Source organism: Phocoena sinus, chromosome 10 (genome assembly GCF_008692025.1).
Source record: "Phocoena sinus isolate mPhoSin1 chromosome 10, mPhoSin1.pri, whole genome shotgun sequence".
NCBI classification, from domain to species: domain Eukaryota; kingdom Metazoa; phylum Chordata; class Mammalia; order Artiodactyla; family Phocoenidae; genus Phocoena; species Phocoena sinus.
Genome location: NC_045772.1, coordinates 96,877,858 through 97,018,118, shown reverse-complemented (window position 1 = coordinate 97,018,118; position 140,261 = coordinate 96,877,858). Strand labels below are relative to the sequence as shown.

The following is a 140,261-nucleotide window of genomic DNA, read 5'->3' as shown; positions in this document are numbered from 1 at the left end:
CACCATGAGTGTCCTTGGACAGGTCTCAGTAATTAACAATCGAAGGTAACAAAAGAATGCAGGGCTAAAGGGCTGTTATCAGGCAAGAGAAGTAACAATAGCAAAGCTAATACATCAGTTGCAAAGACTCCCCTTCCTGTTTCAATGGTAAAGATTAGCCTGAAGCGCTCCACCACCAGATCAACTGGAACCTAAGTGAGGATGACGTTGACCTTTTCTGACCCTTGTGACTTCAAGTGAAGCTTGGCCTCTGTCAGCCACCCAAGCCCCTCCATGAATACGCACGTACCCTCAGCTTAAAACTTTGCCAGTTTTACTGTTGGGAAGACACTGCTTTGGGGAAAATCTTACTTGCTGCAAATAACAAGTCCTTCCTTCTCACGCTCTTTGCCTTGGTTGTGTCTTGGCATGACATCCACTGAGAAGTGAACCCAGTGTTTCGGGTCACACTACCATCACAGATCCAGCTGCCACTGACGCCCGCTCCGCTTGACATTCCACAGTCCTTAGAGGCAGGGCCACTCAATGCTGGTTAGGATGCTGTGGGCTACGGATAGCAGGAGCACTAAGGAACTTACCTCACAGATAGGAAGTTCAGAGGTAGAGCTGTTCCATAGCGTTTGCACTTGGATTTGTCCCTTTGAGGTCACATGGTGCCAGAAGCAACTCAGGGCTTCATCTCCTACAAAGTCTCTGTCTAAAATAGGGAAGAAATAATGTTTCCTCATTGTGTCTCTTTTTCAAGAATATGAAAACTATTCCCAGAATTTTCTTAGAAGAGATTCCCTCACATCTCATTGGCCAGAATTGATCATATACACATTTAAAATCAAAGCACATGGAGCTGAATTACCATAATGGGTCAGACAAGACTCATTCCCCAGGCCCAGGCCCAGGGCTGGGGAGGATCCCAGCCTCACCTGGGGTACATGGCCTCTGGACACCTGTACCTGGGGTAGGACATGGTATTGGACAGGCCCTAATGATGCCGAAAACTCAGTCTCTGTGCACCAGTGCTGAATCAAATCTCAGAGACAGAGTTTTGGGTGAGGTAGAAAAGAATAGCTTTATTGCTTTGCCAGGCAAAGGGGGACACAATGGGCTCGTGCCTCAAAAACTGTGTCCAAACCCAGGGGGATTTGGTGAGGAGTTTTATAACAATGGTTCAAGGGTGAAGTTGCTGGTAAGGATCAGGGTGCGTGCAGGGCCTGTATTCCTTTTTTCTTTCTTTTTCAGTATGTGGGCCTCTCACTGTTGTGGCCTCTCCCGTTGCGGAGCACAGGCTCCGGACGCGCAGGCTCAGCGGCCATGGCCCCCTGGCCCAGCCGCTCCACGGCATGTGGGATCTTCCCGGACTGGGGCACGAATGCTTGTCCCCTGTATCGGCAGGCGGACTCTCAACCACTGAGCCACCAGGGAAGCCCTGCATTCCTTTAATCTGGTCTCATGTGGTCTCTTGATGAACTTCTCTGGTTCCTTTGATCTGGCCTCAGGGGGTCTCCTGATGAGCTTCTTGAGGTTATCAAATTGTGATCTTCTCTGCAATGAAGAATGCTTGGAATTCCCTGCTATTCCAGTGGTTAGGACTTGGCTCTTTCACTGCTGTGGGCCTGGGTTTGATCCCCAATCCCTGGCTGGGGAACTAAATCCCACAAGCCAAGCGGCAGGGCCAAAAAAAAGAATGCTAACATCTTCAAACACATTGTCATGTGTATCCCTTGAAGCGGAACCAGGACCTGCCCCAAGGCTGCGCTATTGTTTCTGGGCTGCTCCTCCCTTGTCTCTGCATCCCCTCCCTTCCCTGCCTAGCAACTGTTCAACTCTGTCTTTTGGAGCTCAGGGAAGGTCATGGAGGCTGGAGTCTGTTCCCTACAAACAAGAAACAGGGGACACAGAAAGGCTTCCATGCTCAGGAGCCCCACAGGGTCCCGCTTGGTTTCACTAACATCATAATCAGATTCATATGTGTCCTATGTTTTCCTTTTATCATCTCAACCTGTGAAAGGTATAAGATACTGGGCAGGAGACCTGGATTCTGAAAAGCCACCAAGATGTTATAGGGACAGAGTTGGCGGGAAAGGTATGTTACAGGGCACTAAAACCTCAAGAAATGACAAGGAGGGACCAGGAGTCTGTAAACAATTACAACGACCATTACTCCTTGCTCCAAGGCTTCTAACTCTTTCCTGCCTTGTGACACAGGCCTCAGTTTTGTCACTTGTTAAGTGTGGAAACTCCCTAAGGCCTCAAGTCCCCTGATGGTAACTTTCTGCAGTGCCAGCACCGGGTCTTCCCTCTTTCTCTGCATCCCCATCATCACAGCTCTGGGTGCAGGGCTGGCATTCTGTGGGGACAGTAGTCATTCAAGAATTTTAATGTTTACACTTCAGCTCTGTGGGAGAGCCTGTGATATTGTGATTTATAAAAAGAAATGTATTTGGTCTTCATCCTGTTTCTGGCACAGAGCTCCTAAAACCCTTGGAATTTCCTTAGTGATAAGAACAATAAAGGTGTACTGTTTTAACCAACTCCTTTCAACCACACCCGAGGTTATGTTAATGAGGTGACTTTTGGAATGCACCTAAAGATGGGGCTGGTTGTCAGGGGAACCAACTAGGTGATTGGAGGGTTGGGCATTTCAGTCTCACCCCTTGACCTCTGCTAAGGGGAGACGAGCTAGAGGTTAAATCTCCCAATGGCCAATGATTGAATCGACCATGTTTACATAATGAAGCCTCCATAAAAACCCAAAAGGATGGGGTGTGAAGAGCTTCCAAGTTGGTGAACCAGAACACATCCACGTGTGCCGTGCTGGGCCTCAGGCTCCCCGGGGACAGAAGCTTCTGCCTTGGACACCTCACCCCATATGTCTCTTCATCCGGCTGTTGACTCCTATGCTTTAATATCCTTTGTAATAAACTCAGTCTAGTGAGTAAACTGTTTCCCTGAGTTCTCGTAGCCGTTCTAGCAAATTAATGGAACCCACGGACAGGGTAGTGGGAACCTCTGGTATGTAGCCAGTCAGTCAGAGCACGGTTAACGACTTGGATGTGCAGTGACATCTGAAGTGGGTGGGGGGGTGAGCAGTCTTGTGGGACCGAGCCCCCACCCTGTGGAATTCGATGCTGTCTCTGGGTAGATGGTGTCAGAACCACGTTGACCTGTAGGATACCCAGCTGCTGTTGGAGAACTGGTGTCAGAGCTATAGAATCCAACATCTATGAAATAGGTGCTTTGTAGTTGTATTGAAGCATGAAATCTGAATCTTATGCTGTGAGGATGGTCTGTAAGAGGAGATCAGTCAGCTGGTGGGGGAGGTTGGGAGGTGCTTTGCAAAGGCTACACTGAGGAGTGAGATGGACCTGAGTTCAAATCCTGCCTCTGATGCTGAGTTACCTTGCGCAAGGCACTCAACCTCTGAACTCCTGACTCTCCCCTATAAAATGAGAAGTAATTTGTGCCCTGCAGGGTTGCTTGTAGGCACATAGAAGGGCTCCAAAGATGGTGACTGACCTTGACATTGTGTTGCTGTCCTGATGAACACACCTGGAAAGAGTGAGAGGTCTGAGTGAGGAAACCCACCCCGGGGCTGTGACCCAGCATTGGAGGCAGGTTGCTAGGATACTGAGGCAGGTTGGAATCGCTGGTAGGCAAGGAGCCAGCAGCTGCTCAGGGCTGGGGGACCACTGGAAAGAGTTAGAGCCAGAAATCTTGGGGCAAGGAGGAAGGACCACCTTCAGACTCCTGGGCATTTCTTGAAGAGTTTTGACCCTGGTAAAGTATGCTCTCCAGCGCTACCCCTATGAAGCATTGGTGATTTCAAGATTCACAATAAAATTCCTCCAACCCCCTGGCCTCTGAGCTCTGCCACCTCCTCACCCACTCTCAGTGCCAATGGCTTTCAAATTTGTTTGTCTATGAACCAATCATATGTGTGACTCAGGACACACAGGCACCATGGGTACAGACCTCAATAAAATAAGGCTTTGTCATATGAAACTCACCCTTCCTACACACATTGATCTCTGCTACTTCCTGTTCTGTTCTATTTCATTTTTAGAGATGCACTAACTTAATTTTACAATCCACTGATGGGCTGTGTCTCTCACTTTGAAAGGCACTGGCCTCGATTTTTTTCACGGCTTTGCCCCAGCCTTAGAGACCAAAAAGTTGAGAAGGAACCAGCAAAGGTGGACTGAGACGAAGTAGCCAGTGAGGCAGGAGAACAAAAAGCCCCTTCATCACTCAGTCCAGGTATGCACCATCTCATCTCCTCCTGTCTCTCAGACTCCTTCCTCTAGAAATTTGAACCCAGCCATTTTCCCACCCTATCCAGAGCCTTCCATCCCTTGACCTTGCCACCTGCCCCTGCCTCTCACCCCGCCCGATGTCACTTCCTCTTTGTCTGGTTTAGATTATACAGCTCATAATAAATCACCCACTCAATGATTCATTCAATCAACAGCAACCCAGGACCCACATTGTACCAAGCACTGTTCTAGGTGCTGGAGATACAACAGTGAAAAAACAAAGGCTCTGCCTGTAAAGCGCCTTTTATTGAGGGAAACAGACAATAAACAAATAAAGCAGAACGTTGAAGCTGTTTCAGTATAACAGCCAGTGCAAGAGCCTAAGGCAGCAGGGTGCCGGCGGGTCCCAGGGACAGTGCAGAGACCAGCGAGATCAAGAGAGTCACAGGGAGGGGGTCAGACAGGAAACAAGAGACGGATGGCCTCACAGGCTATTCCAAGGACTTTGGGTTTTAGTCTAAATGAGGTGGGCTGCCATTGCAGGGTTGGGGGAGAGGAAGGGTCCTGATCTGACTCAGGTCTTCAAAAGCTCCCTCTGTTTGGAGAATAGATTCTAGGGAAACCAAGGAAGAGGATGCAGGTTAAGATACCATTGGATTAATCCAGGTGAGAGATGACGGTGGTTTAGACCAGGGGAGGAGGGGAGGAGGATCTAATTAGGAAGGTCAGTCTAATAGCATTTGCTGATAGGAGTCAGGAGGACACCGAGGTGTTTGACCTGAGCAGTGGAAAGTATGGAGCTGCCTTTTACTGATAAGCGCAGACTTTAGGAAGAGATTTGCTGGTGAGGGAATCGGGCATCGAATTTTACCTACATCAGTCAGCAGTCCAAACAGAGGGATACATGGTCAGAAGTTCAATATATGAAGTTCAGGAGGGGAGTCTGGGAAGGAGCTCTAAACTGGGAGATAGATACAGCAACCAGCTCTCTTGGGTATGGCCAGGAGAAGTGTAAATAGCTACAACCACTTTGGAAAACCACTTGGCATTTTTTTTATGACATCGTAAGATGATATCATCCATCAGAAATTCCTCTCCTAGGTACCTACCCAACAGAAGTGCTTACATGGGCACACTAGGAGATGTGTAAAGCCTTGTTCTTAACAGGGCTGTTTATTATTGCAAAGAGCAGCCAGAGAGTTCCCGGCGGGAGAGTGGACAAGTAAATTGTTTTTGTCACATGATGAAATACTATATAGCAGTGAACACAAATGGGTCTGAGTCGTGCCTTTAAAACTATACGTCAGGGCTTCCCTCGTGGCGCAGTGGTTGAGAGTCCACCTGCCGATGAGGGGGACACGGGTTCGTGCCCCGGTCCGGGAAGATCCCACATGCCGCGGAGCGGCTGGGCCCGTGAGCCATGGCCACTGAGCCTGCGCGTCCGGAGCCTGTGCTCCGCAACGGGAGCAGCCACAGCAGTGAGAGGCCCGCCTACTGAAAATAAAGACTAAAACAAAACAAAACAAAACAAAACTATACGTCAGATCATGTACTCCTCTGCTCAAACCCCGCAACGGTTTTGCATCTTTCTTGGAGTGAAAGCCAATCTTTACAAGGCCCTGCAACCACTCTGCTGGATCTGGTCCCCACTACCTCTCTGTCCTCGTCGTTTTCTCTCTGGCTCAGGCCAAGCAGGCTGCCACCTTCCTGTTCTTCTGCCTGAAAAACTCTCCCCCAGATACACACCGGCATACTTCTCACTGCTCTTCAAGTGCCATCCTATCAGTGGGGACTCCCCAGCTGGCCTCCTCATTGTAATCTATCCCCCTTAACCTGCTTTCTTTCTTTTCACAGCCCAGTCCCCCCAGTTTGTCTCCCCAAGGAGAAAATAGGCTCCTGGAGGGCAGGACATTGTCTGGATGGTCCGGCCACTAGGGCCACCTCCAGGACGGCTGAGCCCCGCCCAGATATTCTTTTCTGGGCTCCTATCTAGATAGATAATTGGAGTCACACAGAATCAGCATGTCAGCATCATTCCGGCAGCTCAGTCTCCCATGATCCCACACCGCCAAGCTGACCCCTGGAACTGAGGCCTGGCCGCGGGGCCCAGAGCTCCTGGGCTCAAGTCCATGCAGGGGGTAGAGAGTGGAAGAGCACACTGGGTGGGGAGTGGTGAAATCGGGACCTCACCCCAGTCTAGAGGCAGCACTGCCTCACCACAGAAAGGTGTCACTAAAAATTATTGCAAGAATACCCTGAGCTTGATTTTTTTCTTTCCAACCTCCTCTCCTGTCCAAGCTCTGGCTAAGAGACCACAAGCATTCACCTAAACAAGGGCTGCCCACCCTGGAGTGCAGTTTGCCAGCTCACACCGAGAGGAAGGCTCTGAACACAGAAGAGGGCATCCCTGCCACGCCCAAGGCTGAGTTATCTGGGGGGATTATTCAGGGAAATGGAGCATCTTGACTTGCATGAATGAGCTTCCTGGACTCCCAGGGCTCAGGTTGGCCACATAGAACTGCCTCCAAGGGGATACAGCCCCCGCTGCCTTCATTAATGAGCTTGGCTGGAACCACAGATCAGATCTCCCAATGGCCTCTCGTGGGGCTTTTCTCTGAGGCTCTAGAGGGCAGGGGCCAGGCTCTCTGCTCCCTGGACCTGAGACTGAACAGGTAGGTCTTGGGCCAAGATACTGCCATATCTCACCAACTTGGATCCTCTCAGCAGCACTCACGACAGAGATGCTCTAACGCCCATTTTTACGAATGAAGAAACTACAGCTCAGAGAGGATAAGTAATTTGCCCAAAACCACACAGTAAGTGATGGAGTCAGGATTTAAGCCACGTCTGTTTGCCTCCAAAGCCCACAGTCCCAGCCTCCTCTGCTAGGCACACGCCTCTCAGGTACGCAAAGGCCTCCGGAGCCTGGGAATCTGAACTCCCTGGCGCTTGAGGCCCAGCCTTCAGTGTCCATAACAGGAAACAGGGTACATAGGTGCCTAAGAGGCAGAGGAGGGGCCCCGAATACAAGAGCCTGAAGTATTCCCAGTGGAGGGGGATACTGTGGACACTATGCTGGGTGCCCACCTGAGCACAGAGTTGGCCGGACCCCAGAATGTCAGGTGCACTTTCCAGACAAGACCCTCCTGCCCTCAAGCCAGGTGCCCACTCACTGTGGACAAGTCACAGGGGAGGACGAGTCCCAAAGTCGTGTGGGGTCACAGCCGGGGGCCTCCAGCTGAGGTAGATGGGGATCTGTCCTCACAATGGACATTCACCTGCCCAGGCGAGACAGGCGGCCTTCTCACCCGGCCGGTGCTGGGAAGAGCAGCGCCAGCTCCTGTGGGTAAAGGAGACGGACCCAGGGGGAAGGAGGCCATCCTCTCTCACAAAGAATTCTCAGGAAGCCTCTGCCCACTCCCCGGCCGGCAGGGGCGAGGCCTGGAGCCAAGATGAGCGCTCTGGGCGAGAGAAGGTGGAATTTCCCCACAAAAGAAAATGGGAGGAATTTAATTTTTGTTTCTGAGAGGAAGAGGATAGTGATGAGAGGGCAAAGGAAGGAAGAGGAGTGAAGGTGGGGAAAGAGGGAGGGATGCTCAATAACAGGGAGCCAGAGCTGGGCTGCAGAAATGCCGGAAATGCCGCAAGAAGCTCGTTTCGTAAGAACATGTGGGCTAATATCCAGTCTTCAACCGTCACTGCTGCTCTATACGTTCCCTCGATCTCCCTGGGCACCTGGAAAGCCTGCCACAGACACGGATGCCTCGCGGTGGGGCGGGAGAAGGTGGATTTTGAAACAAAGGGAAAAGGTTGCTAGATTGACAAACAGTATTGCTGTCCGGGAAGAAGCAGGAAGTCAGGGTCACTTGACCAAGAGAAGGCACCCGGACCTCCACCCCAGGCCACCTTAGAAACGGTGGGGAAGACATTGGACTTTCCACAATGGAGGATGAAGAAATCAGCCAGTATTTTCTAGATGTCGACAGGTGTGCTGACCCAGCTGCTGTTTTTTTTTTTTTTTCTTTAGTTACTAACATAATTGTCACTTCTTTAGTACCCACAGTCCAATGAAGCCTGGGAAAACTTGTTACATAAATAAAAAGGATTCATCGCTATTTCCACCAGGAATATTTCCAGCGCCGTAAGTGGTCTGGATGTGCTTAGCTTATTGACATGCAGATTCCTTCTAATGAGCTACAACGCAAAGAGCAGAGAGGTACTGTCCCCTCTTCACTATGGATGCTCAGCTCTAACACACTCTGAAGTTATAACCCTGTAAAGCACCAAATCAAAGTCAGATGATGATATTATTATTATCATAAATAGGTTGCTTAGTTGATACAGCATCCCCAAGCCCAGACCCTTGTCAGTCTTAGAAGGAACAGAGCCATGAATAAAAATTGACAGGGCTATCCCTTTCCATCAGGGTCTAATCATGACCTCATGGGTCTCTGCTTTGGGCACCTTGGGTGCCGGTTTTCGAGTAACACCCAGAGAACTTTCTCAGTGCAGTCATGGGAGATGCCCCTTGGTGACGGCATGCACCGCAGCCCTGAGTTAACCTCATCACTGCTCTGAGCCTCTGCTTCCTTACCTTCAATGGAGATCCCAATACCTACCTCCCAGGTTGTAGGGATTAAACAGGAAAGCCCCTGCGATGGTTAATTTGATGTGTCACCGTGGCTAGACCACAGTGCTCAGACATGCAGACAAACGTTATTCTGGGTTGTTTCTGTGGGGCTGTTTTTGGATGGGATTTACACTTAAATCTGTGGAATTGAGTGAAGCAGACTGCCTTCCATAATGTGGATGGGTCTCATCCAACGAGTTGAAGGCCTGAGTAGAAAAAAAGACCAACCTCCTCTGACATTCTGCAGCAAGCAGCCTTCAATCTTGAACCAAAACACCAGCTCTTCCTGGGGCTCCAGGCTGACAGCCCACCCTGCAGCCAAGGTCACTGCCCCCAGGGCTGTTGTGAAGCTGAAAGAGATGAGCTTTGCACAGACACTGTGGGGTTCTATCAGCTGTGGGTCTTATCAGATCTTCCAGCCTAGGTACCCAGAGTCAGTGTGATTCCCAAGCAGCTCCAAGCGTCGGGTGGATGACACACTCTGGTGAGGGCTGTTCCATCTGCATAAACATCTTCTGTCATTGCTCCTCGGGGTGGACAGGGGCGTGCTGTCTTGTGGGTGTACGATGGCCCGGTGAAACATCACCACCTTCTTCCTCCGGGAGAGATGTTCCCTGCTGGGTTGAACTTTCAGAGGCAAAAATCTAAATATACATGGAGGTAAAGGGGCTTAAACACGGAAGTGCCCTTGGAAAGGATCTGGCCACGGCTCTCATCTTGCAGTTGGGGAACAGAGAGGGGGCCCATTTGCACAAGGACAGTTGGGGACAGGGCAGGAGCAGAGCCCTGGCCCATTGTCCTGTGGTTTCAGGTGACCTATGTCAATGAGAAACAAACCAGTTAAGGAACTTTCTCTAGATCACACTGCAGCAGGTGGTGGAGCGGGATATGAACCCAGATCCTCCCCATTTGAACGCAGGCTCTTCTCACGGCCCCTGAAGGGGAAGTTGAGAGACGCTGGGCACAGATTTGTATTATATACAATGTTGTGTGTATATATGTGTGTATACACACATTGTATATAATTCTTTTCCCTTACAGGTTATTACAAAATATTGAGTAGTTCCCTGTGCTATACATAGGTCCTTGTTGTTTATCTATTTTATATATAGTAGAGATAAAATAAACAGATTCTTTTCCCTTACAGGTTATTACAAAATACTGACTGTAGCTCCCTGTGCTAGACAGTAGGTCCTTATTTATCTATTTTATGTACAGTGGTGTCTGTATGTTCATCCCAAGCTCCTACTTTATCCCTCCCCCCCCTTTGATTTCTCTTGACCTAAACCACCGCCTTGCAACTCCTTTCCCTCCCACAGCTCCACAGAGGTCTGCGTCAACGAAGTACCACTCAGCACACATATATGGAGTGCCCTCTGCATGCAAGGCATGGTGCCATCAGATCTAAAGGGAAACAGACTCACCAAACATGGGGTGCAGGGCCACAAACCAGGAAATGGACAATTACAGTCCAGAGTAAGAAGCAATCTGACAGTGCCAGACAAGGACTTGGAGAGCACACAGGGAGACGGGCTTAGGAAAAACCTCCTGAGAAAGTGACCTGTAAGCTGAGACCCCTGGTGCTACAGAGGAGTTAACTGACACGGTGAACAGTGCAGGCTGGAGTCTTTCTAAAGCCCTAATCTGATCAAACGCCACCAGCCCCCGGCCCCTCCCCATCTCTGACTAGCAGCCCTCCTTGGCTTCCCGCACCTGAATGAGAAAATACAAACTTCTGAGCATGGCCTGCATCCAGTTGGGGGCTGTTTAGAATACCTCTGCCACCTCCAAAGGAGGACGGCAAGTAGAGTGGCAATGGCAGCAAGAGACTTGGGTCAGAGGCAGATCTGGGGGCTGGGGTGGGGGCATAAGAAGGAGGTCGGTGAGCCCACAGTGAGCCCTGGAATGGGTGCGCTCACCAAGGGAAGGGAGCAGAATGGGAAGAGAAAGAGGAACACCAAGATTGAAGAAACCAAGGCGTCCCAAGCCAAGACAGGACGGGAGAGGCAAAACCCACCGGCAGGTGCCGTTGTTTGGACCAGGAGCTGGCTGCTGACCGGTTTCCTGGGGCCACACGCACGGGAGGTAGACGGCCTGGTTTTGAAGCCACTCCCTCCCTGGGTGTGGGCTCTGCTCAGTGTGACCACACTTAGCCTCTCCCCTTCGGTCTCCTAGTCTGTCAAATGGCTTAGTAATAGTACCTGCCTCTTTGGGTGGCTGTCTGAGGATTCAGGGGGTCACCACACGCAAGCACCTAGAACAGCACCTGATACACAGAGCTCGATAAGCGTTCGATTAGAAAACATGACGGGCCTAGGAGTGAAGGCGCTGGAGGGGGTGATGCTCTGAGCCTAAGCTCATCTTTCGAGGAGTTTGACTCCAAAGTGGGGGAGAAAAACAGCAGCTGACGGTGATGTGGGAGTCAGGGGAGGGTTTACTTTTTAAAACAGGAAAAATCTGAGCATGTTGGAATGCTGGCTGGATGGAGCCCCGAAGGAGGGGAAGGTGGAAGACCTGGGGAGTAGGGGGCAGAGGCGGAAGGTTTCAGGTGCCCAAGGGAGGGCGGGAGGGAGGGGAGGTGGGGCAGATGCCAGCTGGGACACCACCTTCCCTTACTCCCCCGGAGGAGATGATGTCACCGTCCGGGGAATGAGGAGGTGGGCAGGAGGCCAGCCGAGAAGGGCAGACCCGCCCTCGAGAGGAAAGGGAGAACCTCTTCCTATCTGTCCAGCCGAGAATAACCCCTCCCCTCAGGGACATGACGAGTCACAAGACGGTTTCCCAGCACATCCTCATGCCACCCTCGCGACAACCCCAAGGGATATTTTTGTCACCCTTACTTGCGGGAAGGAAACCAAGTCCGAGGAGGGTTAAGACAACAAACCTAGAACCACAGTGCAGCGTGGGGCTGCAGCACTAGGGCTCTCCCAAGGTCTTCCTGGAGGCACGCGCGTACACTCACACACGCACACACACTCACACATACACACACATATTCACATGCAGACACACACATTCACACTCACATACACACACGTGTATACACTCATTTTCACACACACACACACACACACACTCGCGCAAACACCCTCCCTAAGGGCCTGGCCAGAAAGGGCTGCCGCCCACCATGCCGGGCAGAAAGTTGCTTGGGAAAACGCCCCTGCTACAGGGATGACCTCGAATTTACCCTCACCCAGGGGGAGAGTTAGTCCGTTCTTCACAATGAGGAAAACCAGGCGCAGGACAACGGGAATCGTGTGCTAACATTTGTGTAATAAGAGGGGGATGTGAGTGTGCTTGCTTCTAAGTCATGAAACATTTCTGGAAGGATGCCGACAACTCTGCAATGGTTGCCTGGGGGAGGGGAGCTGGCGGCCGGGAAGGAGGGAGACTTTCAGCCGATTCCCTTCTGTGCCTTCTGAATTTTGAAATGGTTAAATGAAGACACGTACGCTTTAAAAGACAAACTAGTGCTTCGACTGTGGTGAGTAACACTCTACTGAAAACACACCCCACGGCCAAGCTCCGTGGTGATGTCATGACTGGAAGCCCACCATTCCACCCCTGGTCCCTCTGGCCCTTCCTTTCCCTCTCCCTGGGCTTTTAGAGTCCACATCTTACCCTTCTTCAGCCTCTGGGCCTGAGGCGTCCCTGTGAATCTGAACCGCAGGAGCCAGAGACCCAAGTGTGGGCAGCTACAGCCCCCCAGCTGCGGCCCTCAAGGATGTGGCAGGCAGACCACATCAGGTTCTGTGATCTGGGACTGTCCTCATTCACCCCGTCTGGTCACCACAGTCACTCACTCAATTAGGTCTAAAAATGTACTTGTAAGGAAGTCACAGGAAGAAGGGTCTAAAGGATTCCAGGGACCCCCAGTAACAGCCACACTGGGGGCCCCGTAACTCAGGAAGGGGACATTGCCCAGGACCCGGGGCACTCTAGAGCCCGACCACCTCTCGGGCGGGCTGCCTCTTTTTCTGCTGTTTCTGGGCAACTTCCTGCTTCTCCCCGCTCTACCACAAGGCCCAGCCCAGCCCCAGCACACCGATGTGGGCACAGCCCTGACACCAAAGCCCTATCAAGGACCCCTGGCCAGCCTGTGGTGGGGCTGCCCTTAGGTGGGTGCTGGTGCTGGACCACCCATCCATGGCCAAAGGAGACAGGGCCACAGGATCCAGGACAGTATCTCTCAGAAGGGGCTGTGGGCCGGGGATCCTATGGTATATCCCAAATCCCTAGGATACCTGCAGTCCAAGAGCCTTAGTTCACCCCCAAGGCTGGCCTGGCCTCACCTGACCCCTGGGGAGCTGCCTCTCCTGGAAGTATCCTATGAACAGAGGGAAGGTACCCTTCCCGAGTCTGAGAGCCAGAAGAAATACCTCTGATATTTGTTACAAGGGAGAAGGTCCAGGTTTATAAATACCTGACTACAAAGGGCCCACACAGGCACGACCCAGCTTCCTGCCGCCTCTGTCGCCACAGCCCCTGGCAGCCACCCCACTTGCTGTTGTTGCCAGGAATCCAGCAGTGGTGAAAGTATTTGGAGATTTTGGGCAAATCCATGCACACAAAAATAGAGAAAAGTAAACCGCAGAAACAGCGTGGGATTTTAAATCAGAAAGTTCTAGATTTTATCTCTACATCTGCTACTTACTAGCTATATGATCTTAGGCAAGTCCCTTAACCTCACTGAGCCTCAGTGGCTTCGTCTGTGAAGTGAGAGTGACAATACCTAATCCACAAGGTTGATGTGAGAATTAAAAGAAAGAATGCGGATGACAGAGCACATGGTAGATGCTCCTCAAAAGACTGCCCCCCTTTCCCCTTCCCTCTCCCCGCACTTTCCTCTTGTCTTTCCTGCAATAAATTCCCTCCACTTAAGTTAACCAGAGTCAGTTTCTGTTGACGAAACCAAGCACACAGACTGACAGAGCCTGGTAGAAGCCAGAAAACTTGCTTTCCCAGTCTCCTTTGTAGCCAGGTAGCAGCCATGTGACCTAAGCTTCACCCACCAGAGGAAACCACCTGAGGTTTAAAATTGGGGAAGTGAAGAAAGAGTGTGAGGAAGCAGGTACCAGGGGGGCTGCATCTCCTGGTGATGAAGGAGATAGAGGCGTGGGGGTCTGGGGCTTGCTGGAGAGGAGGTTCCAGTGTCTGGGGGACCAGTGTTGGCCATATGAGATGCACTGCCCATGACCAGAGATGGACACAAGCCTTCGCTGATCTAGTTAGAGATAGGGTCTGTGTAGCCTGCAAGCTGGGTTCTCTGGTCCTACTGGAAGTTCCCTGGGAATCAAATATCCTAAAATAAATTCCTTTTCTGACCAAAACATGAATGAGTTTTATATTTTGCAACTAAGAACACTGACACACACACACACACACACACACACACACACACACACATAAACTACCTGATTTATTTTATTTCAGTCTTAATGAGGTATAATCGACATATAAAATTGCAAGGTATTTAAGGAGTACATCATGGTTATTTGATATACATATACATTATGAAAGGATTCCCCCTATCTAGTTAATTAACACATCCATCACCTCACATATTTATCTTCCGGTTTTTTTTTGGTTTTTTGTTTTTCGGTAAGAACACTTAAGTTCTACTGTCTTAACAATTTCAATTATACAATACATTGTTATCACCTAAAGTCACCTTGTTTTACATTAGATCCTCAGACCCTATTCATCTTATAGCTGAAAGTTTGTACCCTTTACCAACCTCTCCCTATTCCCCACCCCCCACCCAGGCCCTGGCAACCTCTTTTCTACATTCTGTTTCTTATGAGTTTGACTTTCTTTTTCTTTTAAAATTCCACCTATGAGTAATGACATGGAGTATTTGTCTTTCTCTGTCTGGCTTACTTCACTTAGCATAAAGCCCTCAAGTTCCATCCCTGTTTCACAAACAGTGGGATTTCCATCTTTCTCGTGGCTGAATAACATTCCGTTGTATATACATCTTCTTTATCCATTCATCCATCAGTGGACACTTAGGTTGTTTCCATATCTTGGCTATTGTGAATAATGCTGCAATGAACATGGAGTGCAGATATCTCTTTGATATCCTGTTTTCCTTTCCTTGGATAGATACCTAGAATGGGGTTGCCGGATTATATGGTAGTTCTATTTTTAATTTTTGAAGAACCTTCATACCATTTTCCATAGTGGCATAGTGGTTTTAATATCAGCCTAATGCTGGCCTTATAAAATGAGTTTGAAAGTGTTTCTCCTCTTCTATTTTTGTAGAAGAATTTGAGAAGTATTTTTATTAATGCTTCTTTAAGTGTTTTGTAGAATTCACCAGTGAAGCCACTTGGTCCTGGACTTTTCCATCTTGGGAGGATCTGGTTACTGATCTAATCTCCTTACTAGTACTAATTGGTCTGTTCAGATTGTCTGTTTCTTCATCATTCAGTCTTGATAGGTTGTATGTTTTAGTAATGTATCCATTTCTTTTAGGTTGTCCGATTTGTTGGCATATAATTGTTCATAGCAGTCTCTTATGATCCTTTGTATTTGTGTGGTCATTTGTATCAGTTGTAATGTCTCCTCTTTCGTTTGTAATTTTGAGTCCTCTCTCTTTTTTTCTTGATGAGTCTAACTAAAGTTTTGTCTATTTTGTTTATCTTTCCCAAAAAACAGCTCTTAGTTTCATTGCTCTATTTAATTGTCTATATTTCATTTATTTCTGCTCTGATCATTGTAATCTCCTTTCTTCTACTAACTTTGGGCTTAGCTTGTTCTTAGTTCCTTGGGGTATAAAGTTAGGTTGTTTATAGGAGATCTTTCTTTTTTCTTAATGTAGGCATTTATCGCTATACACTTCCCACTTAGAACTGCTTTTGCTGCATCCCATGAGTTTGGGTATGTTGTATTTCCATTTTCATTTTTCTCAAGATTTTTTTTCTCTTTCAATTTCTTCTTCAACCCATTGGTTGTTCTGCAGCATGTTTGATATCTACATATTGGTGAATTTTCCAGTTTTCTTATAATTGATTTCTAGTTTCATACCGTTGTGGTTGGAAACAATGCTATGATATGATTTCAATCTTCTTAAATTTATTGACTTGTTTTGTGGCCTAACATATGATCTATCCTGGAGACTCTTCCATGTGCATTTGAGAAGAATGTGCATTCTGATACTGTTAAGTGGAATGTTTTGTAAATGTCTGTTAGGTCCATCTGGTCTAATGTGTAGCTCAAGTATAATGTTTCCTTATGGATTTTCCTGCTGGATGATTTGTCCACTGTTGAAAGTGAGGTAGTGAAGTTCCCTGTTATTATTATATTGCTGCCTATTTCTCCCTTCAGGTCAATTGATATTTGCTTTATTTATTTAGGCGCTCCCATGTTGGATACATAAATAGTTACAAATGTTATGTCTTCTTGTTGGATTGACCCCTTTGTCTCTTGTAACAGTCTTCGGCTTAAAGTCTATATTGTCTGATATAGGTATAACTATCCCTGCTTTCTTTTGGTTTCCATTTGCCTGGAATATCTTTTTCCATACCTTCACTTTCAGTCTATATTAGTCCTTAAGGCTGAAGTCAGTCTCTTGTAGGCAGCATATAGTTGGTCTTGTTTTTTTATGGCATTCAGCCACTCTATATCTTTTGATTGGAGAATTTAGTCCATTTACATTTAAAGTAATCATTGATAGGTATGGACTTGTTATTGTCCTTTTGTTAATTGTTTCCTGGCTATTTTGTAATTCCTTTGTTCCTTTCTTCTTCTCTCACTCTTTTCTTTGGTGATTTGATGATATCCTATAGTAGTATCTTTTGGAGTCCTTTCTTTTTATCTTTTGTATATTTACTATAGGCTTTTGCTTGTGATGACCATGAAGCTTATGTAAAACAGCTTATATTTATAACACCCTATTTTAAGCTGTTAACAACTTAACTTTGGACACATACTAAAGCTCTAGATTCTTACTTTCCCCACACATACATTTTATGTTTTTGATGTCACCATTTATATTTTTTTACCTTGTGTACCCATTAACAAATTAATGTAGTTATAGTTATTTATAATACTTTCGTCTTTTAACCTTTATACTACATTTATAAGTGATTTACCCACCACCATTACATTAGAGTATTTTGAATTTAACTATATATTTACCTACACCAGTGACATTTATACTTTCATATGTTTTTCTGTTACTAATTAGTGTCCTTTCATTTCAGGTTGAAGAACACCCTTTAACATTTCTTTTAAGGACAGTCTAATGATGATGAACAGCCTCAGCTTTTGCCTGTCTGGAAAAGTCTTTCTCTCCTTCAGTTCTGAAACACAAGTTTGCTGGGTAGTAGTCTTGGTTGGCAGGTTTTTGTTTTTTTTTCTTTCAGCATTTTGCATATGTCCATATCATGCCATTCCCTTCTGGCCTACAAAGTTTCTGCTGAAAAATCTGCAGGTAGTCTTATGGGGATTCCCTTGTATGTAGCAAATATTTTTTTTCCTCTTGCTGATTTTACACTTGATCGTAGCCAAAAGCATGAGAAGCGATCCTCTTGCTGATTTTAAAATTCTCTCCTTGTCTTTAATTTTGACAATTTAATTATACTCTGTCTCAGTGTGGATCTCTTTGGTTTCATCTTGATGGAACTTTCTAGGCTCACTAGATCTGAATATCTGTTTCTTTCCCTGGGTGAGGGAAGTTTTCAGCCATTATTTCTTTGAATAAACTTTCTGCCCCTTCCTCTCTCTCTTCTCCTCATGGAACTCCTATAATGCAAATATTAGTCCACTTTATGGTGTCCTATAAGTCCCTTAAGCTATCTTTACTCTTTTTTATCCTTTTTTCTTTTTGCCCTCTAATTGGATGGAATCCACTGTCATGTCTTCAAGTTCTCTGATCCTTTCTTCCACTTGATCTAGTCTGCTGTTGATCCTCTCTATTGAATTTCTCAATTCAATAATTGAATTCTTCAGCTCTGTGATTTCTGCTTGGTACTTTCTTATATTTTCCTATCTCTTTGTTGAAATTCTCACTTTGGCCATGCGTTGTTCTCCTGACCTCAGTGAGCATCTTTATGACCATTACTTTGAGCACTTTATCAAGTAAATTGCTTATGTCCACTTCTTATCTTGTTCTCTTGCTTGAAACATATTCTTCTGTTTCTTTATTTTCCTTGACTTTCCATGTTGTTTTCTGTGCAACAGACAGAACAGCCATCTCTCCCAATCTTGACAGGCTGGTCTCAAGTAGCAGATGAACTTTATCATTCAGCTCAGCCTGAGTTCTTGGTTGTCTTTCAAGACTTTGTGATTGTCCAAGCTGATTTCTTTGCTCTCCATGGCTCCCAGTAGTTGAGGGTGTGCTAAGAACTGTCAGTGTCCCAAAGTGGAAGATCTCAGTCTGCAGATCTGGATGCAGACTGATTGGAAGCCAGATGCTGAGGCAACAGTTTTTAAGATATGCAAATAGGAGTCTTCAGGGAAAGACTGGGAGATGGACATTTCTGTCTTCTCCCTCTGCACTAAGCCTTGGGGGTGGGGGTGGGGTGTAGCTCATTAAGAACTATTGCTTTGTTTGCTATAGCCTTGTGGGCCCCATGGATGCAAGTCCCGTTGACTTTCAGAGCTAGGTGTTTTGGGGGGTCCATCCCCCAAAGGTGGAAGTCTTAAAGTTGGGGTGCAAGATATTACATCCAAAGCCTTGGCTCCTCAGGGGGACACTGGATTTGAGTTCCCTCCTGACGGCACGGCATTGTGTAGGTTGGGGTTTATGGCCAGTGTGTCTCAGCCCTTCCTACGCACTTTGATTTGAATATTTTCTCATTCATCCAATGTGTAGAAGCCACTCAGCTGATTTCTGGATTTTTTGGTGGAATTTCTCCACATGTCACTGTAGATTTGCTGTATTTGTGGGAGAAGGTGAGTTCAGGAGTCTCCTATATCTCCATCTTGGATTGGTTTTTTGGGGGTTTGTTTTGTTTGGGTTTGGTTTTTTGTTTGTGTGGCCACTTGGCATGCAGGATCTTAGTTCCCCGACCAGGGGTCGAACTTGCACCCGCTACAGTGGAAGTGCAAATTCTTAACCACTGGACCACCAGGGAAGTCCCCGTACCTGAGTGTTTTAAATACAGTCAGTTACACTGCATTAAACTTCACCAATGTGGAGTTTATTATAAAATATCCACTTTAAAAACTCCTAGGATCCACAATTGTCTCATTTGTTAGGAGCCTCTGTTTTCCTTGTCAACTGTCTCTGAGATCAGATATACCAAGGAAACACAAAGAGATTGGTCTGCTTAGAGCAGTGGGGACAGAGGAAGTCTGGGTGGGGTTGTGGGGTTCAGTGGGGTTCTTCAGAGAGGGTGGCAGGCTTTGGACACACGCACACATACGTATATGTATATGTATGCATATAAAATGTACTGTCTGTCTCTCTGTTTGAGGGGGATCTTTACTGGTTTTGTTCATTAATGTATCCCAAGAACCTAGAACACCTGGAACACAGTAGGTGCTCAAGAAACATGTATTGAAAGGGCAATGAATTTATTCAGCAGATATTATTTTAAGTCTACTCACCAGGCCCCATACCACCCATATCTACACAAGGAAGACAGCCACAGTCCTTGCATTCTGAAGCTTACGGTCAAGCTTCTTACCTGCTAAAACTAAGACATGTCGAGAAATGAATGAAGGGAATGTGCTCACCTTCCCAGGGAATGTGGGATCTTTACAGAGAAACTTTTTAACCCAGAGAGTGACCCTTGAACTTCAGGATTTCAGCCTGGCTATTTCTGGGCAGGGCCGCCTTCTGGGTACATCTCAGATTACACCTACAAGGCTACCCCACCCACATAGCCATCCTGCCAGAGCCTCACGGCAGAGAAAGGAGTCCTTAAGTGACTGCCCTCCTTCCTTCCTCCTTGTTAAGATGACTTCTCCAGTAGTCAGGCCCCCAGCAGCAAACAGAGAGAAAGGGGTGATCAGGGAGAGTTTGGTGGAGGGGTTGATCACAGAGGGGCAGGTGGGGTTGAGAGAAACCAGCCGGGATGATGAAGCCCCCTGGGGTGCTGACCCGAAGCCAGAAGACAAGGGAGCCCAGGAGAAGGGGTCCACCAAGGTCAGCCTGCTAAGGTGCAGAGCAGGTGGGGAAGCTTGGAAGGTCTGCAGGGGCTAATGGAATACCCAGCACATTCTCTTTCTCTTCCTTTGGTCAGGCTGGGAAACTGAGGCACGAGAGTTAAACCTGGGGGTCTGTACCCCATCCCAGATGCGGGCCCGAGGCTATCAGAGCAGGCAGGAAAAGGCACAACAAGTACTCTTCAGTTCGTAGGACAGGGAAACAGCAGTGTGCTTGTCTGACTGTCACCACGGCAACCGCACTGAGCTGCCTTCCAGGCCCAAGTCCAGGGAACGGCTGGCAGTCACTTTTTCCATCACCCGCCCATTCCATTCCCATCCCTCTTTCCTTCCTCCTTGGGCCCAGACAGAGTGATTTCCCATGATGCATCCATTCCCAAGGAGAACAATGGATGGCAGCTCTGGGTGGAGGGTGCAGCACTTGGGCAGGGACAGAGATTGGGGTGGGAGGAGCAGAGAGATGCCAGAAAACTCAGAGTGAAGGGGAGAGGACTGGGGGGGGCGGGGGCTGTGATATGACCTGGGGCACACAGTCCAGAACTCAGGTTCCCAGACTCCAAGCCTATCACCCAACATATGCACCGAGTATCCAGAAGAACACATAGTAGCCACAGACACAGAAAAGCCTATCAGGCTGGGAGACGGCAGACGTAACTACTTCAGGGCAGAAGGCAACACTGAAAAAGAGGTTTAACAGCACGTCCCAGAGGAGGGGGGGAAAGCAGTCACTCCACCCAGCTCACTTGTCGTGATAACACAGTCTACTAACACCTGGGGAAAGAGGATGGAAGTGAGGGTTCCCTAAGGTCCTTGGGCTGCCAACACAGCTGTTGGTGTTCAAGAGTTCAAGGGTCCCGAGCTCCAGGTGACCACCAGCTCAGAGGAGCTGACCACACTGCCCAGAAGCTTTGAGAAATGAACATGACTGGGTGGGCAAGAATGCTGGTGCCTGGCAAGGAGAGAAATCCTGTAAACTGAGACAGGGGCCAGGAGAGGCTGAGCAGGGACCCCTGCTCCCTTTCTTGTATGGGAGAATTGATGCAAAGTTTCCGGGACAAGCTGTGAAGCAGCTCCCACACGTGACGCAGATGGTCCCATTAGAAGAATCTGGGACACTCTTCAAAGCCAATTAGAAGAAAGTGAGTTCCACATCAGAGGTTTGCAAACACGGCAGCACCTGAAAATCACACAAGCACGTTCTTAAAAATAGAGATTCCTAGGGCCACCTCAACCTTACGGACTCAACCATCAGAGCAGCGGTGCTCAATCTCAGCTGCCCACGAGGATCATCCCAACACCCAGGGGGACCCCCAGATCAACTCAGTCAGAATCTCCGCAGCAGGGTGGGGGAAGACCTAGGCATCAAGTCCACTGAGTACCAATGTATGATCAAGGCTGAGAATCACAGCTCTGCAGTGGGCTGGGATCTGTGTGTTTAACGTGCTCCCCAGCTTGGGATTCTAAAGAACCACAAGTAGGCCTCACTCTGTTGGCAGGTATTTGGGAAGCTCTGCTAAAGGCAACGTTCCCCAAAGCAGTGAGTGTGGTCCACCAGACTGAGCAGGGGGAATGGTGGGGGCTGGAGACCAGGTCCTGGGGCCATAGTGAAACGGAGCAGGACCCTGGCCCCCATGTCCTCTGCCTGCCTTTTGTCTGTGGAAAAACTTTAGCCAAAGAATAAAGTTAATCAGAGAAATGAGAAAATGCAGAAACAAAGGAAAACAGTCGAAGGAGACCAAATAATAATAATAATTTAGTCATTAAGCAAAGTCAAGGACCTTTAGTTCCTCCTCAAGGGCTATAGATAATATTCTGAGCCATATCCTGTGAGCTGTCTTATAGACACTGAAACCTCCACCACTGAAACCAGTGTCTTATAGACACTGAAACCTCTTCCACTGAAACCTGGAAGAAGTGAACTACATGATGACCAGGCTGTAGCCATGACACAAGCTGCCACAATTCTGAGAAATGGCCTCAAGGAAATGGGAACAAACCGACCCTGAAACTAAAGACTAACTGTACCTAAAACAATCAAGATGATACTGATCAGACCACCCCATGACTAATTTCAAGATGAGTGTCCGCAGGTTCGTGCCCCGGTCCGGGAGGATCCCACATGCCGCGGAGCGGCTGGGCCCGTGAGCCATGGCCGCTGAGCCTGCGCGTCCGGAGCCTGTGGTCTGCAACGGGAGAGGCCACAGCAGTGAGAGGCCCGCGTACCGCAAAAAAAAAAAAAAAAAAGATGAGTGTCCGAGCTGATTGCGCTCTTTCTGCAGGCAGCCCCCTCCCTCGGTCTACAAAAGCTCTTGCCTCCTGATTGATGGGGCGGGGCGGGGGGGGGGGGGGGGCGGGAATTCAGTCTTTGGACAGGTGTCCACCCTCCCCCCCACCCCCCGGGGTTGCTGGCATCCAAAGTAAAGCAAACTCTCCTTTCCAGCAGCCTGGCCTCTTTATTGGCTTTTGAGCAGCGAGCAGCCAGACCCCACTTTCGGTTACAGTAGGGATATAGCCAATGACTGGACAAGAGGGATGCCCAGTGCTTCTCTTCCGCACTGTGGCACATGGGAAACTGCGGAACTGGGGCCCCAGAAGGAGGGGCAGGGCTCACCGGACCCCCTCCCCCAGCACGGAGCTAGCTCTCGGTTTAACACTATGCTCTTCAGACACCCTGAGAAGCAAGCCATCTGCAGCATACCCCTGTGATGAAATAAAATTCAAATTTTATGGTAAGACAAGAAACATAAATATAAAATTTTTCTTTGCCCATCTGGGCTTCCTCCCTCCTCGTGTGTGTGTGTGTGTGTGTGTGTGTGTGTGTGTGTGTGTTGCATCTGCATTAACCCGATCTCCTTTGGAGATCACATTCTTTCTTAATCTCATAAAGGGTCACAACTCCTTAAGAGATAACCTTCCTTCTTAATCTTGTAAGAGGCCACGATGACCCATGACCACGCTTTGTACGAGGGGATCTGGATTATGTAAACTGTCAATAATACGTCATTTAATATACAGCCCTCGCTCAAAACTTACGTAACTGTGCTTTGACCTCTAACAGGCCAAAGAGTTCTCAGAGCTTTCGGAGAGGCTGTTCCCAGGTTATAACCCTCAGTTTGGCGTGAATAAAATTTCCCATTTCTTTCTTAGATCGACTGGTTAATTTCTGTGTCAACACCTGGACCTCAACAATATTTGAAGTCAGCCTCATGCATACGGCCTCTGAGGTCAGGGGGTCTGGGTTTAACTCCCACACTATACTTCCTAGCTGTGTGATGTTGGGCAGGTTACCTAACTTCTCTGAGCATGTTTCCTCAGCTGCCATAGGGTGATACGAATAGTATCTATGTCTTAGTGCGGTGGTGAGAATCAAACAATTCATCCATGAAGAACACTTGCAACAATACCGGGCATGCAGTAAGCGCCCCATAAAGATGAGCTATGAGACACATATATACATATATTATTTATTATACATTACGACTGACTATGCGCCAGGAACTATTTTAAGCACTTCCCGTGGCCTGGTGAGCAGGAGGTCCAGACCCAGGAGCTCGGCCTCCTCTGAGGCCTTTGGACAAATCACCTTCCTGCCTGGGCCGGATCTCCCACGCGAAGCCAGGGCCCAGGCTCCGCAAGGCCTCGGGCGTCTTTGACCCCGGAGGTGCTGAGCCAGACCCTCTCTGGACACCGGGCACCTGTCAACCTGCAGCCGGGACTAGGGTTCCTCTTCCTTCTGACTTAGTCTGGGAAGAGGCGAAAACAGACGGCACGCCAAGGTACAAGGCCGGCTTTCCGCGTGTGGCTTTGGCGTGAGGGCGAGTTTCTGCGCGCCGCCCGCAGCCCACCCGGCACCCGGAGCATCCCAGAGGGCCCGGCCGCCTTGTTGGGAGCAGTTCTCCAGGCAACCACGCCCCTCCCCATCCCCCCCGCCCGCAGGAAGTGCCACCGCCCAGCTCGGGCCCCCGGGCAGCGCCTCCGCCGTCTCCCGAACTGGCACCCGCCGCCCTTGGATCAGCCTGGGCGCGCCCGGGCCCAGACGCGCACGAAGTCTCCTCCCGAAGCCCCGGCCCCAAAGGTGAAAACGCCGAGCGCTGGGCCCAGCGCACCCCCTGGTGCTTTGGGGAAGCCCGGGCCCGGCCGGCGGCAGGGTGGCGCCCTCGGGGGCCCTCCCGAGGGTCAGCTGCGGGCGGCGGCCGGGTCGCGGCGGGGCGCGGGAAGCCAGAGGGCAGCTGACTCATCTTCCTTCCCGCCGCCGTGAGCCACCCGCCTCCCCGGGACCCGCTCCCTCTACCCCCACCGCCCCCGCCGCCCTGTGGCGCCCCCTGGCGGCCGCCCTGACTCCCCGCTGCCCCTCCCGGCGCTCTGCGCCCCGCCCCCTCCCCCCCCCCCCCCGCCCCGGTGGCCCCGCCCCCTCGCCCCTAGGCGACTCCACCTTCTGAGCTGAGGAGCTGTGGAAGCCTTCTGTGCTTAGTTTATGCGTTTAATTCATACAGCCACCCTGGGGGAGGCAGTTGCCATTATGCACCCATACTCAGATAAGAAAATGAAGGCCTAAGTCATGGTGTAATGACAATTTTTTTTTAAATATTTATTTTTGGCTGCGTTGGGTCTTCGTTGCTGCGCGCGGGCTTTCTCTAGTTGCTGCGAGCGAGGGCTACTCTTCGTTGCGGTGCGCGGGCTTCTCATTGCGCTGGCTTCTCTTGTTGCGGAGCACAGGCTCTAGGTGCTTGGGCTTCAGTAGTTGTGGCACGTGGGCTCAGTGGTTGTGGTTCACGGGCTCTAGAGCGGCTTAACAGTTGTGGCTTGTGGGCTCTAGAGTGCAGGCTCAGTAGTTGTGGCGCACAGGCTTAGTTACTCTGCCGCATGTGGGATCTTCCCGGACCAGGGCTCGAACCCGTGTCCCCTGCACTGGCAGGCGGATTCTTAACCACTTCGCCACCAGGGAAGTCCCTTTAATGACAATTTGTAGACCACTTAATTGTTTAGGCAACACTTTAACTCCACAACAACTGGGGAATGAGGAATTATCCTGCCCCTTTACAGATCAGCTAACAGGTAAAGTCCCAGGAAAAGCAAATGACTCGTTCAAGGTTGCTGGGACCCAGGCCTCAGTCCCAAGCCCTGGGGCTCTTTCCATTTTCTCAATGTCATCTCCCCTCTCTCTTCCTGCAGGCAACCCATGTGACTCACGGTGGAACTCAGCCCACATACAGATTCCAGCACCGGTGAGTAAGTTACCCTGCTGGATGCTTTTGCATGAGAACCCACCTAAACAAATCCCCCTGCTGGGAAGCCAGCTCTGTGGGGCTGGGATTTCTTTTCCTCTATTTTATTCACCGCTGTCTCTCCAGTGCCTAGAAGAGTGAGTGTCTACATTTCATGGAGCTCCATAGATAAATGAAAGCTCTCGCCAAAGAGGCCAGGCAGCCCCAACAGTCATCAAGGAGATGGAGAGAGGGACTTCCCTGGTGGTCCAGTGATTAAGAGTCCGCCAAAAAAAAATGGGGAGACAGGAAATGAAGAGTAGTGGAGGGGTCAGTTTTTCTCCCAAACCTCTCCCAGAAGAAAAGACGCCTCCTAGGGCTCCTTTCGCTGCCCGTCTTCATGCTTCATACCCTGTCCAGGTAAGAAAAGTCTTCCCTAAACCCAGCCTTGATCTTATTCTCACATTCCCAACATACCTGAGGGGCAGTAAGCGAGGTTTGCATCCTCCTGGCTCCTCATGGCTGCTTCTAGAAGTGTCGTCCCACCACCACCCCTGCCACCCCTGTATAAACATCCTTGAAGAATCTGGGCGATCAGCTTTAGCTCCCGTTCCCCTTCCTCCTGGTGCCCCTTCTTGCTGTTGTCCTCTGGCCTCTTGGCCACTTCCCCTCCTTCCCTGAGGACTCGGCTCCTGGCTCAACACCTGCTGTCCCCGTGACTCTGCTCTCGCTCTGCCAGGCAGCAGCCACGTGGGAGAACCATCCGTCACCGCGGCCTCCGATCCTGGGCCTCTTGATTCATGCTAGAACATAGAGGAACCTTGAGAACATTATGTTAAGTGAAGTAAGTCAGTCACACACATATAGTGTATGATTCCACTTACATGAGGTCCCTACTGTGGCCAAACCCACAGAGACAGCAAGAAGTGGAACGGTGGTTGCCAGGGAATGCGGGGCCGGGGAGATGGACATGGGACGTTGTTTGATGGGTACAGAATTTTAGTTTTACAGAATGAAAAGAGTTCTGGAAATTGATTGCACAAAATGTGAATGTACTTAACACTACCGAACTGTAAACCTAAAAAAATGGTTAAGATGGTAAATTTGGCATTGTGCTGGGGTTCTTTTACAATTAAAAATAAGAAAAACATAAATTAGCTGGCATTTCTCTCCTGCTTTAAACCCTAGAATGGCTTCCTATTATGAGAATAGGATCTGAATTCCTTACTTGGTGTAGAAAGCCCCGATGACTTCTACTCCTCTGTCACCCTCACCTGTGCTCTGGGTCGCCCTGTTCAGCCGCACCAGCTGCCTCTGCGTACCCACACCAGGCTCGTCCCCCCCGGAAGGCTCCACCTTTTCCCATGGCAATCCCCACCCTTTACTCTGAGCTAATATGCTCAGGTTTTCCCTGGCCAAACTATCTGTGGATTTCCCCATTTTTCTATGTCGCTGTCCCCTTTACTTCCTTCAGAGCACTTTTCTCAGTTTGCAATTACAGGCTTATTTGTTTACTGCCTGTTTCCTGCTGACATGGCCACCATCGCTGCCATCACCTCCAGGCACTAAGCCCCAAGAAGGCAGGAAGCAGAGCTGTCCGGATCCCCCTCTACCCCAGCACCCAGTACAGGGTGCTGGACGCACACTCAGTCCCTCCTACATCTTTGCTGATGAATGAGTGAGTCTCTGGCTTTTTTTCTCGGCGTAGCAACAGCACAGTGAGAAGCAGGCGTTCTTGGAGTTAAATTCCAGCCTCATCACTTATTAGCTGTGTGTCATTAGCTGTGTGAACTTCAGGGGTTTTGGGGTTTCGTTTTCTGTAAAACGGGGATATCTTGCAAGGTTATTTTGAGGATTATTGTGTTAAATTATATATAACAAGTGCTCGCCACCGATAGATGTCAGCGTATTAGTACCTAACATCATTGCATTCTGCTCTCTCAAGGGGATACTATTACTTTGAGTCTGATCAAAACTATAAAACCTCCCTCTAGATAGAAAAATGAAGCTGAACACATATTTTACACATAAATTCTAGGTGTTCACTGACCATCAGAAGCCTGACCACAGTCACCAGGTTAAGAACCTGAATATAATGGGGAAAAACAAAGCGAAGTGTTAGCGGTCAGGAATGCCTGGGGAATAACTAAAGCAGCCCCGCAGGGCCAGGGCTGCCATCCCTAGTTCTACAGCGCCGCCTGGCGGTGGGATAGAATTGTTGCCTAGGATTCCCAGGCCGGGGGAGAAATGCAGGATTCCGAGTCCCTGCTCCGAGCCTACCCTCGGCACCTCGGATGACCTCTGTCCACACTTCTTCTCCCGCAGCCCATCTCTTAGGAATTTAAAGTCTCTTGGAGCACTGAGGGACTTCCCTGGCAGTCCAGTGGTTAAGACTCCGTGCTTCCACTGCAGGGAGCGCGTGCTCGATCCCTGATCCAGGAACCAAGATCCCGCATCTGGTGTGGCACAGCCAAAAAGAAAACCAAACAAAAACTCTTGGAGGACTTCCCTGGTGGCGCAATGGTTAAGAAACGCCTACCAGTGCAGGGGACACGGGTTCGAGCCCTGGTCCGGGAAGATCCCACATGCGGCGAAGCAACTAAGCCCGTGCGCCACGACTACTGAGCCTGCGCTCTAGAGCCCACGAGGCACAACTACTGAGCCCGCGCGCCACAACTACTGAAGCCCACGTGCCTAGAGCCTGTGCTCCGCAACAAAAGAAGCCACCGCAGTGAGAAGCCCGAGCACCGCCACGAAGAGTAGCCCCCGCTCGCTGCAACTAGAGAAAGCCTGCGGGCAGCAACGAAGACCCAACGCAGCCAAAAATAAATTAATTAATTAATTAATTTTTGTAAAAAAACAACAACTCTTGGAGACTTGAAATGTTTCCAAGAAAAGTTGTATCACTGGGCCCTCAGGTAGACTGGTAGTTTCAGGGAAAAAAGTAATAAGCACCTTAGTTCTCCACTTTTCACAAATTCGAAATGTGGCATTGATTACAGCTGTCACAGCGTCTCATTAAATTAATAATTATTACAATCCTAAAGATTTCAGATTCCTAAAGATTTAATTAATGGGGACACGGGACTCTGGTGAATCATTTTCCTGTCGTATGCATGTTTTTGTTTACCTTTTAGAATGTGCTTTATATGTTCATATTGTTGTGCTATGTTATACCCCCAAATTAGAAAAACTCATGAATTGCTCAAAAGTGCTTCCTTGACTTGTAAATGTAGCAATTAAGGTAGTAATAGGGACCTGACAACTCGGAACAATGCCATTCATAAACTGTGAACTGGGTTTCAGTGGGGATATAATATGTCTAAAAGTGCTGGGATGAAGGAAAATGTGAGTGATTATTTTGTACAGTAAGAAAAAAGAAACTGCAAATAGGAACTACCACAAACATTATCTGGAAACTGGATTTTATTGACTATTCACCCCTGTCCCCAGTGCATTATCAGCTCTAAAATGTCAAATCGAGGTTCAAAGTCATTAAAGCTTGTGTATCGCTCAGAGTTAGAGCCTACTGATTTTTTCCAGAATAACTTCAATATAGCATTTCCCAGAATAAAAATTTAAGTTTGTGATAGAGAGAAAGGCCCCAGGAATATAGCACATCACTCCAAGTTGCCCTCACTCTTCAGAGCAAACACGAGTACAAGACACACAACAGAGAAGACAGACAAACCAGTTGTGAAGTTAGTGACATAGATGCTTAGAAAGCAGTTTTATCGCCACTGCTGGATGTCAGAGAACAGTGGCAAACTAGGTTCAAGATCAATCACCGTCGGGTACGGATGTCAGCATTCAGTTCTCTTTGTGGCTGGTGAAAATCCTCATATCCAGACGGTGCAATAGCTTTCAGAAGGGGGAACAGATATGATGGCAAAGTAGTCAATGAGTTTCTGTTCCGTTCATCTCTAAAATTCTCCACTGCAAGAGAAAAAGACTTTGTCTTATTAGAGATTATTTGGTAAATGAAAAAGACACACTGGAATCAGGACAGATGAAGCACTGGCTTTGGCAGCAAGAAGGCAGGAGGTCTAAATTCTAATAAAGGAGGTTGTCTAACTCTGAGCCTCAGTTTTTCCCTCTGAAAATTGGGAATGATGTTGATAACAGTAATAGCAATGCCTGTTTCATACAGTTGTGGTAAAAATTAGTGAAGAACTACATATAAAGCATTTAGGGCAATGTCTGGCATATACTGAATAGAAAGCACTCAGTGAAGGTGAGTTATTATTATTATCATCATATGAATTCCAGTTCCAACGCTGTTTAATTCACGGAGAACCACTGATAGCCCTCAATACGTGTCCTGAACCCAATTCAGTGTTGAAGGAAATAGAAAACATTTTCACCATGAGTCAAACAGCAGTCACTAAGGACACATTCTTTTCAATGTGGTCACAGAAATAGGCAGCAAGTACAAGAACCTGTTTCCTACCCGCAACCCCTAGGAAGTACACGGATGCTGGAGGGCAAAGTAGTTCGCATGAGTCTTGTTTTGTTTTAGCATTTTATTGAGATATAATTCACATAACATAAAATTCACCATTTTAGGGGTTCCCTGGTGGCCCAGTGGTTAAGAATCCGCCTGCCAACGCAGGGGACATGGGTTTGAGCCCTGGCCCAGGAAGATCCCACGTGCCGCGGAGCAACTAAGCCCATGTGCCACAACTACTGAGCCTGCGCTCTAGAGCCCGCGAGGCACAACTACTGAGCCCGCGTGCCGCAACTACTGAAGCCCGCAAGACTAGAGCCCGTGCTCCACAACAGGAGAAGCCACTGCAATGAGAAGCCCGTGCACCTCAACGAAGAGTAGCCCCCACTCGCCGCAACTAGAAAAAGCCCACGTGCAGCATTGATGACCCAGTGCAGCCCAAAATAAATAAATTTATTAAAAAAATAATAATCACCATTTAAAAGTGTACACTTCAGTGACTTTTAGTATATTCACTATGTCATGCAACCAGCACCACTATCTACTTCCAGAACATTCTTATCACCCCAGAAAGAAACCCCATACCTATTAGCCATTAATCCGGATTCCCAGCCTCCCCCAACCACTGGCAACTGCTAATCTACTTTCTGTCTCTATGGCTTTACCTGTTCTAGACATTTCATATAAATGGCATCATACACTCTGTGGCCTTTTGTGACTGGCTTGTTTCACCTGGCACCATGCTTTCGAGGTTCATCCATGTCATAGCACGTAATAGTACTTCACTCCTCTTCACGGCTGAGTAATATTCCACTGTATGGATAGACCCCACTTTGTTTACCTATTCATCAGTTGATGGACATTGGGCTGTTTCTGTTTTTTGGCTATTTTGAATAATGCTCCCATGAACATTCATGTACGAGCTTGCGTGTGAACGTATGTTTTCAGTTCTCCCAGGAATGAAATTGCTGAGTCCTCTGGTAATTTTATGTTTTACCTTTTGCGAAACTGCGAAACTGCTTTCCGCAGCAGCCGAAACGTTTTACATTCCCAGCAGCAATGTATGAAGATTCCACTTTTTCTACATGCCCGCCCACACTTGTCGTTGTCGTTGTTGTTGTTGTAACTATCCCAGGGGATGTGAAGTAGCACCTCCTTGTGGTTCTGATTTACATTCCCCTAGTAACTAAAGATGTTAAAAACATCTTTTCATGTGATTTTTGACCATTCGTTTATCTTCTTTGGAGAAATATCTATTCAAACCATTTGCCCGTTTTTTAACTGGGTTGTCTTTTTCTTGTTGAGTTGTAAGAATCCTTTATATACTCTGGACACTAGCCCCCTTATCAGATATATGATTTGCAAATGTTTTCTCCCATTCTGTGGGTTGTATTTTCACTTTCTTGTTAGTGTTCTTTGACCCACAAAAGTTTTATTTTATTTTATTTCTTATTCTTGGCTTAGTTTTATTTATTTATTTATTGGCTATACCACATGGCTTGCAGTTCCCTGACCAGGGGTTGAACATGCTCCCTCAACACTGAAAGTGTAGAGTCCTAACCACTGGACCGCCAGGGAATTCTCTGATTCACAAAAGTTTTTTGTGTGTGTGTGTGTGGTGGGGGGGGAGGTACACGGGCCTCTCACTGCTGTGGCCTCTCCCGTTGTGGAGCACAGGCTCCGGACGCGCAGGCTCAGCGGCCACGGCTCACGGGCACAGCCGCTCCGTGGCATGTGGGATCTTCCCGGACCGGGGCATGAACCTGCGTCCCCTGCATCGGCAGGCGGACTCTCTCAACCACTGCGCCACAAGGGAAGCCCACAAAAGTTTTATCTTTGATGAAGTCCAGTTTATCTGGTTTCTTCTCCTGATTGCTTGTGCTTTTGTTATCATTTCTAAAAATCTACTGCCTAATCCAAGGTCACACAGACTTTCACATATGTTTACTTCTAAATTTCTATAGTTTTAGCTCTTACATTTAGGTCTTTGATCTATTTTGAGTTAAGTTTTGTACATGGTATGAAGTAAGGGTTCAGATTCATTCTTTTGCATGTGGATATTGAGTTGTCCCAGCATCCTTTGTTGAAAAAGCTATTCTTTCCCCATTTAATGGTCTTGGCACCCTTCTCAAAAATTGATTGACCATAAACATATGGGTTTATTTCTGGACTCTCAATTCTATCCCATTGATCTATGGCTATCCTTATACTAATACCACACTGTCTTGATTACTATAGCTTTGTAGTAAGTTTTGAAATTGGTAAATGAGTCCTTCAACTTTACTCCTGTCTTTTCAAGATTGTACTGGTTATTCTTGGTCCCTTGCAATTCTATATGAAATTTAGGATTTGCTTGTCCATTTCTGGAAAAAAAAAAGCAGTATTAATAGGGATTTCAGTGAATCTGTAGGTCAGTTCAGCAAACATTGCCATCTTAACAGATGGCAGATCTTAAATTTTCCAGACAGTGAACACGGATGTCTTTAGATTTATTTAAACCTTCTTTAATTTCTTTCAGAAGTGTTTCATAGTATACAAGTCTTGCACTTCTCTGGTTCAATTTATTCCTAAGTATTTTATTCTTTTTGATGGTATTATAAATGGAATTGTCTTCTTAATTTCACTTTCAGATTGTTCACTGCTAGTACATAGAAATGAAGCTGATTTTTTATATCTTATATCCTTCAACTTTACTGAACTTATTTATTAGCTCTAATCAGGGTTGGAGTTTTTATTTGTTTTTTGTTGTTATTGTGGTGGGGTTTTTTGTTTGTTTTTATAAATTCTTTAGGGTTTCTTTTAATATATTAGACCATGTCGTCTGGAAATTAGGATAGTTTTACTTTTTCCTTTTCATTACGTGAGATTTTGAAACGTGGGATGACACTTCGTGACTGATAGTGCCAATAAAGAGCATTCTTCCAAACGCACATGGTTTGCTCAAGTAGTATATCTTAGTGATATATCAGAATCTATCACCCCAAACCAGAATTTCACAGTTGTAACGCTGGACATAAAATATCAGGATTTCTTAAAGCTAGAACTCTGGCACAGTTGCATCATCAAAGTTTTACGATGTCCCAACATTTGATTTCTTTGAAAACGAAATAAAAAACATATAATTGGGCATATTTTAAAACCACTTAGATAAAAAAAGCTTTGTGTTGTGGATATTTTAACACACACACACACACACACACATAAAGCTTGTAATTCTACATCAGAACAAGAAATACTTTCCAAAGCTGAACCAAGCCAAAGACTGGATAAGGAATCCAGCTGACCGACCTCCCAGGTGAAAATGGTCAGTCCTCCAAACTGCACATTTGGATTCTGACCATTCAGCAAACCACCTTCCCTGAGAATGCTCTGCACGGCTGAGTATAAGTTTCATCTGTTATCCAGGACTGTCTCATGAAGCACTCAGTGACGTTCCTTAACTTGTCCTAATTCAGTGGAAACAGGAAAAAAAAAAGAAAAAAAACTGTCTGGCTGTGACTCAAACCTGAGCCATGACTCAAACTATCTGATATCCAGCTCAATATAAATACCCTAGTGAAGGTTACACGTATATATTTCTCGTTGATTTATTACTTCTTTTTTTTAAATAAGTTTATTTATTTATTTTTGGCTGCGTTGGGTCTTCGTTGCTGCGCACGGGCTTTCTCTAGTTGTGGCGAGCAGGGGCTACTCTTCGTTGCGGTGCACAGGCTTCTCATTGTGGTGGCTTCTCTTGTTGTGGAGCATGGGCTCTAGGCACACGGGCTCAGTAGTTGTGACACGCAGGCTCAGTAGTTGTGGCTCGCGGGCTCTAGAGCGCAAGCTCAGTAGTTGTGGCACATGGGCTTAGTTGCTCCGCAGCATGTGGGATCTTCCCAGACCAGGGCTCGAACCCGTGTCCCCTGCATTGGCAGGCGGATTCTTAACCACTTCGCCACCAGGGAAGTCCCTGATTTATTACTTTTTAAAATAAATGTTTCATTATGCTATTCTAACACTTGTGATAATTTTTTAAATGTATCAAAAATTCTAGTACTTTGTGTGTAACAGACACCCACTAAAGCAGTCTGTAGATGCCAAAGTTTGAAAAACATTGGTTTAGTGGAAAGGGCACTGGACTGTGAGCCAGGAGGTCTAGATTCTCGTCTTGCTTTTGACCTTGACTGTGTTAGTCAACTTCGATAAGCCTTAGTCTCCTCGTTGTAGGATAGATTGTATTCCCTGCTCTGGCTTTTCCTCACATGGCTTCTGTAAAAAGCAAATGAGAAAGTAGGCGCACAGGTGCTTTGTAACCTGTAAGACTTTGTGCAAACGTATGGGATGAGATGGGTTTTTTTTTTTTTAATTGGAGTCTAGTTGATTTACAATGTTGTGTTAGTTTCAGGTGTACAGCAAAGTGAATCAGTTATACATATGAGATGGTCTTTTATTTATTTATTTATTTTTAACGTCCTTATTGGAGTATAATTGCTTTACAATGGTGTGTTAGTTTCTGCTTTATAACAAAGTGAATCGGCTATACATATACACATATACCCAAATCTCCTTCCTCTTGCATCTCCCTGAAATGGTCTTTTAAAAAGACTGTCTGTCCCTGTGGCTTCCTTGCTTCTGGTTCCTTTGTGTACGTACCCATGCCCCACCCACCGACCCCAGCTTTGCATTTCTGAATCTGGCCCATCATCCCACCACCACCCTGGGGACCAAACCCCATTTGTCTCTGGTGAAGAAAGTGCCTGGGTCCCCTGAGTCTTGCTGTAACTTTTCTGTACCAGAGGCTTGCGCGCGCGCTCTCTCTCTCTCTCCATCTCTTGGACTCTCCCCATAATTATCTAGAGAGAGGGAGCTTCTGATCAGCTTGGGGGTTGCACTGTGTGTACCCCCAGGCCCGACTGCAGAGATCTGTCCCTCTACCCCACTCAGCTCCTTCCCCTCCCAAGGAAACCCACACCTGAGATTCAGTAGACAAACTCTCTCTTCCCCCTCTGCTATAGTCTGGGAAACTGCCAGGTTCTGAGCCAGAGAAGGAAGAGGATGGCCTCACCCTGCGGACCCCACCCTCCAGGAATGGATTTATGCCTCATTGTTGGTGGCAACTATAGAAACCACAGGTGAGTATGAGTCACAGGGTAGTAAACAGTATTCTTTACTAACAGAGGTTGCCCAGGGCAACCCTGGGAGGGCAGGGCCCTGGATTTCTGGATTGGCCTCTGAAAACCTCCTAGAACACAGAGGTCCCAGACCATGGCACTGGCCCAGGCCAACAAACCCAGATGAGTCATTAGCCATTCTTCTGGAGTTCCTGCTCACGACCCCCAGGGTCCTCTCGAACCTGAGCGTATTTCCATTCCTCAAACTCACCATGCTGGCTCTTGGCTCTTTTTTAATTTTATTTTATTTTTGGCTGCGTTGGGTATTCGTTGCTGTGCGCGGGCTTCCTCTAGTTGCGGCGCGCGGGGGCTACTCTTCGTCGTTGCAGTGCGCGGGCTTCTCATTGCAGTGGCTTCTCTCGTTACGGAGCACGGGCTCTAGGGCACATGGGCTTCAGTAGTTGTGGCGTGCGGGCTTCAGTAGTTGTGGCACATGGGCTTAGTTCCTCCGCGGCATGTGGGATCTTCCCAGCCAGGGCTCGAACCCGTGTCCCCTGCATTGGCAGGCGGATTCCCAACCACGGCACCACCAGGGAAGCCCTGGCTCTTGGCTCTTGACTTTCCTATCTGAGCTTCCAGCTCCATGAAATTTTCTTCCCTCTTCTTTTTACTCAGAAAACACCTATTCATCCTTTAGATCTCAGGCCCCTGAAATCTCGGGACCTTCCCTGACTGCTGGAAGTGTCAGAAACCCCATGAAAAGTGGAATCTTATTTCTCACATCAGTGAAATCAGGGCGCTCTCCATGGAGTCCTCCAGAGCCCAGGCTCCTTCCCCCTCTGCCAGCCTGAGGGCAAGTCCCTCTGCCTCGGTCCAAGGAGTACTCAACACACCATTGGAAGAGAATCGATTGCCACCAACTCAAACTCTCTATCACCTTCTTCCTGCCTGCACTCAAGGTATCCGCTGGGTCTATGTCCCACCTGGCTGTTGACTGTTCTGCCACCTTATAAAGGAAAGGTGGGCCTCTTATCAACCGTGTGCAAGAGGAGGGTAGTGGGACTTCCCCCGACCCTGCAACCACCACTGTGGGCGGGCAATAGGCTGCATCGTCCATAGAGAATTTTAAAACATTAACCACCCGCCAAATGGGCTGCTCTACATTATCACCTCGGGGCGATTCTAAACAACCATCAGTAGGGACTTCCCTGGTGCCACAGTGGTTAAGGCTCCATGCTCTCAGTGCAGGGGGGCCCGGGTTCAATCCCTGGTCAGGGAACTACATCCCACATGCATGCCGCAACTAAGAGTTTGCATGCCACAACTAAGGAGCCTGCGAGCCACAACTAAGGAGCCAGCAAGCCGCAACTAAGGAGCCTGCCTGCCACAACTAAGACCTGGCGCAACCAAATAAAAATAAATAAATAAATAAATATATATTGGGGGAAAATGTTTAATAAAAATAAAATAAACAACCTCATTGATAACATATTCCTCCCTGAAAAAATATTTTGTTGGTCTAAGTTCTGAATCTACACAAATGTGGTTTCCACTGGCTTTCAATAATAGATATGTAAACTTCAAATTGGCCTATTTGTGTAATTTAACCTTTAAAAAACATTATATTCAACACAGAATTTAATCCTGAAAACGCCAGTTATACAGTGGGCCCCAGACACCCACCAACTCAGCCCCATGGACCCCTTTCCAGAGTGAGTTTATGAGGATTCCCTCCTTCGGAATCATCGAGCTCCCTTCACGCCAGGTCAGCACCTCCATCTCTGCAACACGTATCTGGGTTCAAACAGTAGAATCAAAGGAAACCATGACAGCACCTTGACTATAAAGACAAAAGAAATGAATTGAGTTATTTACCTCTGTCTACTTGGACTTTTTTTTTTGTGTGTGTGTGGTACGCGGGCCTCTCACTGTTGTGGCCTCTCCCGTTGCGGAGCACAGGCTCCGGACGCGCAGGCTCAGCGGCCAGGGCTCACGGGCCTAGCCGCTCCGCGGCATGTGGGATCTTCCCGGACCGGGGCACGAACCCGCGTCCCCTGCATCGGCAGGTGGCCTCTCAACCACTGCGCCACCAGGGAAGCCCTACTTGGACTTTTTATGTGCGTTTAAAATTTTTAAACAGTGAAAAGGAGGGCAAATTACAGGTTAGACTTTTTTTGTTGGGTCAGGACAAACATGAAATGTCATCATTTCTTTTTATGATTATTGCTGAAAATAATTTTGTCTAATGGAGAGGGAAGGTGTTTAATCCATGCCACGTGAGATGCTTCAGGTATGCCTCAGCCTCTCCCCGCTCCTGGATTTTGTTATGAATTATTGTTAATTATTATCAGTGCTTGGAATGCAAAAGCTTTGTGGCCCCAAACAAAAGACACCAAAATGTCAGTTTTGATGAATCCTCTTTTAATCGAATCACCGCAAGCCTGTGACACATCTTCATGTCTTCTCTGTCATGTATGTATTTTTGTTATGGGCACAATGTGAAATTAATAAAACGAAGATATTTTGTGGATGGACCTAGAGATTGTCATACTGAGTGAAGCAAGTCAGACAGAGAAAGACCACTATCATATGATATCTCTTATATGAGGAACCTAAAAAAAGGGTAAAAATGAACTTATTTACAAAACAGAAATAGAGTCACAGATGTAGAAAACAAACTTACGGTTACCAGGGGGAAGGGAGGGGAAGGATAAATTGGGAGATTGGGACTGACATATATACACTACTATATATAAAATAGATAACCAATAAGGACCTACTGTATGGCACAGGGAACTCAATACTCTGTAATGGCCTGTATGGGAAAAGAATCTAAAAAAGAGTGGATATATGTATATGTATATGTATAACTGATTCACTTTGCTGTACACCTGAAACCAATACAACATTGTAAATCAACTATACTTCAATAAAAAAAAAACCTTTTTAAAGAATTTAATAGAAAATGAGTACATAAAGCAGTGCTAAAAAATAAAAATAAAAAACTAAAATAAAAAGATACTTTGGCCCATGTTGGGGTGTTCTGGATTCAGATATGTCACAGAGGGGCTGCACCTCAAGGCATGCAGAACTTCCTGGACCAGGGATGGAACCCACGCCCCGAGGAGCAGAAGGGTGGAGTCTTAACCACTGGACCACCAAGGAAGCCCGATGATGGTACTCATTTCCATACACCCCCAATTGTCTAAGAATGCCTGATTCCTGAGGGCGAATCCCTTGAGCACAAAACAGGTGAAGTTCTGAAGGTGATCATACTTTATGTCACGCAGGTGACAGACACATGGCCAAGCACCATGCCTTATCCGTCTGTCTTAAAAATATTCATGATTCTGAAAGAGCGTCTGGGCATTCGATGCCGATCCGCTGTGAGGCGCACCCGTGCCCTGGCTATTCTCAGCCGTGCCAGAGCTCAGCTGGCACCCTCAGCCGTCCTGTCTGGGTCTGTTTTCTCCTTTGCATATTTGCATGACTTCCAGGAGGAGGAAGTGAAAAGTTTCACATTTACTTTCAACAGCTGAACACGATGTCTTTAAATAAAAGGAACATGTATCAGAGGCACTTCAGTGTTTTATATTTTTGCAAACATTTAATGACCTGTAGAAAAAATGTTTCATTAACTTTTGCCCCCAAATTCTTGGATAATGGAAAATCATTCTTTTTTGTTTTAAATTTGGATACGTCTCCTGCCTGCTGTCAATCATCAATCATTTCTCTGCTCATTTGTTTATTCCTACCATGTTCTTATTAGATTAACTTTAACAACAATGTTATGTGATTCTCCTGTAAATAATGCATTTAACAACAATCATGAAATACATCTTTTGTAAGCCTACAACTTACTAGTATTATAGTGTCTTCTCTTCTTCTTGTTAATACGCTCTGAAGCCTAATTATTCTAACAATAAATAATTATTTGTTTATTGGTGCATTTTATTTGTACCATAAACATAAACTGAACATACACTATGTCAGGTAACATTGTAAGTGCTTTATAATATTAACTCACTTGGTCCTCATACAACCATATGAGATAGATTTTGGGATACAGAGAGATTAAATAACTTGCCCAGGCCACAGAGCTAATTAAGTGTCAGAACTAGCGTTCAAATCAAGGCTGCCTGACTCCACACTTGAGCTAGACAACTGTACTATTGCCGCCTCTCTGAACAAGTTTAAGGAACAGCTCTGGCCACCTCCCTGGGGAAGTACAATCCCCCCAAAACATTTCTTTTTAAGTTTAACACATTAATAATTAATGCATCTAGGAAAAGGCATACAAGAAGTCATTATATTATTTTGCAAGTTTTTTACAAACTTTATTCTTTATATAAAATTTAAAAGTGAATAGTTTTACTTTTAAAGTTAATATTGATTAAAATTTTTTAAATTACATTTAAAACTCTAAAGAAAAAATTTAGGTCTAAAAAATATGCAAGGATGTATACAGTTTTCCAAAATTCTTTTGGTAGTGGTAACAAGCACAGAGTTTGAAGACAACGGTATTTTCAAAAATGTATTTTATTGAAGTATAGATGGGTTACAATGTTGTGTTATTTTCTACTGCACAGCAAAGTGACTCAGTTATACATATATATGCATTCTTGTTCATACTCTTTTCCATGATGGTTTATCACAGGCTATTGAATAGAGTTCCCTGTGCTCTACAGCAGGACATTGTTGTTTAGCCATCCTATGTACGATCGTTTGCATCTGCTAACCCCTAACTTCCACTCCATCTCCTACCCCCAACCTCCCTGGGCAGCCACCAGTTGGTTCTCTAGAAGGGAACAGTCTCAAGGAACATTTCAGGAAACTGTCATGTGATTCTTTTTTTTTTTTTTTTTTTGTGTGTGGTACGCGGGCCTCTCACTGTCGTGGCCTCTCCCGTTGCGGAGCACAGGCTCCGGACGCGCAGGCTCAGTGGCCATGGCTCACGGGCCCAGCCGCTCCGCGGCATGTGGGATCTTCCCGGACCGGGGCGCGAACCCGCGTCCCCTGCGATGCAGGCGGCCTCTCAACCACTGCACCACCAGGGAAACCCAGAGAGGCCACATTCTTAACCCTCATCCCACAGCCACGTCCCTGTCCAATCTTTAGTTAGTATCTATTTCAAGTTCCATCAGCTGGTGCAGACAGCACCTTCATGGGCTCCGTGGAAGGGACAAGGTCCTACCTTCAAGGAGCACACAGCCTAGTTAAGGAGACGTGACACCCACCGCGGAAAGTTTGGTAACAACAAAGGCAGGACGAGTGGCAGGGGTGATGAAAGCAACAGGAGTCAAAGGTAGGAAAGGGCGCGGAGGCTGGAGAGGCCCGAGGGTCAGGCGGGAATTGATCTGGGTGGTGCAGAACGTGCAGAAATGGGTCCTATGGTGAGTCAGGAGGGACAAATAGCTCCCCTTCTTCCTCCCTCCGCGAGGTACTGATGGAGGGGAAGGAAAATGGAGATGGGACGGGGGAGGGGGCCCCTGAGGAAGGTAGTTCTCTAAATCACCTCTCGGTTGTCCCCTCAACCATGAGGATTTTCTGTCGGCCTTGGATATGCACTGAGTCCAGATGCCAAGTACAAGCATGTTCCATTCTCACGTGAGTTTACTAACCGATTTTTTTTTAATCTATTTATTTATTTTTGGCTGCGTTGGGTCTTTGTTGCTGCTTGCCGGCTTTCTCTAGTTGCGGCGAGCGGGGGCTACTCTTCGTTGCGGTGCGCGGGCTTCTCATTGCAGTGGCTTCTCTTGTTGCGGAGCACGCGCTCTAGGCACGTGGGCTTCAGTAGCTGTGGCACGCGGGCTCAGTAGTTGTGGCGCACAGACTTAGTTGCTCCGTGGCATGTGGGATCTTCCCGGAGCAGGGCTTGAACCCATGTCCCCTGCATTGGCAGGCGCATTCTTAACCACTGAACCACCAGGGAAGCCCTACTACCTGATTTTAAGCGCGGTGGCTTCCCAGAAAAATCTGCCAAAGAGAGGACCAGGGCAGGTGACTTTATAAAGGCAAGGGGATGGGGCTTTGGGACGGGCAATCAGGAAGAGGGCTTGGGAGGAGACAGAAGAGTGGAGAGGCTGCACAGATGCTGTGCGCAGTGATATTTTGGGGACGGGGTGATGTGTGAAGATGCTTTTTCACCGCGTAGCATGAGGGATCTTAGTTCCCCAACCAGGGATCGAACCCGTGCCCCCTGCAGTGGAAGCAAGGAGAGGGGAAGCTCAGAGTCTTAACCACTGGACTGCCAGGAACGTCCCATGAAAATGCTCTTTTAAGGACCTCTTGCTGGTGGTGAGCCGCAGGTCCTTGTGCTGCAGGATGCAGCCCTGAGCAAGGGCCAACAGCACTGCTCAAGGCAGTTTCTTTGAATGCTAAGCTGACCTTTAGGATGGAACCAAGGCAGCTGGTTTCTTCTGGTTTTCTTCCCCCACGGCAGGCTTACCCACAGTAACCCACTTATCGTCTACGGGAGAGCGGTGAGAAGTGCAGGCTTTGGGGTCAGACAAATGTGAGTTCAAATCCTGGCTTTTCCCCTTGCTAACTTTGTCCTCACGAGCGTGTCATGTAACCTCTCCGAGCCTGTTCCCTCATCTGTTATAATGAGGCTAATATCTAACTCGTAGGGCTTTTGTGAGGATTAAATGAAATTACACATGTCAAGTGCTAAATTATTCCTGCACCTAGTAATTGCTTTATTAAAAAGTTAGCTGTTATTATTATAACAGTCCTAAAGTGTAGTAGTATTATCCTCATTTTACATACAAGGGTGGAGACTTGGGGAAGTCAAGTTCACCTGCCCCAGAAGCCCTTCTGAAGGGCCCTGCCTTTGAACAAAGACAGGAAGGAACACATGAGGCCATGACTGAAGGTCACCTAGGCGGATGGAAAGGATCAATGCAAAATTAGAGTGGAGACGCGCATAAAATAGGGGCGAGGTCAGAGGATGCATGCGCCCAAATGCTCACAGAGGTCTTCTGGTGGAGGCTCATGGTTGGACCAAATGCCCGCTCTGAAGCCCTGTTGGATGTAGGGATTGGATCCCAGCTGTTCCACATGCTGGTTTTGTGTCCTTAGCCAAGTTACTTTACCCCTGAGACTCATTCTTGCATCTAGCAAGCGGGGATAATACCAGCAGCCCTGCTCCACTGGGTTGTGCTGAGGAGAAGGTTGACTGTTCTACACCGAGCACAGCGCCGGGCACGTAGGACGGCTCCTGAAACCTAGGGGCTGCCCACGTGACCCCAAACTGAGAACCTGGGTCTCTGAAGGATGGGGAGAGGATCCAAGGCTTCTGAATGCTGCTAAAATGACCCGAATTGTGGTCCAGTTATCCACAGAGGGGCCTGTGATTCAGAGAAGGGTATTCCCCAGAGCATGAGGAAATTACTATAAGCTTGAGCAGGTGGTATGTGGGTCAGTGATGAGAAGGAACTTCCTGAAATTCAGGGTTGTCAAATTAAATTAGAAAAAGCAATTTGGGACTGTTGTGGCAGCGTCTGCTCTAGGAGTAAAATATCTGCCCATCTTCCTGGGCTGGGCCAGAAGTGTCATAGCGAGATGCGCCCACACGGTCTCTCTGGGCAAATGAGCCTCAGAATACACATGTCACGGCAAGGGCTGGCTGTGAGCCTGGACTCAGTGACAGCGGCCAGAGAGCTCATAGAAGCTGACCATGGTTTGGGGGCAGGGGGCAGGGAGAGCTGTTCGAGCTTTGGAAACATGTACAAGGACTGACCCAAAGCCTTAAGACTCTTCATTCCGTGTGCTTTTTGTGTTTTGTTGTTGTTGTTGTTTTTTCGGTACGTGGGCCTCTCACCGCTCTGGCCTCTCCCGTTGCGGAGCACAGGCTCCGGACGCGCAGGCCCAGCGGCCATGGCTCACGGGCCCAGCCGTTCCGCGGCATGCGGGATCTTCCCGGACCGGGGCACGAACCCGTGTCCCCTGCATCGGCAGGCGGACTCTCCACCACTGCGCCACCAGGGAAGCCCTCCGTGTGCTTTTGAGTCACTCAGGGACTGAGCAGGTGGACACCCGGTGTCAGCACAGACCTGAGGGAGGAAACCAAATGACTGTCTGGAGGAAGGGGATGTCACTGATCAGAGCCACTCGAACAAAGGCACGGACTGGGCAGCAGCCTCGCTGGCGGTTGTCAGGCAGCAGTGAGGACCGTCTGCCAAGGACATTAGGCAGCCTTTCTGCACAGGGAGGAGTGTCAGGTTGTGAGACCACATGGCCTCCATCCAGCTGGGAAAGGCCACTCCTGGCCCACAGACCAAGTCAAATCTACCTGCAGTTCCAGGAATTGCCACTAGGGGAGAACACGGCTCCCAAGGACAAGGAGGCAAGTCAAGGCCACGAACTAAAACGCCTCCAGAGATTTTTCACTTTTGCTACCTTCTCCTCATTCTTGAAGGCCTGAGCTCCCTGGGAGGAGAAAGGAGTGGGGTCCCACAGGTGGGGACTCGGTGCCATCGCCTTGGCCTTCCTGAGGAAGTGCCGGGCATCCTGAACCATGGAGGCCCTCCCAGTCTTGCTACGATGCCACAGCCCCTCCGGGGACCCATTGTGTCAGGAGCAGGAGGGGGCCTGGCCAGAGCACAGACCCGAACATTCACACACCTGACTCCAAGGTCTGCCTCAGGAGATCCCAAGCAGGGCCTTTGGGGCCCCCAGCTCCGCTCCTATGCACTTTCCCCATCACCTTCCACCAGAGGCAAAGGCCACACTCTCTCAGTGCCCCGGTCTTGGCTTAATGTGAGAAAAGCATCTGATAAACTCCCTGAGGCAGAGGGAGCCCTTTGTTCCCACCAAGGCAGGCACTGCTAAGCCCGGGTTTTCTCTCTCCAGAGCCGTCATCATCCAGAGAATCGTTCTGGACATAATATTCTAGGACACCCACTACTAATCCATCAGAACTGGTGCACAAGGTACAACTTATGTGGCATGGTTGTCTTAAGGGGCCAGAAGCCTTTAGAAGGAGCGCCACTGAAGAGATGCTGAAGGGGCAGTAACGAACCAGCAATGCACAACTGAAGTTAGGGAAGAATTCCAGGTATTTAAAAAACAAAGACCGTCCTTTTGGGCAGGGGCAGAGAGATGACAGCGTAGGCACATCTACCTGCAAGTCCATTCTATCTGGGTCCTTTAGCAAATCCAGGCCGTTCAACTCCACAGACACCAATGCCAGGCCTGCACAGGCTCCTGTGCTAGGGGCTCCCTGCCCTCAAGGAGTCTAGTGAAGGGCGTGTGCACATAAGCCAACAGCAGCAGAATTAGGCAGAGTATGAGTGGTGCCTTTCAAAGAAACACAATGGCCAAGGCATTGAAAGTGGGGAGGAAAGCCATCACTCTGGTTGGAGGATCCTCAGGAAAATGTCCTGAAGGAAGCAGGACCTTGAAGGAGGCAGAAATGGAGATGGGGGGACAAGGGGTCAGGAACGTTAGTTATGCCAGCTGGGGGGAGTGCTTGAGCAAAGGCGTGGAGCCAGGGAAGCCCAGGCAGAGTCAGAGGATGGGGACACATCCAGGGACGGAGCAGGGGAGCAGAAAGTGAAAGCAGGAAGTATGACTGGGGCCATGCCTTGGAGGGCCTTGCATGCCAGCAAGAGGTTTGTCTTCTGAAGCCACCACCCAGAAATCGGCAACTGCGGTGGGATGTCCCCAGGACAGCGGAGGCTCTCAGGAGGCTTTGGGAAGCCTACCCTTTCCCTCTTTCTTTCTAAACACTTCTCTGTGTCGTTGCTCATGCCGTTCCCTCCTCCAGAAATGCCCTTCCCTCCTACTCTGGTCAACAAACTCCTACTCAACCTTAGAGTCCCGGCACAAAGTTCACCTCCTCTGTGAAGCCTTCCGTGGCTCCCTTATGTAGTTATTAGTCCCCCCAAAGTACTCCCCCAGCTCCTGGCTCATTCCTTATATGTAACTTATAGATCAATGTTCTGTCCCGCATTAGTCTGTCTCCCCATTAGTTTGTAATTTCCTGGAAGTCAGGGGCTATCTCTATACTAGGAATTATACTATTCTTATACTAGTCTTCATACTAGGAATGCATATTCTATATACTCCTAGTGCCTTGCACAGAGAACACTGCCAGTAAGTGGGGCAGGGACGGAGGGCATCAGTTCTGGTCTGAGGAGCTGTCAGCTGTGCCCCATGGCCTGGCCTCCTGGTTTTATCTGCTTCACATGACCTGGTACCTCCCAGCTCTGAGCCCTCAGCTTCTCCCGCCCCCAGCTCTGGAGGGAGGAAGACACACCTCCCATCAGCTCCCTCACTGCCAGTGCCTGCTAGCTCCTCATTAACCCAGCTGGCCCCCGCCCTGCCCTGAGAGGTGTGGGCTGGCAGAGTTCAGGGATCAAGGGAGCCTCCCTGACCTTTCTGCCCATGAGGAAGGGGAGAAGGGACTAAGGGCCCACTACGCCAGCTCCAGAAGTCACCCTCATGCTGTACTGGACAGAGGCTTTTGATCCTCAGAGCTCTGCTCTTGGACAGACAGACACCTCACTAGCTGTGGGGTCCAGCTGGGGACTTGATGGGGACCATCTGCACTGGGGCAGAAACGGAGGCACCGAGGAGGGATAGGACTCAGGCTAGGGGGAACTCCCTGGTGGTCCTGTGGTTAGGACTCCGCGCTTTCACTGCCGAGGGCTCAGGTTCAATTCCTGGTCAGGGAACTAAGATCCCACAAGCTGTGTGGCACGGCCAAAAAAAGTGTGTGGGGGGGCGCAGAATGTGAGGGAAGGCGGGGTGGGGAGAAAGACACGTACCCAGGTGCCCCCCAGTAGAGGCCAACCCGCCAACCTGACAGCTCTTCCGGCTTCATTCAGCTCCCTGAGCTGTGTTCCCCTCTGAGCCTGTCGCAGGCAGGGGTCTCCTCTCCACAGCGCAGAAGGGACCAGGCAGGCTGTGAGACGAACCATCTGACGAGGCCAGAATGGAACAGATAGAACACAGGAGTCCGGCCTCCCACCCCACACGTTCCTGCGGCCACTCCTCCAGCTTCTTTCCCAGATAATGTCTCCTCCCAGAGAGGCTGGAGACCGGCCCTGGGGCAGTGGCGGGTGGAGGTTGGATCTCAGCCTCGAGACAAGTGAAAGGGTTAACGTTCCTGTGTCCACTGGCCCAGTGTAGCCAGCTCTCTCAGCGCCTGTAAGTCCGGGCTTGCCTCTGGTGTTCTCTCAGTTTCCATTCCTCTCTTACTCCTTCCACTTGGGAGGACACCCTTGGCACCAGCAGTGTGTGGGGTGTCATTTAATACTGCCAGTAATCAGCACCTCCTGTTTACTGGCTCTCTTTCCCTCATGGCTACTCTTGTCATCCCTGAATCCCTCTCTCTCTCTCAGACACCCACCCACACACACACACACACACACACACACACACACACACACACGAGGAATGGGAAAAAGGGCTTCTGTCCACCGCAATTCCTGCCCCACACAACTTCTCTCCCTAAAACGGATCCGGATCAACTGGGAGGCAGGAAGCAGGCGGTAGGATGCGGAGAGCTGGAGGTGCCAACAGCCCTTCTGAACTAACAGAGCAATCGCATAACAGCAAGCTCAGAACAAGAGAATAGTGGAGGGCAGACGAAATTAGAAAGTATCAAAGGATAAAGATTCCTCTTCCAGATCCAACAGAGTCATCAGAGTCGAGGATTGGAACACTTCAGATCATTTGTGGGTTTAATATGCCAGCAAAGAGAGGAGAGAGATTGGACACCCTTTCCCCAGTGATACAATGAGAGGATGTCTGTACACTTCACCGCATAGCCATTTTTTAAAATAAATTTATTTATTTATTTTAAATTTATTTTTGGCTGTGTTGGGTCTTCATTGCTGCACGCGGGCTTTCTCTAGTTGCGGCGAGCGGGGGCTACTCTTTGTTGTGGTGCGCGGGCTTCTCACTGCGGTGGCTTCTCTTGTTGCGGAGCACGGGCTCTAGGTGCGCGGGCCTCAGTAGTTGTGGCGCACAGGCTTACTTGTTCCGCGGCATGTGGGATCTTCCCGGACCAGGGCTCGAACCCGTGTCCCCTGCATTGGCAGGCGGATGCTTAACCACTGCGCCACCAGGGAAGTCCCCGCGTAGCCATTTTACAGAAGGAAGAACCAGGACAGGGTGGCGGGCTGGAGGCATTCAGGCCTGCTCCCCCCACCTCTCCCCCCACACTGGGTCTTCAGCTTCATGATTGTGAGAAGACAATTACCACACATCCGTGGACACTTCTGATTCCATGTCGAGCGTTTCTGTCAGATGATGTGTCCTGATCTGGGAATGTGAAAATGCGCCCTTTATTTTGCTGCCGGCTGTAGGTGCTGGGACGCCCTCCTGAAGCCTTCAATGTGGTTGTTTGCCAGTGAAGAGCGTGGGTGCCCCCATCTGATACCCCTGTCCTCCCAAGCCCCAGACTTGGTTAATGGGAGAAGTGTTGGGTCAGCCTCAGTCTGGCACCAGACGTCATCCCTAGAGCAAAGGTGAAGTCCAACCTTCTACCAGATGGCTGGAGCCGGCAAGCAGAGATAAGGGTCACACTTTGGACTCCACAGCCAGAGGTGGGGGCAGAGCCCCCGGGGTCCGTGAACCCCGACACCCCTTCTGCTGCGGGTCCTGCTCCCCTGCCTGGTTAAAGGAGGAAGACGGGGCCGAGACCAGGGCAGTGGAGGGCTAGTCAGTCACTCACAGCACGCGCAAAGCGAGGTGGGCACCTGCTGCGGGTCACTCAGTCATCACCGCCGCCCGGCCGGGGGGAGGGGGGCGCGGGGGGTTTGCAGCGCGCGAGGGCGGCGGGCAAGCCAGGGTGGGTGGCGACTTCAGGGGCGAGGGGAAGCGGGGAGGGGTCCCTGAGGAGCGAGCCCTCCTCGGCGGGGGAAGGTGGTGGCCGCAGCCCGGGCAGAGCCGCTCGGTCCCCAGGGCCCCATGGGCGCCCACTGCGCCGCGGGTCCGGTGCCCGCGGGAGGGGGAGGAGCCAGCCCGTGGCCCCGCCCCTCCCGGCCCGGCCCCGCGCTGCGCTGCACTGGTCCCGCGGGCCGCTCGGTCCCACACCCGGCCGGGCCGCGAGGTGGGCATCGCCGGGGGAGCAATCGGCGACCGGGGGGCTGGCAGCGCGGGCAGCGGGCGCCGGGACACCTGCGGACACAGGTGAGTGGCGGGAGGGCTGGGGCGGGGCGCCGGGGCTGGGGGCGCGGGGCCGAGAGAAGGGGAAGCCGGGTCAAAGCTCGGAAAGGACCCCGGGGAGGAAGAGGGACTCAGAGCCCTAGGAGGGAGGATTATTGGGAGGGGGCCCGGGAGACAAGGAACGTTGTCCCCTGCTCATAAATCAGAGGAAAAGTAAGGGGCGGGCTGCGCGGGATTCTGGGGCCACCTGGAGGGAGACCAGCACCTGCTTAGGAGGTCTCTCCTCTCCAGGCCCTGCCGCCCCAGTGAGCGGGTCCTCTATCAGGTTTAGGGGGAGGGGATGGCGCCCCGCGCGCGAGGCTCCCAGCCCCACGGAGGAGTTCCCATTGGCTGGGGAAGACCTAACAGAGCCTGCTCCCCCTCGGCTCGTCTGTAAGGCCAGCGGCCGGATAGCTGTCTGTGGCCTGGAGGGTCCAGGTAAGGGGTGGGGCAAGCTTTTCAGTAAAAGACCAGAGAGTAAATACTTCAGACTCTGAAGCCGCTGTGGTCTCTGTCACAGCTAGCAGGAACGTAGTCACAGACAACTGGCCAAGGAGGTGATGTGGCTGTGTTCCCATAACACTTTATTTATGGACATGGAAATTTGAATTTCATATAATCTTCGTATGTTGTGAAATATTATTCTTCTTTTGACTTTTTCCAACTATTTAACATGTAAAAAACATTCTTAGCTTGTGGGCTGTGCAAAAACAGGTGGCAGGCGGGGCTGCATCCAACGGGCCCCCTCCAGCTCGCCACCCCAGACACTCATCCCCCACTCCCGTGTTTGGAGGAGGGGAGGGTGTAGCTAGGTGCAAGGGGCATCCTGAATGCCTGGGGGCATCCAGGAACCGAAGGACCCTTGCTCCCAGCTACTCTTAGGACCTCAGCATCCTTTGAGGCCAGGGTAGGAGCTGGTACCCAAAATGCGCAAATGTGAGGGAAGGGGCACGGTTCCAAGGGGCTTCCGACCCAGCGTGTCGGGGTGTGCCCGACCCCAACCAAGTCGTAGATGAGGCAGCTGTGCTCTCCCAGCAAGTAGCCTTGGCCTTCCCTCTCCCCTTCCCTCTCTTCCCCTCCCCCTCCCTCCTCTGTCTCGAGCCTGGTGTCACCCACTGATCAAGGTTGGCCCTTCCATTCCTTATTTTCTCTCTGCAGCCTCAGCGGGTCTCTTTCTCCTGAACATTGGAGTTATGACCCTTGGGAGGTGACCCAGGAGAGAAGGGATGCACGCCTTTGATCCTCCCAATGAGGGTCGCCTCCAAGGACTGGTGGCCTCCCGCATTGAGACCTATGGGGGCCGGCTTCAGACCTCCACCCTGAGTACTCCTGGTAGCCTCTATCCCCGAGGAGGCCCCGTGCTGGTGAGTCCAGGCTGTGTCCCAAAGGTGACCGGGGTGGGGCAGGGGGGAGGACACCCAGGCTTTCAAGTCTCTGTCCCCTTGCCAGGCCTTGGACTGCTCTATTCTTAGCCCGCACCCCTGCCTTCTTTCGTGGGTTGTGAGGATGGCCGTGCTGGGCCAGGTTCCTGGGACTCCACACCCATCCCAGACAGATGGGGCAGGTGAGGCAGAGAGCCAGGAGGGGCCAGGCCCTCAGTGCTGTTAGACTGGTCACAGGCACAGAGCTGGTGGGGAAGGTCACCAAACCCAGGGTTTGGCACCTCCCAGACTCCCACCTCTACTTGGGAGGAGCTGGTGGGCTCCTTGAAACCTGCCTGCCTCTGAGTCAGGCCTGGAAGAAGAACAAAGGTTCAAGGTGTTCCTGCTCTACAGGTGGGGAGGGGTGTGAGGGCTTGCCCACCTCCACCCCAGCTCCACCCTCCTGTCGGCCTCCAGTGCTAACCAAAGAAATGGGCGTGGAGGTGCAGCAGTCTTTCTCTCAGCCTCTAGGCTCTCCCTCCACCTTGAGGTCAGTTCTGCTTCCGGCCGAGGGTACCCCCTGCCTGACTGGAGGAGGGTTTGGCCCTGGGAGGCAGCTGAGGGTGGGAAGGGAGACTAGGATGTCTGTGGGGTAAATCAGGCCATGGGCAGATCAAGGAATGTGACCAGGCCTGCCCAGGAGGAGACTTCTGGGCCAGGCCTCAGCTTCGCACACGGAAGGGCAGCCACTCCCAGCTGGATGGGACATGCCCCGGGGAGGAGGCCGCACGTGTGAGTGCCCCCATCCCCACGTGCGCAGGAGGCTGTGAGGGCCCCAGAATGCGTGTGCACCGGGCGCCGTGCAGGCACGGCCGTGGTGCAGGGAGCACACACGGGAGTGGGACTGGAGGGGGACACTGGGACACACGCAGAGCCTGGGCATGTGCGTGCCAGAGCTGCTGTTCTGCACGAGGCCCCCTGGGGACCTGGGCCCGGCGGGCCCCTGCCTGGCTCAGTGGCCTCCCTGGAAGTGGCTGCTGTGACTCAGGGCCACAGTGGCTCTCACCAAACTGGTTTGAGGGGAGAGGTGAGCCGGCCCAACTTGCTGGTGTAGGGGATGCTGTCCGGAGCCAAGCCAGGCCCCACTGATTGTCTGGGACTTCTGTGGGGAGAGGACACCCCCAGAACTCCCCCACTCCTCCTCCAGGATCCCAGTGGCCGACACCTCCAAGGCTATGTCCGCTTTACCAAGGGTTCTGGCCCGGCCCGAGGCCTGTCTCCCCTGAGGCTGCGAGAACCAGAGCCTGAGAAGAGGCATGGAGGCCCCTTTGGGGTTGGGACACCTCACTTCCCCAAACTCAAGGTAAGGGGTCCCTCTCTTCCCATCCCCAAGCTCACAGCCTGAGCTGCGACGTCCTCCAGAGACCATCAGAGCTGAGAACATGGGAGCCCTCCAAGAAGCAGGGTGCGGCTCTGTCTAGAGACCTCTCAGGGGAGCATCTCTAAGCCAGGCTGCCTCATAAAGATGTCCGTTTGATGGGCAAGTGTCAAAATGTTCCTGAGACCACTGGTTCCCTAAGTCCCGTTCTGGTCTCCACCTGAAGGTCCCTCTGAAGGGTTCTGTCTCAGGAGAGCCCTGGAAGCTATCTTTCTGGTCAGGGAGCCCAGGTCAGACCCCTCTGTCCAGGGACCTTTCTGCAGACCTTTCTGCCTCTCCATGCGTGTTCCGGCAGCACCCTGTACCCTGTAATCCCAGCCAGGATTGATCCTTGTCCCTCGGGCCTGCATGTCCTCACTCAAGCTCAGGGCAACTTGCCAGCACACACACACACACACACACACACACACACACACACACACACACACACGCAGCCGTTCCCGGGCCAGGAAGCGGCCAGGACTAATCCCCTCTCGGTGCCCCCAGGAAGTCACCAGAGCCCACAAGCTGGAGGTGAGGCTGCACACGTTCAGCATGTTTGGGATGCCCCGCCTGCCCCCAGAGGACCGGCGGCACTGGGAGATCGGAGAGGACGGTGACAGCAGCCTGGCCATTGAGAAGTCCTGGAAGGAGCTGGTGCCTGGACACAAGGTGGGCCCGGGACACAGTGTCTGACCCCGTGGGGGTCCTAGACACACACACACACACACACACACACACACACACACACACACCCCTCACCTCTGCCCCAGAGGAGGGAAAGGCCTTGGGAAGTGGGGTCTGCAGGGACAGCACTTGGAGGCATCTTGCTGTAGCTTCAGATCCCGGCCCTGCCACATACTAGCGAGACCTCCGTCAAGACAGCAAACCTCTCTGCATCTCGGTCGCCTCCTCTGTGACCTGGGGATAACACCCCCTACACACTGGAGGATTGGTGGAGGGTTAAAGGTTTCTGTGCAGTAGATCTGGTAGCATTCAGCAGATGGCAGCTGCTGGTCTTGCCATCATTCCCCAGCTGAACCAGCCCTATCCCCACCCAGGAGATGAGCCGGGAGCTCTGCCACCAGCAGGAAGCGCTGTGGGAGCTACTGACCACCGAGCTCATCTACGTGCGGAAGCTCAAGATCATGACGGATGTGAGCCGCCCTACCCCCGCCACATCCCCGGCAGCCCCGCCCCCGGGCCCCATCCTTGGACCTTTACCGTGTCCCTCGAATCACTCCCCCCACCCGGTTCTCCAGACCGGAAGGGGCACGGCTGTTGGGGAGAAGGGGCAGGACATCAAGATCCCCCTGACCTGAGACCCGCCCGGTGTCTTGGGAGAGAGGCTCGCGGTATGAAGGTGGGGGTGGGGATGCTGTGAAGGGCTGGCTAGGCCGGGGTCTGAGAGGAGGAGGTCAGACGCTGAAAGCCCTCCCTGCATCCAGCTCCTAGCCGCCGGTTTGCTGAACTTGCAACGAGTGGGGCTGCTGACAGAAGTGAGTGGGCACTCGGGGTGTGGGACCCAGGGAGTGGGGGCGGGGTCACAGAGCGGAATTGCAACCCCCATTTACCCTGCCCTCCCCACTCCCCTCCTTGCTCTAGACCCCAAGCAGGCTGCAGGTCCCACCCAGCCCCTGCCACTCGGGCTTAGCCGTCCCTGCCTGCCCACCGCCCGTGCTGCCCGCAGGTCACCTGCCGAGGCATGTTCCGCTCCCTCCTCCAGGTGTCAGCTGAGACCCTGTTTGGAAATGTCCCTAGCCTGATCCGAGCCCACCAGAGCTTTTGGGAAGAGGTGCTGGGGCCCACCCTGGAGGAGACACGAGCCTCGGGCCAGCCTCTGGACCCTGTCAGCCTGCAAAACGGCTTCCTGTCGGTGAGGCGGGGAGAAGGGCCCCATCTGGATGGGGCACGACTGGGAGAGCCCCAAGGGGTCCTGTCCGCTGGAATGCTCATACCACTGGCACCCTGCTGTGATCGAGGGGGTCCAAGGGCACGACCCCTACCCCTAAATACCACCTCACCTCTTACCTTCATTCCACCAGTGTGACCTCTGTCCCGAAGGTTCTTTGGGCTTCTGGAGCCCCCAGAGGGAGGGCAGCTATCTCAGGGAAGGGCTACACCTAAGCTCTCACCGACCATGAAATCTTATGTCCGGGACAGAGACCCATCGACAACAAGCAGCAGGGGCCTAAGCGACTTGCCCCTCAGGGGCCTAGGGGGAGGGGATGTGAAAGGCCACAGGGTACCCAGAGCGTGAAGGGTGATAAGAGAAAGCAAGAGGCCCAGGATCTGACTTCCTCCCAGTTCACTGGCCAGGGAAACGTGGCCTTGCAGAGTTGGATTGGGGTAGAGAGGCAGGGGGACAGTCTCCTGGGGGCCGTTGGTGGCCCTCTTCCCCAGGAGCAGGGCTCTGGGCAAGCCTCAGGTCACCACCCCGTGGCCGGGCTGAAATGGGATCCGCAGTGCCCTGAAAACGGTCCAGCTAAATTATTGATGGCGGGTGAGGTCCAGAGCAGTGGGGCGTGGCGGGGGCTGAGGATGGAGCTCAGAGGGCAGCAGCGGGTCGGCCCCTCGGAACCTCAACTCCTCCTTGGAATCCAGAGAGGGGGGCTGGAAGTGGTGGGGGGTTGGGATTGGCGGGAGCTGGACTAAGGATCTAGGCCAGGCTCCTTCCCCTGCCCGCTCCCCGCCCCACACCTGTCCCTCCAGTTCAGCCAGCGCTTCCAGCCCTACGTCCTGTACTGCCTGCGAGTGAAGCAGACCATGGCCTACGCCTGGAAGCAGCAGGACAACAACCCTCTCTTCCACACCTTCGTGCAGGTGGGAGAGGGGCTGCTGGGGAAGGGGGATGCGGCGGACCTTGCTCCAAGGCTGAGGGTATCCCCGGGGCGGGGCAGGAGGGTGGCTTGCAGCCCCCTGACCCCTGCCCACCTTCCCTGGCAGTGGTGTGAGAAGCACAAGCGCTCGGGGAGGCAGACGCTGGGGGACCTCCTCATCAAGCCCCACCAGCGCATCACCAAGTACCCACTGCTGCTCCAGGCTGTGCTCGAGAGGAGTCCCGAGGCCCGCGCCCGGGAGGCCCTGACCGCCATGGTAGGGGCCACTGGGGCTGGACCCTTGGGAGTTGGGGGCTGGTGAGTGGGGACGCATCTCCAGGGACTCTTGAGGTCTCTTTCCTTACGTGTGTGTGCCGGCGTGGCACTGGTGTCGTTGTCTGGGTGGGATGTACAGACGAGGAGCTGAGCTGTCCTCCCTCCACACCCCACCCTCACCTAGATCGCGGCGGTGGAGTCATTCCTCCGACACATCAACAAGCAGGTGCGCCAGGGTGAAGAGCAGGAGAGCTTGGCGGCTGCAGCCCAGCGCATCGGGCCCTACGAGGTCCTGGAGCCGTCCAGCGAGGAGGTGGAGAAGGTGAGAGAGGCGGAGGGAAGGGGGCGTCCAAAAAAGCAAGGCCCCCAGGAAAACGGATGAAGCCGAGGCCTGCAGCGGGAGAGGCAGAGGTGCCGTGGGCTGTGTGTGCCCATCCTTCCTTCCCGAGGGTGAGGGTCCCAGGGGCCAGGTGCAAAGGAGTGAAACGAAGGCACTGGGATGCTTCCTGTCCTCCAAGAGGCAGGATGCCCAGTGCCCCGCTCCTGTGCTCTCTGCACCCCTCAGAACCTGCGTCCGTTCTCCACGCTGGACCTGATGGCCCCCATGCTGGGGGTTGCTTCTGAGCACACCAGGCAGCTGCTGCTTGAGGGGCCTGCACGCATGAAGGAGGGACGAGAAGGGAAGGTGAGGGGGCTGTGGGAGGAGCGAAGAAGATGGGAGAGAACTAAGAGAAAGAAGGGAGAGACGGTGGGACACGGGATGCGTCAGAAGGCTGGGAATGGGAGAAGAGGGGTGTGTGTGTGTGTGTGTGTGTCTGTGTGTGTGTGTGTCTGTGTGTGTCTATGTGTCTCTGTGTGTGTCTGTGGGTGTCCGTATGTCTATGTGTGTGTCTGTATGTGTCTGTGTGTGTGTGTATCTGTGTGTATATCTATGTGTGTGTCTGTATGTGTCTATGTGTGTATCTATGTGTGTGTCTGTGTGTGTGTCTGTATCTATGTGTGTCTGTATGTGTCTATGTGTGTATCTATGTGTGTCTGTGTGTGTATCTGTGTGTGTGTCTATGTGTGTATCTATGTGTGTCTGTGTGTGTATCTGTGTGTGTCTGTGTGTTTCTGTGTGTATCTATGTGTGTCTGTGGGTGTCCATATGTCTATGTGTGTGTCTGTATGTGTCTATGTGTGTATCTATGTGTGTGTGTATCTTTGTGTGTCTGTGTGTGTCTGTGTGTGTCTGTGTGTATCTATGTGTGTGTTTGTATGTGTCTCTGTGTGTCTATGTGTCTCTGTGTGTATTTATGTGTGTCTGTGGGTGTCTGTATGTCTATGTGTGTGTCTGTGTGTGTCTATGTGTGTATCTATGTGTGTCTGTGTGTGTATCTGTGTGTGTGTGTCTGTGTGTGTCTATGTGTGTATCTATGTGTGTCTGTGTGTGTGTCTGTGTCTATGTGTATCTATGTGTGTCTGTGGGTGTCCGTATGTCTATGTGTGTGTCTGTATGTGTCTATGTGTGTATCTATGTGTGTCTGTGTGTGTATCTGTGTGTGTCTGTGTGTTTCTGTGTGTATCTATGTGTGTCTGTGGGTGTCCGTATGTCTATGTGTGTGTCTGTATGTGTCTATGTGTGTATGTATGTGTCTATGTGTGTCTGTGTGTATCTGTGTGTATATCTATGTGTGTGTCTGTATGTGTCTATGTGTGTATCTATGTGTGTGTCTGTGTGTGTGTCTGTATCTATGTGTCTCTGTGTGTATCTATGTGTGTCTGTGGGTGTCCGTATGTCTATGTGTGTGTCTGTATGTGTCTATGTGTGTGTGTGTGTGTCTGTATCTATGTGTGTCTGTATGTGTCTATGTGTGTGTGTCCCTGTGTGTGTGTCTATGTGTGTATCTATGTGTGTGTCTATATGTGTCTCTGTGTGTCTATGTGTCTCTGTGTGTATTTATGTGTGTCTGTGGGTGTCTGTATGTGTATCTGTGTGTGTGTCTGTGTGTGTCTATGTGCGTATCTATGTGTGTATGTGTGTGTGTATGTGTGTCTGTGCCTTTGTATGTGTGTGTCTGTGTGTGTCTCTGTGTGTGTCTGTGTGTGTGTCTGTGTCTATGTGTGTCTGTGTGTGTCTTTGTGTGTGTTTCTGTGTGTGTTGGGAAGAGGACGTGGTTCTGGCTTTGCTCTGCTTGCTGGCATGGCCCTGAGTCAGCCACTTTCCTACCTGTAAAGTGAGAGATGGGCCCAAAGCAGCACGGCTCCCAGCTGTCTTATCCCACAGCTCTGCACCCGCCCACACACCCATGCGTGAGCCCTGACCCCTGTCCCGCCTGCTCCCTGCTCCAGCTGACCCTCGTCTCTCTCTTCGCTTGCCCCCAGCTGGATGTGTACCTGTTCCTCTTCTCTGATGTCCTCTTGGTGACCAAGCCCCTTCGCAGGGCAGACAAAGCCAAGGTTATCCGCCCGCCCCTCATGCTGGAGAAGCTTGTGTGCCGACCGCTCCGAGATGCGAGTATGTCTTTCCTGGGGGAAACTTTTCCTTCTCCCTTCCCATCAGCTGGAGAAGGAGAGGTTGGGAAGGGGATCAGATAAAGTCCAGCCCTGGAAGCAGACCTTCTCCTCCACCCAGGCAGCTTCCTGCTTATCCACCTCACCGAATTCCAGTGTGTCTCCAGCGCCCTCACTGTGCACTGTCCCAGCGCTACAGACCGTGCCCTGTGGCTGGAGAGGACCCAGCAGGCCCAGGTATGTGAAGCCAGGTGTGGGAGCAGGGGGATGGCGGGGCCCCGGAGCTCAGATCCGGTGCACAAGAGTGGAGGAAGGGGAGAGAGAGGGTGGGGTGCACACAGCTTCAGACTGGACCTCCTGCCCCTCCGGTGCACCCTCGAGATGGAGACACAGCCTTGACCAACCTTAAGAGGATGGAAGAGGGACTTCCCTGACGGTCCAGTGGCTAGGACTCCACGCTTTCACTGCCGAGGGTGCAGGTTCAATCCCTGGTCAGGGAACTAAGATCCTGCAAGCTGCATGGTGTGGCCAAAAAAAAAAAAAGTATAAAAAAAAAGAGCACAGAAGAAAGCCTTTGGCCAGCTAGGGTACCAGTCCCTGGGAGAGCCAAGATAGCCTCCCCTGAAGGTTCCGGGGCTGTGAAACAATTAACTGCTGAACTTGAGCTTCCGTTCGGCAGACATGAACGGGGCACCTGCTGGGTGCGCACAGGCTGGGTGCTGGGGAATCAGAAAAGAATACAATGCCATTTCTTCCCTCACAGAATACACGCTGCAGCCTAGCTAGACAAACAAGTACGCAAATAACAGAAACGTGCGGACGGAACGGAGTTAGGACAGGGAAGGGAGTGGTTCGCTCTGCCTGGTGGGTTGGTTGGGAGAGGGACAGTGCAGAGGACAGGTGCTTCAGAGGACAGAGGAGGCTTCGCAGAGGAGCTACTTTCTGAGCACCGCGGGCGGATATCTAGGAGCACGTCAGGGGAACAAGGTGGGCAGGAAAGGCATTCCAGATGGAGAGCAGAGTGTGCGAGGGTCGGAAATCGGAAGCAGTTGTGTGTGTTGAGTTCACCATCAGCTGAGTGGTTGGCGTTACCAGGGCACCAAGCACAAGGGCGGCACAACGGCAGAGAGGCCAGGAGGGAGGTGCCACCAGATCATGCCCATCCCTGGATGCCGTGCCGGGGAACTTGAACTTTGTCCTGCAAGTGACACAGAGGCAGTAAAAATGTTAACTAGTGGAGTGGAGTGATGCAGTGGGGACAGATTTATGCAACAAAAGCCGAAGGAGTTCAAAAGGAGGGAGACCCGGATGGAGCCATATTGGTTACTGCTTGGTGCCTTAAAGCAACAGAAACATTCTCTCGCAGTTCTGGAGGCGGGAAGTTGAAAATCAACATGTCAGCCGGGCAATGCTTCCTCTCCATAGCTCTAGGGGAGCATCCTTCCCGGCCTCTTCTGGCTCCTGGGGGCTCCAGGTGTTCCTTAGCCTATGGCAGCATCACTCCACTCTCTGCCTCTATCTTCACGTGGTCTTCCTCTCCATGTGTCTCTGTGTCCCAATCTCCCTTTCCTGTCTCTTAGAAAGACACCGGTCATTAACCCAAAATCCAGGATGACCTCTTCTTGAGATCCTGCACTGAGGGTCTATGCACATCTGCAAAGACCCTTTTTCGAAACAAGGCCACTCACATTCACAGATTCTGGGGGTCAGGACCTAGACCCATCTTTCTGGGGCCACTGTTCAACCCACTACAGGAGCAGGATTGCCGAAGAAGAGGGAAGATTTGAGTTGGACTTTAAGGATGGGGAAGACCCTGAGCAGAAGACTCAAGGGAGAAATTGGGCTGGATTTATTTGGGGGACAACCAGCATGTCTGTCTGAGTCTGGAGGGAAGGGTTTTGTGTGGAGCCAGTGATGAGACGCCAAGTTCTAGGGGACCCCAGCGCCCGTAGAAGAGGGTGGGCTGGACGAGACTGAATTGAATTGGGTTGCCAAGTTGACACCAGAGCCACCATAGATTCTTTGAGCAAGGGAAGGCCATGGTGAAATCCGTGTGTTTTGTCTTGAACTGTCAGGTGGCAATGTGACAGGTGGGCTGGGGGCAGGAGAGATTGGTGGCAGGAGATTTCCCGTACTAGTTTGCGGATGAAACATAGAGGTTGAGTGCCACGGCCTTAGGGACATGGTGCAAAAAAAGAAGAAAAGAAGAAGAAAGGAGCTGAAGAAGAAAGAAGAGACAGGTGAGCCTTAGGGAGACCGATAGAAGCCTCTACCGAGCCCATGGTTCAGACCCCAGCTCTGCCCCTTACTAGCTGGGTGACCCTTGGTGGGTTATGTGGCCTCCCTAGTCTTCCGTTTCTTCACCTGCAAAATGGATATAAATAATAACAGTCCTTGTCTCATAGGGAAGATTCAAAGAAACCATTCAGATTAAGTAGGCAACTTGGTGCCTTGGTAACTCAGGACCACCAGGACAAAGGATGACTTGCTTCCGAGGTTCCTGTGTGAAAGGCTGCTTTGGCAATGACAACTGGGATCATTAGAAAGGAAAACCTGTTTGTCTAGTTGTTGCTTCCTGGGTGGCGTGGGGCATGGGTAGCAAGGTTTACTTTTAATCAGAAGCACTTTGGAAATGAGGTAATGGGAGACAGCCAAGTGGAGACCTTTCAGGGGTTTGTGGAAACACAGACTAGAGTTCAGATGAGAAATGAGGGTGAACTATGAAAATTGCTAAGAGAGCAGGTCCTAAAAGTTCTTTTCGCAAGGAAAAAACTGTAACAACGGTGACGAATGTTCACTAGACGTCGTGTGGATCACTTCATATGTACACAAATGTGGAATCATTATGTTGTACACGTGAAACTAATATGTCAATTACACCTCAATTTTTTATAAAAAGAAGAGGCATTTTGAACAAGAAATCATAGTGTAGACGATTTCTAAAGAATGCAACGGCACTATTTTTAAAGAGTTTAAATCAAAGTAGTGCTACTCATAGGACTTGCTTTAATGAGCAGATTACAATGATTTGTCGTTTGCACATCGGGTAATTAGGGCTTTGAAACTTTGGAGGATGCGTAAAAACAGTCTTGTCCTTTAAACAATTTTAAGCATTCTTCCCAGAGTCTTACCTATGGCATCGTATCAAGATGTGGAGAGCTTATTCGAGAAAAGGAAAACCAGAGCTTAGTCTCTGTTTAAACACTGTACTTAAAGATTCGGAATTATGAGAGTAAAAAATAAATAGGAGGTTTATGCCATTAAAAAATTAAAAGAAAAAAGGATGAAAGATCTTGAACCTCAAGATCTTGTGTCCTCCAGCCCTTCGGGGCTGTCATTTCCTTGGATACCTAAACACGATGGTGACAGCGTCCAGGAAGCCAGAGGTAGGGGACAGGGTGTGGGTCATCTGCCCTGACCCCTGCTCCAGGCCGGATCAGAGTCCCCTCTCTCTTTGCAGTGGGGCCTCCTCTCTACACCACCGCCCCCCAGCCCAAGAAGAGACCCCCCCACCTTCTCCTTAGAACCCCCAGGGGAACCACTAAAGATTGCTGGTATTTTATTACACAAACTAATTTAGCCCCCAGGAGTTTTACTCCACGCTAACTGAGGTAGAGAAGGCATTTCCAATACCTAACCGAGCAGCGCACAAGCTCCCCACGTCCCCTTGCAAAACCAAGAACCCTGAAACTTTGAAATGAGTTTGTCCTGCTACTGCCTCACACCAAAGTCTTAGGGAAAATCCTTTTCGCAGTTACCACCAGTCCTTGTAAACTGAAGAGGACCGTAGAATACCTACTGATCCTAGGGGTCAGGGTGTTTTTTCTCCGCCTTACAGAATCGTACATATGTAGATTTATTCCTAGCGGGTCTGGCTGTGTGGCTTCAGCTTTTAGAGAAAATGAGCTTCTCAAGAGGAGAGACACTGAATCTTGGGAAATGCCCATATTTAGGGGCTGGGAAGAGGAAAATGAACCAGTGCTGGGAACAAGGAGCTATCAGAGACGAGGCCAAGACGTGAACGGAGGAAAGAGGTGGGCTCGGAGGGCCCGCAGCCCAGCTCTCACTCATTATCTGCGTCAATTCTCTCAGCTCCGGCCCCACCTGGGAACTGCAGGGATGATGGGAACCACCTTGCAGGACAGACAGGAGAGTTATGTTTGTAAGCTGCTTGACACGCGCCTGGCACTTAATGGGGGTTCCATACATGTTTATTGTTGTCAACTTTAGAAGATGCCAACATCTTCTAAAGGCCAGGGGTGCCTGGCCGAGGGCACCTTCAAGAGATGGTTTTCGTCCGTGATGGGAGACTTGGGGAGGGCAGCGGGTGAATTTGGGAGCCGCTCCAGGGGCAGCAGGGAGAGGAGGCATTTCTTCCCAAGGCTTCAGTTCCCCACCAGGGCAATGAAGAAGAACCCTGGCGTCGGGGGAGCCCTCCCTTTTCCCGGCTTTGTGGGGCTGTCACATTCAGGCCCAGGTACCAGTTTCCTCTTCCTTTCCCACCCTGCCCCCAACACGTCTCTCCTCCTACCCAAGCTGTGAAAATCCTCCCAGGGTTGCTAGAGAGCCTTTGGGGTGGCCGGGGGCCCTTCAAACAGCCCGGTCCCTGGCACCTGAGGTGTCGGGTCCTCCATCCCCACCCCACCCCTTGCCTCCCTGCTTCTTCCCAGGTGGGCCCACGGGAGAGTTTAGTGGAGATGCTTGTATGGGACAGACGTTCCTTCCAGACCACCCCCCAGCTGCCTTCCTCCCAGTTCTTTTCCTCCACACACCATCTCTATCCTGGACATCCCAAAGATAAACTTGAACTTGAGTCATATGGGGCCAAAGGGCATCTCAGCAGGCTGCCCCAGCCTCACCCTGACCCCAAGAGCGGCTCCTCCCACCCTCGTTACTCTGCACAGCTGGGAGATGCGGAAAAGGTCACAGGACCTGGCCTGGTGTGCTGGTCTCCTGCCCCCAGACACCATCATCCCTGGCTCTGGCCGACAGTGCAAGTCTTGTGAGACTGCTGAGAATCCTTGCATGAGACCGTGGCTGGGAAGCCAGGGCAGGAAAATTGGAAATACAAGGCTGAGGTCATTTTCCTGTCCCTGTTCATCCTTTTCTCCAACATGTCTCTTGTACAGACCCAGCTACCCCCCACCCCGTTGTGTTTCTGGAGAGGCTTTGGGAAGGTCCAGAGTTGCCTAAGAATTGCTGTTCATATACCTGAAGGGGGTGAGGGGAGGGGCATATTCAAATTACTTTAATAACCAGAATGGAACGGGCATCAACCAATCAGAGTAGAGCTTGGGGAGGCGGGGATAGGGTGGGTGGGTGGTGGTGGTGGTGGTGGTGGTGATGATCCTAGAGGCCCCCTGCTGTGCCAGATGTTATCCCTCCTTTGCTGGATCTTGGAGGGCAGGGTAGTCCTGGTGAAGGAAGGTGGGAGGCTTGGGCAGTAGCCCTTTGCTCACCAGCATGAAAGTACTTCAATATGTGCACAATGATAAGGCCATTCCAGCCGGTGCTGGTATCAGCACCGCCCCCAGTAGCCTCCACCACCTCTTTTTGCCAAGCCTCCGCCTTTGGCCTCTCCAAGGGTTCCCTTGCCATCCCTCCCCCAAGAGAAAGTTGTCCTTTGGTAATTCCTGACCCTTTCTAAGGCTGCCCTTGAAAAATAGTGCAGTTACTGAACTAGGACTCACAGAGAAAGACCCAGCCCCAATTCTGCTTCTCTCTACCTGTGCGCCCTGGATCAAGTCCACTCATCTTTCTAAGTCTTGTTTTCCCATCTGTAAAATTGGCTAATACACTGCAGGGTGATGGTGTGTGTCAAATGACCGCCTGCATGTAGAGGTGCTTCATAAACCACTTCTCAGATATTACTATTTTATTCCGGTGGCGCCTGTATGAAAATGCTGAGGAAGACAAAATATAATGTATCCTCTCTCCATTCCTCTTGGGGTGGTCTTGTTGTCAACTCTGAAGGACAACAAAGTCCTCAACCCAGGACAAAGCCTGCCCCTGCCCACCCTGGTGGTAGGAGAAAGAGTAACCTGAGGGCCCAGCATCATTCAGAGTAATTATGCCACCATCACCACCAATCAGGGAGGACTTCCTGAAGGAAGAAACAGACCAGACCTTGGCTTGCCAAGGGGATGTGAGAGGCAGGAAGAACGTACAAGTAGGAAAAGGGGCCTTATGTTTACCCCACACATCCTAGGACCAGCTCAAGAGTTCAAACACTGGCTCTGTCCTACTTTCCCATGACCGCGGCATGACCGTGGCAGTTACTTAACCTCAGAGTCTCTGTTTCTCAGGAGTAAAGTAGGAGCAGAAACATCTGCCTCATAGGGCGGTGGTGGTGAAGAGAAAGCAAGATAATGTATGTAAAGCACTTAGCATGGTGCCTGGCGTACAGCAGGTGCTCAATAAATGAGAGCTCTTAATGAAAGTATCCCCACCCCAGGTCACCCTGCAAAAGCTGAAGGCAGAGGAGTACATCCAACAGAAGAGGGAGCTCCTGGCCCTCTATCAGGACCGGGACGGGGAGTCCCCAGGCCCCAGGCCCTCCATGCCTTCGGTGGAAGGCTCTGAGAGCAGCACAGAGGGAAGGTAAGACCTACAGGGCGTACAAGGCCTCCCAGAGGAGGGGGGCTGCAGGCAGGGAGGGAGGGCAGAGGAGCCCACAAGGTTGGGAAATGGTATTACAGCTTTTGGGGGGACTGGGACCAGACTGAGGAACCCAGGCTACAGGTTGACACCAGCCGTGCGAAAGGCCACATGAGACAGCCTATGGGGTTAGCCAGCCTACGGCTGGCACAGGGTGAAGGAAACAGGCACGAGAGGCACAAATTCCCTGAGAGAATCAGGTTCCCCAGGCCGGGGATGGAGAGTGAAGGCCAGTATGGGTTTGCGGAATGTCAGAACTGCAGGGACCCGGCTAGTTCAAATCCCCAGAGAGCGTGAGAGTTTCACCCAAAATAACACAGCTGTTGAGCAGCACGGTTATAGAGAAAAAAAGACTCCATCACTGGGGGATAACCTCAGGGGAGCTCGGGAAGCACTCAGCAAATACTTGATAACAAGTTTCTGGACTGAGTGCAGGGGCTAAAATGCCTTAAAGGAGCTTATAGTCTAGCCAGTGAGATGAGAAAAACAATCAGTGCAGTGTAAAAGTGATACCAAAATAAGTCTGGAGGAGGGCCCATTTCTGGATGGAGGGATCAAGGTAGACTCCCTGGACTTGGAACTTGACCCCTCAGCATCTGACTCTGACCATTTGCTAGTAACTGTAGGACTCCTGAGTCCTCGACCGTCATCCCCCAGCTGGTGGTGACAGAAGACACAGATGAAGGTGCTCCCTTGGTACCAGATGATACCTCGGACTCTGGCTATGGCACTCTGATCCCAGGCTCCCCCAAGGCGTCCCACTTTCTGCCAAGCCGTCTACGCTCCAAGGTCCTTCGGCAGGACCCTCGCCGCACCTTCTCCACCCTGGACCTCCGAGATGTTCCTTTGCATCTCCACCCTCCTGACCCCCAAGCTCCCCAACGCCGAAGCACCCCTGAACTGCCAGAGGCAAGTGTCCAGAAAGGAGGCAGCCTTCCCAGGGGAGACCCACCGACCTGGTCTGAGGAAGAAGGCGGGACCTCGGGTGGAGAGAATGTGGTAGTGGAAACCTTACATAGGGCCCGACTTCGGGGGCAGCTCTCCCCCTCCCTGACCCACACTGACTCTTCTGGGGAAAGCCCCTGGGAATCCTCATGGGATGAGGAAGAGGGGCCCTTCCTGGGACCCGGCTACAGCCCCTCCCCTCACCCGCTCCGGGCCGAGGACATGCTCCAAGAGATCCGGGAGGAACTGGCCAGCCAAAGGATTGAGAGAGTCCCCGAGCCTGGGGACAGCAGACCTCGGAAGCTGACTCGGGTCCAACTGCAGAGGATGCGGGGGCTTCACGTCATACACCTGGACACGCCCCTGTCCACATCGTAAGTGCAGAAGGGAAGCTGGCGTGGGATGGAGCGGAGGGGAAGGCCAGTATGGAGCCAGAGGGGATGCCGGGGCAGGGGTGGGGGTGGCGGGACAACACAGGAGGGCAGGACCAGAGGGGGGTCATGGCGGGGAGGGGCCTTTAGCCTCACTCTTCACCCCATGTCTGCCTACCTGACACCTGCCTCTTGCCTTTGCAGAGAGGCGTGAGGGAATACCTCCCTAAGAGTGCTGGTCACCACCTCCACCCCTGGATTCTACCTCAAGGACACTTCCCCAGGCACCCTGCCCTTCCTGCTCTGAGGACTTTGGGGATCAAGAGCTGTACACCGATGTGCCACAGACACACGAGTCCCACATAAAGTTGTGCATAAAGATGGCCGTCCAACCAGCACTAGATGAGGGCGGTGCAAAGAGAACCTGGCGGGTGAGGAGTCACAGGCTGAGCACAGGTGACTCCTCTGTTACTGGGCTGCACGAGGGTGAGGTATCCCCCCGCCCCCCTACTCCGCCAGGATCACGGCTCTGGCCCCGCCTCCCACACGCACCACGCAGAAAGGCCACTCCCTCCAGGAGCAGAGCTTTAATTCCGGGCTTTTAGTGTATTTACAAAAGTCCACAGCTCCAGCGGGAGGGCCCTTTGTTCTGTGCCTCCCCTGCCTTGGGACACTTCGGCTTACTCTGTGCTTGTCCAGGCAGGGGGACAAAGGTTCTATTAGTGTACATAATGGAAACAAAGATTGCTTATCTACTGTGAAACGGGCTCAGGGACCAACCAGGGGCCCCCAAGCAGCCTTGCTGGGTTCTCCAAGTCCAAAATGGGCAATGAGGCGCCCCTCATCCCCGCAGCCACCGCCTGGGCTCCTGGCACACTCAGCCTCTCTCACGAGTAACACACACTCCACATCACACAGACACACACACTGACACACACACTACACACAGCTCACCCGCTGGCAATGCTCAGGCAGCTGAGATATACACTGAGGGAGTAGCACCAGGTTAAGTGGCTGCCGGATCATGCCTGCTCCGCCAAGACCCTTCCCCTCCAGAAAAACGGGGATCCAGAGGGCATCTCGCAGGTCCTTCCAGGCTGCCTGGGGCAGGAAGCAGCCGTCTCAGGGCTGCCGGCAGGGGCCGGGGCGTGGCCTCATCGGGGAAGGCGGGGCTCGGGCGCGAGCGGGGCGGAGCCGCCCAGCGCTTCCTCGATGTCCTCCAGGCAGCCGAGCAGGTCCATGTCGCGGAGCACGCGGCCCAGCAGCTCCAGCGTGGCCTCGCGCCGCGGGGTGCGCCGCCGCCAGGCCGCCAGCATGCTGTACTGCGCCTCGCGCAGGCAGCGCAAGTTCTGCAGCTCCAGCCGCTCGATTTCGTGATCACTCAGCCCCAGCCGCCGCACGAACTCCTTCCAGCGCAACGGGGGCACGCCGTCCACCACAGCGTACAGTGTCGCGGGGTCAGCTGCCGGGATGCGGCGCGGTGAGCCCGGAGCGGCGGCCCTCCCCGCCCGGCCCACGCCCACCCGCCTCCCCGGCCGGGGTTCCCTGCGAGGATGAATGAGGAACTCACCATCTGCGAGCGGAGCGGGGGCGCTGGGGGCGCCGTGGGCGCTGGCCTCCCACTTCTGCACAGGGGTGGGGACGGGGGTGGAGGCTGGAGGCGCAGGGAGGATGGGGCCAGCCCCTTGGTGGGGCGGGGCCATCTCTCTGGGGAGTGATGTGACTCTGAAGTTGGACCACGGCGGGTCACGGGGGGTGAAGGTGGGACTGGAGGCAGGACTGAAGCTCGGGATGGGACTGAAGCTTGGGGCCGGGGCCAGGGGCTCTGGCTCCCCCTGAGAGAGAGAGAAGGCACAGCATTAGCGGGGAAGAGGAAATACAGCCCCAGCCCTCCTTCTGGGTTCCGGACGGGAGTTGGGGCTAGAGGGAATCAGGGGAGCCCCAGGACGAAGGGTGATTCCGGGTGATTTGGGTGTTACAAGATGGCAACGGACAGTCAGGGAAGACTGCGGGTAGTTCCCCGGTTTCACCTTACCTCCTTTACAGGAGCCGACTGCCCACAAACTGAGAAAAAAGAGACAAAGCGTCACAGATTTCACTTCCTCTCTCAACCCTGGCGCCCATCATGGGGCTGGCGGTGGGTACTTGTGGTGACATGCTTCAGGGCCTATGTGGCCCCAGGGACGAGAGAGCTACTGATGCAGTATGAGCTCTCACCAGCCGTCCAAGACCACCTCGTGCCAGTGGGGTCCTCGCCAGCAAACTAAGGGGACACTCATCTCCCTCCATGCCTGTGCACCCCTCCCTCCCGCCTCCTCTGAAGCCTCCTCCTGCATTCCTACCAGCACCCTTTCCCTTCCCAAAGGCCCCACTCACTGATGGAGTAGAGCTTGGGCTTCCACCGCTGGTATCGGCATGCTAAAACAATGAGGAGGAAGGATGCCAGGCAAAGACCAAATATGATCACCAGGGGTAACAGTACTGTAGTGCCTGGAAACAGAGCGGATTGTGGTCAGAGGAGAGGGGCTCTGGAGGTAGCAGGGCAGGACGGATGGGGAGAGGCATGACTAGGAAAGGGTCCATGGGCATGGGCACCAGGATAATTCTCCTCACCTGGGTCCTGAGAGTTGTTACTAGTCACAGGTAGAGCTGGACATAACTTCTCGCACTCCGTGTTCTTACAGCTAAAAGAAGAGAGAGTGCTGGTGAGTAGGGGCCCACCGTAAGAGGAATACAGGAAAAAAAGAAAAAGAAAAAAACCACACAGATTGTTGGAAAGTCTTGGCTTTACAAATATTTTAGCTATCTCTTGATATAATGGAAATTAATCCTATCTTGGGAATTGATGCAGAGGAAAGAAACATTAGTTAATCCCCAAATCATTTCATTTTAGAGCTGGATTTGATCTTGAAGAAGCTATGTAGAGGGCTTCCCTGGTGGCGCAGTGGTTGAGAGTCCGCCTGCCGATGCAGGGGACAGAGGTTCGTGCCCGGCTCTGGGAGGATCCCACATGCCGCGGAGCAGCTGGGCCCGTGAGCCATGGCCGCTGAGCCTGCGCGTCCGGAGCCTGTGCTCCACAACGGGAGAGGCCACAACAGTGAGAGGCCCGCGTACCGCAAAAAAAAAAAAAAAAAAAAAAAAAGAAAAAAGAAAAAAAAAGACGCTATGTAGAAAAAGAGTTAAAAGCAGTCAGAGTCAGGTATGAATTCCAGCCCCATTCATTGGCTAGCAGTGTGACTCCAGGCAAATCACTTCACCTGTGAGCCTCAGTTTCCTCATCAGTAAAACAGGGGTCCTACCCACTGTCAAGATTGAGGATTAAGTGAGATAATTATGCCTGACATATAGTAAGCCCTCAATAAATGCTGACTGTCATTGAATTGTTATTTTATCACTGTTTTACTGATGAGAATCCAGTGAAAAAAAGGTTAAAGAGCTTTTTCTCTAGATGACACTGCTGATGACAGCACCTAACTTCGAGAGAGGGGTCTAGCACGCATGTGAACAACTAAAAAACACATCTTGCTGGGGGCAGCCAGAGAACACTCTAGAACAAGCGCACCTTCCCGTTTTGGAGCTGGCACTGGGCAGCATGGACTAATGAGAACTACATCAGGGGTCCTAGAAGGAACTTGACGAGGTGAGTTCTCAGCAGGAATCTGAAAGCAGGGAGAGGTTATTTTGCCCACCTCACAAGCTCCTGGTGAGAACCACATGGAAGGGGTGTAGAAGTGCTTTTAAGGGGAAGAGACTCGTGGGAAAAAGAACATAGTTTCTTGTCAGACACTTTGTGGCTATTTTTTGTGGTTCTTACAGCTTTGCCAACCTGGTGTCATTATCCTTACTTTAAAGGTAAAAACAACTAAGGCTCAGAGATGTTAAGTCACTTGCCCAAGCTCACACAGCCTGAGATGTTAAACCCAGGGCAATTCAACTTTAGAACCCTCAGCTTCCTCTTTGCAAGCAAGTGTGCAAGAACAGCCTCTGCAGAGCCAGAAAGAGTGAGGAGGTGTGGTCAAAGGGACTGGGGAGGAAAGTGCATACTGCATTAAACCTAAGATCAATAATCAGAGACATTGTGATTTACATCCTACATACACACACACACACACACACACATGCACAGGTGCCAACTGAACCATGATACACCGTCAGCTGTTGTAAGATGTAGTATGATTTCAGAGATGTAAAAGTGTATTCCTAGAATCCATAGTAGGGTCTGTTGCCCAAGAATCTGAACGTCTTCCAAAAAACATCTGAATGTCTAAAAAGAACTTCAAGTCCTTGCGGTATGCGCCTCTATCCACAGAGACTTCATGAGATTTTAGGAACAAGTTGGGGGCAGGGAGGACTGTCTGGTATCTTGACATGAAGTGTCTCCCATCCAAACAGCCTGGAGGAGCCAGAGCACCTCCCACAGTCTCCCTCTCCCATGCCGATCTGGTGCCCAGCAGCCAGCAGAAGTACTCACTGAGCACAGGAGACGCACTCAGCTTCTCTTAGAAAGAACCCCACATGGCAGTGGCAGACGGTGTCCTGTCTCTCCTTGCCTGTAGGGAGAGATGCGGCACAGCTGAAGGAGGATGGCCCAGCACCCTGAGGGCCGGAGGGAGAACCAGCGGGGGCAGGGGTACAGCAAGCTGGAGACCGCCCTCCGGAGACGGGGTGACCAGCTGGGTCGGGAGGGCCATGCTCACAGGAGTGGTGCACCGTGCCGTTGGGGCAGAGGCTGCAGTTCAGACACTGGAACAGAGTTTCACTCCAATACTTCCGATACTGGTTCTTCCTGCAGCCACACACGGTATCCTGGTCCACTGCGCAAGGAGCAATCTCCACCTGGAACATTTCTGGTGCGGGGAGTAGGTGGGGTATGAGCTCCCGCTGTCCCCAGCGGGTGTGTCTCTCTGGGTAACGCACGCTCACACCCATGCGTTCGGTTCACTTGCGCACATGCATCCCTGCCCGCCCGCAGCAGCACAGCTTCGTACCTTCCCCTGGAGACAAGACGCGCACACCCACCTGACCCAGTCGGCTTAGAGCCCCGCCCCCCTGCTGAGACTTACCTTTCCGGCACTTGGAGCAGCTCAGACATTGTCTGAGGTGGTTCTCCGAAGCGGTAAAGGTGCCGCGGGCACACACCCTGCAGTCCGTGTCCAGCCCCGGGCCCGGACAATCATTGTACAGGTAGGTACCTGTGATTGGGGGGTCGGGGTTAGGCTGCAGCCAGGAGCCCCAGCCCCAGGACGGCCCGGGTACCTCCCCGAAGTCCCCGGGAGAGGAAAGGAGGGAGAAACTCCCAGCCCTGGAGAGGCAGCCAAGTCAGGGCCCCCACGTCCCGGAACATCAGGAAAGAGCAAAGGGAGAAGCAGGGCCCCCTGAGGAGCCCCACGGTTACCCCCTCCTCCTACCTTTGTGGCACTTCGTGCAGCAAATGGAATTATTTTGAGGGTGGCTATATTTCCCTTGGGGACATGAACTCTCTCTCTTCTCCCGGTCCCCGGGGTGAGGGACCAGCCCATGAATCCCCGCGGGGTACACATCCACCAACAGAGCCCGGAGCACCTGGGGAAGAGTCAGATGGAGAAGACCCCATCAGGAGAGGGAGGGGTGGGGTCTCAGAGGGAGCGAGTCTAAAGCCTTCCCAGCTCAAGTCTCTTCTCAGCGGAACATTCTCCCCAGGCCACTCCCGCTCACACGCCACGTTCTCCTCTAAGCCTAGGCTGCCGGTACAGTGCCATCTAGTTGTTCTCTGGTTGTCCTGTGCGTGCGTTTCTGTCCTTCCAACTCAAGGTTGGTAAACTCCAGGCACGGGCTGTATTGTATCCTTATCTCCCTAAAGCAGCTGTTACTGCTGGACACAGGGCAGATGTTCAAGGAGTTTTCTGGGTTGGGAACAGGCCCTTCCTTCCGACGAGTAGCCCCAAAGATTGGGGTGGCATTTCTCCATCTGGGTGCTGCGTTCACAGTGCATCCACTTTGTGCACATTCACGGAGGGGAACAGTTAGGATCTGTGCACTTTCCTGAACTATGTTATGCCATTAAAAAGGTTTTTTGTAACATCAGATTGGAGTGGAGGTGAGTGATGTCCCCGTGGGGGCCATTCCTGGACAGCGGGCAGAAGCCACAGGAAGAGTTTCTTTGTAAATCTGTACCAAAACCTCACTCAGGAGCCTGCCCTCGGACTCCGTGCTGCATCCCCTTCCCCCAGTAAACCTGCACCAATACCCCAGGTTGGCCAGGGCAAATGGGGAGTGGAGAAAAAGGGCAAGTTCAGGGTCAGGGATGGGGGTAGAAAGGTGATGAGGTATAGGTGGGGCGGGAGTGGGCACAGGCATGGAGGTTACATGTAATCGTAGCCGGCTGGAGGCTGGGGGTCTGGCTCAAAGACCACCGAGCCAGGAGCTGAGGGCGTGCCAGGGAGTCCCTCTGCCCTCTGCACATCGGGGTGTCCGGGGAGCCTGTTTTCCGGCCCCAGGCCGGGCCCCCCGTCCCGGAATCACTCGCCCAGCCCTGGCTTTAGAGCTGGGACGGCACAGCCAGGAGGCTGTGTTGAGCTCCAACCCAGACTTTGCTGTTTCACCTCCTACCAGCCTCTTCCTGGCTTTCCCTGGCCCTTGATTTTGTTTTCTCTGCTATAAAGCCCGCCTTATATGAAGATAAGAGGATGTCCTCCAAGGATGTTAAACTTTGGGAGCAAAAGGCTAATCAGATCCCAGAAACCCCAGCCCAGGACAGGAGGGCCTGGGAGCCCAAGGCTGTAGGCAGGTCACACCCAAGTCCCCCGCTAGGTGTCGCTGCAGCGGCCCTGAAGCCCAAGCCCCCGCCCCAGCCCCACACAGGGGAAGCCACATTCAGAAACCCAGCTGCCACCCCCCAGGGGTGTAGGGCGCCCTCCCCACCCAGAGGCAGCACCCTTCCCTGGCCACTCCAGCGCTGTGCCACCTCCCCTGAGAACAGGGCTGAGGCTTCCAGAGCAACAGGAAAAGTTTGGAGTGTTTATGGGAAGGACTTCCCAGTCCTGAGAGTGTGGTTCCTTTCCCCGAAGAAGGGCTCACAGCACCTAAGGTCACTGGCACTTGGAATTCCATCCTGGAGGCTGGGAGCAGAGCCAACCGGCAGAGACAGCATCAGGAAAAAGAACGGCGGCGGGTTGGGGTGGGGTGGGGGTCCTTCCCAGGGAGGAGGGAGAGGCACCTTCTCAGTCCACGTGCCTCCCACCGCGATCTCCAGCACTTTGGGGGTTAAGTCAGATCCGGGAAAGGGAAATCTCTTCCCAGAAGCTCTGCCCGGTGACTCAGGCCAGAGGGAGGGAGGGAATCTAGGGGAGGGAGAGGGAACCAGCAGCTTCCCCAGCTCCTCAAGGGTCATGAGTCAGCAAAAAGGCTGAAGGGACCAGCCTGCAATTGGGACCCGATCCTGTGGGCCAGTCTCTCCCTCCAATCCCCACTCAGAGGCCCCTTTCCTTCCCTTCTCCTCCCAGGAGCCAGGCAATGGGCCTCAGTCCCCCTTGGCCCACTTTTTCGGGAAACGGCTCCCTATCCCATTCCATCCCAAAGGGAAGTCTCGGCCGACCCCCTGCTTCCTCCCATCAGGTCACTACCCGCCCCTCCCTGAGGGCCACTCAGCTCCTTCCCACCCCTCAGCATCCTTCCTTCAGACCCAGCCCCGTCCAGGCTCCTCCTCCGGGTTCAGCCAGTCTCTCTGCGGGTTTGTCCTTTCCCTGGCTTCTCACGTGAGCCCCACCCCGCCCCCGACACTTCCCAGTTCCAGAAGGGAGCAAACCAAGGCTGCCCTCCCACCCGGGTTCACTGCCTTCCCACAGCCTGACTGGTTCTGGCCAGCTGGGTTGGGCTTGGGCACCTCCCTGGGGTCCTCAAACAATCCTTAGGAAATGCGGTGGTTCTGAGGCTCCACACGCCCCTCCCACAGCACAGGCAAAACTCCAGAGCCCTGAGCACCCAGTTCCGGGAGGGAGCGAGCAAGACGGGATGTAAGACAAGCAGCACCATTTCCCCGGGTCCCCCCCAGTCCCCAGCAGCCCCCGGGGCCAGCCCACTCCGACCCCAGGAGCCAGCAGGCACCATTCCTTGGCACTGGCTGGCTCCAGTGCTTGGCCGCTGCATCTTGCAGAAAAACAGCGGAGATAGGGGGTGAACTCTGAGCGCCCAGACCCCAGGCAGCCTGAGTGCCTGTGGCCTGGAGCAGGGGAAGCGCAGGAAGCCGGGGTGCCTGTGGAGAGACAGTTGAAGGGGTGGCCCAGCACCCCTCCAGCTCCCCCATAATTTCCGCCTAGGGAGGCTTTTAAGTGTGACTTCCTGTGCTGAGGCTGCAGCTTGGGGGCAGAGGGGTGGACAGCAGAGCGACCCTGTGGTCTAGCTCCCACCCAGCAACCTCACTGTCCCGTCCTGCATTCATCTGTTCATTAACTTAAAATGTCTTGTGTTCATTTGATGTCAAAATCTTTGGGGAGCTCACGACAGCTTCTCCTCCAAGGCCCAGTTGAGGCCCGGCCTCCCTCCCCGAAAGCCCCCGTTAATGAGGTTTCCCCCCACTCCAGCTCATGAGATACACAACCACTCTGTGAACTTTAAAAATATGAGTAAATTATACCTATTTTGGGCTCTTACCATAACTACCTAGGGTGAGTAGATACGGTCTCCCCAAACAGACCATAAACTATGCGATGAGAGATGAGAAAGTGTTTTGGTCAGAGATAATGTCCAGTCCTCCGCACCCAGAAATGGAAGAGGGCAATAAATATGGTTTGACTGGGTGATTTCATGACTATCTGTCTTCCACTCCAGTCAAGGCCAGTGAAAACCAAAGTGGGAAGATGGGAGTCAGTGCCTCCCTGTAGGCATATATTTATCTCCAGGGGAGGGTTCCCCTCTCCTTCCCACACACAAGCACAACCGCAAACACCCTCACAGGAGATGCTGACAAGCCTTCCTCTCCTTTTGAGCATCCCTGGTGAGTGAAGGTTTTGTGTCACTTACGAACGACACAAAGGCAGATATGAGTCTGAGAACCTCTGCTCTAGCCTGTTAGATGCCCACTTCACTTGGCTATTCTCCAGACCCTCAACATGCCCCAAAGGAAATCCATCGACCTCCTGACCTGGACAAATGTCACACCATCAAGTTCTCTTTGCCACCCTTCTCTCCTCAAAGCCCCCATCCCTCCTGTGCTACCATCCGGTCTGTAGTCCATCTTGCCAGACGTCCCATGTCACCTCTCAATCCTTTCCAAGTCCAGGGGTTGCCTCACACCCGGATCACTGCAACCGTCTTCCCGCCTTTTTCCTGCTCCAATCCATCCTACACGCTTTCCTATCTGCACTTAAGCTTCAACTTGCACCCACAGGTGTGGGAATCTTCCTTTCTGGGGCCGGACCTCAAACATCATTTCCATGGGTCACTCTTTCCCTGAATGAGAACTTGCAGAGGTACCTCACTGCTATACTGGACACATGCCCAGGTGCAGCGGCCCTGAGAGAACCATTTATGAATGAATGAATGAATTCCTCTACCTGGGACCACAGTCAGGACTCTCTCTCCATCCCTTCCCCCACTTCCTCCAATTTTCTCTTTCTCACTTCTTCTTGTTCCTCAACAGGGTCCTTCCCCGGCAGCCAAGGTGCTCAGCTTCCTGCCACCACCAGCCCCCAACACAAAATCCCATCTCTCCATTCCTCCGCTCTACCTCAAACCAGTCCCCTTTCTTTCCAGCCTACTGCCAGTGAGTGGCTTTAAAGCTCAACTCCAAAACCACTCTTCTATGAGGCATTTCGTCCCTCATTCCATCCTTTATTCATTCAACAAACAGTTACGGAGCACGGTAGAGGCGCAGGTCCCGCAGGGATGCCCAGGTGAATACACGGCTTGAGCTCTCAGTTGGGTCAGAGACGGGCGACTGTGGACTCTGCGTCTCTGCAGGGAGCGCGGGCGCTGGAGCTGAGGTCCACTGAGCGGAAAAGGCAGCAGGACGGCGCTCACAACCCTCCCGGTTCTGCCTCCCATGGGTGTTCCAGGGCACCACATCGCAATGCTTTTGTGGGCATTTCTCCCCGGAGTGCTCTAAAATCAGTTTTTGCTGTAAGCTGTCTTGGCTCCAAGACTGTCAGCTCGTTGAGAGCAGCAAGATCTTATGTGCTCTGTTACAGTCTCTCCCGCATTTTTCCCCCACCTCCACGCCCCCCCCCCCCCCGCCGCCACACAATCACAGTTCCCTGCATTGCCCATTGAGTGGCGGGCAGTTGGAAAGCCCGTGGACAGCCTCACCCAGCACCGCACACCTCCTGTTTCCCCTCCAGCTCCAGGCTGAGCTTGGTCCCTTAGCTGTCACACCCCAACCCGGGCTGGATCAGCTGCAGCCCCAGGCACATTCCTTCATCTGTTCAGGCTCCCCCGTACCTCTGTTTTCCAAACGCAGAAGCCACTGAGTAATTACAACCACTACTGATACTATTAACAATAGGAAAGCTAACGTTTATTGAGTGCTTTCTGTTTGCTATACCCTGTTCCTGTACTAGAATAGAGACTCCATGAAGGCGGAGACTTTTGTTCACTGTTGTAAGTCCAGCACCTAAAAGAGTATCTAGTGCCGAGCAGGCAGAAATGAATGGAATACTTAATATATATCTATCTATTTCATCTTCAACGACATTATGAGGTAGTGACGATTCTGTCCACCTTAGAGAGAAAGAAGCAAGGCATGAAGGGTTATGTTAACCTGCTCAAGTCCAGGCAGCTAGTCCCTGAGGGAGTCAGGACAGGACGGGGGGATTTACTGCCAGGAGACAAGAGAAGGCAGGGCAGCTGGATGGGGAGCAGGGAGAGCCCCTGGGGAGGACAGCCTGCACAGGAGGGAAAGGTGGGCCTGGGGCCACAGGAGGTGGCGGGGTGCTGCACAGGGAACTAGGGTCTAGAAACGTGGACTAAAGCAGAGGGAGCGGGAGGAACTGGAGAGAAAGGTTCAGAAAGGAGACTCGAGAAGTCTGAGGAGATGGGACAGAAAAGAAAGGGATGATTTGGCGACACAGTACAAGACCCTGGGGGAAGAAGAGGTGGGGGGAAGAGAGGTGGGGGAGGAGTGGTGGGGGGAGGAGAGGTGGGGAGTGGCGGTTGGGCCAGGGAAGAGCAGGAACCCTGAAGAAAGTGACCAACGCAGTGCCCCCAGCTAGGTGGAGGCGAGGGGCTGGGTTTCTGCGCAGGACGACTGCAGGACGTGGAGGGGTCAGGGATACATTGAAACAGGGCTGAAGCAAGAGAAAGGGACATTTTCCAGTGACGAAAACAACTGTCTACCAACTTCCCCAAACTGAGCTGTGGAAGAAGAAAGCAAGTGCTCTGTTGTCTGGGTCCGTGGGAAGGGCTTGGGGGGCAGGTCCAGGGCTCTGAGGCGGGGCAGGAGGGTCAGGCCCACAGACAGTGGCCACAGATCCAGGGTGAAGAGTGCCCCCCGGGTGGGAGGCCTGGGCCTGGGGAGGCCTATCCGGCTACCGATCCCCCTCCCAAATGCCTCCAACACACAGCATCCCAAGCCTACCCGCCCCAAGCCAGGGCCTCTCCCAGACTCAGTTTCCCCACTTCGCTGGCGTCCAGTCCCTGCCCTCCAGCAGGGTGTGCTCAGCCGGGCTCACCGGCAGCCTCGCCTGTCCACGGCCCAAGACTGCTGACCTGCCGGACACAATGCAGAACCATCCGGACTCTGAGAGGACAGACCTTCTGTCTCCCACTCCTTTGGGTTTCCTAACAAACTCCCCCGCCCCCGCCGTGGGCACCTGCCCCCGTCTTCCTGGCAGCCTGGGAACCCCTTTCCCTCCCTGCCTTTCAAACTTCTCCCTTGCTCCCGACTCAGGGCAGCGAATGAATGGGGCAGTGTTTGAGGTCAGGCCGCGCAGGCCTGAGGCTGGGGCCCGGCCCTCGGCTCTCTCCCGCCCCAGGCGCCGCTGGCCCATCGGCCCACTCCGCCCTCCGTCCCCCGTCTCACCAGTGGCAGCAGCAGGCCAGGCACGGTGGGGAGGCCCATGTCCGGCCAGCTGTGGCCTTTCACTCCCCCATCCGGGCTCAGGCAGTGATGGACACAGGCGACAGTGGCAGCGACACAGTCCCAGGATGAGCAGGGTCCGGGGTGGAGCCCGGGCGTCGGGCAGGGGAGTGGAGGGTTGAGACTGGGGCGCGGATCACAGCCGGGTCCCGGGGACCTCAAACCCGGAAGGCCGGCACTGCAGCCTGAGTTCGGAGAACTCCGAGAGAAGTCAAGCAGAGAGGAGGTGGGAGGGGAAGGGAGAGGGAGGTGTTGCAACTTCAGGACAGGAAGAGCCGGGGTGGAGGCGGGTGGGGGCGGGTGGGGGCGGGAGGAGGCGGGAGGAGGCGGGAGGAAGGGGGGAGGAGGGGGGAGGAGGGGGGAGGAGGGGGGAGGAGGGGGCCAAGGTGCCTTAACTGTACCCAGTGCGAGCGCGGGCGCCCGGATCCAGCTGCCCTGCCACGTGCGCGGGTCTGACCACTCCCACCCAGACACCCAGGAGCGCCGGCCCCCTGCCCCCTCCCCCCATCGCCCGGCCTTTCCCAAATGAACCACAGTAGAAGGACTCGGGGCTTTGGAGTCAGATTCGCTGGGTTCCAGCTCAGGATTCTCTACTTTTTACGTGGGTGGTGTTGGACAAACTCGGGTGCTGTGTTCCAGTTTGCAAAATGGAGAGCCGCTGTCTCGTGAGGTTGCCGGCAGGATTTATTGACACCGGCAGGTAAGCGTCTGATGCCAGACACGTCCTCAGTGTTCCTTAGAACCCCTTCCCCTTTCCCCGGAGTTCTCCACTGACACCGTAGTCTCTCACTTTCTTAGGAATTTACGCCTCCAGCCCAAACCTCAGAGTAAAGCCTAACCCTGACTTGAGGCCCTGCCGCCCCGCACCTCCCTGCCCCACCCCCTCCGCCCCAGTTCTCATCCAGTCTTTGCTGGGCGATGCTCCCTACAGCGGATCCTGGCTCTGCCTCCAAACGGTGGTGGGACCTCTCAAAAGACCTCGGTTTTGAAATGAGAGCGACAGTGCCTGGCCTACCTTCGTGGGGAAGATGATGTCATGAGTCCTAATGAGATCACATCCGTGACAACGCTGTGGAATTACAGCTCTCTCCATCAGGTATTACTAGTACGTTCCCAGTGCCCCTTTCCCAAATATTACGATACATCAATACGAATTGTGCTCGGAGATAATCTACCGCAGCCCCGTTGTTTTATAATCGAGAAAACTGAGGGCCAGAGACACGCAGGTCATGTGCCCTGCAGAGCCAGCCCAGCCCCCAGACTCCTGACTTCAGACTAAGGGCCCATTTTGCTACGACACATAATTACCGCTTTCCATCAGTCCTTCTGAGTCAGACCCCCCACCCCGATTCTTTGGTATTTTTTTTTTAATATTTATTTATTTTTGGCTGCGTCGGGTCTTAGTTGCAGCACGCGGGATCTTTCGTTGGAGCGCATGGGCTTCTCTCTAGTTGTGGCGCACAGGCTCCAGAGCATGTGGGCTCTGTAGTTGCAGCATGCGGGCTCTCTAGTTGAGACGTGGGGGTTCAGTAGTTGCAGCAGGTGGGCCTAGTTCCCCAACCAGGGATGGAACCCACGTCCCCTGCATTGGAAGGCGGACTCTTAACCACTGGACCATCAGGGAAGTCCCTCTTTGGGTGTTTTATGCCATGCTTATCTGTGCAGGACATCTCCCAAATGAATCCCACAACAAGGGTACAACATTCACCCAAATATTCTCCGGCCACAATGACCTTCCCTAGACCCAGTCCAGGCCCCGGGTCCTCCAGCCGCTGACGTTGCTGGAAATGCAGGGAGACCAGACAGGAGTGAGGTCCTAGGGCTTTGTGACTTGGAATCAGAGCTACTCACCCCTTTGCCTCTTGATCCACCAGCTGACTCCCCACGCTGCTATCCACCCTCCCTGGCCCTTTCCTGGTGCCCCTCTGTGATCCCAGGAACAGAGCTGTGGATGTGAACGGAGCTTGGACGCCCCCACTTCTGGCTGACTTCACTCCACCCCATCCTCCAGCTTCAGAGGAACCAGAGGGTTGAAGCTGGACTCACAGAGGAAGGAGGTCGCCTCCACCAACACACAGGGAGGCTCCAGGTACAGTACGCATGGACCCGAAGCAGAGCTCTTATAGAAGCAGAGTCACTGAAATAAAGTGCAAGAGTCAATTGCCCAGTTTCCAGTGTAAAGACGCCAGAAGAGCCACAGGCTCCTCATGTAAGAACTGGGAAGCACGCGTTGATGAGCAAACGCCTGTAAAGTGTTTAGCAAGGCTTTGCCGTATACTAAGCATTCAGTCAGTGGTAGCAACGGTAATCATTTGTATTCACAATAATAACTTCAGTATCCTATTTTTTGTTTAATTTTTATTGAAATATAGTTGATTTACAGTGTTGTGTTAGTTTCAGGTGTCAATGTCCTATTTTTAATGTTACAAGGAATTTTTAGTAGTCTGTGCCAACCGTCAATGCCATTACACATAGCCCGGCACAAAAGGAGAATTTCTTTCATTGTTTAGGATAAATGCCTATTCACTCAGCAGGTTTAAAGTCTTGAGACACGTGGTATTCAACTGTTCAATAAAATTCTGTTTAAAAGAAAAGATGGTGAGGGGCTTCCCTGGTGGCGCAGTGGTTGAGAGTCCGCCTGCCGATGTAGGGGACACGGGTTCGTGCCCCGGTCCGGGAAGATCCCGCATGCCGCGGAGCGGCTGGGCCCGTGAGCCATGGCCGCTGAGCCTGTGCGTCCAGAGCCTGTGCTCCGCAGTGGGGGGGGCCGCAGCGGTGAGAGGCCCGCGTACCGCAACAAAACAAAACAAAACAAAACAAAAGATGGTGAGGGGTGCATGGATCTAGGGATATGAACAACTAACCAGTCTCTTGGAGGAGGTGAGGGTATATGAGCATAATCCCTCCAGGGGAAGAAGAAATCATGGCGAGGGAGACAATGGGAGAGCTGGAGAAATAGGACAGGGGCAAACTAGGATTGGCTGTTAGGGCTCATGAAGCAAAGGATAAAGAGTATAAAGAGCTTTAGATAACAGAGCCCTGTCTCTCCATCACGTGTCACACACACACAGACTCACACACACGGGCCCCACAGTAGCAGAGTCATCAAAAGGGCACTGAGCTCTCTCTCAGTCGGGGTGACGTGGGTTCCAGCCCCTGACATCCCAGCTCCATGTGTCACAGGAAAACAGGCTGAGTCACAGAAGACCTGGCTTCCAAGCTGGTTCTGTAAGAATCATGAACTTGGGCAAGTCACTTCACCTGATAAGCTCAGTAAGGAAAGCGAGGCAACTGCAACTCTCTTCTCTACCAGTCTGATCAACCTGGGACAGAGAAACTAGGAGCACCTCTCCTGGATGTGCTAATTTTGGATAACTACTCATACGATGCAAGTGTGCAGGTTACTGGCGATTTCAATAAACACTCTAGAAAAACGCATGCCCTGCATTACTGGTACCTGCCCTAGTCCCCTCCCGGCCCCCGTAACCGGCATCCGTTTGCTTTTAAAATCCACTTTATCTTGAATCATGTAAGACAAATACATTAATAGAAGTTTTTATGGAATTTGTGATGCCTTGAATAATGGTCAGAAGGTGCGTATCTTTGTGTGTTGGTGAAGAAGGAAATAAACTATTTTTAAAGGTAAAAAAAACAAACAAACTACCCTAGTGTCCAGGAGTAACACAAAGAAGAGGGATGGAGGAGAGGAGGAAACAGCTCAAGGTGGACATGCCTTTGGCAGGAGAAACTCCAGCGCAGGCTGGGGGAGAAGGGGAAGGAGGGGGAGCGTGGCTGATTGCTGTCATCCGCAATAGCTCCGGCTTTGCCCCGCAGGTCCTGCCCACGCAGCCAGGGGATACGGAGCCAGGGAGGGCTGGGGCAGGACTGACGATAGGCTGTGGCCAGAGAGCACAAGAGCAGGCTGAACCTGAGGGCTCTGAGAGGAAACTGTTGTGACACCAGCATTTTCCCCTCATCGTCTTGTGTCTACGAAAGGGAAGTCAGGAGTCGTCACACCACTTCCTCGTCACGACCTTTCCTACCTTCCCGCTCCCTCCACCATCCCCCAGCTTTCCCAAGATTCACGTGGCTCCTCAGGACGGTGAGATTACAATTGAGGGGAGTAAGACCAAGGCAGCAGGGGAAGTGGTCCCAAAGAGGATGAGGAAGGCTGACTTCTGAGTTCCAGGTGTGATGCTGGAATGGGGGAAGGAACCGGGGGGGTCTGGAAACCCGGGTTCGATTCAGACATCCCTCAATTGTCCTTTGTTAAAATAAAAGCTGGGGCTTCCCTGGTGGCGCAGTGGTTTAGAGTCCGCCTGCCGATGCAGGGGACACGGGTTCGTGCCCCGGTCCGGGAAGATCCCACGTGCCGCGGAGCGGCTGGGCCCGTGAGCCATGGCCGCTGGGCCTGCGCGTCCGGAGCCTGTGCTCCGCAACGGGAGAGGCCACAACAGTGAGAGGCCCGCGTACCGCAAAAAAAAATAATAAAAATAAATAAAAGCTGGAGAGATTCCCAATGCTGCTCTCTCTGTGATGACGTGAGTGAGAATGTACAGGCTTTGAGGTTCCTAGGAGCCTGGCCTGTTTCTCATACTCCTCCACCACGAGCGGGCAGCTGTTGGGGAGGCAGGCAGGTGAGGATGCTGCAGACAAGGCAGATGAGGGCGGAGACGCTGCAGCTGCGTGGTGAGTGGTACTCAGCGAATGCAGAGGGTTACACGTGGTGGTAACCAAGGCTGGGAAGGAAAGGAGGTTCAGGCCGCGGACAGGGGCACATCATCCCAGGAGCCGCACAGCAGGTCTCCTGACGGAAGGGCACCTGTCTTCACCTCCCACCTGAACATGGTGATGGGCACATAGCAGATGCTCAGCAATGCCCATGGAGGAACTAACAAGATAGTTTGTCTCTCCTAAGGCCCCCGAAGAATGGTCATTTCCGTAGTGCAGCCAGGGGTACGGGAGACTGTCCCTTCCCCCCAAGCCGGGACCTCCCAGGTGCTTGGACAGTGACCCAGGACTTGCATCCACTCCCTGACCCTTTCATGGTGCCCCCATCCAGCACTCCAGACATTCTTTATGCAGCAACATTTATTAAGTACCTGCCTACTTGCTCCAAGCAGGATACTGGGCTAGACCCTGAGGATCCATAAATGAACAAGACTCAATCCCGACCACAACGAGCTCAGCCTAGCTGGGGACGCAGACACAAACAAACAGGAAAGTAAAATGCAACATCTGCAGTTCCATGGATGTTCTGGTGTGCTATGGGAGTCCACAGGATAGGGAAGTGGTCACGCCTGGGCAAGACAAGACGGGGCAGAAGCCTGCACAGAAGTAATGGTATCTGAGCTGGAGTTTAAAGGATGCATAGGAGTTCTCCAGCAGATGGTGGGAGAAGCTTCCAGGCTAAGGAAATAGCTTGAGCAGAGACACAGAGTTCCAAAGGACAGGGATGCAGGGCAGAGGCGCTGGGGTGTGGCTCCGTGGGGGCATGGGGTCGTGAGGCTGGAAGAGTCCTGGGACTCCGACTGGGAATGGCCAAGTCTTTACTACACTGAGCTGTTCCAGCCCCTGCCCTGAGAGTCAGGGAAAGGGAATTGCCTAGCAACCAACCAAGGGGGCTTTTGGGTGGGGTTCCCCACCCAAGTTCAAGAAGAGGAGCAAATGTCTGTGTCCCTGGAAAGCAGCGTGGAGGGCCATTCTGGGGCTGAATCCAGTCATCTTTGAGGAGGAAACCGTGCATGGCTTTGTGTGCCCTTGTTTGTGTTTTGTTCTGGTGGTCAGTTGTTTCCAAGGAAAGTTCTTTGTCAAAGATCCAAGTTTGGCTTGGCTGATCCAAGGGAAAAGAGGACTTGTCTGCACTCGGGTGGGGAAACCGGAGTGTTCTTGAGGCAGGACCAGCGGGTACAGGGCAGGAACCGAGGCCATGCTGGCCATGGTTCTCCAGACAATTTCCTCAGCCCCCTATCCAGCCTGCTTCCCTGCCCCACAGCACAGGCAGCTGGGCAGCTCTGAGAGGCAGCCCCAAACATTCTCTAATCCTGCCAAGGCTGGTCCCCGCCCACCGAGGGAAGTGCCTGCCGTGGGGAGGGGACACCGCCCTTCCCTCTCAGGGCTCCCCCGGAGTGTGGGCAGACGAGCTGGCCTCCATGGAGCCCGATGGAGCCAGGCGGGGGCCCAGGGTGGCATAGGCAGGTGGAGGGGCTGACAAGGCCAGGGAGGTGGCAGGGTCCGCCAGGGATGCTGGTGGAGACGCGGGGTGGGGGCAGAAACGGGAGGGGAGGGAGGAAGGTGGAGTGGAGGCCACCTCCTGGGCACCCCTGCCCCCTCGGCCTGGAGACCAGTATTGACTTTGGAACCTCCGGAGCAGCATGAGGAATGTGATGGCCAGGAGGTCAAAGATGAGCTCGGCCATCTCCACCACAGACAGCACGGAGGAGCCGAACCACAGGCTCCACTGGCTACCCAGGTTGGACAGGAGGGTGACCATCTGTAAGGGGGAGAGGCACACTGACCACTCAGCAGAGGAACCCTGCCCACCTGCCCGTAGGCCCTCGGCCAGCCCGCTCAGCCTCTCCTGGTCCCGGGGCCCTGGCCTCTGCTCCCCTCCCCTGGGAGCACACGGCCACTGGTTGGTTTCTTCCAGGGAAAGCTGAGAACCAGGCCACGACGGGGACGGCTGAAACCCAGACCTGTCTCAGGGGCCTTCTCCCCATCGTCCGTCACCCCCTGCCCCAGAGACTTCACCCCCAGCGAGCATCCTCCTTCCCACCTTCTAATCCTCACCCTTGCCCTATCCCCTTTCCGCCTTCGAGGCCCAAACCCTCTGGCCCACAGAGGCCATCCCTCGTCTTTACGGACAGCCACCCCGCTAAGATCCCCACGAGAACCCCAGCCTCAGTGAGGCAGGACGCACCGTGACAGAGGGAGACTCAGAGTTGGTTTTGTAGTTCAGCTCCTTGAAGAAGATGTTGAGTTTGGCAACCCCATCTCTTTGGCGTTGGGGAGAGGGTGGGAAGAAATGGCAGAGGGTTAACTTCTCTGCCGCTCGGAAACACCCTCCTCCAATCAACCGTATCAATGACCCCTCTTCCCAGGTCTGTTTTCCCTCCAAAAGATTCCTTTCCCGGGGCCGGAACCAGGGTAGGACTGACCTCTTGTTCTTGACGGTGTAATTGTTCTGTAGGGACAGCATCTGGAAGACCCAGTCCTGGGAAAGGATTGGGGTGTCAATGGGGTCACCCCAGAGTCTTCAGGCTTACAGGGATGGGGTGGGGTCATACACAACCATAAGCATATGCCCAGAAGACCACAATGTTACACACACACACACTTTACCTGGGATGTCACCGAGGGCCATCGTGAGTAACCGGCAGAGAGCTTGTAGGTGGTCATACTGGGGACGGAGAAGGTGCTCAGTGATTGGGGGGTGAGGCTCTCCCACTCAAAGCTGGGCTGAGGACCCCGTATTCTACCTAGCCAAGCAGCCAGCTGCCCAACCTGCGCTCCGGGGGGGTGGGGGGGATGCTCACTTGCATGGCTTCCGGCACTTGGTGAAACAGCCCAGGCGGTCTGAGGAGAAGGCGTCCTGGAGCTTATAGTAGCAGTAGCCTGTGGGTGCAGAGATGTGCTCATTTCCCTAGGCCCCCTCAGCCTTCTCCGCCCCACACCCAAGAGGTCTCCCAAGATCCCTGGCGCCCACTTCACAAGAGTATTACGTAGCGTCACGGTGATGCCTCCCGAGTGGCAGCACCAGAAGATGTTGAAGAAATTAAGCTAAGCCCAATAAAAAATAAAATCAACCAGGGTACACCTCTGTGAAGATGCACAGGATATGGACAAACATTTAAAAGTCAAAGAAGGAAATGGGAACAATTTTAGTGTAAGAATAATGAGACACGGCGAGATACCCCTTCACACCCACTAGGATGGCTATAATGGAAAAAGACAATAACAAGTGTTGGTGAGGATGTGGAGAAACTGGAACTCATCACTGCCGGGAATGTAAAATGGTACCACCGTCGTGGAAAACAGTCTGGCGGCTCCTCAAAAGGTTAAACATAGAACTTCTCTATGCACCAGCAATTCCACACCCAAGAGAACTGAAAACTCAACACAAAACTTGTACACAGACGTTCAGAGCAGCATTATTCACAAGAGCCAAAAAACGGAAACAACCCAAAGGTCCATCAACTGATGAACAAGATGTGGTCCATCCACACAATGAATATTATTCAGCCATAGAAAGGGATGAAGTACTGATGTGTGCTACAAAGCGATGAACCTTGAAAACATTATGCTAATGAAAATAAGCCGATCACAAAGGATCACATATTGTGATATAAGAAATGTCCAACACAGGTAAATCTTATGGTAGATAGAAAGGAGATTAGTGGTTATGAGGGGCATGGGATGGTAGGGGCAGGGAGAGAGCCTGTGGTCGCAGGGAAAGGGGAGATGGAGAGGGCTAATGGGTACGTAGTTTCTTTCTGGAGTGATGAAAAGGTTCTAAATTGTGTTGATTGATACACAGCTCTATGACTGTGCTAAAAACTGAAAGTACACTAAAGTTCCACGGTACACGTTCACTGGGTGAGTTATCCGGGAAATGAATTACCTCAATAAAGCTGTTACCAAGGAAAAAAAATAATGGGACCATGAATTCGCCCTTCACCCCTATTTCCCAAGTTCTAAGTCAGGTTATTTTGTCATTCTTGCTACTTTTAGTCACCCGTCCGGAAGTCCTTCTTCATTTCTGACCCAAATCTCTCTGTCTACCAGGGTTTATATTATTAATTACATAATTAATCTTTAATTAGGAAGAGTGGGAAACAGCTAGGCCCTTTTCTCTGGGAGTAAGCCATCCTCAGGAAACTCAACAGACTGTGTTTTCAGCCAAGCTCCTCTCCCTCATCCTCACAGCTTCTCAGCAAACAGCAGTGTTATTTTTCTCTCGAAGATCTTTTTCAAATTCACAACCACTTAGCAATCACTGTTTGGGGGTCGGGGGAGCAGTGGGCAGAGTCCCTGCTCTGCGCGTCCTGGGACATCGCGTCTTCCCTCGGGAACCTCAGCTTGTTCATCTGAGAAAGAAGCCCGTCAGGCCAGACGCCCTCTGAGCTTCCCTCCAGCTCTGATGCGCTGTGATGCTCTAAGGCCAGAGGGCCAGGAATCGGAAGGCCGGAAGGCCGACTGCAGAGCACAGGCAGGGGGAAAGCTGAGTGCAGCAGAGCCAGGAAAGGAAGTAGGCAGAAAGATGAACACAGCAGAGCCAAGACAGAAGCAGCATGCAGCTCTAGGGTCTGCTGTGCCCCTGCCATGTCCCCTTGGAGGGGTCAGCTGTGCCAGGTAAGGGCATGTGCACAGGGACGCCTGCCCTCTATCTTCTAGTCTCTTGGGGATTTTCTTTCTCTCTAAGCACAGCTTCCCTGCTGAATAACTCAGCTGTAGAAAAAAGGAAAAGGGATTGGTCGGCTCCTAGACCAGGGTCAGGAGGAGAATCTAGTGCCCTCCAGATTCTAGGTAAAACGTTCCTCCGTAAGCCATTCCAATCTATGTATTGGGTTTCTAAATGACATACCCACTCCTATTGCACTGATACATTATGTACATTATAAAACATACATAAAATGGAAGATGTTAGGGAATGAGGCAGATGCAAGTAACGTCTAGTATTTTCTTCCTGCCCCCAGTGCCAGTGCCCAGCACCGGCCTGGCTGGCGCCCTGGGGAGTGAGCCGGGAAGCTACAGTCAGAGCGCAGAACCCGGGAGAGATCTGCTTCATGGCTCTTCCTTCCTTTTTGCTGCGAGTTATTTTTAAATGGGGCCATCCCATTATAAACACACAGAAGCCAAAACGGAGAGAGAGAGAAACTGTGAGGGAGGAACAGAGATAGAGGAGAGACACAGAGAGTGAGAGGAAAACAGAGAGGGGTAGCATCTAAGGGCCGGAACGCAAGAGTCGGCAGGAGAACCCGCCAGAGACCGTGGGAGCCGGAAGCCACAGCCAGGGCACTGAGGGTGCAGGGCTCCTGGGATTGTCCTGGGCTCAAGTGGGGTGTGGGTCTGGGCCTCCCGCAGTCTCACCCCAGGAATTATGCTTCCTGTAGTCACAGAACTCCACACCCCTGGGCTGCGGGTAGAAGATGTAGGCACAGCCACACTCCCTGATCATGTTCACCTGGAAGCAGGAATGGATACACACCTGCAGGAGGAGAGAATGAAGGGGGAGGGGGTCAGGACTGCCCTCCCCGACGCAGCTCCAAACGGCAGGGGAGGGGAGCACAAACCAGTCCCCGCAATGCGCCTCCATCCCTCTCTCCACCCGTCCCCACACACCCTGTGGCTTTGGCTGACCTGCACTGCAGGGCTGGGAGATGGTCGCCATAGAAACAGGCTGAGCCTCACCTGCTGTGTGTACTTGGTACCGTAAAGGTTCTCCACTGGGACATCGCTGCCATTCTTGGTGCAGTCGCCATAGTCACCCCCAAGTCTGTCCACGGCTTCCTGCGAATGCGGAGACATGGAGAAGTCAGAGGTCAGAGGTCAGACCTCTGGTTGTCAAGGCCTCTTCCTGGCCTCTGTCTTCCCTCAGTCCCAGGCTGTATGTCCTACCTTACCTCCTCTCCTATCTGCCTCACCATTTCCAAACACACGCCCGGGACTACTTCCAAGGACACTGGGCCCGGAGCATCCCCTGGAACCCCAAGCATGCCCCGCACCCCTTCTCGGTGCTCTCGCCCGAGCTTCACCCCTCTGGATCCCTACTTCCTAACACCCACTCGGCCGGGGCCCTCACCCCTGATTTCTGCTCCTGAAGACCTCCACGCACTCGAGGCTCCCCCTGCACGACCTCTTTCGGTCCTCTGGCTGTCACCCCTCCCCGGCCCTCTCCCCGCCCTTCATCTGAGGCTCTCCTCCCAGGCCCTCTCCCCGCCCTTCATCTTGTCACCCCCCAGGCCCTCTCCCCGCCCTTCATCTGAGGCTCTCCTCCCAGGCCTCCCAGTCAGCCTCCTTGCCTTACTCATGCTGATGGAGGTCTCCACACCAGGCCGCAGGTTAAAGCCTCCATCATCCATAAAGGCAGGCTCATCCTGCCCGTGCACCATCACCCTGGCCCCGGTCACCGTGGACAGCAGCGGGATGAAGTCATTCTGCTCCGTCCGCAGCGTCAGGGACAGACCTGGGGGTGCAGAGGGAACAGAGTGAGGGGGGTCTGGGAGAAGCATCTGGGGGTGGAAACCCACCCGCCCACCCTGCCTCGTCTCTAAGCCTCCCAGTGCAGCAAGTTCAGGAAGACCTGCAAATGGGTTTGGCAACCCCTGAGCTGGATGCGGGGTTGGGGTGAGGGGCAGCGGAAGGCAGGACTGGGACAGGATTCCTACCACACCTGGAATGCACCACGTGATGCCCACGGGGGAGAAAAAACAAAGAGGATCTTTCTGGGATACAGATGGGCATGCTGCAGTGAGGCCCCAAGCATCACTAGGACGCGGGCTCAAGGTGGGTAAATGTGGGTGCACAGCGCGGGGGAGGGGCTGGGGCCGAGGTCAGGGATGGCGCACCGTTGTTGACCCCAGGCATGAAGGACATCCAGAGGTTGGAGGTGTTCTTGTCGTTGAAAGTGTAGCAGTTCCCATACATCGGGTGGTGGAAGTGGGAGTAATTCCTATGCAGGAGAGAGAGAGCGGGGTCAGAGGGGAAAGTGCAGGGGGTCAGGGAGAGGAAGACTTTCAGAGCCCTTTGTTTCCTGATCACCTACTATGTGCCAACACAGCGCTGGGAGCCTTGCCCACAAGCCCTCAGTCACTCCACTGGGCATCATCCCTACTTCACGGAAGAGGGAGCACGGGCTCGGAGAGATCAAGTAGCTGCCCAAGGTCACACAAGCAGCAAGGATGAGATGGGACACCAACGCAGATCAGTTATCTTCTAGCCCAGGCTCCTTCTACCCAGGCTCCTTCCCTTCCACCCTACAGTGAGGCCAACTGACCTCACTGGCCTTGTGACCCTCCCGTCACTGTGCTGCATTATGTACTCCTGCAGCATCCCTAGCTTCTCGCATGTCTAACTCTTAGTTCCCCATTTGGTTTATAACCTCCTTGAGGACAGGAGCCACAGCTCACTCATGTCCGAATCATCTCTAGGGTAGTGGTGTGGTTCCTGGCACACTGGAGATACAGGAGATCGTTAACAACTAGCTGACAAATGAACGGAAGGGAAGGGGGGTCCGGGGGGAAGAGAGTGGGACCCGTGAGCACAAAGCTTCAAGGAGGAAGGTCAGATGCGAGGGCAGGAACTGGGCCTCTCACGTCAGCATGCCTCCCACTGGTAGGTCCAAAGCTGGGCTGGGATAAGTTTGGGAACAGAGAGAAAGGAATCACAGATTTGTGTTGCAACAGGAACACGATTTGACAGCAAATCACAGGTTCCCCCAACAGGGAGGCTGTGCGGGGCTGCAGCTAGAGCCCACACGGGAACAGAGGGGATCTGTGTTCTAACTACCCTGCCCTCTGGGAGCCAGTGAGGGGAGCAGGGAGAAGAGGGGGACGAGGCTTTGGGCCAAGAGAGGCAGAGGAGGAAGGAAGAGAAGTAGGAGAGGAAAGAAGGCTGGACGGAGGTCAGGAGCGGGGCGCTGGCTGCACGGCCTTGAGCAGCCGTTTTTCCCTAAGCTTACTCTCCTCATCTGTGAAAGGAGGAGATGGAACTAGATGATCTGGAATGCTCCATCGGCCTTGAAGAGCAAAGGCGCAGGGGTGTGGAGTACTGGTGCACATTCTGGGAAGGGCGAGGAAGTCAGCATTTCCAGAACAAAGGCTTCCCTCAGGGAGGGAGGAAGAAAGAAGCGGCCAGTCCTGCAAGGCCTGTGAGCCCTGCTCAGAGGAGAGGGACAGGGACGGTGTGACAGAGGCACACCACGGGCTGTTTGCAGCAGGTGGAATCAACAGCGTAGACACAGCACCATGGATCATTCTTAAACTCACAGAGCTTAGTTTACAAAATAGAAAGTGACGTGAGATACATAACACAACGCCATTTATGTCCACATTACATACACACTGGGTAAAAACACATACAAAGAGAAACACAGTAAACACATTATGAGAATGTGTATATGAGCAGCAGTATAACGTGACGGTGAAGAGCACGCGCTCCAGAACAAAACAGCTTGTACTTGAATCCTAGCTCTAACCAGTGTTAGCTGGAGGACCAGCCCCGGTACTTGATCTCTTTGTGCTGCAGTTTCCTCGTCGATAAAATGGCGATAGTCGTACTACTGACCTCACAGGGGTGCTGGGAGGGTTAGATTACACTCAGAACGGTGCTTAGCGCTCAGTAAGAGCTATACAAATTTGCTATTAAGAGTAGAGGGATTCAGGGGCTTCCCTGGTGGCACAGTAGTTAAGAATCCGCCTGCCAATGCAGGGGACACGGGTTCGAGGCCTGGTCCGGGAAGATCCCACATGCCACGGAGCAACTAAGCCCATGCCCCACAACTACTGAGCCTGCGCTCTAGAGCCCGCATGCCACAACTACTGATGCCTGCACACCTAGAGCCCATGCTCTGCACCAAGAGAAGCCACCACAATAAGAAGCCCAAGCACCGCAACGAAGAGTAGCCCCCGCTCGCCCCAACTAGAGAAAGCCTGAGCACAGCAACGAAGACCCAACACAGCCAAAAATAAAATAAATAAATTTTTTTAAAAAGAGTATAGGGATTCGTTAAGACATCTAAAGTCAAAAGGACAGATATAACGAGGGGAGGCTGGGGAGAATTTGCAACCCTCACACACCGCTGGGGAGAATGCAAAACAGCGCAGCTACTTGGAAAACAGTCTGACAATTCCTCTAAATGTTAAATATAAAATTACTATGTGACCCAGTAATTCCACTCCTAGGTATCTCCTAAGAGAAATGAAAATATACATCCATACAGAAACGTGTACAAGAATGCTCATAGCAGCATTATTCATAATAGCCAAAAAGTGAAAGCAACCCAAACGTCCATCCACCGAAGAAGAGGTAAACAAAATGTGGCTTCTGCATACAATGGAAAACTATTTAGTCAGAAAAAAGGCAGGAACTGGGGGGATTCCCTGGCTGTCCAGTGGTTAGGGCTACGCGCTTCCACTGCAGGGGGCACCAGTTTGACTCCTGGTTGGTGAACTAAGATCCCACATGCCTCTCAACGTGGCCAAAAAAAAAAAAAAAAAAAAAAGGCATGTATTACTGATACACACTGAAACATGGATGAAACTTGAAAACAGGATGCTAAGCGAAAGAAGCCAGTCACAGAAGACCACATATCGTGTGATTCCATTTATATGTAATGTCCCCAGTAGGCAATCCATAGAGACAGAAAGTAGAATAGTGGTTGCCAAGGCTTGGAGGAGGGGAAGGAACAGGGAGCGAGGAAAATATTCTATAATTAGACAGTGGTAATAGTTGCACAGTTCTGTGAATATACTAAAAACAAATGAACTGTAGCCATTAAAAGGATGAATTTTGTGGTATGTGAATTATATCTCAATAAAGCTGGGTTTTTTGTTGTTGTTTTTTTTTTTTGTGGTACGCGGGCCTCTCACTGTTGTGGCCTCTCCCGTTGCGGAGCACAGGCTCCGGACGCGCAGGCTCAGTGGCCATGGCTCACGGTCCCAGCCGCTCCGCAGCATGTGGGATCTTCCCGGACCGGGGCACGAACCCGTGTCCCCTGCATCGGCAGGCGGACGCTAAACCACTGCGCCACCAGGGAAGCCCCTGTTTTTTTTTTATACTTATTTTTTTATTTAGGCTGCGCTGGGTCTTAGTTGTGGCTCGCAGGATCTTTTAGTTGCGGCATGCATGTGGGATCTAGCTCCCCAACCAGGGATCGAACCCGGGCCCCCTGCATTGGGCGCACGGAGTCTTACCCACTGGACCGCCAGAGAAGTCCCTCAATAAAGCTGTTATTAAAAAAAAGATTATAGAGAGAGGGGAAAGGGTGTTGGACACGGGGGAGGAGAGGACTGAACTCAATTCCGAAGGCCAGGGGGACACTGAAGGATTTTAAACGGGCCTGACTGGAATAGTTAAGTACAGTGAAGTGCGGGCAGAACCCTGAAGTATTAAAGCTTCCTGTGGTCGCAGAATAAAGGGAGGATTGAGAGGCAGAGAGACAAAGTAGAAGGGTTATAATAATCCCGGTGATAAATGAGGCTCTGAACTGAGGAAGTGACCTAAGCATCAGGACTGAGATGAACGATGGACTTTCCATTGATGGGGAGGCGGCAGCCTGGGGCAGGCAAAGTGAGAGGGTGACAGAGAAGTCGGGGGCAGGTGTGGGCTGACCCAGGCTCAGGTACTGGTCTCACTTCCCCAGTGGCAGCTTCTGTCCTCAAACAAACACAGAAACAAGAGACAGGAATAAAGGTGTGCGCTGGGCAGAGTGTGTGTTCCAGGTGAGGGGTGGTGGCAGAACCAGGTGACACGTGGCCCTAGTGACAGGAAAGGGCAGGGGTCCCCGTAGAGTGGAGACGCTGTGTCAACGCCCTTCCTCAGCCAGGCAGAGGCAGGGAGATGGTGCCTGAACACGGAGCAATAGGGAGGGGAAGGCGGGGGTCGGAGGGGCCAGAGGCTACAGAAGGGGACCTCCCTTTACCCCAGCCTCTCCCAGCCCTCAGAGAGCTGGCAGCTGCCACGACCTCTTTGCAAGGACATTATGACAGGAGATGTGACTGAAAGAATGCCTGGCGAGCATTGCAGTAGAGTGGGGAGGACCCTTGGCTCGGGCTGGCCTGGTGGCCTAGGGCAAGTCACTTCGTCTGTGTGAGTATCATTTCCCAGGAGTAATGAGACCCACCAGTCACTGCAGTGTGTAAAGTGCTCTCAACTCGTCATCTCTTGCACTTGGAGATAGATGTTATCATCATCTTCATCACTTAAGAAAAAGTGCCAAGGGACTTCCCTGGCAGTCTAGCGGTTAAGACCCTGAACTTCCACTGCGGGGGGCGTGGGTTCAATCCTTGGTCAGTGAACTAAGATCCAGCATGCCGCACGGTGTGGCCAAAAAAAGAAAGAAAGAAAAAAAAGAAGAAAAAGAAAGAAAAAGTGCCAAAAGGACAAGGATTTTTCTTCTTCTTCTTTGATGTATCCCAAATGTCTACAACAGTGACGGGCACACAGCCCAGACAGTCAAAAATACTTGTTCAATGAACATTGAATGAATCTCCTTTCCCCCACGTTACAAAGAAGTAGGCTCCGAAGAGTGATGTGAAATGCTCAGAGTCACCTGGCCTGGAAGAAACAGCCAGAGCAGGAACTGAGGTGTTAGACTCTGACTCAGTCCGTGACGTGTCCACTATACCACTACTGCCGCGTCATCTGAGCAAGCGGGGCAGGGGACCAGATGACCTTCCAGGCACTCTGGAGTTTGATGCTAGTGAGAAAGAGGCCTTAGAAAAATGGAGAACCATGCTTCCAGCCCTTGGTTTCTCAAAGCCGGACCTCAACCCCAGCCTTCCCAGGGCATCCATTTGAAGCTGCTTCACTCAGACCCAGCCCTGCAGGGAGCAGCAGAAATTCTGCAGGACAATCCCTGGGGCAGAGGTTTGGACCTGAAGTCAATGCTTCTCCCTCCTCCCCACCCGCAAGCATTTATTTAGTCAACCAGCATTCCGGGGTGCTGGCCATGCTGGGCCTCAGGCTGGCGCAGGGAAGGAGACCCCATGGGGAGCACGAAGCCAGGCCTCAGGGACAGACTCACGCCTCATTGCAGGAGACCTGGTTGAAGCGGCAGGCGAAGATGAATTTGCCCAGCGCTTCCTCCTCCAGCAATGGAGTGTCCTGACGTCTGGACAGAATGTTGATGTAGTGGAAGCGGTACCACTCCCTCACTGCATCCACCCCTGATGAGTACGTCCGGTAGAAGCAGTCCGAGTTGTTCTGGTTGCACTAGACACAGAGACCAGAGAGTCAGAGGACCAGCAGCAAGGGTAAGCAGGACGGGGGCCAAGGTCAAGGAATGGATAGTCTGGGGTCCTGAAGACGGATAGACAGCGGTGGGGAGCCAGAGTGGGAAGAAACAGAAGCCCCGAGAAGAACGGTCCCGGAGAGCAGAGGATTAATGGAGGAGACCGGGAGCTGCACACACCTCGGGGTCATTTATGCAGTCCGAGGAGGGTGGAGCAAGGATTCTTCTCCCCATTTCACAGACGGGAAGACTGAGGAATCAAGTGGTTCATGCCAGCACCAGAGCGGGGACTGGAACCCCGGTCTCCGGGTACCATGCTCCGCCCTCACTAAAGGGGCCTCTCTTTCTTCTCTCTGCTTCTCTCCCATTTATTTTTAAAGTTTCCTTGTTACTGTCTCCCTATTCTCTGTCTTAGGCCGGCGGAGCCCCAGTGCCCCATCACACTGGAGGGTCCCAACTGAGTCCCACTGGGGGGGATTGGAATTCAGAAAGCGCCTTTTCCACAGTAGATCTGACTTCCCACCCCATAAACGCTCCCACAGAGGCCCCCAGCGAGGAGCCTCCACAAGCTGGAGCCCAGAGAGATGCCATTTAATTTTATTTTTCAAGCCATATTTAAGTATTTAACTTATTCATTTTGCCAGCCAGCGGACTGGGTCCGCCTCGTATCACTGGCAGCAGAGGTGGGTAGGAAAAGGGAGCGGAGCGGAGTCCCGGGCTCCGGGCCGCACCAGAGGGGCGGGGCGAGGGGGCGGGGCCTTACCAGTTGGAAGCCGATCTTCCAGTCCTTCCTGTTCACCTGCGGGTTATTGTCACTCAGGCTGGAGTTGGATCGGCGGACTCTGCTGGAGGCGTGGGGCGGAGCCGGGACCTGCAGGCGCTGCAGGGGGTGCGGCAGGGACTCCCGCAGGTCGCGGCGGCCGCGGGCGTGGGCCACGAGGGTGTTGGAGGAGTTGTACTTGTACAGGTCGAAGAGCGTCTGCTCTGTGATGCGGTCCAGCTCCTCCAGGTCCTTTTTCATTTCCGTGTACCTGGGAGGGGCGATGGCAAAGGGTCGGACCAGGAGGCGGCGGCCTCGCGACAATCCCCGGCGCCCCTGGGCCTCAGTTTCCCTGTCTGTAACCGGAGAGGTCGGTTCATCCCGGAGAAGCCTGCGGGGAATAGTTCTGGGGTCCCCCAGGCTATCTCGGGGGCGAGGGGGCGTGCAGACAGGTGTGTCCGCGGAATAACAGGAGGCGACAGTGAGCTCCGGCGGTGACGGCATTTACTGCCGCGTGTTTATCGTGAGGGAGAGGCGGGAGGCGCTCTCCTCCCACCTAGCCCTGGCCTGGAAGGGAACCCGGAACTTGTCTGACCCTTCCCAGGGCGGGAGTGGGGGGTGGACGGGCCGGCCCCAGACACTCCAGGGACCCTCGATGCGCGCGCCATCCCGCCCCATTCCCCCGCCCCTTCCCGCCCCGGCGAGGGTGGCTTTTGGGTCCGTCTGCCACCTGACACATTCTAAGTCTGGGGTTCTCAACTGCACTTCTAGAATCTTCCAAGGAACTTAAAAAATGCCAATGCCAATGCTGCATACGCCGCGCCCCCTCCCGCCTACCATACACCAGAGGAGACTCAGTTTTAATGAGTTTCGGGTGGGGCCCAAACACTGTAAGTTAAGCACCGTCCAGTATAAATCCTCACATTGCTTCTTCTCAATACAAGGCCTATATTCTGCATCACGAAAGTCTAGAGTAGCAGGTCCTTAGGGATAGAATCTACCAAAACAAAACAAACACCTAGAACACCTAGAAATTAAACGAGGTTGCAAGACACAAAGCCGATGTACAAAAATTAATTGTATTTCTACAAACTAGCAACAAATATTTGGAAAACGAAATCAAATACAACACCATATTAAACAGCATAAACAACATCAAACACTGGATAAATCTAATGAAAGAAGTGCAAGACCTGTACACCGAAAATCCTGCTGAAACAAACCACCAAGACCAAAATAAAAGGGGTTGCAGATGTTCATGGATCAGAAACTCATGAGGGGGACTTCCCTGGTGGCTCAGTGGTTAAGAATCCGCCTGCCAATGCAGGGGACATGGGTTTGAGCCCTGGTCCGAGAAGATCCCACGTGCCACGGAGCAGCTAAGCCCGTGCGCCACAAATACTGAGCCCACGCTCTAGAGCCTGCAAGCCACAACTGCTGGGCCCAGGTGCCACAACTACTGAAGCCTGTGTGCCTAGAGCCTGTGCTCCGCAACAAGAGAAGCCACAGCGATGAGAAACCCACACACCCCAACGAAGAGTAGCCGCCACACGCCACAACTAGAGAAAGCCCGTGCGCGGCAACAAAGACCCAACCCAGCCAAATAAATAAATAAGTAAATATTAAAAAAAAAAAAGAAGGAAAAAGAAACTCATGAGGTCTCCCAGATTGCTCTCTAGATTCAACTCAAGTGTCTATCAAAATTTCAGTGGACATTTTGGAAGAAATTCACAGGCTGATTCTAAGATTGATATGGAAATGCAAAGACCCTAGAATGACCAAAACGATTTTGGAAAAGAAGAGCCAAGTTAGAGGACTTACTCTACCTGAGTTTAAGACTGTAAAGCCACAGTAATCAAAACAGTGTAGTGCTAATGTAAGGATAAACGAAAGATCAATGGCACGGAATAGAGTCCAGAAATATAATCACAGATATATGGTCAACTGATTTTTGACCAAAGCACCAGTTCAACTCAATGGCGAAAATAATTTTTTTAAAATAGGTGGTGCTGGAACAACTGGATAGTGCATGAAAAAAAAGAAAGAAAGAAAAAACAAAGAACCTCAACCTCTACCTTAGTCCATATACAAAAATTAAGTCAAGCTGAATCATAGACCTAAACAAAAAATTCAGAACCATAAAGACTATAGAAGAAAATATAGAAGAGATCTTCATGTCCTTGGGGTGGGCAAAATTCCTTGGAATAAAGAATATCTAGGGACTTCCCTGGTGGCACAGTGGATAGGACTCCTCACTCCCGATGCATCAGGCCTGGATTCCATCCCTGGTCAGGGAACTAGATCCCACATGTATGCCACAACTAAGGAGCCCACATGCCGCAACTAAGACCCGGTGCAACCAAATAAATAAATATTTTAAAAAATATACTTAAAGAAGAAATCCTGAAATATAAAAACTTCTTATGAATCAACAAGAAAAAGACAAATTGTTTTAAAAATGAACCCCCAAAATATACAAATGGTCACTAAACACATGAAAAGGTGCTCGAGATAATTAGTCTTCAAGTAAATGCAAATGAAATCCATAATGAGGTACCATTTAACATCCATTAGGCTAAAAGTAAGACACTGACAACCTCAAGTGTTGATGAGAACGTGGAGCATCTGGAATTGCTGCTGGTGGGAGTTTAAAATGGTACCACCAGTCTGGAGGACAGTTTGGTAGTTAAAGTTAAATCTACATCTACCTTATAACCCTCTGTATATTTCACCCAATTCCACTTCTAGCTATTTGCCCAAGAGCAATGAACACGTAAAGACTTGTATGTGAATGCTCACAGCAGCTTTATTCATAATAGTCAAAAAGCTTGAAAGAACCCACATGTCCATCACCACTGCTCAGCAGTAAAAAGGGACTGATACAGAAAAAAAACAAAGACAGACAAACAAACAAAAAACCACATGAAAGAATTTCAGAAACATGAAGCCGAGCAAAATAAGCTAGACACACATACAAGAAAATTCATAGTGTGTGAGTCCATTTATGTGAAGTCTAAGAACAGAAAACGCTAATGGATGGTGACAGAAGTCAGAAGATGACAGTGGGAGAGGGAAAGGAATTGACTACAAAGGGTCACCAGCTAATGGAAATGTTCAACATCTTGATCGCCAAGCCTCAAAGAGCACCTAAGATTTGTGCATTTTACTGTATGTAAATTTGCCTCAATTAAAGAAAAAGTGAACCATCAGGGCAGGGCTTCAATCACCAGAGTCAGATTTGGTGGGATCGGGTGGGGCCCAAACAAGGTAGTTTTTACAAGAGTCCCGGGAGGTCCTAGTGTGCAGCCACTGCCTAGTCCAAGTCCTCAGTCCTCCTCCGCTACCTCCCTCATAAAAGTCTAGCCGGCTATCCCTCATCCTCTCCCAGGAGAAAATGTAGCTCAGGTGGCAGGTGTGTGTTTGACATTCTGAGATTTGTTTGTTGCTGGTCATTAAAAGAACAGCAGTAGAAGGAAACGGTACAGGAACTGAGACCTAATCAGCTTTCCACGCTCATTTCCTAGCCTCGCCACTTTCTAGATGGTTAGCCTTGGAGAAGTTACTTTATCTTCTCTGGGCTTCTGTTTCATCATCTGTAAAATGGGAGCACCTGCTGCATGGTGTGGTGGTGAGGATTAAATGAGCTAATATATCAAAAGTACTGAGGAAAATACCCGGCCGAGTGGCTACTGTATAACTGCCGCTGTTGTTATTATCGTCATGACTGTTCTTTAAAGCGAACGATAATAGTAACCTGTTGTTGAAGCAGAGAAGGCTGAGGAGACAGGAGCACTGCCTGCCGCTCACCTGCCCTGTGACTTTGTGGTCTTAACAAACGTGGAGCCTGAGACCAGATTCCATTTCTGACTCGTCCACCTAGCAGCTGGGTGACCTTTGCAAAGCCTTTAGGGTCTCAGAACCTCCGTCTTCTCCTCTGACTCTGAGCTGATAGGCCCCTCCTTACCCAGCAAGCTTGTGATGAAGATCAGATCGCGACAGTGGACTTGGCAAAGTGTGGCACAGTCAGGCGCACCTGAACTGATGGCCCATCGGGCAAAGAAGAAGATGTCTTTAGAGTTTCTCCAAAGAGACAGAACCAGGACCGGAGGGTAGAAGTGACGGTGAGGTAAGCTGCAGCTCTACCTAGGGAAGAACTTTCCAGCAACAGCTGCTACAGAGGTAGTAAGGTTCCTGACGTGAAGGAGTCCATCCCTGGGAGGGGGTTGGGAGAGTGTCAGGTCTAAGGGTCTGGGCTTTCTGTCCCTGCCAGGCCTGCCGATGCAGAGCCTGCCTTCCAGATCCTGTGGGAGTGCAGGGTCGGCTCAGAGCCTTCCCCTGCCTCAATGCAGCTCTTTGGGGCACTGCCCTTCTCCTCACCGCCATGCCCCCTGCTCTGCCATCTCCAGGAAGGAAGATTCCATGACCTTCTTTGCTGTCTAAGAATGCCAAGCTCTTCCTTAGAATCGGCCTCAATCCCTCCGAGGACTGGATGAAAAATAAGTTCTTGGGCTTTGATGTGGATATGTCTGGCCCTGTCTCTGGGGTGAAGAAAGCCCTTTGTTAACCAGAAAGGAGGGGACTGCTGTAGCTGACCTTTCACATTGGATTCTCAGCACCTCCTTGCTTAGCATGAAGGTCTTCAGCCTTGTCCCCTTTTCTGGCTGTTATAGAACAGCTCAGAACCACGCCCCCCCTTCTTCCTCCCCCTCTGCTGGCCACGCCCAGCTGCCTGCAGGTGGGCATCTGGTCACGATTTCCACCTCCTCCCTGCTTCCCCTGTCCAAGTCACCCATCTTGCCTCTGCCTCTAGTACCCATGCCAGCCAGCAGTGTTGGTCACACTTAGGCTACCACCCACCCCCACCGGGCTGCATCAACCTGTCCACCCTTCCCTGCCTCTCTCCTGGAGCAGGAACCAATAGCCTGGATCCTTCCCTCCTCCCTCCTCCCTCCGGACTCCTGCTGCTCTTCCCCACAGACTCCCACCAGCCCCCCAACCCTGGATGCCTTTGCCTGGCCCCTCCTTAAAGTGCAATGGGAGAGAGAGCTTTGAGATCAAACATACTTGGTCTGTGACTCAGCTGCTGACCTAGGATGCACTGGCTCCTATGGGGGGGGAGGGAGCGGGGGCGGATTTTTGAATCTCAGTTTCACCACCGGTTCCCTGTGTGAACTTGGGCAAGTTACATAACCTCTCTGGGCCTCAGTTTCCTCAGCTGTAAAATGGGAGTAATACTGGTATCTACATTAGAGGTCTGCTGTGAAGATTAAATCATTTAATTAATAGAAAATTTTCATTTGTTTGTACTATGAAGTACTGTGTTAAGTACTGCATGTGTTAGCCATTATCGTTGTTCATTTTTTTATTATTTGCTGTTTGACCCTGCTCAGTTACTTCACCTGCACTTCCTCATCTGCAAAAATGGAAATAATAATGCCCATCTCCATGGGCTTGTCAGGATTAAATGAGGTAGTGCTTATAAAGCACCCAGGGCAGGATCAAGCGCGTAGTAGACGTTCAATACCCTTGCCCGGCTTTGAGGAGGCTTTCCTGACTCCCCTCCCTTCCAGGGTGCTGTGTTCTCTCCCCACTAAGTCATGCAGGAGGGATTTTGTTCCTGTGTGGACACCTGCCTCCCAGCCTGCAGGCCTCAGAGGCTGGGGCTCTGGTTTTCATTCCCTGGGGGCTTTTTCCACTACTGTTCAGGGCCTTGCTCCCTGCAGAGCCTTGGAAAATACGCAGGCCTCAACAGACTCACCCCCACCCTGTCCATCTCTCACCCATATCTTTCAACCACAAGTATTTTATTGACAGCCTAGTCCTCAGGCCTGCCTGCCCTCTCCTCCCTCCCCTCCGCCACTGCCCCAGGGGATGAGGGTGTGGGAAGAGGAGGGAAAGTTTAGGGCAGAGGAGCACGAGGTTGGGAAGAGGAGAAGCAAAGTCACAGGGAGCAGGGGAGGAGAAAGAAGGCTGAGAAGGCAAATAAAACAAGCTCAGAAAGGAGATGTAAACTTCTGAGCGGAGATTCCATTTATTCCACGTTCGCATCTGGGGTGTTAAGAAGAGGCGGGGTTTGTGATTTGTGATCAGGCAAACGGAGTCACTATCTCTGTGACCTTGTGCCTTATCTCTCTTTGCCTCAGTTTCCTCAAGTGTAAAACACAGATGATAATAGTACCCGCCTCGTAGGATGGTTGGGAGAATTAAAGGAGATGCCTGTGGGGTACTTAGCTGTGTCTGGTGCGTGAGGCAGCTTCTTGGTAACTGGCCTCTTACCCTGGACCTTATAAGGGGGTTAATCAATGAAATGGCCCCGCAATGTTTCTCTGTAGGACAGGAGGTCCCAACCCTTATTAGTTCATGACACACCTTCGGACACAACAGAACATGCCACCCCCAACATGTGACCAATCCCAGTCACCCACAATCGCACGCACACCCCGTTTGTGTGCTCACACACACACTCCTGCGATCACACACACGTGTACTCGTAAATCTTACACTCCTTGAAGACAGAGACTATACCTCACAATTTTTATGGTACCTATCACAGTGAGCTGAAGTTATTGGTTTATATGCCTGTCTCTTCCATCCTATCTTTCAAATACCTAGCAGAGTACCTGGCCCTCGGCAACAACTGCAGGAATTATTGGTGAACCCATTTGCCGGGTGCCCAGCCCTGTGTCTGGCCTGCCTCGGGTGTCCCAAGGTGTGGCAGGACTGAGTGAACACACAGAAAATGTGTGTGTGTGTAAACACCCAGCCCTGCCCTCCTGTCTTCTCTATGGTCACCTCCACACCCTCTGGCTCCCGGACCGAAAATTGGCAAAGAACAGTGATGAAACCCAAAACTTCAGGACACACCCAAGTACGTAACAGTCAGTCACCTGGGCAGGTGGACTGTACAGCCCAGCAGGGTCACCTGAGCCTCTGGGGGAACAGCCTGACCAGGGCTGTCCTGTTCTCCTGGCTCTGTGACTCTCCACGCCCCCCACCTCCGGCTCACAGAATGCTTTGCTACCACCCGCCACTTTGCTTTCTCCAGAACAAACCCCCCTGCTCAACCAAGACCACCGTACCAGGGCCGGGCCCCTGCCAGCTGCCACCGCCCATCCCACCGCCCCTGCCGTGGCCCCACCGCAGAACCTCCGTCAGATTCATCGCCTGACGCGGAGGAGGGGCTGATCCCTACCCTGCCCTTCTGGAGTTCTCATCATCTTGACCTCATCAGCACTCCCTCCCACTTGCGGGAGGATGAAGGGCTGGAGGAGGAAGCTGTCGGTGCCCCAAGCCTGCTCTGGAGAAGCCCCGGGGAACTAGGAAGGCGTCACTGGGCAGAGCGAAGGCCAGCCCATCAGGTCAGGGGCTCCCTATCCTGCCCAAAGGGAGGTCTGCCTCGGGACAGGAGTGTCGTCTCCTACCTCTGGGTCTGAGCATCTGCCTGCCCGGTGGGCACCCCTGTACCCTCTGGAGCCCCCTCCCAGGCTCGGGGAAGCGGCGGAAGGAGACCGACCTGTAGGGATTGAGGGTGCAGACGGTGACGGCGGGGAAGACGAGCTTCTCCGAGTTGAGGTTGATGTTGAGGCTGACGGGGTAGCTGAAGTAGTCTCCGAAGAGCAGGCCGAACTGCCAGTACATCATGCCGAAGGTGCAAAGCCAGAGCACAGCCCAGAAGGCCGTCTTCATGCGGTTGTGCTGTGAGCACACCAGGCGGATCGCGCCGTGGATGGTGGTGTTGTTGCAGAAGAACTGGAAGAGCTCCCGGTAGGAGTGGTGGAACTCCAGCAGGGGCTCCTCCTCGTCCGTGGACGGCGGGGGCGCCGCAGGTTCGGGGCCCGGCTCAGGCTCCTCATGCTTGTCTCCCTTCATGAGCCCTTGGGTGGGTCGGGGAGGACGAGGGGCAGGACTGAGTCCTGGGCTCTGGGTGCCTCCATCGTCATCTCGGGGCCATGCCCTCAGCCCACCCTCAGCCCACCTTCTCCCTCTCTTGCCCGCCCCCCTCCCCGGGAGCCAGCTGACCTGCAGCAGTCGGGGCGAGAAGAGCTGGAGCTTCCCTGGAGTGACCTCCCTGCTTCCCTGATAAGGCCACCTTTTGGTTTCTGTCCTAGAATCTCCCCTTCTGTCTCCACTGCGGTCTCTGCCCTGCTGAGTCAATCCCTTTCTTTGGTCTTCTTCCTCCGGGATCTGTGTGTTAGCTTCTCTCCGTCTCTGTCCCCGTCTCTGCCTCCTGCTTCTCTTTGGGTGTCTCTGGGCTCCCTTGCTTTGCCTGTCTCCTCTCCGTGCGCCTGCCTCTCTGATCCTGCCCCTCTTCCTTTCCCCCCACCCCCGCCACCCGCTCCCTCCGGTCTCTGGCCCTGACCTCGGCCCCGAGGACTGCAGGGCTCCAAGAGGCCTGGGTGGCCTCCGGTTCCCCACTCCCGGGTTGTGGCTGGACTGGGACTGGTTCCTTTCCAGCTGGATCTGGCAGCCCGGCCTCTCCTCCCCCTCACCTGACAGGTGCAGCCTGCCCGCCCGCCAGGTATGGAAGCGACAGAAGCCTCATTAGCATCTCAATTAAAGGTGAGCCGGGCAGGGGGAGGGGCAGAGGAGGAGTCAGAGCTGAGAGCTCCTCGGTGGGAGGAGGGTGCCTGAGGGCAGGTAACAGGCGCACAGGGACGGGGAAGGCGAGAGGTGGCGGGGAGAAGAGTCAGGGCCTCGGAATGGCGGGGAGCTGGCCGGCAGGGGGACCAGGAGACAGAACGGCAGGGGAGGGTCAGAGGTCTTGAACCAGGAGAAGGACCCTGAACACAAAGCCAGGAGGGCAAAGCATGGGAAAAAGGACAAGTTAGGACGAGTGAGACTAAGGTGGGGAGACCAGGAGACCAGGGAAGGCAGGAGAAGGGAGGTGGATGGACCAGGAGAGGGTGAAGGACCGGGAGGGAGGAGAGGCAGAGAAGCGGGGTGAGGAGGAGGGAGCCGGCCCCAAAAGCAGCCCCTCCCCTGAAGGACAGCAGGAAGGCCCCCCTGTGCGGGCTTCCAGGAGCCAGGGCCCCTCCCTGGGGAATCCCTCCAGAGGCACCCCTGCATCAGCCTCACCCCCAGGCCTTGGAGAGGAAGGAGAAGGTGTGTCTGCAACCTCCCTCCCCGCTCACTGAGGTGGGAACACCTCGCGGCCCCACCTGGCACCAGGCACAGAGCACCCTTCTCCCTGTCCGAGCTGGTCCAGCCTCTTCCCTCATGACTCCTCACCAGCACCCCTACCTTGTCCAGCCCAGGGAGGGGCCCAGGTGGAGCTGGGGGCTGGGCGGGGCCCTGGGGACATTCTGTTCTTTTTTACATCACTGGCTGCCAGGCCAGGAATGTGTAATGTCCCCAGTTGTGGTCACGGGGTTGCAGGAATGTGTGCTCGGAGAAGGGGCCAGGCAGGGCACTTGGGCAGAACCCCGGAGCCCAGGGAGCTCAGGGACAGGGGGCACTGAGGAGACAGGGAGGGATGTGGGCTGTGCAGGGAGATGCGGAGGAAGAGGCCGGGCCTGGCCCAAGGCCGCACCAGCCCTGGAAGGAAGGAAAAGCTCAATGTGGGGCTGTGCTTTTCCTCCAAAGTCTCTCTGCCCCAAGCAACCGAGCGAGAGAATAGTGAAGCGCCAAGTGAAGAGGGAAGGCATCAGAGAATGAGGCCTCAAAACAGGGCCCAGGAGGCACAGAGAGCAAACCACACAGCCAGGTGAGAGGTCTGCCACTGTGTCCCTGCAGGAGGCGTCCACTGGCTTCTCCCGCCTGCTGGAGGAGCAGGCCTGGGATGTGCAGGCGCCGGGGCCCAGCCTGAGCACTGATGTAGCTGGGTGGGAGAGGGCAGGCCCCGATGGCATAAGACAAGGGTCCTAGCGACAGCTGCGGAGGCCAAGTGCTGAGTGAGCCTGGCGGCGGGGAGGGAGGGAGAGGCACTCACCCAGGGGGGCTCAGGAAGGCTTCCCGGAGAAGGTGGCATCTCTGCTGGGTCTTGCAGAACAAGCGGGCTCAGGGTACAGCCCTGTCTGCGCCCGTCTCCTGTGGCCTCTTAAAGTGAGAGCTGCTGTCGACCAGGATTCCAAACGCGCCCCATTGCTTCCCTGACACGCATAGGGGGCAGCTCCCCTTGGAAGGGAAAGGCTGGCTTTTTCTTTATTTTCCAGATGAAGAAATTGCACCCCGCAAAGATAAGCCAGTTTTCCGTGCACACAAAACCTAATAGCAGTAGAGTGAAGGACAGAGCGGAATTGTTCTTCGGCACGGGGATGTCTGCAGGGCTTTTGCCGTACACCCCAAAGGAGACCAGCCACAGACTCCTGGGGAACCGGGGCTCCCCTGCACCTGGTTTTGAACACCAGGAAGCTTCACACACTCCCACAGAGAGTCCGTGGATTGACCAGCCATCAGGGTCCTGGATTATCTCCCAGGCTCCGTGAGAAGCTCTCTCTACCGTCCCCACCTTCCCAAGGGACATCCTACCTACAGGTGCGGTACGCAGCACCCTGCCTGTCCCATCTCAGAGGTTCAGAGAGACACATCCCTGCCTTTCCTATTTGCTGGCTGGTGCCTGAAATCCAACCACTGGCCCAAGGCCTCACTGCAAATAGTTTTCGTTTTCCTCTCAAGGGCTCAGTGAGCAGGATAGAGAGGCCTGGGCTGGGCTGAGCTGGAGAGCGAGGCGCCGTGTCCCTGTAGCACCTGCCAGGGTGTGGTAGCTTAGACACAGCAGCATTCCAGATCTGGAACGGGCCAGAGCAAGCTTGTTGTTGTGAAAAAAGCAGAAATCTGAGACCTGCACTTGTCATGGCTCTGTTTTAAATATTATCTTTTAAGGTGCAGAAAAAAATACCTGAACACGTTTTTTTCACAACACAATTTTCCAACAACATGGAGGTTTACAGGACAATAAAAGCCTCCCTCTGTCCCATTCCTTTCCCACCCCTTGGCCCAGGAGAGCCACTGTCATTTGTGTCCATCTTTTTTGGGTGCTTTTATAGACTTACATGTATTTTTTAAAAACAAGATATATAGTTTTTTTCCATGAATGGGACCACGGTCTAGGCATTATTCTATGACTTCCACGTTGGCTTTTGAGCTCTGTGCCTTATAAAATGATAGTTTCTCCTGGGAAAAACCACAGTGGAAAAGAACATTAAAAAAAAAAAAAGAATGTAAAAAAACCCACAAAATGACACTTTACCACTCTGGGCCACCAGGCTCTCAATGAAAGGGAGGGGGTGGGGTTGTAAGGCAGCCCAGATGGTCACCAAAGCCCTTCCCAGCTGGCTCTGCATCTAGCCCCTTGCTTAATGCATCAGGGAACTGAGGCCCCAGAAACAAAGTGACTTGCCCACATCACCCTGGGAGTTGGGGGTGGGGCCAGATTGAGAGCTGAGCTTCCCCTTTCCAAGCTCAGTGATGCTCCCTGACTTCCAGAGAAGTGGATGCCTGTTCTGGGGGGCATCGGGGCCTTGTAGGTCTTGTCTTGAAGCTCCCCCAGCCTCTCCCAGAGCCTCAGCCCTTCCTTCCCCCTCCCAGGACTGGCCATCCTCTAACCCTGTGGTTTGGCCATAAACTGCAAAGGCTACAGGGAGAGAGGGGAGACTAGAAGGTCTGCAGTGGAATGAGGGTTGTGAGTTCGGAGGGTCTTCCTGCCTCTTGCTCCCCAGGGACAGGAGATGGTGGAAGTGATCGCTTTCTCCCCCACGCTCCAACATGCACTGCTGTACACTCTTATCTCGGTGTGTGCGTGTGTGCATGCGTGTATGTGTGTGTTTCCATATGCACGGATCATATTATGAGTTCTCTGAAGACAGGCACTAGGTTTATTACCAGTGGCCCCAGGGTCTAGTGGCCACTCTTTGTTGACTCCCCCCACTCTGCAGAAGACAGCAGAATTAGCATCTTGGGTAAGACTCAAGGTATATCTTTGACAGAGAGTGATGTGCTATGAGAAAGTATCCTCAAATCTAAAATTTGACACAAACGAACTTATCTACAGAACAAACTCACAGCCATAGAGAACAGACTTGTGGTTGCCAAAGGGTGGTGGTGGGGGATGGATGGATTGAAGTTTGGGATTAGCAGAGGCAAACTAGTATACATAGGATGAATAAACAACGGAGTCCTACTATAGAGCACAGGGAACTATATTCAATATCCTGTGATGAACCATAATGGAAAAGAATGTGTATATGTGTAAAACTGAATCACTTTGCTGTACAGCAGAAACTAACATTGTAAATCAACTAGACTCCATTTTTTTTCCATTAACAATTTTAATCAGTTTGTTGTCTGAAGCACTATACTGGGTATAACATAGATACAAATTAAATTCTAAAGATTGCTCTAACCCCTTTTGAAGTTTACCTTCAAATGCATAGGATAAAGCAATTAAGCTACTAAAAAAGGAGTAAATTTGGAGTCACTTGGGCAGGACAAAAAGATTTGTTTCATTATCTAGAAATAGGAGTCGTAAGTCACCATTTTAAGTAGAGAAATACAGAACTGATTTTTGGCTGCATTGGGTCTTCGTTGCTGCACGCGGGCTTTCTCTAGTTGTGGCGAGCGGGAGCTGCTCTTCCTTGCGGTGCGCGGACTTCTCATTGCGGTGGCTTCTCTTGCCGTGGAGCACGGGCTCTAGGCCCGTGGGCTTCAGTAGTTGTGGCTCGCGAACTCCAGAGTGCAGGCTCAGTAGTTGCGGTGCACGGCCTTAGTTGCTCCGCGGCGTGGGGGATCTTCCCAGACTAGGGATCGAATCCATATCCCCTGCATTGGCAGCCGGAGTCTGAACCACTGCGCCACCAGGGAAGTCCTATGAATTTTTTAAAAATTAAAAAAATAAATGAAGATACCCTCAAAACATCCAACATCCTAATTTCCTCTGAGTACCCATTAATTTGTGGTTTGTTAATTTATCTAAATTTCCTTCACCTTTTCATTTCAGTCTCTATCCTTTCTAGGGTGAAAAGGAGTCACTCAAGTAATTGTAAATTTTTATTCTTACTGCTTAGAGCTAATTAGCCTCTCCACACTGGGCTGCCCACTGTGGAAAACAGTGTCCTTTTACCTGCGCTTATGTAGTATGAATTTCTCTTTAATCGAAAATGATGTTCCAGAAAATCCCTCCCTGCCACTCTTAGTCCAATCACCTGGCACGGTGCCTAGAAGTTCACCATTTGAAGTTTATTCCTTTGGATTAAGGCTGAATTTCTCAACCTTGGCACTATTGACACTGGGATAATTCTTCGTTGTGGCCGTGTCCTGTGCACCGTACGATGTTTAACAGCATCCCTGGCCTCTACCGACTAGATGCCAATAGTACCCCCTGAACTGTGACAATCAAAAACTCCTCCAAATATTGCCAAATGTCTTCTAGGGGGCAAAATCACCCCAGTTGAGAACGACTGGGCTGAGGGATTGTCCCCAGTGAAAATATTCTGGAGAAGGACGACCCTCATCAATTACACATTTCTCAGTGTTTACCAGACCCTATTCAAGGACAGCAGTTGGCTGAGAGCAGTATGGGGAAGAGGGGAGAAAGAAGATTATTTAGAAGAATCCACAGGGGGAAAGGAGGGGGAGAGATAAATTGGGAGATTGGGACTGACATACACACACTACTATATATAAAATAGCTAACTAATAAGGATCTACTGGCTAGCACAGGGAACTCTACTCAATACTCTGTAATGACCTATATGCGAAAAAAGTCTAAAAAAGAGTGGATATATGTATATGTACAACTGATTCACTTTGCTATACAGCAGAAACTAACACAACATTGTATATCAACTATACTCTAATAAAACCAAAAAAAAAAAAAAAAAAAGAATCCATTCCTATAAACCCTCCTTTTGGATTCCCATGGGCCTCTGGGAAGAAGGATCTCCCAGCCACCCCCTCTGGAGAGGGCCTGGAGAAGAGCCTCACTCCCACACACTCTGGGGGTCTATGGGGCACTCAGTTGGGGTCTGGTGTTGCCCCACGGAAATCAGCAAAACCTCAAGGAAGCCGATGAAGAACACGAAAGGGAAGAAGCAGAGACAATGTCTGCCCGTGAAGAGTTCATGGACTCCTCACCTTGTGAGGCTCCCCTCACCCTCCCGGAGAAGGCAGGGCAGGCATAATAACCATTTATGGATGAGATTTGTCCATCAGTGTCCAGAAAGAGGAAACACTCTATGTCTTTCAAATGGAAGAAATTTAACACAGAGAATTGGTACATAGTTGATGGAAATGCTGAGAAGCCAGTGGCGGACAGCAAGGCAACCCAGAAAATAGCAAAGCAGGAAGCAGCTACATCTCTAGGGCCGGAAAGACAAACTTATACAGAAGCCTTACAGACCCAGAAGCCTCCAGAGCTATTTGGCAGGAACTAAATAGTGGGGGCTGCCTGGCAGGGGATGGGATAGTGGAAGGATGGAAGGAAGCAACACAACCAGCCGCGCGCCGTGTCAGAAAGCAGAGAAGCAGAGGAATCTGCCTGGCTTCTTCCCTCTTCCCACCAAATTGTCCTCCACCCACCTGTCTTCCCACTGGCTGAGCCTACAGGGACGCCAGAGGGAAAAGCATTCTGGGAAATGTAGTTCCCAATAGTGAACAGAACAGAGCAGGGGAAGGGTGGAGAACAGATCAGAGCTGCAAGCAAAGCAGCAGTTGATTTGGCACAAAAAAAGAGACCCAGAGAGGTGAAGTGATGGGGCCAGGATTAAAGTCCAGATCTTAGGGCTCTTTCCATAGGACGCAGAGAGTCCTTGAAAGCTGAAGTGACAGCTCATGCTAGCAGCAGAAAGAATATAGTTCAGACTGCTGGAGCTGAAAGGATCTGAGACGGCGCTTACCTGTGATGCAGGGAGCTTTGCCTGGAAAGGGCATGCAGGAACATTCTGGGGTGCTGGAAGTATTCTGGGAGATACACAGGAGTCCACAAAAGTGAAAATTCATTGATCTGTACACATAAGATTAGTGTACTTTATGCATTTCATTGTTTATAGGTTATACTTCAATTAAAGGAAAAAGAGTCCCTGTCTTTGAGTAAAATCTTAAGATATTTTCAAATGAAATGATATATGTCTGGGATTTGCTTCACAATAATTAAGAGACGATTAGAAGAGTAGGAGAGGGTTTATGGGAGAAATAAGACCCACCTGAGTTGAGGCTGGGAGTTCACAGTATTATTGTCTCCCCTTTTCCATATGTATAAATTATGCGTGATTTCCATGATAACAATAAAAAAAGAGACCTAAATAGACTATTTTCCAAAGAAGACACACAGTTGGCCAACAGGCCCATGAAAAGATGCTCAACATCGCTAAATACTAGAGAAAGGCAAATCAAAACCACTATATCACCTCACACCAGTCAGAATGTCCATCATCAAAAAGTCTACAAATAATGGGACTTCCCTGGTGACGCAGTGGTTAAGAATCCGCCTGCCAATGCAGGGCACACGGACTCGAGCCTGGTTTGGGAAGATCCCACATGCCACGGAGCAACTAAGCCTGTGAGCCACAACTACTGAGCCTGTGCTCTAGAACCCATGAGCCACAACTACTGAGCCCACGTGCAGCAACTACGGAGGCCCGAGCACCTAGAGCCCATGCTCCGCAACAAAGAGAAGCCACTGCAATGAAAAGCCCGCGTACTGCAACGAAGAGCAGCCCCCGCTCACCGCAACTAGAGAAAGCCCGCACACAGCAACCAAGACCCAACACAGCCCAAAAATTAATTAATTAATTTTTAAAAAGTCTACAAATAATAAATGCTGGAGAGGATGTGGCGAAAAGGGAACCCTCTGACACTGTTGGTGGGAATGTAAATTGGTGCAGCCACTATGGAAAACAGTGTGGAGTTTCCTGAAAAAAACTAAACCTAGAGCTACCATACGATCTGGCAATCTCTCTCCTGGGTATAGATCCAGAAAAGACGAAAACTCTAATTCGAAAAAATGCGTGCAACTCTAATGCTCATAGCAGTACTATTTACAGCAGCCAAGACATAGAAACAACCCAACCGTCAGCAACAGACAATTGGTTTAAGAAGAATGTGAGATAAAAAAAAAAAAAATAAGAAGAATGTGAGAGAGATATATATATAGATATATATATAATGGAATATTACTCATAAAAAAGAATGAAATATTGCCATTTGCAGCAACATGGATGGACCAAGAGATTGTCATACTAAGTGAAGTAAGTCAGACAGAGGAAGACAAATATTATATGATATCACTTGTGTGTGGAATCTAAAATATAATACAGATGAATCTATATACGAAACAGAAACAGACTCACAGACGTAGAAAACAAACTTATGGCCACCGAAGGGGAAAGAGATGGGGAAAGGATAAATTAGGAGTATGAGATTAACAGATACACACTACTATATATAAAATAGATAGGCAGCAAGGATTTACTGTCTAACACAGGGAATTGTATACAATATCTTATAATAAACCAGAATGGAATAAAATCTGAAAATATGTATGCTTCAAATTTCATATAACTGAATATATGTTCAGTTATATATATAACTGAATATATGTTCAGTTATATATATAACTGAATAACCTTGCTGTACACCTGAAACCTATACAACATTGTAAATCAACTAAATTTCAATTTAAAAATTTTTGTTAATAAATAGAAAAAGGGATCTAAGGTGCGCACACAGACCTTTCTGCATTTAAGAGCTCAGTGGTGTGTCCAGTCCCAGACCCCATTTTCTTGACCTGAGCAGCGCGTGCCTTTCTGACACTTCCTCCCTTCCCAGGCAGCCTCGGATGTTCTCCGGCAGAGGGCGGGTCCTAGGCCTGCACCAGGAGAGGAGAGAGATGTCTATAGCTCAGGCAGACTGATTCACCCTTTTGTGATCCGCCCCCCACCAGGGGCATACCCCTGACCTGGACTTCCCACTCTTCCACCAGGAGGCTGTCCAGCCAGTCAGACCAACCAGGGTTAGGATGTGTGAACAGAGCCCTCCAAGGAGGGGGCAGGGGTGATGCCCAGGTGACCTCTCTCCAGACAGCCCGTCATGCTTAGGGAGGCACCCCTGAGTCACAAGGAGGGAGCCTGGTTGCTGGAATGAGCTGGGAGCCAGACATCTGGAGCCCCGGCCTCTAGGCTGGCTCTGCCACGGACTGGCTGTGTGACGTGGGCGAGGCATCATTGGTTTAGTCCATAAATATATACCGGACACGCGGTTCGTGCCAGACCCTGTGTGAAGCTTCGGGAGCCCAGAGTTACAGATCCGGGGCAGGCCGTTGCTGAGCTCAAGGCCCAGCAGCCAGCGGATGATAAGCCGCGGGTCACAGGGAGTGGTCTGCAGGGAGGCTGGGCAGCCCGGGGTGGAGGTGCTTCCCAGAGCCCAGGTGACCCTCAAGGACAAGTGGGAGTGAGCCAGGAGCACAGGAACTTGGAGACCAGACACCCTGGCATGGTTGGGTAAGGGCTGGGATGCTGTTAATGGGTTGCAGGGAAATGGTGGGAAGAAAAGGGACAAGGACCAGACCGAGTCCCCCTGGAATCCCGGTCTCCTCTACATGGCACCCTGGCCTCTGTGTCCTCATCCTTAATGTGAGGGGCCCGGTCTGGTGGGCTGTCAGCTCCCTCCAGCTCAAAGGGATTCAAAGGCTCCTGGGTGAGAGGCTGGGACTGAGGGTGGTGGCCACCCAGCCCCAGCCCAGCTGCCCTGCTCGTGGGGACTTGGTCTATGCACCACCGCCTTCTCTGAGGACAGGGGAGCAGGGACCGCTGCACCCTCTGGAGAATCTCGTAGGTGACCTGTGTCCACTGAGGTGGGTGTGGACTGGGCTGACTCAGGGAAGCGAGTGCTGGCTGGCTTGTGACTCCTTTGTAGTTTATCTTCAAAAGTCAAAGCGGGTGGGAAGCCGGGTGTCCAGACAGTCTGCCAACTAGGACTTCTGGTTCCCAGATGCTGGTCTGGCTGGCCGAGGCTCTCGGTGGCTCTCTGCACCCTCCAAGTCTGACGGTCCAGGCCCATCCACTTTTCGGATCTGGTGTCCTGCTGGGTGGACACAGCTGTGTCTGGAAGCCCATCTGTTCCCAGCTGGGCTTCCGGGGGCCCAGCCGAGGAGGGCGCCCTGGCTCTGCTACCCCTTTCCCACCGGCTGGGCCCGGCCTGTCCCTGCCTCCTCCTCTCCAGTCAGGCCTCCAAAGAAGGGAGGAGGCCCGGTTCCGGCCCCGCTGCCCTCACGTGCTTTCCCCGCCACCCCCTCCCGCCCTGCGTCGGGCAGCCAAGCCTGTTCCTCTTCCCGATTGCGACAGACGGCTGCCTCGGCTCCCAGCTCTCCCTGTCCCCGCCCCGCCGGCTCCTCCACTCCCACTTCCTGAGCCCGGCGCTGGAGCCCTGGAGGCCAGGCCAGGCCCGGCCGCTCTGGCCCCCGGGGGCGAGTCGGCCGAGTCCTGTCCCAGCCTCTGGGCTCGGGAGGCTGTTGCCACCACTGCCCAGGACGTCCAGGCCTCCCACCTTCCTCCCAGGCCTCCACCCATCTGCTCGGCTGGCTGACTGGCCGCCATGCGCCTGCCGTGGGCCGCCTCCCCCCGCGGCCTGGCCTGGGGGCCGCTCATATTGGGCCTCTGGGGTCTCCTGGCAGCATCCCAGCCCCAGCTGGTGAGGGAGGGGCCCAGGCCGGCGGGTGGGGGTGGGCTCAGCCAGGGAAGAGGGGTCTGGGCCGCCCTCTCTGTAGCCCCTCTGCCCTTCCCAGCCGACTGCTGAACACTTCTCGCCTCACTCCATCTCCCCTGGAAGGTGCCCCCCTACCGCACGGAGAACCAAACCTGCTGGGACCGGGAAACGGAGTACTACGAGCCCAAGCATCGCGTCTGCTGCTCCCGCTGCCCCCCAGGTGAGAGACGGGGGCCGCAGGAAGTCTGGGACGGGGAGGTGGGTCACAGGGCGCTCCAGCCCACATCGCTGCCTCAGACGGAAGGTGGACGCCAGCTCCCAGGAGTACCCGCCGGCAGAAACAGAGAGTGAGAGACACTGGCTGTCCCTCCCGTGTAGGCACCGCGACAGGCCCAGGGTCACACAGCAGGCAGCAGAGGGCATGGGGGAACCCTAGTCCCCTGACACTCCCACTGCCCCACTCACATCCTAGGCACACACGTCTCGGCTGAATGTGGCCCCGACCGGGACACCACTTGTGCCACGTGCCCCGAAAATTCCTACAACGAGCACTGGAACCATCTCTCCATCTGCCAGCTGTGCCGCCCCTGTGACCAGAGTGAGTGGGGCGTTCTGGCGGGGATGGGGGCTGGGATCTCCTGGAGCGCAGCCCCTCTGCTGAGCCCTCTGCCTCCCCACCAGTGCTGGGCTTCGTGGAGATCACGCCTTGCACTAGCAAACACAAAACCCAGTGCCGCTGCCAGCCAGGACTCTTCTGCGTCTTTTGGGGCTCTGAGTGTGTACACTGCGAGTCACTCTCCCACTGCCCGCCTGGCACTGAAGCCGAGCTCAAAGGTCAGAGGTCACTGGGGGCAAAGGGGTTGGGGGAGGAGGCGGGTGATCTTGAAGGGGGCGGGGTGCATGGGGTTGTGTCCATGGTGAGGCCCCAGGCCTCTTCTCCCTCCTTGAGCAAGGCTCACAGAAGGGACCTGCAGAGAAATGAAACTGGGATGGTGCAGGGCTCAGGGGTCCTCCCAGCACTGGGGGGAAGCTCGGGCAATTCGGAGATCGGGAAAGATGCTGCAAACTACGGATTGCAGTGGGTGGTCAGGGAAGGGGCCATCCAGTGGGCTCCCTTTGCCCACTCACCCTGGCTGGCCATGCATTTCTCTTGCCAGATGAAGACAGGAAGGCTAACAGCAACTGTGTTCCCTGTAAGGCAGGGCACTTCCAGAACACCTCCTCCCCCAGCGCCCGCTGCCAGCCCCACACCAGGTGAGGGTGCCAGGTCCGTGTTCCTCCCACCCTCCCAGCCCCAGCTGCTGACAGCCCCTTCCACTGCTCAGCTCCACGGACCGCCTCCCACTTACCGCCAGGAGCCCACCTGAGCTGGGCTCTTTCCTCCACAGGTGTGAGGACCAGGGCCTCGTAGAGGCAGCACCAGGCACCTCCCGGTCTGATACCAGCTGCAGAAATCCGCCAGAGCCCTCCGAGACGCCAGGTGAGGGGCCAGGGGCAGGGGCAGGGGGCATCTGGGAAGATGCCTTAATTCTAGCCATCTAAAAGAACGGGGAAATGATGAATCCTTTCCAGTCAGAATTGAGGCAAGAAGAAAAGCTCCTCAAAGGGAAATTGGAGTATCCCTGGGCCAGGTTAATTACACACAAACATACACACACACTTTTTAAGTTATATGTCCTACACATGACTTATAAGTTATATGTAATAGTACACCCACACGGAGATGTAATTGTAACTGACATCACCGTCATCGTTTTGGACATGCCACCATCACATAATCCATTTACTAGACTGGATGTCTCTGTAGTGGGTTACACCTTCCGTTATTCGAGAGAAGATTCTACACTTGATGCTTTCTTGGTCTTTTCTGTGGAGTCATTGGTTTCCCCGCCTAATAGAGGATTACAGGATGTTTCTAATGACTGTGGTTGTTATTAATCAGGGGAAAGTTTATTTCCTTAACTTAAAAAAATTACCAAGTATTTATAATCATAGCTTCCACTTATTGAGAGCTAGTGCGTCAGGCATTCTGTGAACACTTGACTTTCAATAACTCATTTGACCCTCATAATGATCCTGTGAAATAGTCTTATTATTATCCTCACTGACTAGATGAGGAAACCGCATCCCAGAGAGGTTAGGTGACTTGGCCCAAGATCATCCACGTGGTAACTGGTGTCATGAAGACCTATTCTAAGTCTCTCTTACTCCAAAGCCCATGCCGTAATACTTGCAGACTGCAGGAAATTAGAAAATTCAGATAAACAGAACTAAACCTCACCCAGAGAACCATCACCTAGCATATCCACTCAACACTTTCTTTTTTTAAATTTTAATTAATTTTTAAATTTTTGGCTGCGTTGGGTCTTCATTGCTGTGCACAGGCTTCCTCTAGTTGCAGTGAGCGGGGACTGCTGTTCTTTGCGGTGCACAGGCTTCTCATTGCAGTGGCTTCTCTCGTTGGGGAGCACGGGCTCTAGGCGTGCAGGCTTCAGTAGTTGTGGCACGTGGGCTCAGTAGTTGTGGCTCACGGGCTTAGTTGCTCCGCGGCATGTGGGATCTTCCCGGACCAGGGCTCAAACCTGTGTCCCTTACATTGGCAGGCAGATTCTTAACAACTGCGCCACCAGGGAAGCCCCACACTCAACACTTTTGAATATATCTTTCCATACATTTTTCTGTGCAATAGAAAAAAATAATTATTTTCCTAAAAGTGCAGTCATTTGTAACTTAATTTTTCATTCAACTATATCATAAATATTTTCCACATCCTCGTATTAATTTCTAACTGTGTATCAGAAACGATCAGCATTTTAGAGCTGGAATTTTAGAGAGTATGTAAACTAATCTCATTTTTATATGAAAAATACACAACTGGGCAGGAGCCCGGGTGTCCAAGACTCTGGGTCTAGTTTTTCCCCACACCTCCCATTCTGGACTCCCTTAGGCCATGGAATTAGACGGATCACAAAGGGCAAACTCCCAGCGTGCAAATGTCCAAGTGCTCCCCATCTTCCTCAGGCACAGGTGACACAGGCGACGGGCATGGTAGACTCCATGCTGTTGACGGCAGCATGAGGCCCATAGGAAGGCAGCGGTTACCATGGCTACATGTGGGCACCTGAGAAACCCAGCCTCCGCTTCCCTCCCTCCCGGGACCTGCCCTGAGCCGCGGGTGGAGACCGGGCAGCCCTCCACTGCCAGGTAGCCACAGGCAGAGTTCAGAAGCCAGGATCCCGACTCCGTCACCCCTGTAAACACCTCCACAGCTGCAGAAGGACAACCTCAGCTCCCGCAGCTGTGGGTCTCTCTGTAAGATGGTCAAGTCCGCAGAGACATGACTTCACCCTGTGGCCTGAGTCTGCTTACAGACTCCCCACCTCCCTTATTGCTTCCCACTCCCACTTTCAGCCCTTGCAGACCGACTGCCCAAGTGCCTGTCCTCACCCGCAAGGCTGCCCCCGTGCCGGTGGCCACCCGCATCCACCCCGAACGTCTCCATCTGCGGCAGAGTTTCTGCTGGCTGTCAGGAGGTCCCCCCACCAGTCAGGCTTAGTGCCCCTTCTCTGTAACCCGAGGGAAGTTTCTCCAACTCCTCCTTTAGGAACTGTAGTGGGACCGGAAAGGGAAAGCTGCTCTCCCTTTTCTGCCCAGGTGGCCAGAGAACTGGAGAGCTCTTCCTTAACTGCCCACCCCCCAGCCTCCTCGGGCCCTCATGCCCCGTCCTGTCTGCCGTCCTGCAGGAATGATGCTGGTGCTGGCCGTCTTGCTGCCGCTGGTCTCCTTGCTGCTTCTCACCACTGTGTTCGCCTGCACCTGGAAGAGCCACCCCTCTCTCTGCAGAAAGCTGGGTAGGAAGGAGCAGGGTGCAGGCAGGGATGCAGGGCCTGGGTCTGTGCCTACCTAGATGGGGGAGGGGGGCTGGAGGGAATATTCAGCTCCCCCAGGGATGACCCTTCTGCGCCTTCACACCCCCAAGACGCCCAGCACCTGCCCCCCACATAGACATCACCTCCATCCAGCCCCCCACTCTGAGGCTGGAGATAAGGGTAATGATAACCTGATCCTTGTGGGGAGCCCAAGGTGGGCAGTGCCATATCATGGCTTGTGTGGAGGGGGAGAGCCTGAGGGTCTGAGGCCTGCCCTTTCATTTTCTATTGCAGGATCCCTGCTCAAGAGGCACCCAGAGGTAATGGGGAAGGCTGAGGAGGCAGCAAGGAGGGGCAGGGGGACAGGTGAACCAGGTGGGGGGCAGGCAGGAAAAGAGTCTGCCGCTTCAACAACCATTCATGCATTCAACTAATAATTCATCAAGCACACGGAGTGCTAGGCACTGTTCAGGGCACAGCGGAAACAGCAGTGAGCAAAGCAAAGTGTCTGTCCTCCCAGAGTTACAAACCAGTGGAGCCAGAATAAAGTTAGACAGCTGTACCTCAGGTAGTGATAATTGCTAAATAAAGCATGGTAGGGTGGTGGCAGTGACAGTGGCAACAGACGAGGGTATATTATCTTAGAGTGGACAGAGAGGGCCTCTGTGAGCAGCTGATACTTGAGCAGAGAGCTGAAGAACACAGGGAGCCAGCCGTCGGAATGTATCGAGGAAAGTGCTCCAGGAGCTGAGGAAACATCAGGTGCAAAGGCCCTGAGGCAGGGAGCCTGATGAGGATCAGAAGAGGGCACTGAGCTGCCTAAGCGTGGGGTGGGGAAGGGGGAGGAATTAAAGAAAGACGGGGTCTGAGGCCCACGTCACTGCTTGGTTCTCGGCCTCTGTCCTGCAGGGAGAGGAATCAAATACTGCTGAAGGAAGCTGGGAGCCCCCGAGGGTCAACCCACAGTACCCTGACCTGGTAGAGCCACTTCTGCCCACCTCTGGAGACTTGACCCCAGCTTCGGCCGGGCTCCCGGCATCCCCAGGTTTGGAGGAAGAGGCGCTACAACAGCAGAGTCCTCTGAGCCAGGCCAGGGAGCTGGAGGCTGAGCTCCCAGAGCAAGGCCAGGTGGCCCACGGTGAGCCTGGGGCAGGCACAGGGAGCAGAGTGGGTGGGGAGGGAGAGTGGGCAGGGAGAGAGAGTGTGAGCCAGGCAGAAATGAGGAGACTAAACCTGGTGCAAGAGGAAGCTCCAGCAGCCAGAGCGTCCCGACTACAGAGAAGGGAAGAGACTGAAAACCAAGAAACAGAGGAATAAACACAGAGCTCAAGAACGTCGATGGAGGGGGACAGAGCGGAAATGGCGATGGCGGACAGGGGCCCTGGGGAAGCTGGAGGCCGATGCTGGGGTCACACAGGCCTTCCCCTCAAACTTGCCCCTCACTCCTTACTCCGCCTTCCTTCCCACAGGCACCAATGGCATTCACGTCACCGGCGGGTCTGTGACTGTCACCGGCAACATCTACATCTACAACGGGCCAGTACTGGGGGGAGCACGGGGCCCCGGAGACACCCCCGCTCCCCCAGAGCCTCCGTACCCCATCCCTGAAGAGGGTGCCCCTAGCCCTCCCGGGCTCTCCACACCCTACCAGGAGGATGGCAAAGCTTGGCACCTGGCTGAGACAGAGACACTGGGGTGCCACACCCCCTAACGGGGCCAAGGACCCAATTTGTCACCCACGCCTGATGTTGTCTGGAGAAGCCAGGAGAAGGGAGGCCTGAGAGCGCCTCCTCCTCGAGGCCGCCCTCCCCGCACAGGACTGACCAAGGGCCTGGGTAGGGCCCCGAGAGCTGGACCCCGAGGGGCCGGGGCTCAGACGCGTCTCTGAGAGCAGGGCCAGCACTGGCTGGGAATGGTGCCCCCGCAGGACTCTCACCACCGCCCGAGCAGGCCCGGGACTCCACTGCAGACCCTCTGCCCACTGGGGCAGCACCAGCTCGGCCTCAGGCACAGACAGCACATGTGATGCTAACTGCCAGCCCCCTGGCATCTGTACCCCAAGCATGGCACGGAAGGGAGCCAGCCACATGGTCACTCAAAGACATGGCCGGGACCTCTGGCGGATTTGTGGTGCCCATCATCCCTGAGCTTCAGAGGCCCTTCGAGGGCCCACACTTCACATGGACTGAGGGAGACGCTACATGAAGATGGAGTGACAGGGAGGACCACCCTCCCCTTCTAGACAGGAAAGGGAATCCTTATAACCAGGGGCTTGGGTGGGGTTTTAGGTATAAGGGAGAATTTTGGAGGGGGAGGAAAACGGTGAGTGTATTTATGAATTGTAACCACATGCAAATAAAGAGGAGACTGAGACCGAGATCATTGATTTCTGTGGGATTTTTTTTTTTTTTTTTTGGCCGTGCCACACGGCATATGGGATTCTAGTTCCCTGACCAGGGATCGAACCTGCGCATTTGAAAGTGTGGAGTCTTGGGCTTCCCTGGTGGCGCAGTGGTTAAAAATCTGCCTGCCAATGCAAGGGATACGGGTTCGAGCCCTGGCCCAGGAAGATCCCACATGCCACAGAGCAACAAACCCCGTGCGCCACAACTACTGAGCCCACGTGCCACAACTACTGAAGCCCGCGCACCTACACCCCACACTCCGCAACAAGAGAAGCCATGACAATGAGAAGCCCACGCACCGCAATGAAGAGTAGCCCCCACTCGCTGCAACTAAGAGAAAGCCCGTGCGCAGCAACGAAGACCCAACACAGCCATAAATAAATAAATAAACTTATAAAAATTTTTTTAAAAATGGAAAGTGCGGAGTCTTAACCCCTGGACCGCTAGAGAAGTCCCTTGGGATTTACAGAGGAACACTATTCCACCGGGGCCGTGTCAAAGGCACAGGTCAAAGCTGTGAAACATAATCCCACAAGGTATTTGTGTAAGAGGCCGGGATATGGAGTTCAGGTGATGACAGTATTGGCCAGCAATCTCTGACAGCGTGGCAGGCAGCGTTCTCAATGCTGTGCAACGTGACCTTATGCAACCTGCACAACGCCCCCAGGAGGTAGGTACCATGACTCTTCCCATTTAACAGATGAGGACACTGAGGCCCAGGAGGGTAAGTCACTTGCCCAGTTCAGCTGCACATGGCTGCCATGCGCCCTCCCCCGCCAACCCCAATTAGGCTGGCTCTAGAGGCCTGCTGGGTAAAAAGAGAATTTCTCTGAACGGGTAAAATGGGCTGGTTTTCTGAAGTCATCAGACCTCCTGCATGTCTCACCGGCATCAAGTCTCAGCCAGCTCTCAAACCCCCAGGCTCAAGGCAAAGTGCAAAAGTATTTGGCAAAAGGTTGGATGAAGGGAAAGATACACACTTTAGACATAAATTGACATAAATTTAGAGGCCCAGTTCACATTCGGTTGGTGAAGAGATAGAGGCCGGCCTCCTTCAACCCAGAAGGAGCACTCGTGACCTTTACTTATTTCTTCTTGTCTTGCAGGCGTACCCCGCTGTACTGTGTGTGGGTTTTTTTGTTTGTTTGTTTGTTTACAAATTGTGGCAACCCTGCATTATTGATGATGGTTAGCATTTTTCAGCAATAAAGTATTTTTAAATGAAGCCGTGTACGTTGGTTTTTAGACATAATGCTATTATTGCACACTTAATAGACTACATATATGTATAATTTTTAGATGCAGTGGGAAACTCAAAAATTCGTGTGATTCGCTTTATTGTAGTGGTCTGGGACGGAACTTGCAACATCTCCAAATATGCCTGTACTTTCTTTTTTCCCCAAAAAGAACTTTAAATCTTTCAAGCCCTCTTATTGTTTGTAAAGGTTTGGGCCCCCATAATTTATCTGCCATGCTGCTCGGTCTTAGGTTGAAGGATTGTGAGGGGAGCTGCTGCCAGCCGACCGCTCCTTCCATAAAAGGCCACCATCTGGGTCTAATGTTATGACTCTGTTGCTGGGACCCTTCAAGGTGAGGAGGGTTATTTAAGGTTGGATATGGATGGGTTATTTAAGGCTGACCTTGAAAGTGCTAAATCCAACTTCCTTTTTTGAGAAGTAAATAATGTGACCTGTATTTTTAGAGAGTTAAATCCTCCTGTTCTTGCCATATCCTAGCACTAGACAACGTGATTCCTTAATCATTGTTCCAAGGTGTTTAGATTAAAAAAAAAAAATTATCCTTTTTCTTTTCAACAAAATAAAAGGAGGGAAATTTTTTTAAGGAAATGATGCTAATGGAACTACCGGAGAAAATGGTAGTTAATAATGGAGTAATTAGGTCTGAATCCAGCTAGTCTCTTCTTTTTTTTTTTTTTGGATGGTTTATAAACTTTATTGTCTACCCTGTTTGGAATTGCATGGAATGTTCTAGAAGTTTCACAGAGTCTGGACCCCATCCCCCACCCCAAACCTTCTGGAATTTTCTATCTACCTCCATGTCCTGGGGCCCAAGGAATGTTCTTGGCTGTGATCTTCACTGAGAGAAAACAAACTTGAGAGCCCACGAGAAAGGTCCAGCTATCACAGACCACTAGTGTTTTTACAAACAAACCCCCGAAGAACCCCAGCCCCATTTGATGGAAACTTTGATAGAATCTTGCCCCAGGGACACTCTGTTATACCACAGCTCCTCGGTTGAGAATCACCAGCCTCTGTACATTTTACTAAGCTTCACTTCCTGTAGTTTGTGTTTTGAAAAGAACAGACTTTCCCTCTTGTTTTCCAAATATGAAACATAATAACACTAAATGTTCTTTTTCAAAGCACGTATGCCCTTCCCCCCAGACTAAGGCTCGCTGAGCCCAGCATGTCTGAACCAGAGTGGGCTTAAATCTTTACTACTGAATCATATGGTCACTGTAAAGCCATGACTAAGAGCTTGCCCCCAACCTCCAAGGCTAGAGAAAACAGAATGGTTCCCAAGAGACCAAGTTGAACTAGCTATGGGTTTATCCCCAATTATACAAGGATTTCACACAAAAGACTGAGTGCAGAAATTGGTATTAATAGTAGCAAAGCACTTCTGGCTTTGTTCAGAACCTAGACTTAGGCGCTCATCCTTATAGTAGATGTCCTGCAAAGGTTTTCTATCCCCCCACCCTGCCCTGGCTTTACACTCAACAGTGCATACACACTAGAGTACCTACCATCTCACAGCTAATTCAAGCCCCACATGCAGTGATTCAGGGTTAAGAGAGCTGATTATCACACCTCTAGCCAAGTGATGACCCACTGCTTAGCACCAATTAGGCATAGAGGTTAAAAAAAAGAAATCCTCAACCAGCTCTGAATAAGGAAGTGTCCTTCAGCAGTCCTGTCTTCTCAAACTCCCCCAGTTCCCACAGTCTCAAGTCACCATGTTTCAAGGACTTGGCTCGTAGGGTCTTCCCACATTCAGGCAACTCAAACTCCCGGTTTGTTGCTCTATTTCTGGGAAGGGATGAGCTGCACAGTTAGTGATGGGTCCGGCTGGTCAAGGGACGACCAGGTAGGTGGCAGGCACACTGTCCTGAGGATGAACCTGACTCTACTGGCATCATATTTTAATCACTGAGCCCATTAGAACATGGATAATAAGTGTGACAGACCTCAAGAGAGCAAACAACTTGTTCCTCTGCCATCATGCCCACAGAGGAACTTCTCCGACGTCATACGCTAGATAAGCATGGGCACAGGAAGCCTTATTCCTTATGCTCATGACCTTGTTTTCTTTCCCACTCCCACACGCCACCAACAGAAGGGGGAGTGGGGTCTGGGGCTGACCACCGAAGAATGGCCAGGTTCCCACAGATCACATCCTTATCTACAATAGGTCTCATCCGCGGCTTGCGGAACTCACAGAAAGATGAGTTTCATACAACTCCGGAATTTTTCTTCTGGCAGCCGCAACGGGCCACATTGCACATTTCAGGGTTACAGAGGACCCCACGCTGCACACGTGGGGCAGGAGCAGACGGGTCTCGCTTTACAAGGAAGCCAGAGCAAGTGTTCCAGAAATTGACAACATCTGGAAGCAGGCACCCCAGAGCCTCCAGGAAACCCCTCACTCTCAGGCTCTGGGGATGCTTCATTGGGGGCCTCTTTCTTAGGCATGGAAAAGCCTCTTTCCTGGACCAGAGGGGTAAGGACGTGCAGGTCAATGGCTAAGCTGGCCAGCCGGGGAACAGGAAGGGGAGAGCAGTTCCTTCGGACCCCAGCAGAGGTAGCCAATGGAAGACAACAGGTTCAAGATGACAGGCAAGGCCATTTTCTTGGGGGTAGGGGACGCTGGCTGGGGGCTGCTCGCCTCCCCTCTGCTCTGCGATTAAGAAAAAAAGTCCGTGATGATGAAGACTGTGATCAGAAGGAAGACGGAAGCATGTCTCGGGTCTCGGCCCAGCAGAAGCCCTTCTTGGCCCCACCCGCTTGCTGTCGCTGTCATGCCTGGTAGAAGGCATTGAAGTCAGACACGGTTCGGTTGGTGCCCAGCTAGGCCTGACCACAGCCTCGGCACAAGAGGTGGGCGGTGGGGCTGGGGGCGAGTCGGGTGGGCGCCTCAGAGGGCCGGACACTGGGCCGCGCACGTCCTGGTCACTGAGCAGGCCACGGTCATGCTTGCGACACAGGGTGGCCAGAAAGCCAACACTGAGTCCAGCCAATGTCAACATGGGTGCAGGAGGCCAGTGTGAGGCTAAGGCCGCAGTCCACAAGGGAGATGGACGAAATCGAGTGTAGGGCAGTGCAACGGGAGATGTGGCGGTATGTGGTCTTGGGGTAATTAAGAATTTCTCTTTTCAAAAGATGGAGTGGTTCACATTGACAGCTGAGTGGACTCTGTCTACTACCCACCCAATAGACTTCTGCACCTTTCCTAGGAACAGAACACTATTTCTGTACTAGGACAAAGATTCCTTGATATCAGAATGGGAGGCCCTTCCCCCAATTTCAAGGGCCAGTAAACCCATTACCCTTTGCTAGGAATTGGTTTGGGATAAGCATGAGATCCATCCTGGCCAATGACATGGACAGGGAAATCTTCCTTCTCAGGACAAAAAGCATTATCAGGAAAAAGGTTTTGGCTTTCCTGGTCCCTTCTTTCATGTCTGGGGGATGCTTGTGTGAGGACGTGATGCCTGCACTGTGGCAGCCATCTTGCTATCATGAAGAAAAGCCATGGAGATAAAAAGCCAATTCTCTGAGGATGGAAGTCCTGGAAGAAAAGAAAGAGCCTGGCTTGTGAGGCATCATTGAGCAGCTGAACCAACAGTCAGTGAACACCTACTTCTGGGCTTCTTTTTGTGGGAGATAAAGCAAACCCTCATATGTGTAAATCACAATAAGTCAAGTTTTCCTTTTCTTTTTTAGTTTTAACTTTATTTATTTCCTCTTTGGGGGTAGGTAATTTATTCACATGGCTCAAAATTCAAAAAGTATCAAAGAGTAGACAGTGAAATGTTTCTCTTTCACTACTGCCCCTCAACCAGCAAGGTGTCCCCTCCCTGGAAGCAACCAATGTTACTGTTAGTTACTGATTTATGCATATTCAAGCAAATATATACACATATATAACTTCCTCCTTATTTTCCACAAATGGCAGCAAATTCTTTGCATATTTTTCCTTTTGGCTTTTTCATTTATCAAAATAGCTTGGCCATAATTCCATATGGGTATCAAAACGTCCTCTTTAATTGTTATATCTTCATAGCATCTCATTGTATGGGATCCCAATATCTGCACCATTTAACTAGATCCTTTGGATGATTTTTAATTAATTTCCAATCTTTAGTATGAAAAACAGTTCTACAGTAACCTATGTCGTTTTGCACATGTGGAAGTATTGCTGTCAAAAATTTGCTAGAGGGCTTCCCTGGTGGAGCAGTGGTTGAGAGTCCGCCTGCCGATGCAGGGGACGCGGGTTCGTGTCCCGGTCCGGGAAGATCCCACATGCTGCCGAGTGGCTGGGCCCGTGAGCCATGGCCGTTGAGCCTGTGCGTCCGGAGCCTGTGCTCCGCAACGGGAGAGGCCACAACAGTGAGAGGCCCGCGTACCACAAAAAAAAAAAAAATTGCTAGAAATAAAATTGGGGGTCAAAATATACATATACTTTATTTTGATAAATATTGCCAAATTGTCCTTCATAGAGATTAAACATCAGCAGTTTATAAGTGCCATTTTCATACACAAATACCAACCTTGCTGTGCTAGCAAACACAATCTGAAAGGTGAAAAATGGTGTCTCAATGTCATTTTTATTTGCATTTCTTATTGTGAGTAAAGTTTTTCATTTCATTGTGACTGAACACTTTCATATGTTAAAGAGTCATTTGTAACTTATTTTCCACTAACTGTTCATTTCTCTTACCATTTTCTACTGGGTAATTATGAAATATCTTGTTATCCCCCAAATCATCTATTGAACAATGATTTTTTTCTTCACTAATTTAAAACACTACCATTATCATAAACTCAATTTGTGTGTGAATTTGAATTTACTTCTGGATTTTCTTTTTTTTTTTTTTTTTTTTTTTTTTTTTTTTTTATGCGTTACGCGGGCCTCTCACTGTTGTGGCCTCTCCCGTTGCGGAGGACAGGCTCCGGACGCGCAGGCTCAGCGGCCATGGCTCACGGGCCCAGCCGCTCCGCGGCATGTGGGATCCTCCCAGACCGGGGCACGAACCCGTGTCCCCTGCATCGGCAGGCGGACTCTCAACCACTGCGCCACCAGGGAAGCCCTACTTCTGGATTTTCAATTCTCTTTCTTAGATCTGGTTTTTTAGTTTCCTAGCACTACAGTCTTCCAATTATATATTTTAGCTTTATATCTTAATATCTATGGGGCTCCTTTTAACCTCCTTTTTCAAAATTCTCCCAACCATATTTTCTTATTTGTTTTTCCACATGAACATCAGTTTATCTAGTAGAAAAGAAAAGAAAAGAAAAGAGAAAAGAAAAGAAAAGAAAAAACTCCTTCACGTCTTTCTGGTGCTAGCCTTCCTTTCGAGAACATGATATGCCTTTCTATTTGTTGATTCCTCTTATGTCTCTCAGTAGTATTTCAGTGTTTAATGTTTTTAAAATATAGATCTTGAGTATTTCTTAAATTCATTCCTAGATGTTTCATCTTTGTAAGTGCCTTAGAAATGGAATTTATTTCTGTATTTTTACCCAGCCACCTACTGAATTCTCTTATCAACTAAAATAGGTTTTCAGTTGATTCTCTTAGATTATCAACTATAAAAAATGTGAAATTAATCTCTGCTGTCTAACTTTATGCTTCTAATATATTTTAATCTTGTCTAAATGCATTGCCTAATGCCTCCAGAAGAATGTTCAGTAGTAATGGTAGTAGTAATTAATGGACATCGCTGTCTTGATCCTGATTTTAATGGAAATATTTTCAGTATGTCCCTATTAAGCAGGAGTTGAAATAGATATATTTACTTTATTATGCTAAGGAAATATCCATCTCTTACCATTTCACTGAGTTTTTAAATTCCAATGGATATTGAGTTTTTATGAGAAGAAAACAAATGTCTTTTGAGCATCTACAAAGACAATTCACTACTTTTCCCCTTAAGTCTATTAATCTGATGAATTACATAAATCAGTTTCCTAATACTAAACTCTCTTTACTTTCTGGAATAAACCACACTTGATCTTGAAGTATTCTTCTTTTAATGTAGTTCTGCGATTCTGTTTGCTAATATTTTATTTCATATTTTCATAAGTGAGCTTGGTCTACATTATTGGTCTTGTAGCTGAAGGCATTTCTTTTCTTTTTTTCTGGTTTTATTTATTTATTTATATTGGGGTATAGTTGCTTTACAATGTTGTATTAGTTTCTGCTGTACAGTGAAGTGAATTAGCTCTATGTACACATATATCCCCTCTTTTTTGGATTTCCTTCCCATTTAGGTCACCACAGAGCATTAAGTAGAGTTCCCTGTGCTATACAGCAGGTTCTCATTAGTTATCTGTTTCATACACAGTAGTGTATATATGTCAATCCCAATCTCCCAATTCATCCCACCCCTCTCTTTCCCCCCTTGTGTCCATATGTTTGTTCTCTACGTCTTTATCTCTATTTCTGCTTGCAAATAGGTTCATCTGTACCATTTTTCTAGATTCCACACATATGCATTAATATGCGATATTTGTTTTTCTCTTTCTGACCTACTTCACTCTGTATGACAGTCTCCAGGTCCATCCTGAAGCATTTCTAATGTAACAATCCATCCTAAAGGAATTATACTTTAGAGTTAATTTAGTTTAATATCTAGGACTGCCGCCCACTCACCCTCCCCAACCCATTCTTAACTCATCCCCCATCACACTTCTTAGCACAAAGTCATACGGTTCTATGTTAAGATATCTTCTTCCAGGTATCTGTTCACTCTTATGTACTTATCATGAAAAGAGTTACTCGTTCCAAGTAGCACACCTCTGAGGTCCTCAAATCATGACCCTCAAAACACCTGTTTGATAAAATGGCTTATTAGTCAAATAGGATGGTTTATACAGAAGCCGTTACAGAGCAACAAGACCCCAAAAGGCAATCATGCTTGAGGCCGAAACCTTCCCTTTGGGATTAGTCCTATTCATAGAGGTCTATCAGCATTGTCCAATAGAACTTTCTGTTATGATAAAAAGTATTATCTGCGTTGTCCAATATGGTAGCCTCTGGACACACATGGCTGACAAACACTTGAAATGTGATTAGTGTGGAGGAACAGAAATTTTACTTTAGTTTAATTTCATATTTAAATAGCTATGTGTGGCCAGCAGCTACTGTTCTGAACAGACCGACTCGAAGTGGTCTGTGCAGAAACCTGATTCGCGGAGCCTCTGGTTGCCAACAGCTGGGAAGGCAACTGTCACGGTAGAAAGAGCTCAGGCGTGGAGGTATTCATTCATTCATTAAATCTCAACTGTTTACCCACTGAGCACCTACTGTGTGCTAAGCACTGTTCTAGGTATCGAAGATACAGAGCTAAGATGACAAAGTTCCGGGAGATAGTGTGTCCTCTAGAGCAGGAGCTCACACCTCTCCATTCTTCGATCAAAGAATAAACCTTTCCTTCTGAACTGAAAAAAGAGTTCTTCTCTCATGAGATGAGGCAGGTAATGAAAATAAGTTACAAAATAAGGAACAGTAAGTATCATACTGCAAACTGAAATAGGGAAAGTGACAGTCACCCTATAGCTACTTGAGATGGAGGGGTCATGGAAGTCCTTCTTGAGGAGGTGACATCTGAGCTGAAGAGCAAGAGGAAGGGTGTTCCAGACAGAGGGAACAGCTAGTGCAAAGGCCCTTGGCCCTTGGGACATTAGAGGAATTAGGCACCTGTAAGTCTAAGCTAAGATGTGGTGAATGGAGGGGAAAGTGGTTCCAGATGGAGTCAGGAAGTCAGGCCAGGGCTTCCCTGGTGGCGCAGTGAATAAGAATAAGCCTGTCAAGGCAGGGGACATGGGTTCAAGCCCTGGTCCAGGAAGATCCCACATGCCATGGAGCAACTAAGCCCATGTGCTACAGCTACTGAGCCTGGGCTCTAGAGACCATGAGCCACAGCTACTGAGCCCACGCGCCTAGAGCCCGTGTTCCGCAACAAGAGAAGCCACCACAATGAGAAACCTGCGCACCGCAACGAAGAGTAGCCCCCGCTCGCCGCAACTAGAGAAAGCCTGCGCGCAGCAACGAAGACCCAAAGTAGCCAAAAGTTAATTAATTAAAAAAGAAGTAAAGTTGTTTTGCTGTAAGAATGAAGTACATTGTGTCAGGATGTCAATCTCTCATCTATTGTCTTTGATAACCACTCAGCTCCGTTGCTGAGGGGCCCGGCTGGGGCTTATCAGTAAGAACACGTGGAGAAGCAACTATGGCAAGAGGACATCTAGACTGTAAATACTGAGAGTGTGTGAGGATTATCCAGAGTTCGGTCTGGGAAAAAGTTACCCTTTGCTGATCCCGCTCTGTGACAAATTTTGAGACACTTGCACCTGCCGTGGCCGGGCTGCTCTTGGTGGGCAGTGGTATTAAAACCGCAGCAGTCTTGGGAAGAGAGGGGACATCTCTTCCTGTATTGATGAGGTACTCCTCGTGGGCAGTGTCGCAAGCAGAGCCACGGTCCCTGGAGTGAGTGATGATAACCCTCAGAGCAGCCCAACCTGCCCCCAACACCGGTGCCTTTGTTCCCAGCAACATGCTTAGGATTAGGGACTTTGTGCCGGCAGCTCAAGTCAGCTCTTGGTTGGTCAAGTGTCTCCCTGCAGTACCAACCTGTATAAAAATAAACCTTGAAAAAAAAAATAAAAAATAAATAAATATAACCTTGAAACTAAATTTGGACTTTATTCCTTTCATCTCCCCCTGCCCTGGAAAAAATAGTGTAATCAATCTACCATCTGTTTGGAGTATGTAAGTTCATTGGCTTATTAAGAGACATTATACTGTACGCTGTTGCCTTGTGAAATTGTTGATTCCTGCAGTGAACCTGTGCTAAACTGTTGGCAAAGACAATCTGTCTCCGAGCGTAATTTGCCATCCCCCAGACAAAGCAAATCACTCCCATTATTCGCAAAGGGGAAGGTGACACAGGTACAGAGCTAGGGGGCTGCTCCCACCACTAGGCAACATAGCAGCATTCACTGTTACCTATCAGGCCCTTAGGAATTCTGGCATAAAAGTTTAAAGGTATAGTTACAGTTTCTTGCTTAGGGGTAATCCCCATTTCCAGCGCCCACCGTTGTATCCCTGGCCCTGGGACCACTGGAGCAGACAGGATAAAAGCAAGTAGTGGTGATATGGAGAAGAGCTGTATAGTGTCGCCAGCATTCTCCCCCACCCCCTTTCCCAGATCCCCCAGGAAATTGGAGGAATCTATCCAAGGGGACTCCCCCTAAGCCCCCCTCATGTTGAGTGTGAGTGCACACTCAGGGAGGCATGTAAGCCAGCCTCTCATGCCGTTATCTCCCGCGTTCTAGATAGCAAATGTTTCATCTACCTGTTCCAAATTGCTATTAGACCGTTACTCTGACGATGAAACGCAACATGGTTTGTCCATTTGATGTGATATCTCTTTACCCACCATTGGACCTGATGGACTGTAAAGTACATCCCTTGGTCTGAAGAAATGGAGCTCAGCGGCCCAGATGAGTACGTTGTCTTCTGTACCAATTCTTTCATCGTATTTTGGACGTTTATGTCTACCACTATGTGTGCAAAGCCTAGTCCAGAGTGTCTATTCTTTTTAAGGCCATTTATAGCCCCCAGGTCTACCTGCATTAGTCCAATGCAATCCACTTACCAGCTCTGCGTGGGGCTTTCCCTGGGGAATCCTCCCCAGAGCCGTCTCTGGGTTCTGCAGTCTGTCTCTCTTGTTGACAGAGAGGACAGTTCCTGTTGGCATTCTGTGCCTCAGAATGTGAAGAGGACTCTGTCTTGATTCAGCCCATCCTGCATTGCTGCACCACCCACATGTCTGCTCACTTCATAGACCCAGGTGGCCCCCTCAAGGGAGTGCATCAGAAGGTCGGCTTGCCCGTTCAATCGCCTTCTGAATCTGGAAGGGGGTTCTTCTGATGGGCATTCCCAGAGTGATTTCCACCTGGCCGTGCCCCATACAGGCACCCCCGTATCGGTCCAGTCTTCCATTGCCCATTTACCTTGACCATATGGCCAAGCCACTGGCTACTGCCCATGAGTCTGTAAAAAGCCAGACATAAGGGCTTTTTACCATTGTTCAATTCTTTCAACACTGCTAGAAAACAGCATGAAATTCAGCCCAATGAGAGATGACCCTCTACTATCAGTCTTTCTATCCAACAGTCTTAATGCGGGCTTTCCAAAAGGATACTGCCTTTGTTTTGGAACTACCATCAACACCAATTTCATCCAAACTTTCACCTTAATTCCATCAACCATGGCATCTGCATATCCTCCTAATCTAATCTTAGCCCTGTTATGACTTCACCAACAGGTTTCGAAATCACAGTGCATAGGGCTCTCCTGTCAAGCCCAGAAAAGCCTCCTCCCCCTATCCCAGCCATTTTATCCACTCACATGCATATGGCCTTGAGTCCCCAGTTGGGGGGGTGGAACAAGAAGACCCTGGCCTCTCCACCAGTTTACCTTACACTGCCCCACACATTTCTCATCATAATCTTTGCCTTCCGATTTTCAAAACTCCCACAAAATGGGGTAAATGGAACAAACTAATTTAGGGCCTTTTAATGTTGGGGGACCAGCAGGGGATTCCATTGGTCCACCCAACCTTCAGTAGAATTTATCAACAGCTTTGTTTCAACACCATTAAAAGTCCACCATCATTCACCTCATTTCTCAATAACCATCTCAAGACTTCCACCCCGATGGGACTGCCCTGGACGCTCCCTTCTGTCTCACCCCATTTTCTTGTTAGTTACTTTAATGGTCTTGATATCAGTAAGAATCACACAAGGAAGTTGAGACAGCGAGTCTGATAGGGCTTCTGGGATTGTCGTCCAATTTTGCAGCAGGAAGGATATACGAGGTGTGCCTACTAAACGGGTCCCTTTAATCACAGCATTTCCTATGACCTGGGTAACAAGTATGATCAGCACGTGAATATCCTGGGCATCACAAAGCCAGTCCTGCAGGGCTTGTACATGAAGCATATAAGCTGCTTCATCTGGGGTGTTCCATTTGGCATTTATAGGGGGAGCTGGGTAGTCCCTCCTCTCAGGATAAACACACTTTACAATAGCTTTCATCCAGCCATCTGTGATTGTTCAACAGTGGTCCGGTGTCAACCCAACACACTCTTCCACTCTGCAGCATCAAAACCAAAGACACAGCCCCCAAATTAAATACTCTCACAGTCCATCTCAGTAAAGGTTCTTTAGGAAGTTGATGATACCAGTCTACAAAATGAGACAATTCCTTCTCACTATACTCCCTGGTTTCAGTAGCTTGTTCGTTTTGTCCTCCCCCCGATGTTGACTACCTTCTCCATAAGCAGAGGACTTATGGTGCTTTCTGTTGTCCTGGCATAACTTTTCCCTTGGGAGCAGCTTTGAGGCCGGTGGCCAAAGCTCAGACTGACCTCAGTCTGAGTTTCGTCCAACACCTAGTCTGTAGCGCTCTCTTTTATACTTTCACTATGTCAGCTAAAAATAACTAAGGGACTGTGTATTTAGCATGCTTCTTATTGTTTTTCATTTCTTATGTATCCAATAAGCCAACTCCTTGGGAATTGAGTCTACCATCATTTCTAAATCCCACTGGTAACTGATCACAGCACAGCGACAGTTTCAGACTATGCGTGACTAGGTAGCCATCCGGGATCAAAGCTTCCTCAATCCTGCACCCTTTCATGCTTCTCTTTCCCAAACCACAAGTTTCCATGAGCCAAGGCTGTTTAGCAAAATCCCACTTCTCTGACAGAGGTTGATAGGATCTGCTTCTATTCACAACACTTCTGACACCAAATGTGTGGGTTTTCCACAGCAAGATACCCTTCCGTTTTCACACCTGCTGGGTGTGCTACAATTTAGTTCAGTTTTGACACTAAGCACCCAGAGTTAGCAGGTTACCCACACTTCTGTCCAACGTGGCGACAAATTAGGGGTCCCCAAGACCCCCTCGTCAGGTTCCATAATTTGCTATAACAACTTACAGAACTCAGGGAAACACTTTGTTTACTATTATAGGTTTATTATAAAGGATATTATAAAAGATAAAAATGAGAAGCCAGATAAAGAAGTACATAGAACAAAGTCTGGAAGTGTCCAGAATACAGGCGGTACCGTCCCCACAGAGCTTGGGGAGCACCGCCCTCCCAGCTCGTGCATGTGTTCAGCAACGTGGAAGCTCTCTGAACCCCATGGTTTAGGGATTTTTATGGAGTTCTCATCATGTAAGCATAATCAATTACTAACTCAATCCCCAGTCCCTCTCCCCTTCCTGAAAGTTCCAAGCTGCTAATCATGGCTTAGTCTTTCTGGTGAACAGTTCCCATCCTGAAGTCACCAGGAGCCCACCCAGAGTCACCTCGTTAGAACAAATGACACTCCTATTACCTAGGAAATCCCAAGGGTTTTAGGAGTCCTGCCAGGAACCAAAGACCAAATTTAGAACAAAAGATGCTCCTAGCAGCCCTATCACTCAGGAAATTACAAAGGGTTTTAGGAGCTCTGTGTCAGGATCTGGGGGCAGAGACCAAACACATATGTCTTATTATGTCACTGGAGTGAGAGAGGATATCCTGTCTTGTTCCTGAACTTTATTCATTCTGTCACCATTAGATTTGAAGTTACCTGTGGGTTGCTCATAGATATTCTTTATTAGGTTAAGGAAGTTCCCCTCTAGTCCTAGTTTGCTGGAAGATTTTATCATGAATGAATTTAAATTTTGCCAAATTCTTTTTCAGCATCTACTGAGATGATTATATGGTTTTTCCTATTTGGTCCATTGATGTGATGTATTACATTGATTGATGTCTGAATGTTTAACCCAATATATTATCCTTTCTACATATTACTTGATTTGATTGTTGATATTTTGTTGAAGAATTCTGGCACCCATGTTTATGAGGAATACTGGTGTCTGTAATTTATTTTCTTGTAATTTCTTTGCCTGCTTTTGATATTATATAGTAAAGCTAATTTTGTAAAACTGATGAGGAAGTATTCCCTCTTCTATTCTCTGGAGAGACTGTGTAGAATTGGTACTATTTCTTTCTTAAGTGTTGGTATAATGTATCAGTGAAATAAATCTCAGCCTGGAGTTCTATTTACTGGAAGGTTTTTAACTATCAACTTGATTTCTTTCAGGTTATCTGTTTCCCCTTGAGTGAGTTTGGTCTTTGTCTTTCAAAGAATCAGTCCATTTCATCTAAGTTATCAAATTTATGACCATAAAGCGGTACCTGGTATTCCTTTGGGTAAATTCCCATAGACTTATATTCAAGTTCACTAGCCCTTTTCTTGGCAGTACGGGTCTACCGATGAGCCTGTCAAAGGCTTTCTTCATTTCTGTTACGTGTTTTATTTTAAGCATCTCCATTTGATTCTTATGGTTTCCTCTGCTGAAATCACCCATCTGATCTTGCCACGTTGTCTACCTTTTCCGTTAAAGCCTTTAACGTATTAATCACAGTTATTTTAAATTCCACATCTGATATCATATCTGAGTCTTGTCCAGATGATTCTTTGTCTCTTCAGATTGTGTCTTTTCTGTCCTTCCTGTGTGCCTTGTGACTTTTTGTTGAAATCTGGACATGCTGCCTAACACCATAGATACTGATGTACATATTTTTTTATGCTTGAAGATGAGCATCTCTTTCCTTCTGCCAGTCCTTTAAGTGTCAGGGTTTCTGAAACAGGAGGGAAGGGGGCAGGACAACCCTAAAAGAATGACATAGTCATTGAGAATATGACATAAACTGGTAGAACCAACTAGGTCCAAGATGGTGGAAGATTCAACTTCCAGGGACCTTGAGCCTCATTATATGCTCACTGTAATACATTAGCACGTGCTAAATGAAACACCCACAGGCCCCGAGGCCAACCATGAAAAGGCCAAAAAGTGGGTGATGGCCCAGTTCCTGGAAATCCCCACCCCTTCCCCCAGATAATTGAAATAACCCTCCCAGTCATTAGCCTATGAAATTACCCAGCCTGTAAAAACTAACCACCCCCATATTGCAGGGCCTCTCTCGCCTGAGTTTCATTAAGTCCTGAGACCAGCTGTGTGATTTTAACTAAAAGACAGTGGGTTCAAGTCCCAGTCTGGGTTTTGGCTGGGTTTGAGTCCCAGCCCACGGGCTCAAGTCCCAATGCAAGTGTGAGGTTTCATTTCCATTCACCTAGTCAGGAGTTGGACTGGGCTTGAAGTTTCCTTTAGTACGGTTACTTGCAGTGCACTGGGGTCTTCAAGTTCCTTTCATGGTACCTTGTTTGTGTCTCCCCACTTGGCTTGCGTCTTCCTTTTGTGCTGTTTCTCAGAGAGTCTGTCTCTTGCAAGCTCTCCAGGTGTATTCCTGTTAATTTGACTGGACGCTTGTTCATGCGGTGGTGGGGAAGTAGAGGAGGATTCGTGTTCTCTTGTGTTATCACCAGAGTCTTAGGCAGCAGTCTTAGGCACTGTGAACCTGGGTTTTGGGGGCAGTGACCCTCACGAGTGTTCCCCCTTCTTCCCAGATGCACTGCTGCGACCAGCATGTGTTACTGTTCTCCCTGAAAGGAAGAGCTTCTTTTGTTCCCTGATCCCCTTCCCCAATTTCAGTGGATTTCCATCAGTGCTCTCAGCCTACAGGTTTTGATGACCTTCTCGTGCAGATGAAGTCTGAGAGGAGTGGAATTTTAACAGTGATAGCCAGCAGCGGGGAGGAGGGGCGGTTCTCAGAACCCTCCCCCATTTCCACTGTCTTCCTATGGGTGACCGGTGGGGCTCCTGGAAGGAAAAGCCTGAAAGGGAGTGTAAACCCCTCTGTGGTCTATAGCTCCCAGTGGTTCACACTCTCTCAATAGTCAATCCTAGGTCTTTACTAATTTGTTTTTAAAAATTCTAGGGACTTCCCTGGTGGCGCAGTGGTTAAGAATCCGCCGGCCAATGCAGGGGACATGGGTTTGAGCCCTGGTTCAGGAAGATCCCACAGTTGCGGAGCAACTAAGCCCCTGAGCCACAACTAACTGAGCCCGTGTGCCACAACTACTGAAGCCCGTGTGGCCTAGAGCCCATGATCTGCAACAAGAGAAGCACCACTTGCCAGAACTATGAGAAAGCCTGCACACAGCAAACGGTGACCCAAGGCAGCCAAAATACATTAGTAAAATGTAGTAATATAGTAAATAGTAAAAAAATGTTGATACATGTAACTTTAGTTCTTTCATTTTTACTATTATGTTGTATTTATATATATACAGATACATATATATATACATCTGTGTTTGAAATTTACCATGTTGATAAGCAGCAGAGACAAAAAAAAAAAAAAAAGGCCAGTTGGTAAAAAGATACACATAGTTTAATACCATTTATATGAAGTTAAGAAACATGCAAAATATATATATATTATAGAGATATTTGTAGAAAATTATTAAAAATATGCATGGAAATGATGAAACCAAAATTCAGGATATTATCTTGGGAGAAAGAGAGGGGAAAGGGATATACAAATGGGCCTCAATTTTACAAGCAATGTTTCATTTTTTAGCTGAGTCATGGCTACATGTGTGATTAGTTATATTATTATCTACACTTTTTGTATGCCATAAATATTTCTTTAAAAGTACTTTTTTTTTTTTTTTTTTCCGGTATCGCGGGCCTCTCACTGTCGTGGCCTCTCCCGTTGCGGAGCACAGGCTCCGGACGCGCAGGCTCAGCGGCCATGGCTCACGGGGGCCCAGCCGCTCCGTGGCATGTGGGATCTTCCCAGACCGGGTCACGAAACCCGTGTCCCCTGCATCGGCAGGCGGACTCTCAACCACTGCGCACCAGGAAAGCCCTAAAAGTACTTTTTAAAAGAAAACAGAAGTCCAGTTTTTAGTAATAACAGACTAAGTCTTCCAGTACAAACCTCTGGCTGAAAGAAACTAAAAATAAGGGACATATTTTTTTAATCATGGAAAAAGTACCAGAGAAATGACACAGATAATAGGGAATTACCCAGAAAAACAATCTAAGAGACAGTGAGAATGCAGACATATAAATGGCAAAAGCTTAAATCCTTGCCTCACCGAAAAAGAAATCTAAATGGCAAATAAACACTTAAAAATGTGCTCAGCCTTGTTAGACATCAGAGAGGTACAAATAAAACCACATCCACCAGATTGGCAAAAATTCAAAACTCTGACAATACATGGTGCTAAATGTTGCCAAGTGTGTGGAGCAACTGCGACTCCCACATAAAGTCCAGGAAATGTTGATTGGTTCAGTCCCTTTGGAAATCAGTTTAGCATTGTCTAGTAAAGCTGACAACACCTTCTGACCCAGCAAGTCCACTCCTGGGTATATACCCAGAGAGACCCACGCATACGGTTACCAGTATACACATACACCAGGGTCAATAGAAGCAGGAAGTGAACCCAATGTTCACCATCATAAATAATGGCGTAGGGACTTCCCTGGTGGTCCAGTGGTTAAGCCTCCACGCTCCCAATGCAGGGGGTCCAGGTTTGATCCCTGGTCAGGGAACTAGATCCCACATGCCGCAGCTAAGACCCAGGGCAGCCAAATAAATTTTAAAATATTTTTTAAAAAAATAAATAATAATGGCGTAGACACACAATGGAGTGCTATATAGTGCTGAAAATACATGAACTATAGTGAAACATGGCAGTATGCATAAATGTCATGAACATTTTGTTGAGAAAAAAGCAAGACAAAAGTGAAAACATACAGTGTGATTCCTTCATAGAGTTTAAAAAACTAAACTACCTTGTTTAGGCATACATACATAAGTGGTGAAGCTAATGTAACAAGAAGCAAGAAATGATCACCACCAAAGACTGCAGTCATTGTTCTAGGAAGGAAGAAGTTGATTATGATCGAAGAGGATGGATGACTTCTGAGCTTCCGGTAATGCTCCATCTCTGTATTTAGGTGGTAATTACATAGTCATCTCACATTATAGCTATTCATAAACTATACATACATGCTTAGGCAGTTTTCTGCTAGGATGTATTTTTACACAGTACGATGAAAGGGAACAGGTTTGGGTGAAGCATGGCAAAGGATTCCGTTTTGACCATTTTAGTATAAGGTGCCTGTGAGACAATCAAATGTTGGTGCTGAATAGATTGGAGGTGTACACGTGGGAGTCCTGGATATACAGATGATAACTGAAGCATAAGAGAAGATCACCTACAGCATGTAGGAAGGTGACAAGAAAAGGGGACTTAGGGCAAGACCCTGTGGAGCTCCCACATTTAATGGTCAGGTAGAAGAGGAATAGTGAAAGAAGGAAGAAACCAAGGAAATATGCTGTCTGGGGGGAAAAAAAAGTGTTTTAAACAGAAAGGAGTGGTCAACTATGTCAGATGCTCCTGGGAGGTCAAATAAGATGAAGATTGGAAAGTGTCCATTGGATTTATGTAGTCACTGACCTCGGCAAGAGTAGGTCCAATGAAGATATGGGGATGGAGTGAGATGAAGGCTGGGTGGGAGGTAAGCAGGGCCACCACATGGCACAGCTGCAGAAGCACCGTTCAGATTATACCCCAGGAGGCACCATTTACACAGACTACACTTTAATGGTGTCTATAGGGCCATGTTATGCCGAGACCCTGGAGAGAAATGGAGCCCCTGAGCAGTGATTGAAGAGCACGACCTCTAAGGTCCAGCAGCCTGTCCTCAAATACTGGTTCCACCACTTACTAATGATGTGAAGTTGGCCAAGTAACTCAAACTTCTCGCACTTCAAGATCTAAATCTATAGAAATAGTACCAATGCCACAGGACTGTTGTGAGGAGTAAAGACAACAGTCTACATAAAGTGTTTAGCACATGGTAAGAATTTAACAAATGTGAATTGTTATTTTCTGTATTAACTTAGACAAATCCTTTCAAGATGTTTGGCTATGATGGGAGAAGAGAAATGACAATAGCTGGAAGGGGGCATAGAATTAAAGAAAGGTGGTTTTCATTTTGTTTTGTTAGAATTAGTAGACTTTATTTCTTAAAGTTTAGGTTTACGGAAAGATTGCATGGAAAGTACAGAGAGTTTCCAGTTATGCTTTCTCCCCCTCCAAACACAAAGTTTCCCCTACTATTAACATCTTGCATTAGTGGTACATTTGTTACAATTAATGGAGCAATATTGATACATTTTTACTAACTAAAGTCCATATTTTACTGTAGAGTTCACTCTTTGTGTTGTACAGTTCTATGGGTTTTGGCAAATGTATAATGTCACGTATCCATCATTACAGTATCACACAGAGTACCTTCACTGCCCTTAAAATCCCCTGTGATTCACCTATCCATCCCTCCCTCTCTCCAAGCCCCTGGCAACCCCTGATCTTTTTACTGTCACTATAGTTTTGCTTTTTACAGAATATCATATAGTTGGAATTATACAGTATGTAACCTTATCAAACTGGCTTCTTTCAGTTAGCAACATGGCTTTAAGTTTCCTCCATGTTTTTTTTTGTGGCTCAATAGCTCATTTCTATTGCAGAATAATTTTTCATTGTGTGGATGTACCACAGTTTATTTATCCATTCACTTATAGAAGATATCTCGGTTACTTCCAAGTTTTGGCAATTATGAATAAAGCTGCTAAAACATACATGTGCAGGTTTCTGTGTGGACGTAGGTTTTCCTTTGAGGAAATGCCAAGGATTGCAGTTGCTGGATCATATGGTAAAGCTAGGTTTAGCTTTGTAAGAAATTGCTGAACTGTCTTTCAAAGTAGCTGTACCATTTTGCTCTCCCACGAGCAACGAATGAGAGTTCCTGTTGCTCCATATAGTCACCAGTGACTGGTATTGTCGATGTTTTGGATTTTAGCCATTCTAACAGGTATGTAGTACAATAGTATCTTGTTGTTTTCCTCTGCATTTCCCTCATGACATATGATGTGGAGCATCATTTCATATGCTTATTTGCCATCTCTAGATCTTCTTTGGTGAGGTGTCTGCTAAGATCTTTTTGCCTTTTTTTTTTTTTTTTTTGGCCACACCACATGGCTTGTGGAATTTTAGTTCCCCAACCAGGGATTGAACCCAGGCCCTCGGCAGTGAGAGCACAGAGTCCTAACCACTGGACGGCCAGGGAATTCCCTTTTTGGCTCATTTTTTAATTGGCTTGTTTGTTTACTTATTGTTGAGTTTTAAGAATTCTTTGTATATTTTTAATACAAGTCCTTTACTCGATTTGTGTTTTGCCAATATTTTCTCACAGTCTGTGGCTTGTTTTTTCATTCTCTTACCAGTGTCTTTCACAGAGCAGCTTTCATTTGAATAGAGTCTCATCTATCAAAATTTTTTCATGGATAGTACTTTTGTTGTTACATTTAAAAAGTCATTGCCAAGGGATTCCCTGGCCATCCAGTGGTTAGGACTTGGGGTTCTCACTGCCAGGAGCCTGGGTTCAATTCCTGGTCAGGGAACTAAGGGCCCACAAGCTTCTCGGAGTGGCCAAAAATAAAAAAAAAGTCATTGCCAAACCAAGATCACCTAGATTTTCTCCTATATTATCTTGTAGCAGTTTTGTAGTTTTGAATTTTACACTTAGGTCTACGATCCATTTTGAGTTAATTTTTGTGAAAAGTGTAAGGTCTGTTCTAAACTTATATTTTTGCACATGGATATCCAGTTGTTCCAGTGCCATTTGTTGAAAAAACTATCCTTTCTTCGTTGAATTGCCTTTGCTCCTTTGCCAAAGATCAGTTGACTGTATTTGTGTGGGTCTATTTCTGGCCTCTCTATTCTGTTCCATTGATCTATTTGTTAATTCTTTTGCTCATCCATAGTATCTTGATTACTATAGCTTTATAGTAAGTCTTGAAGTCTCAGTACTGTGACTTTGTTCTTTGATATTGCATTGGCTATTCTGGGTCGTTTTGCTCTCATATAAACTTTAAAGTCAGTTTGTCAATATACACAAAATAATTTGCTGGGATTTTGATTGCGATTGCATTGAATCTACAGATCAAGTTGGGAAGAACTGAAATCTTAACAATATTGAGTGGAAGGTTTTTTTTTTGTGGTACGCGGGCCTCTCACTGTTGTGGCCTCTCCCGATGCGGAGCACAGGCTCCGGACGCGCAGGCTCA

The 140,261-nt window shown here is 50.9% G+C and overlaps 4 protein-coding genes and 2 long non-coding RNA genes across 13 annotated transcripts; 3 read left to right on the top strand and 3 right to left on the bottom strand.

Annotated features, from left to right (window-relative positions):
- Positions 1–47,836: 47,836 nt before the first annotated feature.
- PLEKHG6 (pleckstrin homology and RhoGEF domain containing G6) lies at positions 47,837–64,727 on the top strand. 2 transcript variants are annotated; one of them, XM_032645571.1, is made up of 16 exons: positions 47,837–47,882; positions 49,056–49,261; positions 50,466–50,621; positions 51,183–51,347; positions 51,737–51,832; positions 52,124–52,174; positions 52,402–52,551; positions 53,388–53,498; positions 53,622–53,771; positions 53,955–54,092; positions 54,336–54,455; positions 56,135–56,267; positions 56,385–56,500; positions 62,718–62,863; positions 63,538–64,239; positions 64,441–64,727. In XM_032645571.1, exons 2-16 carry the CDS (start codon positions 49,124–49,126, stop codon positions 64,448–64,450), a joined length of 2,382 nt encoding a protein of 793 aa, XP_032501462.1. In that variant the 5' UTR covers positions 47,837–47,882; positions 49,056–49,123; the 3' UTR covers positions 64,451–64,727. The 2 variants fall into 2 exon arrangements, with proteins under 2 accessions (XP_032501462.1, XP_032501463.1); XM_032645572.1 differs by lacking the exon at positions 47,837–47,882 and adding an exon at positions 48,267–48,335.
- Positions 64,728–64,808: 81 nt separating this feature from the next.
- On the bottom strand, positions 64,809–76,511 carry TNFRSF1A (TNF receptor superfamily member 1A). Its single transcript, XM_032645573.1, has 10 exons — positions 76,229–76,511; positions 69,645–69,798; positions 69,300–69,428; positions 68,934–69,083; positions 68,708–68,786; positions 66,850–66,920; positions 66,613–66,726; positions 66,272–66,300; positions 65,807–66,071; positions 64,809–65,698 (listed from the first exon to the last, which is right to left on the bottom strand). The coding sequence occupies exons 1-10, from the start codon at positions 76,265–76,267 to the stop codon at positions 65,391–65,393; spliced, it is 1,338 nt and encodes a 445-aa protein (XP_032501464.1). The 5' UTR covers positions 76,268–76,511; the 3' UTR covers positions 64,809–65,390.
- A 199-nt stretch (positions 76,512–76,710) lies between these two features.
- Positions 76,711–78,873, top strand: LOC116760563. Of its 2 annotated transcripts, none has more exons than XR_004351763.1 (3): positions 76,711–76,985; positions 77,217–77,381; positions 78,160–78,873. It is a non-coding gene; the product is annotated as an uncharacterized LOC116760563 (long non-coding RNA). The 2 variants fall into 2 exon arrangements; XR_004351762.1 differs by having other exon boundaries at positions 77,084–77,381.
- Positions 78,874–81,358: 2,485 nt separating this feature from the next.
- On the bottom strand, positions 81,359–103,208 carry SCNN1A (sodium channel epithelial 1 subunit alpha). 6 transcript variants are annotated; one of them, XM_032647110.1, is made up of 14 exons: positions 103,072–103,208; positions 102,016–102,138; positions 101,510–101,870; positions 94,000–94,267; positions 93,030–93,217; positions 87,853–87,956; positions 87,307–87,470; positions 86,696–86,794; positions 86,375–86,492; positions 83,821–83,899; positions 83,627–83,684; positions 83,443–83,498; positions 83,205–83,280; positions 81,359–82,778 (listed from the first exon to the last, which is right to left on the bottom strand). In XM_032647110.1, exons 3-14 carry the CDS (start codon positions 101,863–101,865, stop codon positions 82,398–82,400), a joined length of 1,947 nt encoding a protein of 648 aa, XP_032503001.1. In that variant the 5' UTR covers positions 101,866–101,870; positions 102,016–102,138; positions 103,072–103,208; the 3' UTR covers positions 81,359–82,397. The 6 variants fall into 6 exon arrangements, with proteins under 6 accessions (XP_032503001.1, XP_032503000.1, XP_032503002.1 ...); XM_032647109.1 differs by lacking the exon at positions 103,072–103,208 and adding an exon at positions 102,356–102,479; XM_032647111.1 differs by lacking the exon at positions 102,016–102,138 and having other exon boundaries at positions 102,486–103,208.
- A 3,530-nt stretch (positions 103,209–106,738) lies between these two features.
- LOC116760929 lies at positions 106,739–112,164 on the bottom strand. The gene is made up of 4 exons (XR_004351890.1): positions 111,768–112,164; positions 110,661–110,797; positions 108,828–108,891; positions 106,739–106,798 (listed from the first exon to the last, which is right to left on the bottom strand). It is a non-coding gene; the product is annotated as an uncharacterized LOC116760929 (long non-coding RNA).
- Positions 112,165–112,276: 112 nt separating this feature from the next.
- LTBR (lymphotoxin beta receptor) lies at positions 112,277–118,880 on the top strand. The gene is made up of 10 exons (XM_032646474.1): positions 112,277–112,617; positions 112,756–112,852; positions 113,105–113,230; positions 113,314–113,466; positions 113,790–113,886; positions 114,021–114,112; positions 116,376–116,483; positions 116,796–116,821; positions 117,411–117,639; positions 117,971–118,880. Exons 1-10 carry the CDS (start codon positions 112,522–112,524, stop codon positions 118,210–118,212), a joined length of 1,266 nt encoding a protein of 421 aa, XP_032502365.1. The 5' UTR covers positions 112,277–112,521; the 3' UTR covers positions 118,213–118,880.
- The last annotated feature ends 21,381 nt before the right edge of the window (positions 118,881–140,261 follow it).

Excerpts from the sequence above, each read along its gene's own strand:
- PLEKHG6 (XM_032645571.1), top strand. The coding sequence starts at position 49,124 with ATGCACGCCTTTGATCCTCCCAATGAGGGTCGCCTCCAAGGACTGGTG. Across the intron at positions 52,175-52,401 it reads GAGTGGGGCTGCTGACAGAA|GTGTCAGCTGAGACCCTGTT; the intron begins GTGAGTGGGCAC and ends TCCCTCCTCCAG. Across the intron at positions 56,501-62,717 it reads AGAGGACCCAGCAGGCCCAG|GTCACCCTGCAAAAGCTGAA; the intron begins GTATGTGAAGCC and ends TCCCCACCCCAG.
- TNFRSF1A (XM_032645573.1), bottom strand. The coding sequence starts at position 76,267 with ATGGGCCTCCCCACCGTGCCTGGCCTGCTGCTGCCACTG. Across the intron at positions 69,799-76,228 it reads CTGGCCTGCTGCTGCCACTG|GTGCTCCGGGCTCTGTTGGT; the intron begins GTGAGACGGGGG and ends ACTCTTCCCCAG. Across the intron at positions 66,072-66,271 it reads AGTCGGCTCCTGTAAAGGAG|GGGGAGCCAGAGCCCCTGGC; the intron begins GTAAGGTGAAAC and ends TCTCTCTCTCAG.
- SCNN1A (XM_032647111.1), bottom strand. The coding sequence starts at position 101,865 with ATGAAGGGAGACAAGCATGAGGAGCCTGAGCCGGGCCCCGAACCTGCG. Across the intron at positions 86,493-86,695 it reads GTACCAAGTACACACAGCAG|GTGTGTATCCATTCCTGCTT; the intron begins GTGAGGCTCAGC and ends CTCCTCCTGCAG. Across the intron at positions 83,499-83,626 it reads GGCCCTCGGTGACATCCCAG|GACTGGGTCTTCCAGATGCT; the intron begins GTAAAGTGTGTG and ends ATCCTTTCCCAG.
- LTBR (XM_032646474.1), top strand. The coding sequence starts at position 112,522 with ATGCGCCTGCCGTGGGCCGCCTCCCCCCGCGGCCTGGCCTGGGGGCCG. Across the intron at positions 113,467-113,789 it reads CACTGAAGCCGAGCTCAAAG|ATGAAGACAGGAAGGCTAAC; the intron begins GTCAGAGGTCAC and ends TTCTCTTGCCAG. Across the intron at positions 114,113-116,375 it reads AGAGCCCTCCGAGACGCCAG|GAATGATGCTGGTGCTGGCC; the intron begins GTGAGGGGCCAG and ends GCCGTCCTGCAG.